This window comes from Arachis hypogaea, chromosome 19 (genome assembly GCF_003086295.3).
Source record: "Arachis hypogaea cultivar Tifrunner chromosome 19, arahy.Tifrunner.gnm2.J5K5, whole genome shotgun sequence".
In the NCBI taxonomy this organism is placed as follows: Eukaryota; Viridiplantae; Streptophyta; class Magnoliopsida; order Fabales; family Fabaceae; genus Arachis; species Arachis hypogaea.
The window spans coordinates 134,144,877-134,289,055 of NC_092054.1; the positions used below are offsets into that span (position 1 = coordinate 134,144,877).

Genomic DNA, 144,179 nt, shown 5'->3' on the forward strand with positions numbered 1-144,179 from the left:
GATTCTTTCTATTTTTAAAATTCTAGAGACTGGTTTGAATAATTACTAAAAAAAAATTCTTATAGTATTATTTGGGTTCTAATGCTTCTATTTCATATACCAACTAAATCTAAAGTAGTCGCTCAAATTTACGGTTTTTATCATTTTAGTGTCTTAAATATTTAAATATTGTACCTAAATTATAAATACAGAGACAGAGATACAAAGACAAAGAAATAGAGACAGTTTCTAATATTTTTATGTTTTTGTATTATGTTTGGAAGCAATTGACAAAAACTTGTCAAATATCTTTGTTTTGTATTTAAAAAGATAGATACAATTAACTAAATACATAACAAAAGACATTATATACCCTTTTGATTTTTTTTTAAAATTAGAATTTTTTTTCGATCAAATCCCATCTTATAATAAAAGAAAACTCTTCTCTATTCCTTTTGATCTTTTTCGATTAAATCCCAGTTGGTTCAACATTTATCTTCTTCACTTCACATTTATACTCTTCCTTCATTTTCTTAATCCTTCGTTTTTTTTTTTACTCCACCCTCATATTCTTTCTTCATCTTTTTCGCCCTTTTATCTTTATTACTCTTACTTCTCCGATTACAATACCTGTAAGCATAGGATGGAGGTAAATTTTAGGGATGACCAAGCAAAGGCGACACAGATGAAGAAAAAAAAAAGAGATAGAGAAAGAGGAAGAGTCAGAAAAAATAACACCAAAAAGAGAATATGAAGCTAGGATTTTAATAAAAGAAGGACAAATTTTGGTATTTACAAAATATATTAAGGGTAAAAAAATTATTAAAATGATCTCTAAATTATGTGATTCCATATGTCTTAACTAGAGACTGATACAAAAATTTAATTAAAAAATATGTACAAAAAAATATATTTTATCTGTCTTTTAAACTAAATATATTATAAAATATGATATTATCTTTTGTCTTTGACTCTAAAGTACATTCGAATATTATAATATTTTTTATATTTAAATTTTGTTTTAAAAATTTATCTAAATATAAAATAATAAAAACTTTTTTTTTCAAAAGTCAAGACATAATCTAGCCTACAAGTAAGGGTGTGTTTGACAAACACATTAAAAGAGAAAAAATACGTTACAAATTCTTAAAAGCTTCTTTTTTTGTTTGGCTAATTTTTCTCTATGTAAAGGCAGAAGTGATTTTATTCACAAAACCACGTATACAAGAAGCTATAATTTCTAACTTCTGCCTTACATTAATTAGTTTTTAGCCATTGACATTCAATATTTATTTTTCTTTTACCAACTTTATCCTTTATACATATTATTGTATTATTTATAGAATTTTTATTATTTTTCTTTATATATGAGTTTTTTTATTATTATTTATTATTTATACTTTTTATTAATTTTTATTTGATATTATATATTTTTATAATGGTACTTTTTGTGATTATATTTATTATTATCTTTTTATAATATAATTTTGATTCCATTAGATAAAATAAATTAAACAAAAAATTAACTATGAATAATAATAATAGTAAAAAATTATAGCGTACTAAAAAAGAGTATTGAGAATACTAAAAATATACTATATAAAAACATATAAGAAGAAAATATTAAAAAAATTAAACATATATAAAAAAATAATATTATAATTTAATGTCATATTCTTTTTAGTAATTATCTATCTAAAAGTGATAGTTTAACTAATATTATCCAAATAATATTTATTTTATCAAAATCAATTTTAACATAGAGTTGTCAAACATAAATTATATTGAAACAAACTTAATTCTATTCAAACTCAAATCTATAAAATCACTTTTATTCAATTGACCAACCACAATCCAAACACACACTAATAAGTCAGATTACACGTGAGAAAGCAAACGATGGAGTGAGAAAAGCGTGAAAAATAAAACAGTAATAATTAACAAGAACGCAAGGAGAGAAAATGTTGCTCCAACTAAATAAACTGGACGAATTCTGGCATGCAGCCTTTGAGAATGCTAAAGTCTACAGGGAAAGGGCAGAGAAGTGGCATGATAGGAAGATAGCCTCAAGAGTTTTCAAGCCCGGCCAGAAGATTTTGCTATTCAATTCTAGGCTCAACTATTGGGATCAACTTAACACCTTAATAGGGGAGCTAAGTTCAAATGTGGAGCAACTGAGGGTGGAGCATCAAGACCACTCCACTATCATCCATAAAATAAGAGAAGATCAAAGAGTTATGTAGGAAGAACAACAGAGACAAGGAAGAGACATAGAGGAGCTTAAATGCTCCATTGGATTCACTAGAGGGAGTAGTAGCCGCCGTCACTAAGGTGGTCTCATTCCCTTAATCACCTTGCCTAGGTTTTTTTTTCTGTTTTGCATCAAGTGTTATATCTTATTGTCTGTTTCTAGTGCATGATTATCTTTATTCATGTCTTAAGACTATGAAATATTCCATATATTTCTCACCTTGCTTAAAAGAAAATTTTATTTGAAAAAGAAAAGTGAGATAGTTGAATTTTGAGTTATATATTAAGAATAGTTCAATTATCTTGATGTGGTGGTATTGCTTTTATTTTCTGAATGCATGAATAAATAGTGCATATTTGATGTTGGAGTTAAAGAACGTTGGCTCTTGAAAGAATGATGATAAAAGTGAAGTATTATTGGTAATCTGAAAAATTCAAAAATTGATTCTTGAAGTAAGAAAAAACAGCAAAAAGCAAAAAGCAATAAACGAAAAAAGAAAAAAGAAAAAAAAAGCAAAGAGAATGCAAAAAAAAAGAAGAGAAAAAAGGCAGTAGCTCTTTAAACAAAAAGGCAAGAGCAAGGATCCAAGGCTTTGAGCATCAATGGTTAGGAGGGCCTAAAAGAAACAAAATCTTGGCCTAAAAAGTTCAAATGAACTCCTCCCCCTAATTATATGCTTGTGGTGTGAAAGTGTCAAGTGAAAAGCTTGAGACTGAGCAGTTAAAGTCTCGATCTAAAGCAAAAAGAGTGTGCTTAAGAACTCTGGGGGATTCTAACAAAGCTGAATCACAATCCGAAAGGGTTCACCCAGTTAAGTGTCTGTGGTGTTTATGTATCTAGTGGTAATACTGGAAAACAAAGTGCTTAGGGTCACGACCAAGACTCAAAAGAAGCTATGTTCAACAATAAAAAAGAACTAAATTAGGAGAGTAAATAATATCATCTGGATTCTAATTTTCTAAAGATGCCAATCATTTTGAGCTTCAAAGGAAACTGAGATGCCAAAACTATTCAGAAGTAAAAAGTTACTAGTCCCGCTCATCTAATTGAAACTAAGCTTCATTGAGAACTCTGAGATTTATTGTATCCTTTTCTTCTTTTTAACCTACTTGTTTTTGGTTGCTTCGGGACAAGCAACAATTTAAGTTTGGTGTTTTGATGAGCGGATATTTTATACGCTTTTTGACATCATTTTTATATAGTTTTTATTATGTTTTGTTTAAGTTTTATAATATTTTCATATGTTTTAGTGCAAAATTCATATTTTTGGATTCCATTGATTTTATGTGTTTTATGGTGATTTCAGGTATTTTCTGGCTGAAATTAAAGAGCTTTGGCAAAAGTCTGATTCAGAGATAGAGAAAGGATTGCAGATGCTGTCGGATTCTGACCTCCGTGTACTCGAAGGAGAATTTATGGAGCTACAGAAGTCCAAATGGATCACTCTCAATGGCATTGTAAAGCTAACATCCAGGGATTTCCAGAAATATATAGTCTATACTTTTCTCTGGAAATGAAGGCCCAAAACTAGCGTTCAACGCCAGCTACCTACCCCATTCATGGCGTTGGATGCCCAAAAGGGAGCAGCTGGCGTTCAAACGCCAAAAAAGGAGTTCAAATCCAATGTTCAATGCCCAAGAGGGAGTACCACACGTGAAGACACCCTTAGCTCAGCCCAAACACTCACCAAGTGGGCCTCAGAAGTGGATTTTCGTATTATAAGACCATTCTATCATATTTTTGTACTTCTTAGTCATTAGATTAGTATATATAGGAGAAGATCAACCATGTTTAGGATCTCTCCAGCATATCTTCTTCACCCACTTTTACATTCGAACCTTTCATTGTAAGCTATGAGTCACTAACATCCTAGGTTAAGGTTAGGAACTTTGCTGATTCTTATGAATTAATAATATCACTATTCTACTTCAATCTATGCTTCATTCGCTTCTAAGATGTATCTTCTTCTTCATCCTAATGAATTGAGAGTGTAACTTGACCATCATCCCTATTCACATGGGTTCTTGCGAGTCCTTGACGGGATAGTACTGAACCACAAGCTTGATCATACATCTTTTAGACGGCTAATCCACGACTTCTTTGGGTACTTGGAGACATCAGTGTAATCGAGGTGCGGGGCGATTAGGGCCTTTGTGGTATAGGCTAGAACTAAAGGAGAAGCATTCTCTGATCCGGAAGATCCGACCTTGTCTGTGACGTTTTGAGTAGGATCACCAAGGGAATGGATTGCTAGAGCTTCACCCCCGTTCAGATTGGATAACCGCTGACTCGGCATTTGATCTGAAGCAGAGTAGATTAATGACTGCTGACCCAGCGTTGGTCATATATAGCCTGCCATGGAATGAATAAGCAGAAGTTGGAGTAGATGGTGAGAAAAGTTGATCCAGAAGGAAGAAGCATCTCCGAAGCCTCAACCGTTCTCATACCATTGATTTTACACCTATCCAGTAACGTTTTATTTATTTATTTATTTTATGCATTTTTCACAACAACAATAATTTTTCTATCTGCCTGACTAAGATCTACAAGGTGTCCATTGCTTGCTCAAACCAACAATCCTCGTGGGATCGATCCTCATTCACCTGATGTATTACTTGGACGATCTGGTGCACTTGCCGGTCTATTTGTGCGAAACTTGCGGAGTTAGTTTCGTGCACCAATGAGCAAGGCCTACGATAGAGTGGAGTGGTGTTATCTGTGGTTCATTATGAAGAGAATGGGTTTTGATGCTAGATGGATAGCATGGATCAAAGAACTGGTTTCTACTGTTTCTTACTCTGTACTTGTGGAAGGCAAACTTTTTGGCTGTTTTAGGCCAACTAGGGGTATCCGTCAAGGGGACCCCTCTATCACCGTATTTTTTTCTCTTTTGTGCAGAAGGACTTCTCCTTCTGCTACATTGGATAGAGCAAAATAGGGTTATTCAGGGAATTCAGATTCTCAAAAGAAGTCTGGCTATTAACCACCTTCTCTTTGCAGATGACTCCATTTTATTCTGTAAAGCATCAGAAAAATCATGTGCTAATATCCTGACTCTACTTTATGACTATGAGATGGTTAATGGACAAAAAGTCAACCTAAACAAGTCAGCCGTCTTCTAGAGTCATAACACTCCGCTCCACATTAGACAACAATTAGCAGAATGTCTTAATATTGGCCATATAGGGGTCTAAGATAAATAACTGGGCCTCCCATCTTCTGTACAAAGATCTAAAAAAGACAATTTTTGAGCCGTCAAAGACAGTACAAAAGAAGGTACAATCTTGGACGAGAAATCTATTGTCAGCAGGTGGAAGACGTGTCCTAATTAAGGCTATTGAAGAAGCAATTTCTGTGTATACTCTATCCTGTTTTAAGATACGTGATTCACTTTAAGATGAGATTCACAACATTTTAACACAATTCTGGTGGGTTCAGAGAGGCACTGAAAGGAGAATGTCATGGATTAGCTGGGACAAAATGACAAGACCCAAAAGAGAAGGAGGATTGGGTTTCAAAGACCTGTGTGCACAAAATTTGTCTCTGCTTGGAAAACAATTTTGGAGATCGGCTGTTAATCTTAATGCACTACTCATCCAAATGTTAAAGGGTAAGTATTTTAGATATAAATCTTTTTTGATTGCAAGCAAAGGGACTAACCCTTCCTGGAGTTGGCAAAGTCTTTTAGAGGGTAGAAAAGTGGTGAAAAAAGGATTGTTGTGGACTATAGGGTCAGGAGATGATGTTAATGTTTGGCAAGAACCTTGGATGTCGCCCCCATACCCATATCATATTAGTCTCAGCAATCAATCCAGCAACAATATGTTTTCAATTAATAGAGTAAATGACTTATTGACCACAGGAAGAAGATGGAACTGAGAGCTTATCGAATTAATATTTTCTCCTTAAATAAGAACTCGCATCCTCTCTATAGAGCCGAATAATAACAGCAAGGACTCTCTAATTTGGGCCTTGAACTCCAAGAAGCAATATGATGTGGTATCTGGATATGTGGTTGCGTACGGCTTGCACATGAGCCGATTAATCAGCTACCTGGAATCATGCAAAACCCAAGAAGCTGGAGAAAAAAATTTGGGGCTTACAATTACCAACAAAGATTAAAATCTTTTTGTGGAGAGCTGTGCATGAAAGATTACCTGTACTGAGCCTCATCCACTAGCATTTCCAATCGACTCCACCTTTGTGTCCCAGATTTAAATTAACCCAGGAAACCATCATCCACTACCTTCGATGGTGCGACCCTGCTCAAGAGGTACGGGGAGTAGTTGATTTGAAGCTGGTGCAGCCATTGAAAAGTGGTTCCCCCTTTGTGGAGTGGTGGACCCAGGTACTATTAGGTGCTAGAAATGGGAGAGAAGGTGACGATACCCTCAACATCTTCGCTGCTCTTTGTTGGGCATTGTGGAAAGCACGTAATAAAGAAGTGTTTGAAAATGAGAAAACTCCTGTCCAACAGATCTCGAACTCAGCAAGAAAAATTTGCCAGGAGATGAATAGAAGATAAATTTCCTAATTTTCTAATGTATTTTTCTTTCTTTAGTTTATTAGTTATTATTGTAGTCACTTATGACTTCAATTGGAAAAATCCCACTACTATTTCTTTAGTCTCACATTGAACTTTGTATCACTTTCTTAAAATAATGCAATTACCTTCACATTAGGAAAAAAAACCTACTATTTCTAGAAGAAAAAATGCAAGTGAAAATAAAAGTTATATAAGATGGAATAATGAAATTGATGTTCATAACAACGATAAAAAAGTAAAGTATAATTATTGTTCAAAATCTATCAATGGAGGAATTTTTATGAAGTTTTGATTGTGTTATAAATTAAACTAGATGCATATATATATATATATATATATATATATATATATATATATATATATATATATATATATATATATATATATATATATATAATGCGTAATGGTAAACTCGTACGAATTTACGAATCAAGTCTAAATCAGCTTGCGAGTTTAACCACCTTGCTCTTCACTCAATCAATTTAATATATGGTGTAAATGTAAAGGTTTCCTGGGGTTGAGTGCGCGCAGGAAAATAGAACAAAAAGAACAATAACAGAAAATTAGGGTTGTATGCTACAACTCATTGGTAAAATGGAATATCGGTATGATTTTAATCGTCTTAAGACAAAAGACCAGAAAAATTGATGATATACCTATTATTCCTTGTTTCGATTGAGATCAAGACTTGTCCCAAAAATTATAGGATACAAACCAATTAGTGTTGTTTTATCACTGCTGCGATGCTCAAAAGGAGAAATGCAAGCTCATTTGCTTCTGAACCTTAGTTCCCAGGAAACAAAAAAGCTAGCAAGGTTCAAATAAAAGCTTCTATAGTCTTGTATTCACTCAAAAAAAAACCTAGTAGCTTTGATAAACCATTCATTCTTGAATGGCTGCAGGGCCATTGACCTCCTGCAAAATAGCAAAAATAATTAATAGAACAAAGAAACTCAAAAGTCCATAGCAGAATTAGCGACTACCTTATTCTCAATCACCACCCCATCAGGAATTTCCAGTCTCAAGCCAGGTTTTGCAGTAATAGCCACTTGCCCCTGACAGGTGTGTCACAGAAAAAGCAATTGTTAGTCATAACACTTGTCCTTTCCAAATATATAAAATATATAAGATTTTGAGCTATTATATACACCAAAACTCCATGATTCATTTATCACTTAAACATGGAAAAAGAAAAAGTATAGTTTTTTCTTAAATTTTGAAAAAAGAAGGGGCCCGAGGGGGTGGGGAAGGTGATTTTATGAAACACACAGCACAACACACTGCACTGCAAAATTAAATGCAATTTTTTATGTATCCAACACGCATATCATGCCAAAGAGAAAACATATTATCTATTATACCTTGAAAGTAATATTAGCTCCAAACCACACATTGCCTCTCACGGTCAAACTATCTAAACCAACGATGCTTGGAATGGATTTGAAGCGACTTTGAAAGTCACCACCCTGGGAATGAAACAGAAGATTCATAATAAAAAAGGAATAGCTAGGCAAAGGTGTGACAAGAAACCAATATATCATCTTCACCTTTTGAAATTCAGGTCCCAGATCTATCACTGGATTTAAAGGGTTAGTCCAAGCTGGATTACGAGTTAAGACACCTTCTTTACATGTGTAAAGATCTGACTGCAAGAATACATATTTGGGGAGAGTGGAAATTAGTCAAATAGAACAAAGTATGCTTCTGAGTAACAGAATGTACAAATTACATGTACATCAGGCCAGAATCACTTGTAGTAGAAGTAAATTTGACGTTGCATCCAAGGGAAGAAAACGTGGTTCAGGTACACTGACACCAATCAATTTATCGAAGAACTGACATCCAAACAAAGAAGCCTACACTTAAAGGACCAACTAAGAACTTCATATCTAGCAGAAAACAACTTGTAATACTGGTTAGCAGCTTCTTTTCTTAATCATTTTCTTTTAGGAAGACAGTTATGAGAGACTTTAAAACTCACTATGGATCAAAACAAGAATAAGTTTCCTAGATAAGACAGGTGCTACTAGAGCATAAGGTGTCTAAAATCAACCAACAATTTAGTATCCACTCTAACTAAGCTTGTTAACTCATATATTACATTATACTTGATGGCCCAAACTGGCGTTCCAAGTCAGCATAGAAATTCTGGCGTCAAAACGCCAGAACTGGCATAAAAGCTGGAGTTAAACGCCCAAACTGGCACAAAAGCTGGCGTTTAACTCCAAGAAAAGCCTCTACACGTGAAAGCGTCAATGCTCAGCCCAAGCACACACCAAGTGGGCCCTGAAGTGGATTCTTCATCATTTACTCATTTCTGTAAACCCTAGGTTACTAGTTTTCTATAAATAGGACCTTTTGCTAGAGACTTTTACACACTTGATCATACTTTTGATCTTGGTTCTTCTGGTTTCTTCTCTGGGGCCGAAGCCAATGATCACCATTATCACTTTTGTATTTTCAACAGTGGAGTTTCTACACACCATAGATTAAGGTGTGGAGCTCTGCTGTTTCTCATGAATTAATGCAAAGTACTATTATTTTTCTATTCAATTCACGCCTACTTCTTCTCTAAGATATACACTCGTTCTTCAACCTGACGAATGTGATGATCTGTGACACTCATCATCATTCTCACCTATGAATGCGTGCCTGACAACCACTTCCGTTCTACATGCAAACAAGCTTGAATGTGTATCTCTTGGGTTTCTAATCTAAGATTAGAACCTTCGTGGTATAGGCTAGAATCAATTGGCGGCCATTCCTGAGATTTGGAAAGTCTAAACCTTGTCTGTGGTATTCTGAGTAGGATCTGGGAAGGGATGACTGTGACGAGCTTCAAACTCGTGAGTGTTGGACGTAGTGACAGACGCAAAAGGATCAATGGATCCTATTCCAACATGATCGAGAACCAACAGCTGATTAGCCATGAGGTGACAGCGCATTTGGAACATTTTCACTGAGAGGACGTGAGGTAGTCATTGACAACGGTGAAACCCAACATACAGCTTGCCATGGAAAGGAATATGAATGATTGGATGAAGGCAATAGGAAAGCAGAAGTTTAGGAGGAACAAAGCATCTTCATACACTTATCTGAAATTCTCACCAATGAATCACATAAGTATCTCTATCCTATTTTATGTTTTATTCATCTTTTAATTATCAATCCTCCATAACCATTTGAATCCGCTTGACTGAGATTTACAAGATGACCATAGCTTGCTTCAAGCCGACAATCTCCGTGGGATCGACCCTTACTCACGTAAGGTTTATTACTTGGACGACCCAGTGCACTTGCTGGTTAGTTGTGCGGAGTTGTGACAAAGAGTTGAGATTACAATTGTGCGTACCAAGTTGTTGGCGCCATTGATGATCACAATTTCGTGCACCAAGTTTTTGGCGCCGTTGCTGGGGATTGTTCGAGTTTGGACAACTGACGATTCATCTTGTTGCTCAGATTAGGGTTTTTAAGAATGAATTCTAGAGTTTCATGATGATTTGTTGAAGTCTGGCTGGCTGAGAAGCCATGTCTAATCCTTTGGACCGAGGTTTCAACTTATCATCACAAGGGCTTGTTGATTTCTATCAATCTTGCTGTTGAACGTAATGATTTGCTAAAGCTTGGCTGGCCATTGGCCATGTCTAGTGTTTTGGACCGAAGCTTTCACTGAAAGCTTGGCTGGCTAGTAAGCCATGTCTAATTCTTGGACCGGAGTTTTAGACTAACATTGCATGATTCCTGGAATTCTCATTAAGAATTTTGAAGTCCTTTTTTCTCTTTTTCCACTTAATTTTCGAAAAAATTACAAAAAATTTATAAAATCTTAAAATAAAAAATATTTTATGTTTCTTGTTTGAGTCTAGCGTCTAATTTTAAGTTTGGTATCCTGCATGTCTTTATTTTTCTTGCATGTGCATTATGTTCTTCATTGATCTTCAAGTTACTCTTGATGATTTCCTTACTCTGATCTTTAAATTCTCTTGTTTTGTGTCTTTTGTTGTTTCTCATATGTATTTTCAATTTGTTATAGTCCTTAGTACACAAACTTCTAAATTTGGTGTCTTGCATGCATTGTTTGTTTAATCTTAGTTTCTCATGATTAGTTACATTTTGATTATTTCTCATCATTAAAAATTCAAAAATAAAATTTTAAAATTGTGTCTTTTCAAGTCAATAATACAGAGAATTGAAAATTCAGAACATGCAGCAGAGGAATTACAGAGAAAAAGCTGGGCATTCAAAACGCCCAGTGAAGAAGGAAAATTGGCGTTTAAACGCCAGCCAAGGTACCTGGCTGGGCGTTAAACGCCCAAAAAGGTAGCATTTTGGGCATTAAACGCCAGAATGGATGCCATTATGGGCGTTTAACGCCAGGAGGACACTAGAGGGAAGATTTTATTTTTAATTCAAATCTTTTTCAAATTTTCATAATTTTTCAAAATCAAATCTTTTTCAAATCATATCTTTTCAATCATATCCTTTCAAAATCAACTTTTTTCTATTTTTTATTTATTACTATTTTCGAAAATCCTTGCTACAATTAATGATTTAATTCAAAATTTTCAAGTTGTTACTTGCCTATTAAGAAAGGATCAAATTTTAATTCTAGAATCATATATTTTAATTTCTTGTTAGTCAAGTAATCCACTTTAATTTTAAAAATTTCTCTTTTTAATTTGATTCTCAATCATATCTTCTCAATCATATCTTTTCAATCACATCTTTTTCAAAATTAATTTTCAATCATATCTTTTTTATTTCTAATTTCAAAATCTTTTCCAAAAATCACTTAATTTCTTTCCCAATCTTAGTTTTCGAAAATCATTTACCAAATTTTCAAAAGTTCTTTTAATTATTTCAAAATCTTTTTACTTTAATTTCAAAAATTCTTCCCCTCTTCCCAAATCCTTCTATTTAAAGGACTAATACTTTTCCATTATCAGCAATTCAAACTCTGTCCCTCTTGATAAGTTCAAATTCTCTCTTCTCTACCTTATCCTTCTATTTTTATTTTCCTCTGACACCTCAAGGAATCTCTATACTGTGACATAGAGGATTTCATATTTTCTTCTCCTCTTTTTTCATATGAGCAGGAGCAAGGACAAGGGCATTCTTGTTGAAGCTGATTCTGAACCTGAAAGGACCTTGAAGAGAAAGCTAAAAGAAGCTAAAGTATAACTCTCTATAGAGGACCTAACAGAAACTTTCAAACAAGAAGAAGTCATGGCAGCCGAAAACAACAACAATGCCAACAATGCAAGGAAGGTGCTTGGTGACTTTACTGCACCTACTCCCAACTTCTATGGGAGAAGCATCTCAATCCCTGCCATTGGAGCAAACAACTTTGAGCTTAAGCCTCAATTAGCTTCTCTGATGCAACAGAATTGCAAGTTTCATGGACTTTCATTGGAAGATCCTCATCAGTTCTTAGCTGAATTCTTGCAAATCTGTGACACTGTCAAGACCAATGGGGTTGATCCCGAAATCTACAAGCTTATGCTCTTTCCCTTTGCTATAAGAGACAAAGCTAGAACATGGTTGGATTCACAACCTAAAGAAAGCCTGAACTCTTGGGAAAAGCTAGTCAATGCCTTCTTGGCAAAGTTCTTTCCACCTCAAAAATTGAGCAAGCTTAGAGTGGAAGTCCAAACCTTCAGACAGAAGGAAGGTGAATCCCTCTATGAAGCTTGGGAAAGATACAAGAAATTGATCAGAAGGTGTCCTTCTGACATGCTTTCAGAATGGAGCATCATAGGTATCTTCTATGATGGTCTGTCTGAACTGTCCAAGATGTCATTGGACAGCTCTGCTGGAGGATCTCTTCATCTGAAGAAGACGCCTGCAGAAGCTCAAGAACTCATTGAAATGGTTGCAAATAACCAATTCATGTACACCTCTAAAAGGAATCCTGTGAATAATGGGACAATTCAGAAGAAAGGAGTTCTTGAGATTGATACTCTGAATGCCATATTGGCTCAAAACAAAATATTGACTCAGCAAGTCAATATGATTTCTCAGAGTCTGTCTGGAATGCAAGCAGCAACAGTCAGTACCAAAGAAGCTTCATCTAAAGAAGAAGGTTATGATCCTGAGAACCCAGCAATGGAAGAGGTGAATTACATGGGAGAATCCTATGGAAACACCTATAATCCTTCATGGAAAAATCATCCAAACCTCTCATGGAAGGATCAACAGAGGCCTCAACAAAGCTTCAACAACAATAATGGTGGAAGAAATAGTTTTAGCAATGGCAAACCTTTTCCATCATCTTCTCAGCAACAAACAGAGAATTCTAAGCAGAACCACTCTGAATTAGCAACTGTAGTCTCTGATTTAATTAAAACCACTCAAAGTTTCATGACTGAAACAAGGTCCTCCATTAGAAATTTGGAGGCACAAGTAGGTCAGCTGAGTAAGAAAGTTACTAAACTCCCTCCTAGTACTCTTCCAAGCAATACAGAAGAGAATCCAAAAGGAGAGTGCAAGGTCATCAACATAACCCACACGGCCGAACCTGGAGAGGAGGAAGAGGCAGTGATCTCCACTGAGGAAGACCTCAATGGACGTCCACTGGCCTCCAAGGAGTTCTCTAATGAGGAACCATGGGAATCTGAGGCTCACACTGAGACCATAGAGATTCCATTGAATTTACTTTTGCCATTCATGAGCTCTGATGAGTATTCTTCCTCTGAAGAGGATGAAGATGTTACTGAAGAACAAGTTGCTAAGTACCTTGGAGCAATCATGAAACTAAATGCCAAGCTATTTGGTAATGATACTTGGGAGGATGAACCCCCTTGCTCACTAAAGAACTGGATGACTTGACTAGGCAAAAATTACCTCTGAGGAGACAAGATCCTGGAAAGTTCTCAATACCTTGTACTATACGCACCATAACCTTTGAGAAGGCTCTGTGTGACCTAGGGTCAAGTATAAACCTCATGCCTCTCTCTATAATGGAGAAGCTAGGGATCCTTGAGGTACAAGCTGCAAGAATCTCACTAGAGATGGCAGACAATTCAAGAAAACAGGCTTATGAACTTGTAGAGGATGTCTTGGTAAAGGTTGAAGACCACTACATCCCTGCTGATTTTATAATCCTAGATACTGGGAAGTGTATGGATGAATCCATCATCCTTGGCAGACCCTTCCTAGCCACAGCAAAGCTGTGATTGATGTTGACAGAGGAGAATTGGTCCTTCAAGTGAATGAGGACTCCCTTGTGTTTAAAGCTCAAGGATCTCCCTCTGTAACCATGGAGAAGAAGCATGAAAAGCTTCTTTCAATACAGAGTCAAACAAAACCCCCATATTCAAACTCTAAGTTTGGTGTTAAGAGGCCATCATCATGCTCTGAGTACCTGTGAGGCTCCATGAGAGCCCACTGTCAAGCTACTGACATTAAAGAAGTGCTTGTTGGGAGGCAATCCAATTTTACTTATCTATGTTAAATTTCTATTTTCCATTGTTATTTTATGTTTTCTGTAGGTTGATGATCATGTGAAGTCACAAAAACAATTGAAAAAGCAAAACAAACTGAAAAACAGAATGAAAAATAGCACACCCTGGAGGAGAAGCCTACTAGCGTTTAAACGCCAGTAAGGACAGCAGAATGGGCGTTAAACGCCCAGTCTGGCACCATTCTAGGCGTTTAACGCCAGAAATGAGCACCAGACTGGCATTTAATGCCAGAAAAGGGCAAGAAACTGGCGTTAAACACCAAAAATGGGCAGCAACCTGGCGTTTAACGCCAGGATTGGCAGCAAAGGGCATTTTGCAAGCCTGATTGGTGTAGGGATGAGAAATCCTTGACACCTCAGGATCTGTGGATCCCACAGGATCCCCACCAACCTCAACTCACTCTCTCTCTTCTTCACACTTTTTCATAATACTCTTTCCCAAATACCCTTCACCAATCACCTCAATACCTCTTCCCCAAAAACTCCTCACCTATCAAATCCTACCCTCTTCTCCATAAACCCTTCACCAATCCACATCCATCCATCATAAACCCCACCTACCTCACCATTAAAATTTAAACCACTTTCCCTCCCAAACCCACCCATACATGGCCGAACCTTACCATCTCCTCACTCCTATATAAACCCATCTTCACCCCTTCATTTTCACACATCTTAAACACTACTTCTCCCCCTTGGCCGAAATACTAACCCCCTCCATCTCCTCTATTTCTTCTTCCTCTACTCTCTTCCTTCTTCTTTTGCTCGAGGACAAGCAAACCTTCTAAGTTTGGTGTGGTAAAAGCGTTGCTTTTTGTTTTTCCATAACCATTTATGGCACCTAAGGCCGGAGAAACCTCTAGAAAGAGGAAAGGGAAGGCAAAAGCTTCCACCTCCGAGTCATAGGAGATGGAGAGATTCATCTCAAGGATGCATCAAGACCACTTCTATAAAGTTGTGGCCAAGAAGAAGGTGATCCCCGAGGTCCCTTTCAAGCTCAAAAAGGGTGAATACCTGGAGATTCGACATGAGATTCGAAGAAGAGGTTGGGAAGTTCTCACCAACCCCATTCAACAAGTCGAAATCTTAATGGTTCAAGAGTTCTATGCCAATGCATGGATCACTAAGAACCATGATCAAAGTGTGAACCCAGACCCAAAGAATTGGCTTACAATGGTTCGGGGGAAATACTTAGATTTCAGTCCGGAAAATGTATGGTTGGCATTCAACTTGCCCATGATGCAAGGAGATGCACGTCCCTACACTAGAAGGGTCAACTTTGATCAAAGGTTGGACCAAGTCCTCATAGACATTTGTGAAGAGGGCGCTCAATGGAAGAAAGATTCAAGAGGGAAGCCGATTCAACTAAGAAGGCATGACCTCAAGCCCGTGGCTAGGGGATGGTTGGAGTTCATCCAACGCTCAATCATTCCCACTAGCAACTGGTCTGAAGTTACTATAGACCGGGCTATCATGATCCATAGCATCATGATTGGAGAGGAAGTAGAAGTTCATGAGGTTATATCCCTAGAACTCTACAAGGTGGCGGACAAGTCCTCTACTTTGTCAAGGTTAGCCTTCCCTCATCTCATTTGTCACCTTTGCAATTCAGCTGGAATTGACATAGAGGAAGACATCCTCATTGATGAGGACAAGCCCATCACTAAGAAAAGGATGGAGCAAACAAGAGATCCCACTCATGAAAAAGAGCATGAGGAAATTCCTCATCATGAAATCCCTGAGATGCCTCAAGGGATGCATTGTCCTCCACAAAATTATTGGGAGCAAATTAACACCTCCCTAGGAGAATTAAGTTCCAATATGGGACAACTAAGGGTGGAACACCAAGAGCATTCTATCCTCCTTCATGAAATTAGAGAAGATCAAAGAATCATGAGAGAGGAGCAACAAAGGCAAGGAAGAGACATTGAGGAGCTCAAGCACTCCATAAGATCTTCAAGAGGAAGAACTAGCCGCCATCACTAAGGTGGACCCGTTCTTTAATTTCCTTGTTCTTTATTTTCTGTTTTTCGAATTTTTATGCTTTAGTTTATCTATGTTTGTGTTTTTATTACATGATCATTAGTGTCTATGCCTTAAAGCTATGAATGTCCTATGAATCCATCACCTTTCTTAAATGAAAAATGTTTTTAATTGCAAAAGAAAAAGAAATACATGAATTTCGAATTTTAAATAGTTTAATTATTTTGATGTGGTGGCAATACTTTTTGTTCTTCTAAATGAATGCTTGAACAGTGCATTTTTTTTTTGAAATTGTTGTTTATGAATGTTAAAATTGTTGGCTCTTGAAAGAATGATAGAAAAGGAGAAATGTTATTGATAATCTGAAAAAATCATAAAATTGATTCTTGAAGCAAGAAAAAGCAGTGAAAAAAAAAAGAAAAAGAAAAAGCAAGCAGAAAAAGCCAATAGCCCTTTAAACCAAAAGGCAAGGGTAAAATAAAAAGGATCCAAGGCTTTGAGCATCAGTGGATAGGAGGGCCCACAGAAATAAAATCCTGGCCTAAGCGGCTAAACCAAGCTGTCGCTAACCATGTGCTTGTGGCGTGAAGGTGTCAAGTGAAAACTTGAGACTGAGCGGTTAAAGTCGTGGTCCAAAGCAAAAAGAGTGTGCTTAAGAATCCTGGACACCTCTAATTGGGGACTCTAGCAAAGCTGAGTCACAATCTGAAAAGGTTCACCCAGTTATGTGTATGTGGCATTTATGTATCCGGTGGTAATACTGGAAAACAAAGTGCTTAGGGCCACGGCCAAGACTCATAAAGTAGCTGTATCAACATACTGAACTAGGAGAATCAATAGCACTATCTGAATTCTGAGTTCCTATAGAAGCCAATCACTCTGAACTTCAAGAGATAAAGTGAGATGCCAAAACTGTTCAGAAGCAAAAAGCTAATAGCCCCGCTCATATAATCAAGACTGATCTTCATAGATGTCTTTGGAATTCATTGTATATTCTATTCTTTTTATCCTATTTGATTTTTAGTTGCTTGGGGACAAGCAACAATTTAAGTTTGGTGTTGTGATAAGCGGATAATTTATATGCTTTTTGGCATTGTTTTTAGTATGTTTTTAGTATATTTTAGTTAGTTTTTATTATGTTTTTATTAGTTTTTAAATACAAATCACATTTCTGGACTTTACTATGATTTTGTGTATTTTTCTGTGATTTCATGTATTTTCTGGCTGAAATTGAGGGACCTGAGCAAAAATCTGATTCAGAGGCTGAAAAAGGACTGCAGATGCTGTTGGATTCTGACCTCCCTGCACTCGAAGTAGATTTTCTCAAGATATAGAAGCCCAATTGGCACTCTCTCAATTGCGTTGGAATGTAGACATCCTGGGCTTTCCAGAAATATATAATAGTCCATACTTTGTCCGAGATTTGATGGCTCAAACTGGCGTTCCAAGTCAGCATAGAAATTCTGGCGTCAAAACGCCAGAACTGGCATAAAAGCTGGAGTTAAACGCCCAAACTGGCACAAAAGCTGGCGTTTAACTCCAAGAAAAGCATCTACATGTGAAAGCTTCAACACTCAATCCAAGCACACACGAAGTGGGCCCTGAAGTGGATTCTTCATCATTTACTCATTTCTGTAAATCCTAGGTTACTAGTTTTCTACAAATAGGACCTTTTGCTAGAGACTTTTACACACTTGATCATACTTTTGATCTTGGTTCTTCTGGTTTCCTCTCTGGGGCCAAAGCCAATGATCACCATTATCACTTTTGTATTTTCAACGGTGGAGTTTCTACACACCATAGATTAAGGTGTGGAGCTCTGCTGTTCCTCATGAATTAATGCAAAGTACCATTGTTTTTCTATTCAATTCATGCCTACTTCTTCTCTAAGATATACACTCGTTCTTCAACCTGACGAATGTGATGATCTGTGACACTCATCATCATTCTCACCTATGAACGCGTGCCTAACAACCACTTCCGTTCTACATGCAAACAAGCTTGAATGTGTATCTCTTGGGTTTCTAATCTAAGATTAGAACCTTCGTGGTATAGGCTAGAATCAATTGGCGGCCATTCCTGAGATCCGGAAAGTCTAAACCATGTCTGTGGTATTCCGAGTAGGATCTGGGAAGGGATGACTGTGACGAGCTTCAAACTCGCAAGTTTTGGGCGTAGTGACAGACGTAAAAGGATCAATGGATCCTATTCCAACATGATCGAGAACCAACATCTGATTAGCCGTGTGGTGACAGCGCATTTGGAACATTTTCACTGAGAGGATGGGAGGTAGTCATTGACAACGGTGAAACCCAACATACAGCTTACCATGAAAAGGAGTATGAATGATTGGATGAAGGCAATAGGAAAGCAGAAGTTTAGGAGGAATAAAGCATCTTCATACACTTATCTGAAATTTTCACCAATGAATTACATAAGTATCTCTATCCTATTTTATGTTTTATTCATCTTTTAATTATCAATCCTCCATAACCATTTGAATCCGCCTGACTGAGATTTACAAGATGACCATAGCTTGCTTCAAGCCGACAATCTCCGTGGGATCGACCCTTACTCATGTAAGGTTTATTACTTGGACGACCCAGTGCACTTGCTGGTTAGTTGTGCGGAGTTGTGACAAAGAGTTGAGATTACAATTGTGCGTACCAAGTTATTGGCACCATTGATGATCATAATTTCGTGCACCATTGAGGCACTGTGTTAGCATAGAATTCTCTCACCAAGCTCTCTACCACTTTCCTTGGTGGGTTACATAGAAGTGACCAACCCCTGTTGTTGATCTCAATGTTGATTTCAATATGCTCATTCCTCCCTAGTTGAAACCCAACTTCTGGAATGATCTCCCTCTCACTCACCCAACCATAAAATTGATTTTGGTTGAATGCAGAGAGAAACTTGTAGTCATTGAAAGAGCTTGAGGATCCAGAGGTTGGTTCCTTGATTTTTCTTTTCTTTGAGGCTGAGCTTTTTGGTGGTGCCATTAGGTTGAGAGAGTGTGTATGGGATTGTGAAAAAAATGTGTGGGGGTTACAAGAAAGAGCAAGCAAAACAATGTTTTGCTCCAACACCAAACTTAGGACTTGATTGTCCCAATCAAGGAAAAAAAGAAGAAAGAAAGAAAGGAAAGAGATAGTAGAAGATGAAAAGAAAAGGGAAGGTGAGGAGTGTATGCTCTTCGTGTGTGATTGGGGTTGTTGTAGTGGGAGAGGAGATGGGGAGGTGAGGCTTTTATAATGGGTGAATGGTGTGGTACGAAGGGTGGGAATTGAAAAGGGTTAAATGTTTTCCCACTTGGGGAGTGGCGCCTAGCGTGGGAAGAGGCGCCAACTCTTTTCTCACATGTCTTCTGCGTGTGTTGAGTTCTAAAGTGCAAGTACACTTTGACTTCCTTGCTTTGTGAGTTGTTTACCATGTGGGCCCCATCTTTTCTCCTGAAATTAAAACTGAACCCATTAGTAATGACAAAAGAACCCATTCACATTCCTTCTCATCAAGAGTGATTTGGATTGCAACTGATGGGTGTCCCTTGGGACACCAAACTTAATTCTTTGGCATCTTAATAAATTGGTTCCATTATTGTGTATTTAATGTGTTCATAAGAATGGAGTAATTATCAATCTTTTCATTTTCTTTTGATTCCAATTCCTCTGAACTCATTAAACCACATTCATGTTCTTACCCAAAGCATTAAGTACTTTCAAATTAGGTGACTTGGACTGCTAGGTGATCCTTGGTGGTGGCCACACCAAACTTAATCTCTGAGCTTACTCTTCAAAATCAAGCTATTAATTGTTTGTAAGCCTAGATTAAGTGGGTGAGAGACCACACCAAACTTAGCAGTTTAGCTAGTTCTCAGCCCATCCACTCATCATGATTTATGCCTTCATCAAGTTGCAATTCCAGAATAGAAAGAAATAAAAGAGTGTAAAAAATCTAGCTACCAAGTCTAATGTCAAACTTTCTAATCTACAATTGTAAACTAATCCTACTTTGGTAATGTAACACAAATATGAGACTGAAAATTAAATTATCTAAAGCAATAGATTTTAAACTACTTCTAAGAAAAGCAATTAAATCAAAAAGGATAAAGTGTTGGGGTGCCTCCCAACTAGCGCTTCTTTATTGTCATTAGCTTGACATTCCTTCATCTTCAGCTGAGCTTGTAGCTCACTCTCTGCTCCTCTAAGGAGCCTCCCAAGTAGTGTTTAAGTCTATGGCCATTGACAGTAAAAGTTCTCTGAGTCTTGTCCTCCATGAGCTCCACATGACCATAAGGAAACACCTTGAGTATGGTGAAAGGTCCTGACCATCGAGACTTAAGTTTCCCAGGGAAGAACTTGAGTTTTGAGTTGTAAAGTAACACCTTCTGTCCTTCAGTGAACTCCCTTCTTGCTATCTTTTGGTCATGCCACCTTTTTGTGTTCTCTTTGTAGATTTTTGCATTCTCATATGCTTGATTTCTAAACTCCTCCAGCTCATTGAGTTGCATTAATCTCTTTTTTCCAGCAGCTTGCTCATCATAGTTTGACATTTTTAGAGCCCAAAATACTCTATGCTCAAGTTCAACTGGTAAGTGACAAGCCTTACCATATACCAGTTGGTATGGAGACATCCCAATGGGAGTCTTATAGGCTGTCCTGTAGGCCCATAGTGCATCATCCAGCTTCTTAGACCAATTCTTTCTTGAGCTTCCAACAGTTTTTTCAAGGATTCGTTTCAGCTCTCTGTTGGAGATTTCAGCTTGCCCGTTGGTCTGTGGGTGGTATGGGGTTGCCACTTTGTGCTTTACTCCATATCTGAGAAGGAGTGTCTCGAGTTGTTTGTTACAGAAGTGTGTCCCTCCATCACTAATGAGAGCTTTGGGAACTACAAATCTGCTGAAGATGTTCCTTCTCAAGAAGCTTATCACAACCTTGTTGTCATTTATTGCAGTGGCTATGGCTTCTACCCACCTTGAGACATAATCAACAGCCACTAATATGTAGCTATTTGAGTAGGAGGTTGGGAAGGGTCCCATGAAATCAATCCTCCATACATCAAACAGCTCCAACTCTAGTATGAATTGCTGTGGCATCTCATTTCTTTTGGTTAGATTACCAGCTCTTTGGCATTCATCACACCTTGACACCATTTCCTTGGCATCCTTAAACATTGTTGGCCAATAAAATCCGGATTGAAGCACTTTTGCTGCTGTCCTTTCTCCACTGAAGTGACCTCTATATGCGGATCCATGGCACTGCCATAACACTTCCTGCCCTTCTTCATGGGATATACACCTTCTTAGGATTCCATCAGCACACTTTTTGAACAAATAAGGGTCATCCCAGATGTAGTGTTTGGCATCCTTAATTAGCTTCCTCCTCATGTGCTTATTGATGTTGGTTGGTAGCTCCCCAATAGCCTTGAAGTTAGCTATGTCTGTAAACCAAGGGGCTACTTGAATCATCATCAATTGTTCATCAGGAAAGCTTTCATTTACTGCTACTTGTTGCATTTCTTCTTCTTGTGGGATCCTTGAGAGGTGGTCAGCTACCTTGTTCTCTACTCTGCTCCTATCTTTAATCTCAATATCAAATTCTTGGAGCAGTAGAATCCACCTTATTAGTCTGGGCTTAGATTCTTGTTTGGTAAGCAAGTATTTGAGTGCTGCATGATCAGTGAACACAATTACTTTTGAGCCAATAAGATATGATCTAAACTTATCAAAAGTAAAAACTATGGCTAAAAGTTCTTTCTCCATGGTGGTATAGTTCCTTTGATTCTCATTAAGAACCTTGCTAGCATAATAAATAACATGTACTAGCTTGTCTTTCCTCTGTCCTAGAACAGCACCAACAGCAAAATCAGATGCATCACACATTAGTTCAAAGGGAAGATCCCAACTTGGTGGTGCTATAATAGGTACAGAGGAGAGTTTCTTCTTAAGTTCATCAAAGGCTACCATGCACTCTCTATCAAAAACAAAGGGAGTATTTGAGACAAGTAGGTTGCTAAGGGGTTTTGCAATCTTTGAAAAATCTTTGATAAACCTCTTATAGAACCCAGCGTGTCCCAAAAAACTTCTGATTGCTTTGACATTGCAAGGTGGAGGTAATTTTTCAATTACTTCCACTTTTGCCTTGTTCACTTCTATGCCATCTTTTGAAATTTTGTGACCAAGAACCACCCCTTCAGTCACCATAAAATGGCACTTCTCCCAGTTTAAAACTAGGTTAGTTTCTTGACACCTTTTTAGCACAAGAGCAAGATGGTATAGGCAATCAGAATATGAGTTCCCAAATATAGAGAAGTTGTCCATGAATATTTCTATGAACTTTTCAATCATGTCTGAAAAAATAGAGAGCATGCACCTTTGGAATGTTGCAGGTGCATTGCACAATCCAAAGGGCATTCTCCTATAAACAAAGACACCATATGGACAAGTAAATGAAGTTTTTTCCTGATCCTTGGGGTCTACAACAATTTGGTTGTAGCCCGAATACCCATCCAGGAAGCAATAATACTCATGTCCTGCCAATCTTTCAAGCATCTGGTCCATGAAAGGTAGGGGAAAGTGGTCCTTCCGGGTGGCTTCATTAAGTTTCCGGTAGTCAATGCACATACGCCATCCGGTCACTGTCCTTGTGGGTATCAATTCATTCTTCTCATTTGCCACAACAGTGATCCCTCCCTTCTTAGGGACTACTTGCACCGGGCTTACCCAAGGGCTGTCTGAGATGGGGTAAATCACCCCTGCTTGCCACAATTTCAGCACTTCTTTCTGAACCACTTCATTCATGGTTGGGTTCAGCCTCCTTTGTTGTTGTCTTGAAGGTTTGGCATCCTCTTCAAGTAAGATTTTATGCATACACATTGAAGGACTGATCCCTTTTAAATCTGCAAGTGTCCAGCCTATGGCATCCTTGTGTTGTCTCAGCACTTGGATAAGCTCCTCTTCTTGTTCCTTGCTCAGACTTGAATTTATGATCACTGGGTGAGTGTTGTTAGCACCCAGATATGCATATTTCAAGTTGGGTGGTAAGGTTTTCAGCTCTAATTTTGGTGACTCTGCATTTTTGTTGTCTGTGGTGGTTGGCATGATTGAGTTTCTCATGGTTGCTTGTGGTGGTTCTCCATCTGATACTTGTTCTAGCTCAATGGTTCCTCCACATTGTTCTTCTTCCAAGACTTCTTGAACTATCTGTTCCATGGTGTCTACCAGCATGTATTCTTCTATGGATTCCTTAGGATAACTCATTGCTTTAAAGACATTGAAGACTATTTTTTCTTCATGCAGCCTCAAGACTAGTTCCTCTTTTTGCACATCAATTATGGCTCCAGCAGTAACTAGGAATGGTCTTCCTAGGATAATTGACGTATTGACCTCTTCTTCCATGTCCAGCACAACGAAATCAGCAGGGAAAATGAATTCTCCTACTTTCACTAGCAAGTCCTCCACCACCCCATGTGGAAACTTAAATGTTCTGTCTGCCAATTGGAGTGCCATCCTTGTTGGCTTGGCTTCCTCAATCTTCATCCTTCTCATCATGGTTAGGGAGATAAGATTTATGCTAGCTCCCAAATCACACAAAGCTTTCTCAATGGTGATGTCTCCTATGATGCAAGGGATTTGGAAACTCCCTGGGTCTTTCAGCTTTTGAGGCAGCTTCTTCCGTATGATGGCACTGCATTCTTTAGTCAATATTATAGTTTCTTTTGCCTCCCAGTTCCTCTTTTTGGTTATAAGCTCCTTCAAAAATTTAGCATAGAGTGGCATTTTTTCTAATGCCTCGGCAAATGGTATGTTGATTTGGAGCCTCTTGAAGATCTCTAAGAACTTAGAAAACTGGCCATCCTTCCCATCTTTTTCCAGTCTTTGTGGGTATGGTGCCTTTGGCACATAAGGCTTCAAGACTGGTTTTGGTGGAGGTGGAGCAGGGATCTCTCCTTCATCCTTGTTCCCATGCTTTGCTGCAGCTTTTTCATGCTTGTCTTTGCTTGGGGTTCCTTCTTCTATAACCTTCCCACTTCTTAGAGTAATGGCTTTGCATTCCCCTCTTGGGTTAGCCATGGTATCACTGGAAAATGTGTGTGTGGAAAGTGGGATTTGCTTGGATAAAATCCCCACTTGTGCTTCCAACTTTGAGATTGATGCGCCTTAATTTTTCAGATTTAACCTGTATTCTTCTTGATTAGTGATGAGCGGATATTTTATACGCTTTTTGGGGATAATTTCATATAGTTTTGAGTATGTTTTAGTTAGTTTTTAGTCTATTTCTATTAGTTTTTAGGAAAAATTCATATTTCTGGACTTTACTATGAGTTGTGTGTTTTTCTGTAATTTCAGGTATTTTTCTGGCTGAAATTGAAGGAGCTGAGCAAAAATCTGATTCAGGCTGAAAAAGGACTGCTGATGCTGTTGGATTCTGACCTCCCTGCACTCAAAGTAGATTTTCTGGAGCTACAGAACTCGAAATGGCGTGCTTTCAATTGCGTTGGAAAGTAGACATCTAGGGCTTTCCAGCAATATATAATAGTCCATACTTTGCACAAGAATAAACGACGTAAACTGGCGTTCAACGCCAGTCCTCTGCCCAATTCTGGCGTCCAGCGCCAGAAAAGGATAAAAAACTGGAGTTGAACGCCCAAACTGGCACAAAAACTAGCGTTCAACTCCATAAATGGCCTCTGCACGTGAATTGCTTAAGTCTCAGCCCCAGCACACACCAAGTGGGCCCCAGCACACAGAAGTGGGCCCCAGAAGTGAATTTCTGCTTCATCCATCATAGTTTATCCAATTTTTGTAAACCTAGGCTACTAGTTTAGTATTTAAACAACTTTTAGAGACTTATTTTGTATCTCATGACATTTCGGATCTAAACTTTGTATTCTCTGACGGCATGAGTCTCTAAACCCCATTGTTGGGGGTGAGGAGCTCTGCTGTGTCTCGATGAATTAATGCAAGTATTTCTGTTTTCCATTCAAACACGCTTGTTCCTACCTAAGATGTTCATTCGCGCTTAACTGTGATGGAGGTGATGAGCTGTGACACTCATCACCTTCCTCAAATCATGAACGTGTGCCTGACAACCACCTCCGTTCTATATACGATTGAATGAGTATCTCTTAGATTCCTTAATCAGAATCTCCGTGGTATAAGCTAGAACTGATGGCAGCATTCATGAGAATCCGAAAAGTCTAAACCTTGTCTGTGGTATTCCGAGTAGGATTCAAGGATTGAATGACTGTGACGAGCTTCAAACTCTTGAAGGCTGGGCATTAGTGACAGACGCAAAAGGATAGTAAATCCTATTCCAACCGGATCGAGAACCAACCGGTGATTAGCCGTGCTGTGACAGAGCGCGTGAGCGTAGTTTTCACTGGGAGGACGGAAGGTAGCCATTGACAACGGTGATCCACCAACACACAGCTTGCCATAGGAGGGCGTGCGCGCGTGAATCAGAAGACAGAGGAAAGCAGAGATTCAGAAGACAAAGCATCTCCAAAACTCCAACATATTCTCCATTACTGCACAACAAGTAATCTTTAATTTATGTTCTCTTGGTTATTCACAATTCAACTGATAAACATAATTGACTTCCTGACTAAGATTTACAAGATAATCATAGATTGCTTCAAACCAACAATCTCCGTGGGATTCGACCCTTACTCACGTGAGGTATTACTTGGACGACCCAGTGCACTTGCTAGTTAGTGGTACGAGTTGTGAAAAGTGTGATTCACAATTCGTGCACCAAGTTTTTGGCGCCGTTGCCGGGGATTGTTCGTGTTTGGACAACTAACGGCTTATTTTGTTTCTTAGATTAGGAAAAATTTTCTCTTTTTGAACCTTGTTAAAACACTTTAAATTTATAGCTCAGTTAATTAGAACGTGGTGTTTATGTTCACGGTAATTGGCTATCATATTTTTTAAAACCTTTTTCAAAAATAATTTTTCTGTTAAATCCTGTGCCAAACTTTAAGTTTGGTGTTTTCAAAAATAATCTTTCTTAAAATTTTCGAAAATTTTCATAACTCATTTGGCTAGAGCGTTAATCTGTGTTCTTGGTAATTGGGTTAGAGTCTTTTATATTCTTTTCAAAACCTTCTTTTACATAAATAATATTTTTTCTATTAAATCTTGTGCCAAACTTTAAGTTTGGTGTTTTCTTGTTGATTTCCCTTTGGTTTTCGAAAATTTTGGTTTGGTTTTCTAAAAAATTTTTAAGTTTGGTGTTCTTTCTTCATGTTCTTGTGTTCTTGTGAGTCTTCAAAGTGTTCTTGAGTTTTCCTTGTGTCTTGATCTTAAAATTTTTAAGTTTGGTGTTCCTTGGTGTTTTCCCTCCAAAATTTTCAAAAACAAGGAGCATTAGATCTAAAAATTTTAAATCTTGTACTATCTTATTGTTTTTCTCTCTCCTCACTAAATTCAAAAATATCTTTTCAAAATATCTCTTCTAACTTCCTAACTTCTTATCTTTTCAAAATTTGTTTCAACTAACCAACTAACTTTTTGTTTGTTTCTTAACTTTTTCAAAACTACCTAACTAACTCTCTCTCTAATTTTCGAAAATATCTTCCCTCTTTTTCAAAAATTTCTTTTTTTTTAACTAATTAATTTTTATTTTCTTTTACGAAAAAAAAAATTTAATTTCAAAATTCAAATTCTTTTTAGTTATTTTATTTTATTTAAGTATTTACTTCTTATAAAATAAAATAAATAAAAAGATAAATCAGTCCAAGTTATATCCATATATCCATCATGGACATAAGTGGAAATGAACAGTCCAGGAGGACTCTGGGGTCATATTCTAACCCCTCTACTGCTTCATATGGGAGTAGCATATGCATACCCTCCATTGGAGTTAGTAGCTTTGAGTTGAATCCTCAGCTCATTATCATGGTGCAGCAAAGTTGCCAGTATTCCGGTCTTCCACAGGAAGAACCTACAGAGTTTCTGGCACAATTTTTACAAATTGCTGACACAGTACATGATAAGGAAATAGATCAGGATGTCTACAGACTATTACTGTTTCCATTTGCTGTAAAAGATCAAGCTAAGAGGTGGTTAAATAACCAACCTAAGGCCAGCATAAGAACATGGAAACAGCTGACAGAAAAATTCTTGAATCAGTATTTTCCTCCAAAAAGGATGACACAGCTAAGGCTGGACATCCAAGGCTTTAAACAAGGAGATAATGAATCTCTTTATGATTCCTGGGAGAGATACAGAGAGATGCTACGAAAATGCCCCTCTGAAATGTTTTCAGAGTGGGTTCAGTTAGACATCTTCTACTATGGGCTTGCAGAAGGAGCTCAGATGTCTCTAGATTACTCAGCCGGTGGATCTATCCATATGAGAAAGACAATTGAAGAAGCTCAAGAGCTCATTGATACAGTTGCCAGGAATCAGCATCTGTATCTAAGCAGCAACCCTTCCATGAATGAAGAGGTTAAAACAGTAAGTGCCGAATTCAGTACTGTAAAACAAGCTGCTGAATTCAATCAGCAATTGGATTTTCTAACAAAGCAGCTAGCTGAATTCAAAGACAGGCTACAGGAGACAAGGATAGCTAATATACATATGGACGAACAGTTTAAGCAAACAAAGCAGCAGCTATCAAGGCAAATAGCAGAAGAATGCCAAGCAGTTCAATTAAGAAGTGGGAAAACATTAAATACCCCACCTCAAGGCATAAAAAATTCAAGAAATGAGCAACCCACTAAAGATTCACCTGAGGACTGTAAGAGCCCAGGGAAAAATAATTCTGGCACTAAAACGCCAGAAAATGGGTGGAAGGCTGGCGCTGAACGCCCAGACCATGCCCAACACTGGCGTTCAGCGCCAGAAACAAGGCAGGATTGGCGTTCAACGCCAGAAATGGGGCAGAATCCAGCGTTGAACGCCCAAAATGGGTACATTTCTGGCGTTCAGGCGCCAGGAACAGACAGTGAGCTGGCGTCTAACGTCACTCCAGCTTCTGACTCTGGCACTCAATTGCCAGTGAGGGATCAGACACACACAAGTGCTGATAACAACCCCTCTAAAAAGGCTTCTTTAACCACTAAGGTTGAGGAATATAAAGCCAAGATACCTTATCCTCAAAAACTCCGGAAAGAGGAGCAGGATAAGCAATTTGCTCGCTTTGCAGATTATCTAAGGACTCTTGAAATAAAGATTCCATTTGCAGAGGCACTTGAGCAAATACCTTCTTATGCCAAGTTCATGAAAGAGATCTTGAGTCATAAAAAGGAGTGGAGAGAAACAGAAAGAGTTCTCCTCACTGAAGAATGCAGTGCAGTCATTCTGAAAAGCTTTCCTGAAAAGCTTAAAGACCCTGGGAGTTTTCTGATACCATGCATATTAGAAGGTGATTGCACCAAGACAGCTTTATGCGATCTTGGGGCAAGCATCAACCTGATACCTGCATCCACTATCAGGAAGCTTGGCTTAACTGAAGAAGTTAAACCAACCCGGATATGTCTCCAACTTGCTGATGGTTCCACTAAATACCCATCAGGCGTGATTGAGGACATGATTGTCAGAGTTGGGCCATTCGCCTTTCCCACTGACTTTGTTGTGCTGGAAATGGAGGAGCACAAGAGTGCTACTCTCATTCTAGGAAGACCCTTCCTAGCAACTGGACGATCCCTCATTGATGTCCAACAGGGGGAAATAACCCTGAGAGTCAATGATGATGAGTTTAAGTTGAACGCTGTCAAAGCCATGCAGCATCCAGACACATCAACAGACTGCATGAAAGTTGATCTCATTGACTCTTTGGTAGAAAAGATCAACATGGCTGAGAGTCTCGAATCAGAGTTGGAAGACATCTTTAAAGATGTTCAGCCTGATTTGGAGGATTCAGAGGACATGAAAGAGCCTCTGAACTTTCTTCTGAAAGAGGAAAAACCTCCTAAACCCGAGCTCAAGCCACTACCACCATCCTTGAAATACGCATTTCTGGGAGAAGGTGACACTTTTCCAGTGATCATAAGCTCTGCTTTAAATTCACAGGAAGAGGAAGCACTTATTCAAGTGCTAAGGACACACAAGACAGCTCTTGGGTGGTCCATAGGTGACCTTAAGGGCATAAGCCCAGCTAGATGCATGCACAAAATCCTATTGGAGGATAATACCAAACCAGTGGTTCAACCACAGAGGCGGCTAAATCCAGCCATAAAGGAAGTGGTGCAGAAAGAGGTTACCAAATTACTAGAGGCTGGGATTATTTATCCCATTTCTGATAGCCCCTGGGTGAGCCCTGTTCAAGTCGTCCCAAAAAAGGGAGGCATGACAGTGATTCATAATGAAAAAAATGAACTGGTTCCTACAAGAACAGTTACAGGGTGGCGCATGTGTATTGACTACAGAAGGCTCAATATAGCCACCAGAAAGGATCATTTTCCTTTACCATTCATAGACCAGATGCTAGAGAGACTAGCAGGTCATGATTATTACTGCTTTTTGGATGGCTATTCAGGCTATAACCAGATTGCAGTGGATCCCCAGGATCAAGAGAAAACAGCATTCACATGTCCATCTGGAGTGTTTGCTTATAGAAGGATGCCATTTGGGCTGTGTAATGCGCCTGCAACCTTCCAGAGATGCATGCTCTCTATTTTCTCTGACATGGTGAAAAAATTTCTGGAAGTCTTCATGGATGACTTCTCAGTATATGGAGACTCATTCAGCTCCTGTCTTGATCACCTGAAACTTGTTCTGAAAAGATGCCAAGAAACCAACCTAGTTTTAAACTGGGAAAAGTGTCACTTCATGGTGACTGAAGGAATTGTTCTTGGGCATAAAATCTCAAACAAGGGAATAGAGGTGGATCAAGCAAAAATAGAGGTAATTGAAAAATTACCACCACCTGCCAATGTTAAGGCAATCAGAAGCTTTCTGGGGCATGCAGGATTCTATAGGAGGTTTATAAAGGATTTTTCAAAAATTGCAAAACCTCTAAGCAATCTGCTAGCTGCTGACACGCCATTTGTGTTTGACACAGCATGCCTGCAGGCGTTTGAAACGCTGAAAGCTAAGCTGGTCACAGCACCAGTCATTTCTGCACCAGACTGGACATTGCCATTTGAGTTAATGTGTGATGCCAGTGATCATGCCATTGGTGCAGTATTGGGACAGAGGCATGACAAGCTTCTGCATGTCATTTATTATGCCAGTCGCATTCTAAATGATGCCCAGAAAAATTACACAACCACAGAAAAAGAACTACTTGCAGTGGTTTACGCCATTGACAAGTTCAGATCATACTTAGTAGGATCAAAAGTGATTGTGTATACTGACCATGCTGCTCTTAAATATCTACTCACAAAGCAGGATTCAAAACCCAGGCTCATCAGATGGGTATTGCTTCTGCAAGAGTTTGATATAGAAATAAGAGACAGAAAAGGGACAGAGAACCAAGTGGCTGATCATCTGTCCCGGATAGAGCCAGTGGAAGGGACGTCCCTCCCCTTTCTTGAGATCTCTGAGACGTTCCTTGATGAGAATCTATTTGCCATTCAGGAAGCACCATGGTTTGCCGATATTGCAAACTATAAAGCTGCACGGTTCATACCCAAGGAGTACAATAGAATACAAAAGAAGAAATTAGTCACTGATGCAAAGTACTACTTGTGGAATGAACCCTATCTCTTTAAGAGATGTGCAGACGGAATTATCCGTAGGTGTGTCCCCAGAGAGGAAGCACAGAGAATCCTATGGCATTGCCACGGATCTCAATATGGAGGCCATTTCGGAGGTGAGCGAACAGCCACCAAGGTCCTCCAATGTGGCTTCTATTGGTCCACACTCTATAAAGATTCCCAAGAGTTTGTACGTAATTGTGACAGTTGCCAAAGAGCTGGTAATCTGCCTCATGGTTACGCCATGCCTCAACAAGGAATCTTGGAAATTGAGTTGTTTGACGTATGGGGAATTGACTTCATGGGACCTTTTCCACCATCATATTCAAACACGTATATTCTGGTGGCAGTTGACTATGTATCAAAATGGGTTGAGGCTATTGCCACACCCACCAATGATACTAAAACAGTGCTGAAGTTCCTCCAGAAACATATCTTTAGCAGGTTTGGTGTCCCTAGAGTGTTAATCAGTGATGGGGGCACTCACTTCTGCAATAAACAGCTTTACTCTGCCATGGTTCGGTATGGAATTCGCCACAAAGTGGCCACACCATATCATCCACAAACCAATGGGCAAGCTGAAGTCTCTAACAGAGAATTAAAGAGAATCCTGGAACGGACAGTAAATACCCGTAGAAAGGATTGGGCAAGGAGCTTGGATGATGCTCTGTGGGCTTACAGAACAGCATTCAAGACCCCTATAGGGACCTCTCCATACCAACTCGTGTATGGTAAGGCATGCCACCTGCCCGTGGAACTGGAACATAAGGCCTACTGGGCAACCAGATTCCTAAACTTTGATGCCAAATTAGCAGGAGAAAAAAGATTGCTCCAGCTAAATGAGCTAGAGGAGTTCAGATTCACAGCTTTCGAAAATGCCAAGCTATATAAAGAAAAATAAAAAAAGTGGCATGACAGAAAGCTGTCATCTAGAATCTTTGAACCAGGACAGAAGGTTCTGTTGTTTAACTCTAGACTCAGGCTATTCCCTGGGAAACTGAAATCCCGGTGGAGGGGACCATACGTGATTACAAGTGTATCACCATATGGTTATGTGGAGCTTCAAGATATTGATTCTGATAAGAAGTTCATTGTCAATGGACAGAGAATCAAGCATTATCTTGAAGGCAACATTGAGCAAGAATGCTCAAGGCTGAAGCTAGATTAAAAGCTCAGCAAAGTCCAGCTAAGGACATTAAAGAAGCGCTTGTTGGGAGGCAACCCAATTTTTATTTATTCTCATGATTTTTCATGTTTTATTAGGTTCATGATCATGTGGAGTCACAAAATAAATATTAAAAATTGAAAACAGAATCAAAAACAGCAGAAGAAAAATCACACCCTGGAGGAAGCACCTGTCTGGCGTTCAACGCCAGAACAGAGCATGGTTCTGGCGTTCAACGCCAGAAATGGCTAGTAAATGGGCGTTGAACGCCCAAAATGGGCACCAGCCTGGCGCTGAACGCCCAGAGTTGTGTGCAAAGGCATTTTGCATGCCCAAATTGGTGCAGGGATGTAAACGCCTTGACACCTCAAGATCTGTGAACCTCACAGGATCATTTCAAGATCTGTGGACCCCACAGGATCCCCACCTTCCCTCTTCTTTTGCTCGAGGGCGAGCAACATTCTAAGTTTGGTGTGGTAAAACAATTATGTGAAGGATCTATAGCTCAGTGGTAGAACATGTGGCTGCAAATCAAGAGATCCCTGAGATACCTCAGGGGATGCACTTCCCTCCACATAATTATTGGAAGCAACTGAGGATAGAAATACAAAAAAATCACTAGGAATCAAACCACAAAGGCAAGGAAGAGACATAAAAGAGCTCAAGAACATCATTGGTTCCTCAAGAAGGAAATGCCATCATCACTAAGGTGGACTACTCGTTCCTTGTTCTTACTTTCTCTGTTTTTCGTTTTCTCTATGTTAAGTGCTTATCTATGTTTGTGTCTTCATTACATGATCATTAGTAGTAATTAGTGTCTATTTTGATTTTATTCCCAATTAAGCTATAGTTTATTTTTCTCATCATCAGCAAACATGAATAAAGTAGTAGATCTTTTGAATAAGAGGCAATAAAATTTCGAGTTTTAATAAGAGAAATTCTAATTAGTTAAATGTGGTGGCAATGCTTTCTGTCTTCTGAATGAATGCTTGAACAGTGCATATGTCTTTTGAATTTGTTGCTTAAGACTGTTAAATATGTTGGCTCTTGAAAGAATGATGAACATGAGACATGTTATTGATAATCTGAAAAATCATAAAAATGATTCTTGAAGCAAGAAAAAACAGCAAAGAACAAAGCTTGCAGAAAAAAAAAAGTAAAAAAAATTATAGAAAGAAAAAGAAAAAGCAAGCAGAAAAAGCCAAAAGCTCTTAAAACCAAGAGGCAAGAGCAAAGAGCCAATAGCCCTTAAAACCAAAAGGCAAGGGTAATGAAGAGGATCCCAAGGCTTTGAGCATCAGTGGATAGGAGGGCCACGAAGGAATAAAATCCTGGCCTAAGCGGCTAAACCAAGCTGTCCCTAACCATGTGCTTGTGGCGTGAAGGTGTCAAGTGAAAACTTGAGACTGAGCGGTTAAAGTCAAGGTCCAAGCAAAAAGAAGAGTGTGCTTAAGAACCCTGGACACCTCTAACTGGGGACTTGAGCAAAGCTGAGTCACAATCTGAAAAGGTTCACCAGTTATGTGTCTGTGGCATTTATGTATCCGGTAGTAATACTGGAAAACAAAGTGCTTAGGGCCACGGCCAAGACTCATAAAGAAGCTGTGTTCAAGAATCATCACACTGAACTAAGAGAATCAATAACACTATCTGAATTCTGAGTTCCTATAGATGCCAATCACTCTGAGCTTCAATGGATAAAGTGAGATGCCAAAACTGTTCAGAAGCAAAAAACTACTAGTCCCGCTCATCTAATTAGGATCTGAGCTTCAATCAAAAACTCCGAGATATTATTGCTTCTCAACCTATTAGTCTTCTATTTTATTTTAGTTGCTTGAGGACAAGCAACAATTTAAGTTTGGTGTTGTGATGAGCGGATATTTTATACGCTTTTTGGGGATAATTTCATATAGTTTTGAGTATGTTTTAGTTAGTTTTTAGTCTATTTCTATTAGTTTTTAGGAAAAATTCATATTTCTGGACTTTACTATGAGTTGTGTGTTTTTCTGTAATTTCAGGTATTTTTCTGGCTGAAATTGAAGGAGCTGAGCAAAAATCTGATTCAGGCTGAAAAAGGACTGCTGATGCTGTTGGATTCTGACCTCTCTGCACTCAAAGTGGATTTTCTGGAGCTACAGAACTCGAAATGGCGTGCTTCCAATTGCGTTGGAAGGTAGACATCCAGGGCTTTCCAGCAATATATAATAGTCCATACTTTGCACAAGAATAAATGACGTAAACTGGCATTCAACGCCAGTCCTCTGCCCAATTCTGGCGTCCAGCGCCAGAAAAGGATAAAAAACTGGAGTTGAACGCCCAAACTGGCACAAAAACTAGCGTTCAACTCCACAAATGGCCTCTGCACGTGAATTGCTTAAGTCTCAGCCCCAGCACACACCAAGTGGGCCCCAGCACACAGAAGTGGGCCCCAGAAGTGAATTTCTGCATCATCCATCATAGTTTATCCAATTTTTGTAAACCTAGGCTACTAGTTTAGTATTTAAACAACTTTTAGAGACTTATTTTGTATCTCATGACATTTCGGATCTAAACTTTGTATTCTCTGACGGCATGAGTCTCTAAACCCCATTGTTGGGGGTGAGGAGCTCTGCTGTGTCTCGATGAATTAATGCAAGTATTTCTGTTTTCCATTCAAACACGCTTGTTCCTACCTAAGATGTTCATTCGCGCTTAACTGTGATGGAGGTGATGAGCTGTGACACTCATCACCTTCCTCAAATCATGAACGTGTGCCTGACAACCACCTCCGTTCTATATACGATTGAATGAGTATCTCTTAGATTCCTTAATCAGAATCTCCGTGGTATAAGCTAGAACTGATGGCAGCATTCATGAGAATCCGGAAAGTCTAAACCTTGTCTGTGGTATTCCGAGTAGGATTCAAGGATTGAATGACTGTGACGAGCTTCAAACTCTTGAAGGCTGGGCGTTAGTGACAGACGCAAAAGGATAGTAAATCCTATTCCAACCGGATCGAGAACCAGCCGGTGATTAGCCGTGCTGTGACAGAGCGCGTGAGCGTAGTTTTCACTGGGAGAACGGAAGGTAGCCATTGACAACGGTGATCCACCAACACACAGCTTGCCATAGGAGGGCGTGCGTGCGTGAATCAGAAGGCAGAGGAAAGCAGAGATTCAGAAGACAAAGCATCTCCAAAACTCCAACATATTCTCCATTACTGCACAACAAGTAATCTTTAATTTATGTTCTCTTGGTTATTCACAATTCAACTGATAAACATAATTGACTTCCTGACTAAGATTTACAAGATAATCATAGATTGCTTCAAACCAACAATCTCCGTGGGATTCGACCCTTACTCACGTAAGGTATTACTTGGACGACCCAGTGCACTTGCTGGTTAGTGGTACGAGTTGTGAAAAGTGTGATTCACAATTCGTGCACCAATTAGCGTCTATCCTTCTTTCAGTTTGTGCTTGTCTGTCCATGAGGGTAGAGACTGTCCCTGTAATCTGTGAGGACAGTTGTGCTATTGCAGCCTCCATCCTCTCAAAGTTGCTCTTGATTTCACATGGTTGCATAGTTGAAGATGGTGCATCTTGATTGAGGTTGTTGTGTATGGGTTGGTTACTATGGTATTATGTGTTTTGTGAGTTATGATAAGGTCTATGGTTCCCTTTTTGATGGTTGGGGTTGTGTTTGGAATGCTGATTTGATGAATAAGGCTTGTTGTGGTCCTGGTTGTGATTTTGTTGATTTCCCCACCCAAAGTTTGGGTGGTTCCTCCAACCTGGGTTGTATGTCTTAGAGTGTGGGTCATATGGTGGTCTGGATGAATTGTTCACATAATTGGCTTGTTCCCAGTCACCTTCAGATTCTGGTGCATTCCCTTCTTGTTGAGGAGTTTGGTCTTGAATGACTGAGGCTTGATTGGCCTCCATCCTTTTGGTTAGAGCTGCTATTTGAGCTGCAATTACCTTATTCTAAGCTAACAAAGCATCTACAGAGTTGAGTTCTAGCACTCCCTTCTTCTGAGTTCTTTCTAAAGCATAGAAATACTCATTTTCAGCTACAGTCTCAATGACATCTATGGCCTCTTCAATGGTTTTCTTTTTGTTGAGTGAGCCTCCTGAAGAATGATCCACAGCCTTCTTTGCTTCATAGGATAAACCTTCATAAAAGATATGTAGTTGTACCCACTCATTGAACATTTCGGGTGGACATCTTCTTGTCAGATCTTTGAATCTCTCCCAGGCCTCATAGAGTGTTTCTCCATCTTGTTGTTTGAAAGTTTGCACCTCAGCTCTCAGCCTATTGATTCTTTGTGGAGGATAAAATCTTGCAAGGAATCTGTTCACGACCTCCTCCCATGTAGTTAGGCTATCCTTGGGGAATGATTCTAACCACTTTGCTGCCTTATCTCTGAGTGAGAAAGGGAACAAGAGTAGTTTGTAGATGTCATGGTGTACCCCGTTGGACTTTACAGTATCACATATCCTCAAGAATGTGCTGAGATGTTGATTAGGGTCTTCTTGGGCACTTCCTCCATATGAGCAATTATTCTGAACAAGTGTGATGAGCTGAGGCTTCAGCTCAAAATTATTGGCATGAATTGTTGGCTTCAGGATGCTGCTACCACAATTTTCTAGGTTTGGGTTGATGTAGGAGCCTAAGACTCTCCTTTCTTGCCCATCATGATTCACTAGGCCTTCTCTAGCATGGTTGTGAGCTTCTTCTTCATGGTGGTTCTCCATATTCTCCTCCATGTCTATTTCAAAATACTCTTCCTCTTCCTCAGTACCAATGACTCCCTTCCCTCTTGCTTCCCTCCTTAATCTAAGGAAGGTCCTCTCAGGTTCAGAATCAAAGGAAGTTGAAACCCCGCTTCTCCTACCTGTCATACAACCAACAAAGCAAAAAGCAAGAAAGAAAATGAATGAAGAAATTACTCTTGTTAGAGTGGTTGTTAGTGTGAGTGGTGCAATTAATTGAACAGTTAGAAGAGTAGAAATATGGATGATGAATAAGAATAATCAAAGAAGAAAGAGATAGAACTCAAAATAAAATAAAAAAAATGAAAGGCGCTAAATAAAAGAACTAAAATAACAAGGAATTTAAATTGCTTAATCTAGCTCTCCAATCAATTTAATCACTGTCAAATTTAAGCCAATCCCCGGCAATGGTGCCATAAAACTTGATGACTAAAATTCACACCCCATTCAAAAATTGGTGAATTAGTTCTTTTGGCAAGCGCACCAAAATTATCGTCAAGTAATAACCCACAGTAGAGTGGGATTGTATCCACAGAGACTGGCAAATTCGAGCAGTTTTAATTAATTTATGAATTAGTTAAGTGGATCAATCGAATTGTAAATGACATAAATGTAAATGACTAGAATATAAAGAAAAGCAATAAAGTGCAGAAATATAAATGGCAGAATGTAAAGTGCAGAATCATAAATGACTTGAATGTAAATGGGAATGGGGAATTGCTGAATGTAAAATTAAGCTGTAAAGAAATAGATAGATAAGAATGGGGAAATTCATTGAGATTGGGAGATGTTGTCTCTTTGGATCAAATCTAGCTTATATCCTCTTCAATCATGCAACTTATTGACCTCTTGGCAATCGTGATTGATTGAGCCCCAATCCCTTGGTGACTCAATCTCTCATATCTTAATCAATAGCCAATTCCTTGGTCTAATTGCTCATGAAGAGAGATAGGCTTGGTCTCTGATTATACCACACACCATTATAGGTCCAAGTAGAGGGAAGATTATATGTCACATATCCAAACACCAAAACCCAGATTCTACTCAAGTGTGAGAAGGAATTTCAAGCATGGTTCCATGTTTCCTTTCCCAAGGTTCCCATGAAACCCAATTGCATTCAATCTCTTTTCCAAGATGATTGAATACTAAGAATTAAGAACGAAATTCCTTCTAGCAACAAAGAGAAGATGAAAAGAAGAAGAATTTCACTATTATCAATCCATCAAGTACAACAGAGCTCTCTCTCTCAATGAGAGGGAAGTTAGCTACTCATGGCTCAAAAAGTACTCAAAAGTGAAGTGTAAAAGTGGATCTAAAACTGACTGCTTAACCCCCTCTTCAGTACTCCTTGGGGGTATTTATACTACTCCTAGTAAAATAAAAGAATTACAAAAGTGAAAAAGGAAAATTACATTTTGGAGGGAAAAGAAAACACTCAATAAGCGTGACTTCCCAGCTGGCGTGTGGCTGGCGCTCTTCTGGCATGTCACGTGCCCTTCATTTCTAGCTTGGCGTGCCACACCCAATCCTTCAAGTGGCACGCTCATCTCTCTATCAACCTTGGCGTGCCACGCCTTCGAACTCAAGTGGCACGCCTTAATGGAATTCTTGTGTTGGCGTGCCACGCCTTCGAACTCAAGTGGCACGCCCTTTGCCTTTTTCCACCTTTCTTTGCCTCTGGAAACTTGAACTGGCGTGCCACGCCAAGGTCTGGCGTGCCACACTCTTGCTCTATGCTTGGCTAAGCTTCTCTGGAAAGTTGCACTAACGTGGCACGCCCAGGGTTTGGCGTGCCACGCCCCTTTTGTGAGTGAGTGGTTCCTCTGTTTGGTGTGCCACGCCACGAACTCAAGTGGCATGTCCCAATGCTTCTTTGCTCTCTAAATGACACTGGTGTGCCACGCATGGTTGCTCAAGTGGCACGTCTAAGTGAAGAATGGTGAGTGGCGTGCCACGCCTTCGATACCAAGTGGCACGCCCTATGTAATTGGCCTCCTTCATCCTCTCTAGAAACTTAAACCAGCGTGCCACGCCTAAAGGCTGACGTGCTACGCCCATGATCTTGTCTTGGTTCCAGTAGTTGGCGTGCCACGCCTCAGCCTTCAAGTGGCACGCCATAGTGACATGCTTGGGTTGGCGTGCCACGCCTACGATACCAAGTGGCACACCCAGTCCTTGCTTTTGGTCCTTTGTGTATTGGCGTGCCACGCCTGGTTGCTCAAGTGGCACGCCCAAGTGAGATTGAGGAGTTGGCGTGCCACGCCTTCATCTTCAAGTGGCACGCCCAGTCTTCAATTGCCTTCAACCCCTTCTCTGGATTGTTGTACCAGCGTGCCACGCTATGCTGTTCAAGTGGCACGCCCATGGATTTGTGAACTCTTCAAGCTTGGCATGCCACGCCTGGGTTCTCAAGTGGCACGCCCAAGTGGCTTCTTGGAGCTGGCGTGCCACGCCTTCGACATCAAGTGGCACGCCATAGTGGAGGTTCTTCTTGGAGTGGTGAGTTGGCATGCCACGCCCCTTTGCTCAAGTGGCATGCCCATAGTAGATGGTGGGTCAGGCGTGCCACGCCCAATCTGGCGTGCCACGCCCCTCTTGTGTCCTCCATTGTAGCTCTCTGGAAAAATGTATTAGCGTGCCACGCCCAGTCCCTGGCGTGCCACGCCCTCGTGCATGCTTGGACTTCTTCTCTAGACTTTAGTACTGGCGTGCCACGCCTAGCTTCTGGCGTGCCACGCCAGTGCATTTTTGTGGCGTTTGCTCCCAATTGGCACGCCAGTTTCACACGCCCAGCTTCTTATTTGTCTTTTACCCATTTTTGATGCCTTTTTCACCTGAAATTCAGCATAACTCATCTCAAAGTAGTGTACCATAATATTCATCAAATAATGCATGAATTGTACTGATCAAATGAGATTTATGCTCTTTTATGGTTCTCTTTATGCAAGAAAAAAAGGTAGATGATGCAAGTCATCAATGTCCAAATGGGTTGAGGCTATAGTATCACCGACCAATGACACCCGAGTCGTGCTGAAATTCCTACAGAAGTATATCTTCAGCAGGTTTGGTATCCTAAGGACACTGATTAGTGATGGAGATAGCCACTTCTGCAATAAACAACTGGACTCACTTCTACAGAGGTACGGAGTCCGTCATAAGGTGGCAACCACCTATCACCCACAGACAAGTGGACAAGCTTAGGTTTCCAATAGGGAACTCAAAAGAATCTTGGAGAAGACAGTGAGCACCTCTAGGAAGGACTGGGCAAGGAGACTTGATGATACTCTCTGGGCGTACATGACAGCCTTCAAGACCCCATTGGAATGTCACCTTATCAGTTAGTCTACGGTAAGGCCTGTCATTTGCCAGTAGAGTTGGAGCACAAAGTATACTGGGCAACAAGGTTTCTGAATTTTGATGCCAAGACTGTAGGAGAGAAAAGGTTGCTCCAACTAAATAAACTAGACGAATTCTGGCATGCTGCCTTTGAGAATGCCAAAGTCTACAGGGAAAGGGCAGAGAAGTGGCATGATAGGAAGATAGCCTCAAGAGTTTTCGAGCCTGGCCAGAAGGTTTTGCTATTCAATTCTAGGCTCAATCTATTCCCTAAAAAGCTCAAGTCAAGATGGTCACGACCCTTTGTGGTCACTGGAGTGTCCCCCTTTGGTCATGTAGAACTTCAAGACTGGAATGCAGACAACAGATTCACCGTCAATGGCCACGGAGTAAAACACTACCTAGGGGATGAGATTGTTCGCGAGCAATCCACCCACCTACTGACCTGACAGTAGTGATTGTCAAGCTAATGACGGTAAAGAAGCGCTTGTTGGGAGGCAACCCAACCAAGAGTATCCTTTCAATTATTCCAATTTTATTTCAATTTTAGTTTACTTTTATCTTATTTTATTTTTCACTAATTTTCAATGTTTTCCTAGGTTTTATGACATTTGTGATCATGTACAGTACTTAGAACAGAGACAGAATCACTCAGACAACAAAACAACACACCCAGGAGAAAACCCTCTACTGGCGCCTAACGCCATCCTAGCGTTCAGTGCCAAAGGGAGGGTGTGGGCATATGGGCGTTGAACGTCCAAATTGGATGTTTGCTTGGTGCAATTTGGTCCCCTTGGGGCATTTTACATCCATATTAGACGTCTAACACCACCAAGGGTGCAAAAAAAAAGGAGGGGGTCACTCTCGGCGTTCAACGCCAGACTGGCATTCAACGCCACGGGAGGGGGCAGCTTCACCAATGATTTGAATATCAACCAAATCTCCTAATTCGCATCCATATCTTTTAATATCACATCTTTTTTATCCTCCCCACTTTTTCTCCTTCATATAAATCCTCCTAAATCCCCATTACTTCTTTATCATATCTCCACAAATTCTACTCATATCTTTTCACCTCATCTCTCCATAAATCATGTATTCACTCCAATTTCTCCCTCACCCCTACCATGATCAAATTTAGCACCACCCCACTACTATAAATCCGCATACTTCCTTCACTCTTTTCACACCTCTTCCCTCATATTCTTTCTTCCTTTCACCTTACATCCTATCTCTTTCTTTCCTTTTTTCTTTGCTCGAGGACAAGCAAAAGTCTTAAGTTTGGTGTTGGGACACTCTACTTTTCACTCTCCAGGGCACCAAAGGTTGGGGAATCATCCTTAAGAAAGAGGAAAGAAAAAGCTCCCTTAATAGTTGCTTACGAGCTCTACCGGTTTTACACCAAGCTTCATGAGGAACATTACTACAATGTTGTTAGCAAGATGAAGGAATTCCCGGAAGTAAAATTTGAATTAAAGGCTGATGAGTACCCAGAAATTCAAGAGCAAATTCAACTTAAGGGTTGGAAAATTCTGGCCAACCCCGTAACTGAAGTTGGAGTTCTGAAAGTCCGAGAATTTTATACAAATCTATAGATGACGGGAAAAAAAAAAGAAAGAGCACCCTGAATTCAAAACTTGGCACACCATACACCGAGGGAGGACTCTGCAGTTCGGAATGAAAAAAGTCAGGGAAATCTTTAAGCTGCCTCCATCAAAAGATGATCCTCACTCTTTCAACAGGAGAGTACAAGCCGATCCGAGATTGGATCAAGTACTCAAAGACATATGCCTCCCTGGAGCACAATGGAAGAAGGATGCTAGGGGTCAGCCATTCTAGTTGAGAAGGAATGATCTCAAGCCAGTTGCTAGAGGTTGGCTGGAGTTCATTCAACGCTCCATCCTCTCTACTAGCAATTGCTCTGAGGTCACTGTGAGGCGAGCTGTGATGATCCATTTCATTATGATTTACAATGAAGTGGAAGTTCATCAGTTAATCCCTTTGGAGATATACAATATTGTAGCAAAGACCTCAACCCTCTCTAGGCTGGCTTTTCCTCATCTCATCTCTCACTTGTGTGAGGCGGCCAAAGTCCAGATTGATAGAGATATATTTATTACAGTGGACAACCCAATCACCAAGAAGAGCATGGAGCACACTCAGGAACTTGGGCAAGCACCAATTCAGAAGCCAGTTCTCCCTCCTCAGAGGAAGCAGCTTGAATGGCCTCAAGAGCAAAGTATCCCTTCGTGTGAGCACTAGAATCAACTGGCAGTATCCATTGGACAGTTGATATCCACCATGGACCAACTGAAAAAAGAATATAGAAACCAGTCTATCATCCTTCATAAGCTGACTAAGGAGCAGAAGAAGCAGGGGTACGAGTTGGAAGAGTTGAAGTTCCAGAAGGGATCCTCCGGAGAGAGCAGTAGCTACTATGACTGAGGAGGTTGAGTTTCACCCTTATCTCCCTTATCTTATCTCTGTTTTCAGTACTTTATTCAATTTTCTGTTTTCCCATTCTGAGTTACATGATCACTGTTAGGATTTCTTGCTTTCTAGTTTAGTAAGTTAATTTTAAAATTTTTTTAATTAATTTTTTTTTAAAATTACTCATGTACCACCCATTAAACTTAAATAAAGTTTTAAGAAGAAGAGTAATAATAAAGTTTTTAAGGATTCGAGTTATATATGTCTTGTGTGTTTTAGTTGCTTTGACATGGTGGCCTCACCTCTATTTCTGAATGCATAAATTAACTGTGCATATTTGATGTTGGAGTTGAGTATATTGGTTCTCGAGGAACAGGAACTTAGAAAAATATTATTGAATCTCTGAAACAAGAAAAAGATTAACTCTTGGAGCAAAAGAAACAACAAAAGAAATAAAAAGAAAAATCAAAAGAAAAAGGTCCAAGACTTTGAGTACAATGGTTAGGAGGGTCAAAAGTGATCTAAAGCTCAAAAGAGTGATTTTCCCTAACCATATGCTTGTGGTGTAAAAGTGTCAAGTAACCTTTGAGACTGAGCACTTAAAGTGGTGACCTAATGCTGTTACAGAATATGCTTAAGGCTTTGAGCACCACTGTTTGGGAAAAAAAAGCAAAGAAAAAGTCGAAACAAAAAGTCGAAGCCTTAAAAAGTGATCTAAAAAAAATTTAATTTAAAATAAAGAAATTTATATTTATTTTTGACAATGCAAGATATTAATTTAATTTGTAGATATCATATTAATGATCATTCTTTAATTATCAAGAAGAGAATGTGCTAGTATTATTTAAAAAGATAGAAGAACTCTGATTTAACATAAAATTTTTCACATAAACAATTGAGAATATTTGTGCAAATGCTTACAAGGGTAACACTTCGAAATTTGTATGCAATGCAAACCAAATTACCTATGAAGTCAAATGTGTAAGTTTTGGTCAATATCTTAGGAGTTTAAGTATATAAACAATGACCTTCATAATGCAATGACCTTTTAAATTTAGTTGTTATTATTATGGTTTGTACATTACATTTATGTAGGTATCATAGGTTAATGATTAAATAATATTTTTATGACATTTTAGAGTTAATAAATAAAATTATCTTTTAGTATATATTTTGTTATTTTTTATATTCTTTATTTATTATATAATTTTTAATAATATTTTATTATTTTGATTAATAAAAATATTATAAAACGTTGGTTTTTGAAAAAGATAAAAAATTTCAAACGAATTGTTTTAGAATGTTTAGAATTTTTCAATAACTGTTTTAAGAGTTTTTAATTTTTTTTGCACCATGGGATTGGTCTAACACATGTGGATACTTAACGGCCATGTATAGCGAGTTAACGCTTTACATCAGTAATCATCATCAAACTAGCAGAGAGATTATATTGTCTAACAGAAATAAATGTTAGAGACTATTTTGTATATTTTAAAATTTGAGATTCTTTCGATTTTTAAAATTTCAGAGACTGGTTTGAATAATTACTAAAAAAATCCTTATAATATTATTTTGGTTCTAATACTTCTATTACATATACCAACTAAATCTCTAAAGTAGTCGCTCAAATTTACGGTTTTTATCTTTTTAGTGTCTTAAATATTTAAATGTTGTACCTAAGACAAAAATACAGAGACAGAGATACAAGAACAAAGAAACAGAGACAATTTCTAATATTTTTATGCTTTGTATTATGTTTGGAAGCAATTGACAAAAACTTGTCAAATATCTTTGTTTTGTATTTAAAAAGATAGATACAATTAACTAAATACATAACAAAAGACATTATATACCCTTTTGATTTTTTTAAAAATTAGAATATTTTTCGATCAAATTCTATTTTATAATAAAAGAAAACTCTTCTCTATGTCCTTTTGATCTTTTTCGATTAAATCCCAGTTGGTTTAACATTTATCTTCACTTCACATTTATATTCTTCCCATTTTCTTAATCCTTCATTTTTTTTACTTCCACCCTCATATTCTTCCTTCATCTTTTTCGCCCTTTTATCTTTTTCATTCTTACTTCTCCAGTTACGATACCTATAAGCATAGAATGGAGGTAAATTTTAGGAATGACCAAGCTAAGGTAACACAGATAAAGAAAAAAAAAAGAGATAGAGAAAGAGGAAGAGTCAGAAGAAATAACACCAAAAAGAGAATACGAAGCTAGAATTTTAATAAAAGAAGAACAAGTTTTAGTATTTGCAAAATATATTAAGGGTAAAAAAAATTATTAAAATGATCTCTAAATTATGTGACTCCATATGTTTTAACTAGAGACTGATACAAAAATTTGATTAAAAAATATGTATAATATATATTTTATTTGTCTTTTAAACTAAATATATTATAAAATATGATATTATCTTTTGTCTTTGATTATAAAGTACATTTGAATATTATAATATTTTTTATATTAAAATTTTGTTTTTAAAAATTTATCTAAATATAAAATAATAAATTTTTTTCCTCAAAAGTGAAGACATAATCTAACCTATAAGTAAGGGTGTGTTTGACAAACACATTAAAAAAAAAAAGTACGTTACAACTTTTTAAAAGCTTCTTTTTTTGTTTGGCAAATTTTTCTCTATGTAAAGGCAGAAGTGATTTTATTCAAAAAAAAAAAACCACGTATACAAAAAGCTATAATTTTTAACTTCTGCGTTATATTAATTGGCTTTTAGCCATGGACATTCAATATTTATTTTTCTTTTACCAATTTTATTCTTTATACATAGTATTGTATTATTTATAAAATTTTTATTATTTCTCTTTATATATGAGTTTTTTTATTATTATTTATTATTTATACTTTTTATTAATTTTTGTTTGATATTATATATTTTTATAATGGTATTTTTTGTGCATTATATTTATTATTATCTTTTTATAATATAATTTATTGATCCCATTAGATAAAATAAATTAAACAAAAAATTAATTATAAATAATAATAATAAAAAAAAGTATAACGTACTAAAAAAGAGTATTGAGAATATTAAAAATATACTATATAAAAATATATAAAAAAAATATTAAAAAAATAACATTATAATTTAATGTCATATTTTTTTTAATAATTATCTATCTAAAAGTGATATTTTAATTAATATTATTTAAATAATATTTATTTTATCAAAATTAATTTTAATATAAAATTGTCAAATATAAATTATATTGACACAGACTTAATTCTATTCAAAATCAAATTTATAAAATCATTTTTATTCGATTGACCAACCACAATCTAAAGACACACTAATAAATCAGATGACACGTGAGAAAGCAAACCATGGAGTGAGAAAAACGTGAAAAATAAAACAGTAATAATTAACAAGTACGCAAGGGAAGAAGGATTACGATGGGATGTTGCTGCTTAATAGAAAACAAAGTCCAACGCAAAAAATCAAATCAGAATATCAGATGAAAGAAACTCATGAAATCCAACATCTCTCTTATATCAGTTACTGTTAACAAGTCTCTTTATATAAGAACCTTAACTAACAACCACCTCATCCTCACACACACATACACACTCTCTCTCCCTCTCTGGATTTTTATGGCAAATTGAGCGAAAAACGTTTCTTACTTTCTCACTCACACTCTCTCTCCAACCATTTCGCGATGGAATCGCCGTCGCCTCCATCTCCTCCGCCTTCCGACAACTCCGACGCAGATAAACGCCTCCGGGAAGCCGAGGAGCGCCTCCGCGACGCCATCCAGGAGCTCCAACGCCGCCAGCGACGCGCCGCCGCCCTCCACCACCACCAGCAACCCCCTTGCTCGCCGACGGCAGGTTTGCCTCCGTGCGATCACGGCCCCGACGAGTCGTGCATCGCCCACGCTATCGGTAACCTGTGCCAAACCTTCCTTCTCTCGTATGGCGTCAGGGTTGGCATCGGCATCCTCCTACGCGCCTTCAAGCTCGTTCGCGGCCAGTCTTACGCTTCCCTCCTCGATCTTAAGGTCCGTTAAATCTTAATTCTGATCATATCTAAGATTTCATGATCATGCATGAAATTAGGGTTTGAATTTCCGTTTTACATTGATGTATAGTCATGGGAGCGAACCTTTGATTCAATTTCATGTGGCTGGTGTTGTAATTGAATTCTTCGTTTGTATGTCAGTTTGATAAGTAGTCAGTATCTTCTCCCCGGAAATTCAGTGTCCAATTGAAGACTATTTTTTTAAGGATGGTTTGTGTTCTTGTGAATGAAAAAAATTAGGTGTTGAAATAATTGCACTTTCAAATTTCTTGGGTAATATTTAAGTGGGCTGGTTGAAGCTTTGTAGCTTTCAGTTGTTTTTAGGTAATATTTGTGTGGCAGGATTGCACAAATGGAGATATACTGTGTTTGTCCATTTATGTGTTTTACATGCTGTACTTCAATGCAAATTGTAAACCATATGATCATATGCATGTCTTTTTTGTTTGCAGCAACTTGTTTCGGAAAAAGATCTAATAGTTAGGGAGGAAGCATGTCGCATTGGTCTACTTTTTGGTGGTTTCACTGGATCATATCATGGGCTTAGATGCTTGCTGCGGAAGTTGAGAAAGAAAGAGACGCCATGGAATGCGTAAGTTGCAGTAATGACAATGTTTTTTGTAGCTTAGTTAGTTAACTCTTTTGAAGCTTTTCATTCTGCTGTATGTAAATGCTTGAATGTTATTTTGCGCCGTTGACATTTGCACACATTGCTTATTTATGACTTCGTTTAAGGGGATGATGGAGCAGAATTTTAGCAGGTTCGGTTGCTGGTTTTTCAATTCTAGCATTAAATGATTCAAGTAGGAGGCGTACACTAGCACTATATCTTTTGGCTAGGGTAGCTCAGGTATTTGAAGGCTTACATCAATTTATTTAACATTCTTATCATATTTCAAAATGATCTGAAGGCACCAGTCTTATCTTATACATACTATTATATATCAGTGTGCTTATAATTCTGCAAAATCCAAGAACAAGTTCCACCTTTGGGGAAGTCATTGGAGACATGGAGATACTTTGCTCTTTGCCCTATCTTGTGCACAGGTATTCAAATCTTTCAAGATTTTGAAGAACACCAAGAAGTCAATACATAAAGTATCTGACTAAAAATCTGTTACTTCTCATCTATTGTCATGTTAAATTGGGTTCCTATGATGATTTTGTCAATCAAAATTGATTTTAGGTTATGTATGGCTTCGTCATGCGTCCTGAGAGCTTGCCAAAATCCTATCAGGACTTTATTCAGAAGACCGGGCCTGTTGCAGCACCTGTATACAAGGCTATAAGGGAAAACTGTAGAGGTCAGGCAGTTGACGTTGCTTCACTGCATGCTTACTTATCCCGCGTAGGAAAATCTGAGTACATAAAGTTAGAAGAATTTCCCTCCATTATTCCCTGTTCTATCATCCATCCTGGAACAAATTCATGTTTAGCTCATCAAGCAAAGGCAACATCAGCAACGTTTAAAAAAACTTTTCCACTTTACTTCTCTTTGACATTTGTGCCATTTGTTGTTCTGCGCCTACATAAGGTATTTCTTACCAAACTTACAAAATAACATATTTAACTTTTGTCATTGACATTTTTATTTGGGGCATTCTCTTTCTCATGATGAAGATTTTGTTTTCAGTTCACTGATGCGCCTTTCCGCACTTTCTGGTTTGCCATTAAAGGCGCTGTTCGCTCCACATCCTTTTTATCTGCTTTTGTTGGAATTTATCAGGTGTATGTTTGTTATTATTCTTGTTGGTTTCTAATGGGCAAATGTGATATTCTTCTTGTTCCTAAAGTATTTTTTGGTTTTCCAGGCAGTTGTGTGTTTATATAGGAAAGTTGCATCAAAAGATCACAAGATGTTATATTGGATATCAGGTGGAATAGCTGCACTATCAGTGCTATTGGAGAAAAAAGAGAGGCGCCGTGAACTAGCTTTATATGTTCTTCCCCGAGCTGTAGATTCATTATGGTATATCTTGGTTAACAGGCACCTGCTTCCAGATATCAGGAATGCTGAGGTATGCCTCAAGTTACTTCACACTGAATTGTTATGAGACTCATTTTTGCTTTTGAGGTCTTATGGTATTTGTCTTAGTTTGAGTGTCCATCTAGGTAATCAGACGATGTACGAACTTTATTTAAGGGAATTTAAGAAATGAAAAACAAGAATTAACAAAAGGGTGACCTGGTGCATGAGGTTGAGGACATAAAGTGATAAAACTGTGTCTTGGATTTTGAACCTCCGACCCTTAGGCTTAGATTAGGGAACAAGGCAACAACCTAAGTTACCTAACCATTGTATCATGTCTAACTCTTAGGAACTAAAAATGTAATTAAGGGAATTCTCTATCCATGGCTAAACCACTCATTTATGTATGACATAATTAATCCCTTTCTGATGCATGTTTTCGTCATTTTTGGGGTTATATGACCCATTATGTTAAGAGGATTGAAATTTTCTCTTTTGTTTTATGTTTTCAACTGGTACAGGTCTTCTTATTTTCTCTCTGCATGGGAGGGATCATGTATTACTTGGAATATGAACCAGAAACCATGGCCCCTTTTCTTAGGGGTCTGATCCACCGCTTTCTCGCCAGCAGAATTAGCAATCCAAGCCCACCTCCTAATCCAACATACCTGCAAAAGCTTGATAGCTTTACGAAGACAAAATTACAAGAGAGAAGAGAAATTGAACTTCCAGAAAAGTACAATCTCGAGTCTATTCCTGGCCTTTGATTCATACTTTTATATTTTGAGGGGCGCAGTTGGAAGGAACTGCCTTCTTGAACTCATCGGTTTTAGGTTATAGGATATTTGTATTCGATCATTTTAAGCTACTAATTTTTGGATTTAAAGGAAATGAGTATTTATTTAGCCATTGGTTTCCCCATTTCTTTCTTTCTTTAAAAAAGAACTAGTGAAGGTTCTCTCACTGCTTTGGCCTATGGTGTTTTAAGAATTATATTAGTATTATGTTCCATGTTCTATTTTAATTGTAAAGATCTAATATGGGGGAAAACTGAAGTACTATCTTATTTTAGTTTCCAACTTTATGTTCCATGTCTACCAGCAAGAGTAGAAAGAACTCACCCGGTGAAAACTGATCATTGACAATCTACTAAAAGTTGATGTTTCTTATCCGGCATCTGTCTCTCTCTTTCCCATTGAATATACAAAACATCAAGCTAGAAAACATTTCATATTTTCTTAAGATGTCATCCTTGGCTAATTTTTTTTGTTATGGAAGTAGAAATGGTGATATACCTTAACATTGTAATTTTTAGTGTTTTTCAAAACTGTGGAAGTACACAAATCGGAGGGTCCGATTTCTGTACCTCTAGAAATTAGACGATCTGATTTCTGTACCTCTAATAAATCGGACGGTCCGATTTCTGCTTTTCTAGTTAAACGATTCCACATTTGAGTATAACACCCCGACAATCCACATTTTAAAAAAACACCACTACTATTCCAATATTAAAAATAAAAAATTCGTCATCTTCTAAGTCATTATAATTTTAAATTGAAACAAAATGTATCATCATAATCGAGGATGTGGACAATAATCCAATATATTTAAACTAAATTAAACTCCTTTAAAATGCGGAGATTGATAAAATGAAAAAGTATATTAATCATCTTTGAATTAAAATAAAAGAGAATCATAAAATGAAAGTGATAAATTTAGTAGTAATTAATTTTTCATTTTTATTAATTTTTTACTTTAGATAATCTAAATTCATTTGAACCTATTCCATAATATTTTTTTGTCAATTATTTTACTCTAAAGGATCCAAATTCATGAACCTATTCCATAATAATTTTTGTCTAATAATTTCTGATACATTAATAATTAACAGTTTGGAAAAGTTAAAAACAATTTATTTCAGAATTCATAACATGTACGCATTGTAAATATGAAGAGATCTAAACTGATAAGTAACGAAAGTAATTGGTCCATAACATAGAAATTGGCAAAATTTTAACCTTACATTATATAAGTTAAAATAGCACATCTATACACATATTTCACCAAAGTTGGATGCAGCCTAGGAAATATATTATACAAGGTTGAGGACTAGCTTGGGCTTCCAATACTCACGGATACATTACAAAGGGGCCGAAAAAGGGGAAATAAAAGATGGCACTTCTAAATTTTTTACAATGATTTGTATTGTTCAATAAGATGGGACGCATGGAGCTTTGACGTAGGGGTCACCGTGCAACCTAGTTTTTTCAAATAAGAAATCTGCCAAACAAATAATATCTTTATTACATCCCTAAGATTTCAGATCTCTCCTCTATCATGCAAGTTGCAATTTAAAAAGTGAAATGTAGTATGTGAACCGTTGATAAAAAATCTGGGGTTGTATTTAACAAAACAAAACAAAAAAATATGGGGATAAATTAATAGGTAGTGAACGGTTTAGAAAATGTTTTTATTCTCTCAAATGTCCACTGTAGAGGAACCAGGTTAAGATTATATTGAGCAATTATACTCATAAAAACAAGGCAAAAGCGTATGAAATTCAGAATGAACAACTTATTAGAATTGCACACACAAACAGACTTTATATTTTCATGAACTTTCTCAAGGTGAATATCTTTATATTTTGTCATTCATTAAAATAATGTACCAGAAATAACGGACATGAGAAGATTAATATGTCCATTCACCAAAAAGTTTCTACCTGTTTGCCAGTTGGTGCTGCCGAACCCATCGCATTCTCAATCTTCTGCTTCAAGAAATGTTCCTGAAAAATACAATATACTCAGACCTCACACTTCAATATCAGAAACAACGTGAAAATTCATGGCTTGATATTTTATATTAGGGTATCAAAATCAACTCTAGTTTTTGTGTAAACCACCCTGTAATATAGGAAAATAAATAGGAAGGGTTTGAATAATTTGGTTAAGTATTCTTGAAGGTACAGCAAACCTGTTTTTCCCTCATAAGATGAGCACGTTTATCAGCAGGGATTTGCTCCCATCTCAAAACCTGCAAGGAAAGATATATCAGATTTCAATCAAGATATATAATAGTACCATTTTTTTTTTGAAAAAAATGTCTCTGCCATTATTGTAGAAATGAAGCCATGTCTGGCTTCAGCAACTTCAAAAGGCACTTACATGTTGAGCATACTGAAATGCCTCCTCAGAGCATAAACACAACTTTAGTTTATTCAACAAATCCTGACCAAAAAAATAAAAATAAAAAGGAAATGAGAAACAGATATCAAAAGATATTGACAGCATAGCCAGTTATCTCACAAGCTTGAACACAACAATGGAGGTAGTGAGAATAATATATGACAGACTTCTGTAGCCTTAGGCAAGTATTTTGCATGATAAAAGGGATTTAGATACATATTTTTTTTGAAGATGAGCATATAAACCCAAACACCCCCTTCATCTTAAGTAATTACCGATATCAATTCCAATTGCGGTATTGGAAATGTATAGCAGATCCTGAATATAAATATAAGCTCATGCTCTTAAAAGTAAAAATAAATGTCAAACAAAAATGAATGCCATACCACATGATTAAAAATGTGAAACAAATATGTAAGATAGTGATAGCCTGATAGGCAGTAAAAAACAAGCAGTGTAAAAATTACAGTTCTTGCCAGACCTTGTGTTTGTTTCTCTTATCTCTAAGGCGTTCCTCAATTACAAAACCAACCTGTATATACAGTAGGAGAACTGACTTTAGTTGCCAAACAAGGTTATTTATATTCGTCATGTGTGCATTTAAGAGAATTCCAGAAATTCATAAGGCACCATCCCTGAAATTACATCATTTACCGATTCTCATATTACATCCAAGCTAGAATTTTGGTAAAAAGAAATTATTCATGCTATAATAATCATCGCAGAGATGGCCTTAACAATATTCAAAGTGCTGTTCCGATAGATCAACTGGAAACAATTTATATTAGGTTGATTATTTTTGAGAAACAAATCACAAGTTGAAAATAATTACTTAAATCTTTCAGATGGAAAATCTCAGCTCTGGAAAACATAAAATTCTGCGCGCTGCGTGTACCCCGCATTATAATCACCTTGTCAAGCAATCTCTTTTGATCTTGAAATGCTTTCTTCTTGGCCCATTTATGGAATAAATGGGAAACAACAGATCTGTCCTCAACATTGAATCTGTGGAACATAACATGAGATTAACAAAACTAGTTTTTCAAAATCAATTACTGCTTATATACGCAAGAGATGATGGTATAATATAACTTCACAATATGGAAGAGGAACCTTCTTAAGAAAGTATTCCCATTGTTTGCCTCTTCAAATTCTGCAAGCTCATTGGAAGACTCGGTAATATGACTATTGAGTAAGTCATTAGGCATGGGGACCACCTCTTCTTCAAACTGTTGCTCTTTTAGCAGCTCATTGGCATTAAGCTTGGCATTTTCCTTTTGAACAGCTTCTTGCTTTAGTTGTACTTGTATATTCATTTCGCCCTACAAAAGTATGTAATACTATTCATTGAGGGCATAATTATATATTGATGTGATGCAACAGGGAATTGCAAGATTTAGAGGGAAAAATAATTCCTGTGACGATAAATAATGACTCTAAACCACATCCAAAGCTTGATAAACAGTCACAATAGTTTGCATGACGTACCTGAACCTCTAAAAGATGATTGGGGATTTCTCTCAGAAATCGTGAAGGTTGAAGCATCTGCGAAGAGAGAAAATTAGACAACTCGGAAAAAGAAGAAAAAAAAGGGGAATTTTTTGTGGTTTTTGTTGGGGGGGAGAATAGCTCGAGTAATGGTAAACAAACCTGCCAATTTGAGTCCATCATAACATGGAGAATGAAAAGCTTTTGCCGAGCACGCGTCATTGCAACATATAACAAACGTCTTTCTTCCTTAAAACCATTTGAGAATTGGAATCATAAACAATTTAGTAAAGGACAGGAATAAGTGCATAATTCATCCAATTATTAAGCAATAAGAATTTACCTCAACTAATGCCCCTGTCTCCTTTATAATGCCTTTGTAATCATGTAGTAGAGGAATCTCAGATTCATTTACCTATTTTACATAACAAATCATCAGCAATGACTAAGTGCTGAGAAGACGAATCTACCTTGTAAACTGCAAAACCTTTTCGCTGTGAATCAATATTTGATTAATGCACCTTAACTATGAAGACAACATCCCACTCTAAACCTTTTGCCTGTGCAGGTCAAAGAAGATTAAACATGGATTACTTTGGAGCATAATACCAATTCTCACAAACTATTTTATGTAGGTACCTGATGAATGGTTGTCAATGTCACAGAATTTTCATTATCCTTCCTCCGAGCACGAAAGTTCTCTGTTTCGCGCTCAAATAAAAAATCTAGGAATGCCTTCAGCATAAAACTGCAGCCTTTGTCTTCTGATATTTCCCTTTTCTCTTTTATCTCAAGAAATTTAGTAGATAAAAACTCAGAGACATCATCCAGCAAGTATTGACGAACCTGAATAAAGGAGCAATTCAAGCAATGTATGAAGAAAACTGGGTAAGAATGTCTAAGTGAGAAGCAAAGTAGAACAAAGTAGGGAAGAGGGCTATGCATAACTTTGTAGAGAAAGTGTGTTACCTAGAAATGCAAAGATATATAAACATTATTGACTACTAAAATACTATTTCAGCATATATAAATACAACAACATTTTCCCAACTACAAAATGATAGTTGATCCTGAACTTATTCTTGCATCAAATACTTACAGATCTGATATCGTAGTCTTCATTCAGCAATGTCCCTCCATCAACATCAACACTTGCCCGTTTCTCCAGAAGGTATTTCTAAATTCAAAGCATACGGAATAGTGACCTCATATTTCTAACTTGAAAATCATGATGTTATACAATATTATAATTAAGTTCTACATTGCTCAAGGATATATGGCCAAGTGACTAGCATCCTTTCCCCGTTGAGCTAGCTTTAGGAGTGGAACTACCCACAATCTTAAGATGGTGTCAAAGTATATCCTATGATTAAATTGGACAACCAACAGATATCTAACCCTGCAAAGATAATCTAGCATCCTTCCTCCCTGATCTAGCATTATTCAAGTGGGGTTAGAGACACTATGTATGAGATGTTATCTTAAGTTTAGAACTTTAAATTTAACATGTTATACATTCCAACAAAATACATGAATATAGTTAAAAACAAAAAAGAACAAGTTCAAACAACTAAAAATCAGCAGATTGCACCACTTTAAGAAAATAATAACAATAATCACATGTCAAGAAAATGATTCCATCTGTCTGGTAAGACGAACCTCGGGTATCAAGTCTGCCACACTAGTTATGATAGCTGAGATTGATTTTTCCTGTCATCAAATAGCCAAGGCATCCATTCAAGTGAGAGAAATTTATATTATGAAAGGTGAAAGTCGAATAATCATTGGATCATTAAGGAACGTTAATCACTCAGAAGCCATGTGACATTTCTAAGAGGTCAGATGATAGTAAGGAAGAGATGAAAAATAATTAGAGAACAAAGAATACTCTCTTACAAAGTAAAAGTGAAAACTATGAGAAGAAGAAAGGTACAAAAACAACAATCCCACAATTTCTTCACTTTGTAGACTAATAAATGTTAAACAAAATTCGAACATCAATATATTAGATCACAGATAATAGTTTATAGAGAACATTTACCCTGAGAACAAGTTTCGATATCATCTCTAGAGTAGTCAGAACCTTCCTTCCATGGGTAAGCTCACTCCTATAATCAGTGAGAGCTCCAAAAGTCGTTATACCAAGATTACCAACTAGTTTTCAAGACTATACAATGGAACAAGAATGCAAAAAACACATGTATATGAATATTTTTTTTCCCCAAACCTTTTAAAGGTACCAGAAATCTTTGCACTAAATATGTCACTAGCAGCTAATATGAAACTGCATTTTCTAATAGTTGAAATCTTGTTGATATGATCAATCACCTGCAAATAGAAAAATTAATTGGAACTACATGCTGAAAGGATTTCCATAAACTGAAGAAAATATAGAAAGCAACCAAAAGTATATGCTCTCTTAAGCATGTTAAGACTACAAATCTTTATAAAACTTGTACCCTCTTTTTTTGATCTTTCTCAAATTGCAGTAAAGCCTTAAAGACACGGATATATGAGCTATCATCACAAACAGGCAGTGCTGTTCTAAGCATGGCAATAATAGTTCTCACCACCTGTTATAAGAGAGGAAAATTTAACAATTTATGACATGCATGCAAAGAAAAAGAGGCAATAATTCACAAAGTATGTAGTTATTATATCATAAACATAAAATTTTCAAGATCTTAAGAATATAGAAATTGAGTGTACCCCATATAGGGATCATCCAGTCAATTTTCAATGTACACTTGTTTAGATTTTAGACAGCAAGGAAAACATAATATGGAAGTCCATCACATTCCATTGAATTATATACCAGTTAAATGGTTCAGCCAATTTTGGAAGTTCATTGATTTCTTAGCACAGATTGGGAAATATAGGTGGGATGAAGCATATGTAATTGTTGATAATCTCAACCTAAATTATCATGTTATCTGTTACTACATTTGGATCGAATAGTATTCAAAGCACAAATCACTTACATATTAACAATTGTAAACTAGCAAGCATCATCATTTTTACTTCAAATGGAAAAAAAAAAGACCTTTTTTCTGTAAAAAGCCACCCCATGAATGTTAAATGGTATTTTCCTATCACGAAACGCAATTTGAAAGGCTTTTCCTGATATCTGAAACAGAAAGAAACAGTACGAAAGACCATTCCTTCAGTCAAATGTAGGGTAATTACTTTTGCACAAAGTTACAATAGCAAGCAACAACAACCTCACCTGCCTACGGTAAAGAATCGCAATGTTACCAAAAGAACAGGTAGTTTCTGAATGACTAGATGAAATTTCTATAATTTTGTCAGCAACAAATGCACATTGTGCATCCTCATTGTTACACTCCTTTACAACTATCTGCATATTATTATCAAAGTTGTTTTGCCATATCAACAAGAAAATCACTATAAACTATAAAGCATACTTTACAAAACAGCGCATAGCAAGGCATAAGTACCTTGGATCCAGAAGAGTTATCAGTAAGAACATTCTTCATTTGACATCGCTTAGCATTATTTCGAATAAGAGAAGATGCAGCTTCTACAATGCAGCGTGTGGACCGGTAGTTTTTGTTAAGCCTAATCTGAAGTTAAAAAGGTAAGTTATGCAAGTTCGCTAGTGCAGACAATTAATAAGATTATCTCGTGTGCAATTTTCTGTCAATTTATACAGCATATCCAATTATGAGTAAACTGTAGTATAAAAACATGTCACAAGGACAACAGACACCTCTTTGTAGTTAGGAAAATCCTTGCGAAAGGACATAAATCCAGAAACATCAGCTCCATTGAAACTGAAAATGGACTGTCAAGCAAAAAAGACATTGGTTAGACCAGTAATTAGACGGGGAAAAATGTACAGATATGTGACCACCAACTTCTCAAACTTCTACGGGTATAAGAATAAAATATTTAAACCTGATCATCGTCACCGACAATTGTTATTTTATGATGGGAGGCCAGAATCCTCAGAAGTTTGTATTGCATGGTACTGGTATCTTGGAACTCATCAATAACAATGGCTTTCCATGAATCCTGACACTCTCTGAAAACTAATAAATAATTTAGATGAGCATAATGTTAGCACAACCAAATGTAACAAGTGAAGAGATTTTAGTTAATTGTGTTTCAGAAAAGACTTACCTTCAGGAAAATCAGTGAGGAGCTTCACTGAACAGCTGATTAAGTCATGATAATCCAGAGCATTACAAGATTTTAATATGCTATTGTAATGCACAAGAATTTCAGCCTGATTAAAATCCAGGGCAAAGAATTAGAGTTGCTAAAGTAGAACAAGGGTCTGTGTCTGTGTGTGCATGCAACTGTCGGGAAAAAAAATTTCTTATTAGCTTACGCCTATCTCATTGCCCAGTTCGCAATAATCAGCAGAAGTTCTTCCCGAGGCTTTGGCCTGAAATGTTGTATTACATATGACCATGCCAAAATTTAACAAATTAACATATCAGCAGCATAAGAAAAGAATTTTTTTTTTTCAAAAAGGAAGACCCTTATTCGTTCAGTGAAAAAATTAATGTGGCCTTGTAAAGGACAGTTTTAAAAGTTAAAGCCTAATCATGTAATAGAACCAAACAGCTGAACCTTCCGGCTCTTTAACCATATGTAGGATAAAATGTCCCAGGTCAAGAACTATCAAGTTTTTTGACAGACTTCTTTGTACAAGGCAGATTATACTAATGAATAATAGAACTATAAAAAGAACCACAAACCTGAGTCACAAACTTTTGCCATTTCTTTGCCTTATCCTTGAACTGTTTGGGTGTTAGTACGCCTTTGGACTCTTCACCAACCAACGATGCACCATCTTTTGACCTATTTTTTCCATTTTCTAATAATCGAATGGCCTCAATGACTGCATTTCGTTGTTGTCCCTGCCCATATATTAAGAATTCAGATGTACGACCTATCCTGCAATATAAATTTAGGAATTACTTGAGCAACATAGTAAAATCTGAAGTGCCACGTAACTTTTTAATATGTTTTCGTTAGTTTTTAATTCTTTTGTTCTACTTCTTCCTCCCCTTTCTCTAGCAAAATCATGGATGGATTATGAATAAAGACAGCTGCAATAATTACCATTCAGATAGAAAGAAAAATCAACTCTAGTTCCAGTAAGTGAGAGAAAAATCTCCATCAGTCCATCAAATTCAGGGTAACATACTTTTCTGCATGTGAACGACACAGCTGTAGGGAAAATGAATGAAAAGTGCTGATTGTGAGTTCCTTAGCCGTTGCCTTCCCAGCTATGGCTCCAATTCGTTCTCTCATTTCCGAAGCTGCTGCTGTTGTGAACGTCATTGCAAGAATGTTCAATGGACTAATGCCCTGCAGATATTTATCAGAAAATATAACTTTGTTAAATATATGCAAATGGTGGAAACAGATAAACTCAGAAGATAGGGAAAGGTGGCAAAGAATCAAAGATAAGGGCATAGTATATTTAGCTCATATCACCTCATTAAGCAGCATCAAAACTCGACCAACCATTGTCGATGTCTGGTGCAAAAAAAAAAAAAGTTAATGCAATTCAGCATCAATGTGAATAACCAGATACCAAAACTATCAACAGAAGAGAAAGAAATAACACGCAATGGACCACAAACAATAGATAAAAACTAAAACACCTTTCCACTTCCAGGGCCAGCTACAATCATCAAAGGGGTTGAAATATCAGTGCAAGCTGCTTCTCTCTGCCTCTCATTTAGGTTTTGCAAGTAATTCGAATACTCCTCCGGCATTTCCCTACTTTTCAAACTATCTCTATTAGCATCGAATTCTTCTTCTTTAGTTTCCAAATCAACCCCAAAGCTAACAAATTCACCACTTCCTACAGCCATAGAATCAATACTCAGATCAACAGCATCGCCGAAATCATTGCTCTCTCTCAAAACAACCTCGCCGCAGCTCCGGCTACAATCTAGCAACTCACTCCGCCCTACCTCTTTCTCTGCGGCTTTCTGCTGACACAAATTATCAATCTCTTCCAAGAAGGACTCATCAAAATCATCATCCAAAAGTCCGGTTGCCGAGAAATAATCCGGTGCTGACTTAGAGCACTCTGGTTCCTTCCTAAGAGTATCAAAACACGATCCAAAAGCATTCTCCTTTTCACTCTCCTCGCCGCCAACTGCGTTAACCGCCATTTTCCCCTCACTCAGATCATTGTCACGAGCATAACTACCATTCCACGTTGAATTGTGGCACGTGTTGAATTGGATCTCTCCAAGAGGAACCCTCTTTGCAGGGGCATCAAATTCACACCCAATCTTCATTCTGCAAAACATAAAAAACACACTTCAGAATCAGATTACAGCGAAATTATCTGCAATTTATGAACCTAATTTAAAAAGAAATAGGAAATCGAGCGCTAAATAAATTAAGAAGAGAAATTACTGGAGAGAAGGGAAGGCAGAAGAATTAGAAGGTCTTTTGAGAGGGAGGAGTGGCTTTGCGGCCCTGAAAATGGCGGAGATTCGGCCACTGTTATGGTGGTCTCCCATTGTGCCGGTGTACCTCTACTACCACCGCCGTTGCCACGAGTTCAGGCGAGTGAGTGGGTCAGTGAGTTACAGATTCGGTGTGCAACTGTGCATAGTTACGAAGCGCCAAAGGACTCTTCTCTTTGCGTTTTTGATTTTTTTTTTTTTTCTCTCACTGATTTTAGTATTTTACTCTTTTCTCCGGGATGAAGATTTTCTAAATTGAGAAATTAAATATTTAATATTTTGAATTAAGATATTCAGCAGTACATATGGGATTTTTTGAAATAAATAAAATAAATATTTTAATTACGAATATATATTAATTTGAGAATATTTACGAATTTTTATTAAGTGACTTATCTCGTCTACCATATAAACGAGATAAGTATAGCCATATCTGATTTATACTGTAAAATGTATTGATGCATCCAGGATTGATTTTGTGTCTTTGGAGTTTATACTTGTTCTCCAGATTATCAAATTTGTTCTTGTACTGCTATCATATAGGACATTCTGTTAATGATTTAACTTTGACCTCATGGTGGGACTACATTGAAGCTAAATGAAATTCTTTTAGATTCAAATAGGACACTTAAACCTTTAGGACCAAAACAAGATTACGTCCAAACGTAGGGAACTAATTTAGTACTTTACCCACATATTATTATCTCGAGTTAAACCTCATTTTGACTCATGGAATTTTCACTCGACTTCAATTTCAACCCCCAAATTTAAGTTACCTAATTAAGACTCCAAATATTGGATCGTAACTCACGTTTACCCCTAGAGTTATCTCCGTTGACAAAGATCTAATGTGGCACGTTAAGTTGTCAAAGTGTGAATCCACGTGGCATTCACCTTGTCAAGGTGGATGTGTAACGGTTGAATGATGTGGTAAAAGTTGATTTTACTCGTTTAACCCTTCTAAAGATGTTAAAAACCTGATTTGCAGCACTCTTTTTCCAAAATGTTCGAAACTTTGCTGAAGATATGATGAGTTCAAGAAGCCAAGCTTCAGGGAGCTCTGCGCGATCACGTTCTCATGGCGCTTCTATGAGGAACCTTAATCATGGGAGATTAGGAAAGATTCTTGATTGGTGTGGTGGTGGAATACGTCCAGTGCTTTGATGGTCTGGGACGAATGCCAATTTTGAGAGACCCTTTTATAGGTGTCTACATTATAATGTAAGTTCAACATCTTCTTCTTCAATGTGTTGCTACCGATACTTTTGTTGATGGGTATGCTAAAATATTTTTCTTTTTCTCGGTTGTTGAGGAATTGACAGAGTTATGAGAGAATGTGGTGTGATCTTTTTTTATGTGGGCAGATGCCGAGAAAGAACAAAGTTTAGTGGGTAAAGCACAACCTACAAGCAATGATGATAGTTGAAAAATGAATTTAACATGGAGAATTAACACAATAGAAGGTGAAATTAGGTGTTTGAAACTATGGATTAGTATTTTAAGTTTGATTATTTGTTTAGGTGTGCTTGTGACTGTTGTGTATAGTGTAAGTGTAACAGTCTAATTTTCATACCGAAATTTGAGTGGTACCAACTTGTCTTCCTAATTATTATCTATTATTTAATAAATATGAGTCTAATCGTAATTAACACATTGTCGATTTACGGATAATTTTTTGTTTAAAAATGTTAAATCATTAATACAAAAACATACATCACAAAGTTATAGAAAGCTAGCAAGTAAAGTATATAATATTAGTAATATAGTTAACCATCTAAATATATATAAGACTCAAGTCTACAATCATGCATCGTTAACCACGTACGAATAGATAACACTTCTATCATAGCTAGATAATATTTATATACATATGTACATATGACATTCCAGGTCTTGGCCTGTCCAAAAAGCCCCTAAACTGATACACAAGCTAGCCTAATTCTTTCTATAATCCTAGTCTCTCTAAGGTCACAAAAGTGAGGGGAATATACTCTAGGTCTTCAAATGTGACTACATAGGGTGTCGTCAAAACAACAGCAACTATATGGTCTTTTTTTTTTCCTTCTCTCTGACAGGTCGTAGAGTATATACAGGTGGTTGAGGTCGAGGTCCTCGTAAGCAAAAATTTCTGGTAGATCATGGAAAGGTTCTCCTATTTCTATCTATAGGATAAAAAGAGGGGGTAAGAACTGGAGAATTTTTAGTAGGGTCAGGTAGTTAATTAAGTTCATTTTATGTCATACTTAGCCAACAACAACAAACCCCAAAATACAAACAACTTTAACAAACCAAAGATACAGAGAGCAATTAATCAGAAAGCACACATGTACAGTCACAACAAACTACAGACTACAAAGAAATCATAAGTCAAAAAGCACACACATGCACACAATCTCAGAAACATATATCACAAAGACCCTAAACACATATCACATATCACAGAGAAATATGTGTAAGACCCAGAACCTTTGAAAAAGTCTTTTTATGCGTAAGTCTCAAATCATATAGTTATTTATAGCCTTAATTTCAGAAATTATTTTATTAAAGATAATTAAGGCAATTCTTGATTTATTGGATTTGAGACGAGTTATGATTATTATCCAATTTTATAATTATTGGATTATTTTCTATATTTAAATCATATACTTGGTAGTTGTGAAATAAAAAAGATTTTTATATGATTTTGGACTAAATAATTGATATTTTAGAATATTGATATTACTATTTTGGAAAATGAAGAAATTAAGTATATTATTTCTAATTTTTGGATTTGAACATTTTATTGAAAATAAAGTGTGAAATTGATGAGCAAATAGTATTTTTATACATTATTATTGTTGGATTAGAATTTATTTCTAATTACTATATTATCCCTATTTTTAAGTGAAATTACCAATTTACCCCTAACCCTAATTTTAAAAAATGAAAACCCTAACCCAGTGACCCGACCCGGTTTCCCCACTACCCAGCAGTTGTACAGCCTTTCCCCAAAATCACGCAGCACCTTCATCCTCCCTCAGCATAGCAACATACACACGCATGGAGGGAAACATCGGAGAAGAGGATGGGGAAATCGGAGAGGGAGGGACGGCGTCACAGCAAGGGCTCGCTGCCATCGCCGTCGAGTCTCCTGCGATCAGCCTCGCCGTCCGTTCTGCTCTCCGTCAAGTCTGCCCTGTTGCTGATGTCGCCGAACCAGGCTGAGAGAGAGAGAGAGATCAAAACGAGCCATGAGAGGGGGTGACGAGCACGAGCCAGGACTGGGAAGGAGAAGCCGCCGCCACTCCCGCCACGAGCTCGCCATCGCGGTGAGGACCGAACGCCTTCGAGGTTCCCGCCGCCACCTTGAAGCCGCGTCGTTGTCGCTGCCAGGGTCCCCTCCGTCGCCGTCCTTGGCGGCTCATGAACAGAGAGCACACGCGCGGGGTGGAGGGAGGTGCTGCTATCGCCGCCGTCGTTCGTGCCTCCTCCCGCCGCCAGATCTGCCCACTGAACCCCAGAGCGCCCCATTGCCTTTGCCGTCTGGGGCCGCGCCACCATGCCTGTCCGCCGGAAACCGCCACTGAAGCGGTGTCGTTTGGAGTTACGCGAGTTGCTGCCGCCGGAGCCACTGCTGGAGGTTCTGGTTACTTTTGCCGGTAAGGGTATTATTTGAGATTTCTGTTCTTTTTGAATTCAGAGGTTACTATGGTCACTGCCTGCTGGTTTCAGCCGTCGCGATTGGAATTCGTCACTGCTGCCGCTTGAGGTGGCTGCCGGGCTGCCGTCGAGCCGGTTTGGAGACCGCCACTGTTTCGGTTTAGCCGTTCCTTCTTCGGTTCGGTAAGCGTTTCGATCTGAAAGCCCTTTCGTTATTGTTCTGTTATCTCACGCTGAGGTTTGTGGCATTAATTGCTATAAGATTGAGTTTCAGTTGTTGTATGTTGCGATTAGAGTCGTTGAGATTGTTGAGAAAGCAAGTGGAGCCGAGTTATTGGTTGCCGTCACTTCGGGTTGAGGCGAAAGGGACTCCGTGAGACGTTTGGGTTATGGAATTGCGTTTTGAGGTAGGGGCACTTTCCAAAAACTATAATTTATTATTAGAATTATTACATATGGGTACTGATGTGAGATATTGTGTACTTGGTGATTGTATCTGCCTTATGTATCAATTGATTGACTCGAATGACTATGGATGTTGGTTTGGCTGAATTGTTGTGTGGCTTGTGAAATGTAATGTTTGAAGTTGATTCTTTAAATATTTGAAATGAGTTTAATCCGTTGAGGATTGGTTTGAATTGAGTCAATTATTTTGATGATGTGAAAGATAGAATGCTCTTGAAATTCAGCCTGGGTCGCTTTAATTGCTCTGGCTTTGATAAATGATTTATTGCTGAACCGATTCTTTAAAGCTTTATAAATGAGTTAAACCGGTTGATATTGAGTTGATTTTTGAAATGGTTTCCTTGAGGTATGCCATTGAGGCGACTGTTGGATTTAGCTTGCTTTTGAATTGATTTCTTGTTTGAGCTGTTGAAAAGGAATGAGAAACGGTTTAGTTGGGACCCGAACCGGGTGGCAAAAGTCCAAGTTTTAGGGGAGGTGTTGCCGAAATTTCTATAAAATCCGAGTCTTTATTGAAATGTTGTCTGGAAAATGATGAGTTAAAGACTTCTACTATTTTATTTGAATTATCAAGAAAAGGATGATTCATGCTTTCGAAATGAATTAATAAAGAGGAAATTGTGATTTAGTCTTGCTTCTTAAGAAAGGCATTGTATCTCTTTCAGGAGAAGGTTATTTAGATGAAACTTGTGTTTTAAAGCTGTTTGGATGTGAAAAGGGTTTATGCCTTTGAATTTGACTTGGGGGTTTCAATTAAAGAAGTTTCAATGACTTTGAAAGAACCTGAATGTCTATTGACAAGTTTCATTTTGAAATGTTTTGAGAAAGGTTTTAAGTACTCTTTGAATTCTGAATTCTTGCAAGACTAAAACAATTTTGAACAGTTGAAACGTTCTAGAATTATCATGGGGGTTGAAGTTGGTTTTGCCTAAGTAAAGGAAACGGCTTTGAAAGAAGTAAATGATTACATGACTCGGTTTGGCTTAGATCCTATTTTCTTACTCAAATCAGAAAGCCAATGTTTTAATGATTTTAAATGAATTTGGCGAAATGAGTTATGTTGTTCTCCCCTAAAGACTTGGGACTCTGCCGAGAAATTTTGTTATAAAATCCCATTGTGGAATGGGTGATTTTGATTGTTCCCAAATTGAATCTTTAACTTTCCATGGTTTTGGAAGTCTTGGAAAGAGGATGCCGAGAGCGGCTTTGTTTTAAAAAGGGAACTTACTTTGAGTAAATTTGGCTTATGAGCCTGAGATGATTTGAGAAATGAGATCTTTAAAGCCAAGGCTGAAAAGAGTTGAAATTTGATTTCAAAGTGAAATGGCTTGAGAAAAGTGATTTGAGGCTTAAATGCCGGTTTTATGAATTCGATGATGTTGAATGGTGAAAGTGCTGTTTTGTTATGGGCCGAAATGGCTGTGTATGATTATGAATAATGGCTGGTTCTGGATTGAACCGTGAGCCGAAATGGCTGTGTAAGATATTGATTTATGGCTGATTGCTGAATGAGTTATGGGCCGTATGGCTGACTATGAATTATGAACTTAAGCCGGATGGCTGAGATGGATGTTGATCCATGACTGGGACTGAATGAATATATGCTTGAGATACCTGGGTAGTAGCAAGGGTTGTGGTTCGTCCCACTTGCTCCAGGTCAGAGACTGTGACGCCTGGGTAGTAGCGGTAGTAATGGTGATTCCACTCGCTCCAGGTTGAGCTGTTAAACATCTGCCTGGGTAGTAGCCGCAGTAGTGGTTATTCCACTGGCTCTGGGTTGAACGGGTAGTAGCAATGGGGTTGTAGCTCAAACCTACTTGCTTCGCGATGGGTGTTTCTGTCCATGGTTAGCTACCAGGACGTGTCGGGTTGGCTATATAACCGACAGATGATATCATCAGCCACTAGGGACAGGCATGCATCATATGCATCTATGTGACATTGTTTGGGTGTGCATATTATACTTGGTGTGCCTATGTGATTAATTGCTAATTGTTCTACTTGCAATAACTGTTTGTTTGTGCTTGCATCTTCCTGTTTGTGTTTGCCACTGGGGCTCTGTTGGACTGTGGTGATTGGTTGATGGTTGGATTGTTTGGGCCTAGGGCCGTGGTTGAAATGAGATGAATCGATGGTTGGTTTTGGTTTTGTGTGTCTCTGGTTTGGAAAAAAATATGAAAGGCTATTTTGGTTCAGCATAGATAAATCCTTTTGAAAGGCTTTTGAGTTTTTGAGAATTGAACGGTTCCTCTTTCAGAAAAGATTTCCGACTTTACTTTCATTGTAAACCGTTGTTTTTTAAAAGAGGCATGAGACGGTTATCAATCACTGGTGCGGTTATCTTCATGTATCCTATTACAGTAATTCCCAAAAACCCTCTACTGAGAACCCTTTCGAGGATGATGTTCTCACCCCCCTACATTTTTCCCCTTTCAGGATATGGGCGCAGAAGTTACGAAGAGCTTATTTAATTGTTGTTGTGATGCTCTGTATTGTTTTAGCTATGGTTTATTGTACCCTCGCCTTTATCTTGATATAATCTGTAAGAGGGATAGGAATTGTATTGGATTATGGTTGTAATATTACTTATATATATGTATGTATATATATATGGATGTACTCTTTATGAGTTTTGTAAGTTGTATGGTATTTATGGATGTATGATATCGGATGAAAGTATTTTTGGATCGGTATTGCGACTTAAAGTTTTAAACAGGCTCATATTTCAGTATTAAATAGTATAAGTGTCGTCGTAATGTCCGAGCTATCAGAGTGGCGCAGCCGGAAGCGTGAGCTTTGGTAGTTAGGGTGTTACATTATGGTATCAGAGCAGTTCTTCCTGTAGAGCCTGAGGAATGGACTGACTATGCTTCAATTGCATACTCTGAGTGTTTGTCATGTATTAGGTCTTGTCGAATGACGAGGATTAGGGCTTTATGCACATGACGATCTATTGATTTAACGCTGTTAGTCTTGCATTGCATAATTCTTGGTATTAAGTTTGGCCGGCTTAATACTAGTGACTTATGTATATGAAAGCACTAATGGGTTATCATAGATGAAATACGAGTTTCGAGTAAAGCGAATCGCGGGTTTTGGGAACGTTAGAAACTATTTCTCGAGGCTATTCAGTTGTGTGTCTTGAAATTCTATTCGAGTCGACCTGTTCTTTCATATCCTAACTTGAAGTTCTTGTTTGCTACTCCTTTCGAAAAGTAATTTGATGTTTCCACTCTATTTCTCTATTCATATGCATTCTTGTTTGATCTCAATTGCATATGCTTGTTTGGAATCCTTGTTGCATCTGTTTTTCTCTGTTTGAGTTCTTCCTGATTCCAATATTCCTTGATATAGCTTTGAACTTGTCTTAATGTGCTGTGACTTTTAACTCCGGGTTTCGAATTCATTCTCAAAGAACTTGTTGATTCAGTTTTCCTCTTATTTGACAGTGATTACAGCTAATTCTGAGATTTTCATGAAAGTTGCTGTTGATTAGATATATACTTATCTACACATGTGGAACTTGAAGATTTCTTATACAGTTTAACGACTATTTATTTCTAATACATCGCCTGTGCTTTTACTGGTTTATGGAACCGCATTTACCTTAAGTTACAATTTGACTTTCTAGTAATTTTACTATAGTTCCAATGCACATCTTCATTTGATTATGTATTTGGGATATTTTTTAAAATTCTGGAAAGAAAGGGAATTTTTCACTTTTATCCCGGTTGAGTTTCATTTGATAAACTTTACTTAATTCATTTTTATTTGAGTTTGATTTAGCATACTACATGGTTTATGCTATTGTTGTTCTTTTGAAAATGTTGGACTCATAGCTTTCTTCTTATGATCAGACTCGCTTCTTCTTAAGCTTTTCACCTCTATGAATGTCATACATGATTCTGTTTTTAACTAATCTTTTACATCTTGTGAAATTACCATTGATCTTGGTTTGTCCTCTCTTGTGAATCTCATCCATATGCGAGTCAGTTTGATTTGTTTAAAATTAGTGCATTGTTTATTCTCTCATTTTCTCTACAAGAATTTTTAGTTAAAGATTTACCTTTGAGAAATTACTAATGATTGAGTTGTCTTTTCCTATGACTTTTGTATTCTTTTGGATCAATTGAAAGCTTGTTTGATGACTCATGCCTAGTGAATCTTGTTTGGACTACTTTGGTTTAAGATCCTTTCTTGCAAGGCTTGACTCCTTTTTAGTACATCTTAAACTTCTTGAATGTTCTTCTGAGAAGGTGATTTTAAGAACACTTTTGGGAGTCTTGTTCTGAACTTTTTAAAGAAGTTTTGGATTCTCTTGTAAGAAGTTTTAAACGGAATTTATTTTCTGTTGCTTGATTTAGATTGAAACCATTGTTCGATTTTGACGAAGTTAATTTAAAAGTCAGCATGCGCTATTTTAAATGAAGTTTTGAAAAGCTCCCTTGTTTAGTGGAAACCAGTTCGTTTGTAACGCACCACTTATTTCCTCTACCAAGTTGTAAGCAAATTTTTACCTTGGAGTTTCTTTTCTAAAAGGAGTTTAACTTCCTCTTTCATCCTTGCTATGAATGCTATACATGCTTGTTCGAATATGAACTTTGAGAATTTTTGAACAAGCATTTGATTTCTCTCCCGAGTTTTATGAACTGCTTTTGGTTAAGTTGTGTATCTAATTACCTTTCTAAAATATTTGAAGAAATATTTTAGCCTTTAGCCAAACCCGTGTGCACCTTGTTTTTAGAACCCGACAAAATCTATTTCAACATGAACTTGCATTAAAGCAAAGCCACGATTATGCTTTTGTTACTCTCTTGAAGGATGTTGTTAATTAACCTTTCTTTTAGATTGCGAAGTGGTTTTTCCGCAAGTTTCGGTTCCTTTATGAACAATGTATTTGGGAGTACTTTTAATCGTGCTCTTGAGTTTTGTGAGCTTTGTCTTGGGTTTGATATTCCTTTTTGTAAACCTCCTACTTCTTCGACTCAACTTGAATTTGTTTCGAACTAAGGCGCTGGTTCTCTTCTTATTAGTCCTATTGAATTTCTTGGATCTAAGGGTTATCTTTGAGGTTGTCAATTGAATTGTGTCTAGAAAACTGCATTGCTTGAGCATCCTTGGATATCTGGGATTGGATATTTTCTCTCAAATCTATTATTGCTATCCTTGACATTTGACTCTCCTTTCTAAATCTTGTATCCGTCTGAGTAGACTCGAGAATTGTTTCGATATCACGTGCGACTTGTAGACGTAGTAGCGCGATGCGTTAGTCTTTAAGACGTGATATGTGTATATGGAAGGAGAAGCGGTAGGTGTGTAACGTTATGATGAGTTTGCGGGTGTTAGGCTCATGATCGGCTATGAAGTTGTAAAGTGCTTGATGGAGTTGGAGAGTTGAAGCTTTGAGGTTGAGATGAGATTAGTGTGCGGATGTTGAGCACGTCGTTGTAACCTCATCCTGTTTTATAACCTTCAAGGCCTTGCCTTACTACCACATGTTGACCCATGTCATCTTTTGCATTGAGCCTACCTTGTAATGATTTCTTTGCACTCACACTTTTACCTTTGCATCCTTATGTGTATGACAATCAAAGTATTTGAAAATCGTATATATGTTTATATTTTGAGATATTTTTGCTTCTTCCTTAAATGTGTTTAAGGGTGAACTGTTATGAGATTTATTTCGTTTTGTATCAATTTTCGAGGGCGAAAATTTTTATAAGGTGGGTAGAATGTAAGACCCAGAACCTTTGAAAAGTCTTTTTATGCGTAAGTCTCAAATCATATAGTTATTTATAGCCTTAATTTCAGAAATTATTTTATTAAAGATAATTAAGACAATTCTTGATTTATTGGATTTGAGACGAGTTATGATTATTATCCAATTTTATAATTATTGGATTATTTTCTATATTTAAATCATATAGTTGGTAGTTGTGAAATAAAAAGGATTTTTATATGATTTTGGACTAAATAATTGATATTTTAGAATATTGATATTACTATTTTGGAAAATGAAGAAATTAAGTATATTATTTCTAATTTTTGGATTTGAACATTTTATTGAAAATAAAGTGTGAAATTGATGAGCAAATGGTATTTTTATACATTATTATTGTTGGATTAGAATTTATTTCTAATTACTATATTATCCCTATTTTTAAGTGAAATTACCAATTTACCCCTAACCCTAATTTTAAAAAATGAAAACCCTAACCCAGTGACCCGACCCGGTTTCCCCACAACCCAGCAGCTGTACAGCCTTTCCCCAAAATCACGCAGCACCTTCATCCTCCCTCAGCATAGCAACACACACACGCATGGAGGGAAACATCGGAGAAGAGGATGGGGGAAATCGGAGAGGGAGGGACGGCGTCACAGCAAGGGCTCGCTGCCATCGCCGTCGAGTCTCCTGCGATCAGCCTCGCCGTCCGTTCTGCTCTCCGTCAAGTCCGCCCTGTTGCTGATGTTGCCGAACCAGAATGAGAGAGAGAGAGAGAGATCAAAACGAGCCATGAGAAGGGGTGACGAGCGCGAGCCAGGACTGGGAAGGAGAAGCCGCCGCCACTCCCGCCACGAGCTCGCCATCGCGGTGAGGACCGAACGCCTTCGAGGTTCCTGCCGCCACCTTGAAGCCGCGTCGTTGTCGCTGCTAGGGTCCCCTCCGTCGCCGTCCTTGGCGGCTCATGAACAGAGAGCACACGCGCGGGGTGGAGGGAGGTGCTGCTGTCGCCGCCGTCGTTCGTGCCTCCTCCCGCCGCCAGATCTGCTCGCTGAACCCCAGAGCTCCCCATTGCCTTTGCCGTCTGGGGCTGCGCCACCATGCCTGTCCGCCGGAAACCGCCACTGAAGCGGTGTCGTTTGGAGTTACGCGAGTTGCTGCCGCCGGAGCCACCGCTGGAGGTTCTGGTTACTTTTGCCGGTAAGGGTATTATTTGAGATTTCTGTTCTTTTTGAATTCAGAGGTTACTATGGTCATTGCCTGCTGGTTTCAGTCGTCGTGATTGGAATTCATCACCGCTGCCGCTTGAGGTGGCTGCCGGGCTGCCGTCGAGCCGGTTTGGAGACCGCCGCTGTTTCGGTTTAGCCGTTCCTTCTTCAGTTCGGTAAGCGTTTCGATCTGAAAGCCCTTTCGTTATTGTTCTGTTATCTCACGCTAAGGTTTGTGGCGTTAATTGCTATAAGATTAAGTTTCAGTTGTTGTATGTTGCGATTAGAGTCGTTGAGATTGTTGAGAAATCAAGTGGAGCCGAGTTGTTGGTTGCCGTCACTTCGGGTTGAGGCGAAAGGGACTCCGTGAGACGTTTGGGTTATGGAATTGCGTTTTGAGATAGGGGCGCTTTCCAAAAACTATAGTTTATTATTGGAATTATTACATATGGGTACTGATGTGAGATATTGTGTACTTGGTGATTGTATCTGCCTTATGTATCAATTGATTGACTCGAATGACTATGGTTTGGCTGAATTGTTGTGTGGCTTGTGAAATGTAATGTTTGAAGTTGATTCTTTAAATATTTGAAATGAGTTTAATCCGTTGAGGATTGGTTTGAATTGAGTCAATTATTTTGATGATGTGAAAGATAGAATGCTCTTGAAATTCAGCCTGGGTCGCTTTAATTGCTCTGGCTTTGATAAATGATTTATTGCTGAACCGATTCTTTAAAGCTTTATAAATGAGTTAAACCAGTTGATATTGAGTTGATTTTTGAAATGGTTTCCTTGAGGTATGCCATTGAGGCGACTGTTGGATTTAGCTTGCTTTTGAATTGATTTCTGGTTTGAGCTGTTGAAAAGGAATGAGAAACGGTTTAGTTGGGACCCGAACCGGGTGGCAAAAGTCCAAGTTTTAGGGGAGGTGTTGCCGAAATTTCTATAAAATCCGAGTCTTTATTGAAATGTTGTCTGGAAAATGATGAGTTAAAGACTTCTACTATTTTATTTGAATTATCAAGAAAAGGATGATTCATGCTTTCGAAATGAATTAATAAAGAGGAAATTGTGATTTAGTCTTGCTTCTTAAGAAAGGCATCGTATCTCTTTTAGGAGAAGGTTATTTAGATGAAACTTGTGTTTTAAAGCTGTTTGGATGTGAAAAGGGTTTATGCCTTTGAATTTGACTTGGGGGTTTCAATTAAAGAAGTTTCGATGACTTTGAAAGAACCTGAATGTCTATTGACAAGTTTCATTTTGAAATGTTTTGAGAAAGGTTTTAAGTACTCTTTGAATTCTGAATTCTTGCAAGACTAAAACAATTTTGAACAGTTGAAACATTCTAGAATTATCATGGGGGTTGAAGTTGGTCCCTAAGTAAAGGAAACGGCTTTGAAAGAAGTAAATGATTACATGACTCGGTTTGGCTTAGATCCTATTTTCTTACTCAAATCAGAAAGCCAATGTTTTAATGATTTTAAATGAATTTGGCGAAATGAGTTATGTTGTTCTCCCCTAAAGACTTGGGACTCTGCCGAGAAATTTTGTTATAAAATCCCATTGTGGAATGGGTGATTTTGATTGTTCCCAAATTGAATCTTTAACTTTCCATGGTTTTGGAAGTCTTGGAAAGAGGATGCCGAGAGCGGCTTTGTTTTAAAAAGGAAACTTATTTTGAGTAAATTTGGCTTATGAGCCTGAGATTATTTGAGAAATGAGATCTTTAAAGCCAAGGCTGAAAAGAGTTAAAATTTGATTTCAAAGTGAAATGGCTTGAGAAAAGTGATTTGAGGCTTAAATGCCAGTTTTATGAATTCGATGATGTTGAATGGTGAAAGTGCTGTTTTGTTATGGGCTGGAATGGCTGTGTATGATTATGAATAATGGCTGGTTCTGGATTGAACCGTGAGCCGGAATGCCTATGTAAGATATTGATTTATGGCTGATTGCTGAATGAGTTATGGGCCGTATGGCTGACTATGAATTATGAACTTAAGCCGGATGGCTGAGATGGATGTTGATCCATGACTGGGACTGAATGAATATATGCTTGAGATACCTGGGTAGTAGCAAGGGTTGTGGTTCGTCCCACTTGCTCCAGGTCAGAGACTGTGATGCCTGGGTAGTAGCGGTAGTAGTGGTGATTCCACTCGCTCCAGGTTGTGCTGTTAAACATCCGCCTGGGTAGTAGCCGCAGTAGTGGTTATTCCACTGGCTCTGGGTGAGCGGGTAGTAGCAATGGGGTTGTAGCTCAAACCTACTTGCTCCGCGATGGGTGTTTCTATCCATGGTTAGCTACCAGGACGTGTCGGGTTGGCTATATAACCGACAGATGATATCATCAGCCACTAGGGACAGGCATGCATCATATGCATCTATGTGACATTGTTTGGGTGTGCATATTATACTTGGTGTGCCTATGTGATTAATTGCTAATTGTTCTACTTGCAATAACTGTTTGTTTGTGCTTGCATCCTCCTATTTGTGTTTGCCACTGGGGCTCTGTTGGACTGTGGTGATTGGTTGATGGTTGGATTGTTTGGGCCTAGGGCCGTGGTTGAAATGAGATGAACCGATGGTTGGTTTTGGTTTTGTGTGTCTCTGGTTTGGAAAAAAATATGAAAGGCTATTTTGGTTCAGCATAGATAAATCCTTTTGAAAGGCTTTTGAGTTTTTGAGAATTGAACGGTTCCTCTTTCAGAAAAGATTTCTGACTTTACTTTCATTGTAAACCGTTGTTTTTGAAAAGAGGCATGAGACGGTTATCAATCACTGGTGCGGTTATCTTCATGTATCCTATTACAGTAATTCCCAAAAACCCTCTACTGAGATCCTTTTCGTGGATGATGTTCTCACCCCCCTACATTTTTTCCCTTTCAGGATATGGGCGCAGAAGTTACGAAGAGCTTATTTAATTGTTGTTGTGATGCTCTGTATTGTTTTAGCTATGGTTTATTGTACCCTCACCTTTATCTTGATATAATTTGTAAGAGGGATAGGAATTGTATTGGATTATGGTTGTAATATTACTTATATATATGTATGTATATATATATGGATGTACTCTTTATGAGTTTTGTAAGTTGTATGGTATTTATGGATGTATGATATCGGATGAAAGTATTTTTGGATCGGTATTGCGACTTAAAGTTTTAAACAGGCTCATATTTCAGTATTAAATAGTATAAGTGTCGTCGTAATGTCCGATCTATCAGAGTGGCGCAGCCGGAAGCGTGAGCTTTGGTAGTTAGGGTGTTACAATATGTGCAAACAAGTATGGTGCATGTCTGTCTTATGCAGGCCATGAGCTCATGTATTGATTTACATCCCACAACTCGACATTACTTGGGAACAAGTCCCATATATGGCTTTCCATTACGCAATGTACGTGCATATGTGTCGATGTGGTTAAGAACACCATCAGTACATGACTACCGGTAATCATTGCAAAGCTAGATGCCATAGTTTATGCACAATGGGAACCAGAAATCAACAGTACGTGGGCATCCCCGAGTTCAACAATCAATCAACACGTGGATTTTTCGAGTTCAACAATCAATCAGTACGTGGATTTTTTTCGAGTTCAAATAATCAATAAGTACTGGGCAAGCGAGATAAAACCCTCGCCGGGTGAACCTTCAATCATTTAGTTCTCATTTACTAATTTCTATATCTTTCTCAATTTCTAGTTCTCAGTTATTCTTAGCCAGTCTCATTCTCAGTCATTTGTTTTTTCATATCAATTCTGTAAAATATTATTTCAGTCTCCTTTCTCTACTTTTTATGACAAATATTCTTTCAAATTATTTAGTTTTCTTTATATAATCGATCAGAGCAAAAATCCCTTTTTCCTTATTCAAAACTCTTCCTTATATTTCACCTCTTTCAATGTCTTACATACTCTTTTGTCTTCTCGCATACCTTTTTCTATATGTTTTATGAGGAGGATCCAAAGGTTCTAAGATTAGCTTTGTCTTTCTAAAATTTTCAGGAAAGATTATTGTTTTACTCTTCTGTTATATTATTTATATAAAATAGTATTTTTAACAAAAAGATGATAATTATATTATGAGTAACCTAATATTAGTAATAAAAAGGTAATAGCTTTATTATTTTGATATAAAAACTTGTTTATTAAAGTCTTATGCTTAAACTTTTAAGAATTAGAGCCCGTTTGGAAAGTAGCAAAAGCTATTTTTTTCCTTACTTTTGGATTATGAAAAGTTATGTTACGCGTGTTTGGCACAATTTTTTAGAAACGTTTTTAACTTCCCGAGAAGTTAATTGAGAGCTTTTGAAGAAGTAGAAATCTCAGAAGTTATTTTATCATTCCCATTAACAAAAGATACCAATACTATGCTACTTTCATTCTTGACTCTGAGAAAAAATGTTTCCTATTTCTGCTGAAAATATTGGCTCTCCACCACCATTTTTATGCAATGGTCCAAGTACTGGCCTTCCACCATTTTCATGCAATATTTTATCTGCTGGAAGTACTAGCTCTCTACCACTATTTTCATGCAACGTTTCACCTGCTGGAAGTACTGACCCTCACTACAACAAATATGGCCTTTAGCAACGCTAAATTTTGTAACGCCTTAAAACCGTTCTCTTAGATAGGTTTAGGCAACGGTTTTTTAGTGTTACTGTTGAATTCAATTTTTTATTATTTTATAGCAACAAATTAAAACCGTTCTCTTTGACTATTTTAAAGAACGGTTTTATAACCGTTACCATGATTTGTATTTAAGCAACGGTTTTTTATTGTTATTTAAATAATTATACAAAAGAAACGCATAAAATCGTTGCCAAAATGCTACACTTTAAAATTGTTCTATTAGATGGTCTTAGACAACGATTTTTACAGTGTTGCTGTTGAAGTTCAATTTTTCATTACGCTATAGTAACAAAATAAAACCGTTCTGTTTGACTATTTTAAAGAACGGTTTTACAACTATTACAACAATTGTTTATGAAACAACAATTTTCTAATATTATTTAAATAATTATACAAATTAAACAATACCAATAAAAATAATTTCAAATAATTATATAAATAAATTGTGACTTATTTTATTTTGAACTCCTTATTTTTATAAACTAATCTTTTAAGAGTAATTAAATTAGTTTTATTAATATATGGAGTTAAGTTAATTAATAATCTTATATAATTTTTATAATTGGTTATTTCATGTAATTTCAAATTAAAATTCAATAATAGAAGTGTTAGGTAATTTAATTTAAGAAATTTGTATTATGAATAAATTACGATTTATTTTATTAAATTAAACTCTTAGAGATTAATTTGTTAGAAATGATTATATTGATTTTTATAAATACTTAAATTTAAGACAATTAATAGTTATGTACAATTTTTATTATAATTAATTATTTTATACAAATTAAAATTAAAATTTTGGTAATAAAAAAATAATAAAAAATTATATCGTATAATCTAAATAATTGATATTTCGGGTTAAAACTATATTTTATAAAATATAATTAGTATATTCAATTTATAATTTAAATTAAAAAAAATTATTTAAAATAAATGTTATATTAGTAAATAAAATTTTATATACTCCAAAAATAATCCTTACAATATTATATTCAAATCCTAAATTGTTATTTGATTTTAAATATTTTATAAAAATCATTATATTACTTGTATATATTTTTTCTTAATCCTAAAAATTCTTAATTTAAACCTAATATCCCAAATTTCCCAATTTGTGCCCTAAATCAAACACAACGTACACACACAGAAGGAAAGAAAAGGGAAGAAACGAGAAATAGGGGGAGCTCGAGGGGGAAATGGAGAAGAAGAGGAAGGAGAAGCGAGAGAGGGGATGGCACCGGGAAGGGTTCTGCGGTCGTCGTTGTCATCGTCAGGTGAAGGTAAAGGGGTGACCGAGAGAGAGTCGGATGTGAGGAAGAGAACGACATGCGTGAGAGGGAGACAGAGGCTGCGACGTAGCTGTCCCGCCGCCAACGCCTCGTCGTCGTCGTGCTTCAAGGTCACCGCTGCCGTCTGAGCCGCCGTCAGTTCTGCATCACTGAGGGAAGCCCCAGATGGAGATGAGGGAGACGCGAGCCAAGGACCGCGACGAGGAGTAGAAGAAGCCGTCACCTTCACTGGAGCCATGATCGCTGTCACCGTTCTGCCTTCCCCTGAGCCGCCAATACCACCATATTCTTCCAATCTACCACACTCACCGCCAGCGAAGCTTCTGTTGCCGTCAGCACATAAAGGGGGTTGCTGCTGTTGTCATGGCCGTCATCCTTGCCGCTGTAACTTCATTCAATCCTCAACTGTTGGAACTCGCCACTGGTACCAATCGAGGCCTCTGCTATTAATGGTTCACTGCGATACAAAACAGCGATGGAGAAAGGGACAAAACTCGCCAGAGGAGGTTGCTGGAGCCGTTGGTCCGAACTGCCCTGCCTTTTCCCTGCTCCGGTGCCACTGCTACTGCTGGAAAGTGATCGGAAATGTTGCTGTTGTTGCCATGGATTAAGAAAGAGGGGTTTGTCGCAATTAATTCCTGCTAGTTCGACACTCTGAGGTAGGGATTTATTTTTAAAGTTTAATAGTTTTAATTTTAGAATGCCTACAAAGTTAATTGGATAATTGTAAATGGTTAATAGTGGTTAAGAATAATTTAATTGATGTGAATGACTTGAAATGTGTTTGATAAGGGTTAGCTATTGTGATTATTTTGAGTTATGTTTGGAATTAGATGCAGTTGTGAAGGGTGATTACTCTGAGTTATGATCGGAATTAGTTTTGATTTTGGTTTGAGGCTGTGGCTGTTACCGATTTTTTTGATTGTTTGGAATTGCAGAAAATCCTAATTGTATTTGATTATGCTGAATTGGTTGTTATAAGTTGGTTTGCTTGATGGATTATATTGAAGTTTGATTACTGAATTGTTATCTTGAAATCTGAGTTTTAAAATAGTTTTTATGCTTGCCCTGCATAATGTGGGGTGGATTTTTGTTGTTGTTCTTGCCTTCTGGTGCACGAAATTGTGATCCTCAACAATGGCGCCAAAGACTTGGTGCTCTCAAACGTGAATCACACTTTGTCACAACTTCGCACAACTAACCAGCAAGTGCACTGGGTCGTCCAAGTAATAAACCTTACGTGAGTAAGGGTCGATCACACGGAGATTGTCGGCTTGAAGCAAGCTATGGTCACCTTGTAAATCTCCGTCAGGCGAATTCAAATGGTTATGGTGAATTGATAATTAAAATATAATTAAAATATAAATAGGATAGAGATACTTATGTAATTCATTGGTGAGAATTTCAGATAAGCATATAGAGATGCTTTCGTTCCTCCTGAACATCTACTTTCCTGTTGTCTTCATCCAATCATTCCTACCCCTTTCCATGGCAAGCTGTATGTAGGGCATCACCGTTGTCAATGGCTACATCCCATCCTCTCTGTGAAAATGGTCCAATGCGCTATCACTGCATGGCTAATCATCTGTCGGTTCTCGATCATACTGGAATAGGATTTACTATCCTTTTGCGTCTGTCACTACGCCCAGCACTCGCGAGTTTGAAGCTCGTCACAGCCATCCCTTCCCAGATCCTACTCGGAATACCACAGACAAGGTTTAGACTTTCCGAATCTCAGGAATGTCCGTCCATGGGTTCTAACTTATACCACGAAGACTCTAATATCTCGGACTCGGTCCCCTGTATTAGATATCTAAGAGATACTCATTCTATCTCATCTTCATGTAGAACGGAAGTGGTTGTCAGGCACGCGTTCATAGGTGAGAATGGTGATGAGCATCACATAATCATCACATTCATCATGTTCTTGGGTCTGAATGAATATCTTAGAATAGGAATAAGCTTGAATTGAATAGAAAAACAATAGTACTTTGCATTAATTCATGAGGAACAGCAGAGCTCCACACCTTAATCTATGGTGTGTAGAAACTCTACCGTTGAAAAATACATAAGAACAAGGTCCATGGCCAGCCTCCATAAAGGTCTAAGATAGCATAAAACTGATTAAAGATCAGATCCAAAGACTAACAAAAGATGTAAATACAATAGTAAAAAGTTCTATTTATACTAAACTAGTTACTAGGGTTTACAGAAATGAGTAAATGACGCAGAAATCCACTTTTGGGGCCCACTTGGTGTGTGCTTGGGCTGAGTATTGAGCTTTACACGTGTAGAGACTTCTTTTGGAGTTGAACGCCAGTTTGTAACCTGTTTCTGGCATTTAACTCCACTTTGCAACCTGTTTATGGCGTTTAACTCCAGAATGCAACATGGAACTGGCGTTGAACACCAGTTTGCGTCGTCTAAACTCGGGCAAAGTATGGACTATTATATATTTCTGGAAAGCCCTAGATGTCTACTTTCCAAAGCAATTGAGAGCGCACCATTTGAAGTTTTGTAGCTCCAGAAAATCCACTTTGAGTACAGGGAGGTCAGAATCCAACAGCATCTGCAGTCTTTCCTCAACCTCTGAATCTGATTTTTGCTCAAGTCCCTCAATTTCAGCCAGAAAATACCTGAAATCATAGAAAAACACAAAAACTCATAGTAAAGTCCAGAAATGTGATTTTTATTTAAAAACTAATAAAAATATACTAAAAACTAACTAAATTATACTAAAAACTATGTAAAAACAATGCCAAAAAGCGTATAAATTATCCGCTCATCACAACACCAAACTTAAATTGTTGCTTGTCCCCAAGCAACTGAAAATCAAATAGGATAAAAAGAAGAGAATATACTATAAATTCAAATATCAATGAAACTTAGCTCCAATAAGATGAACGGGACTAGTAGCTTTTTGCCTCTTGAATAGTTTTGGCATCTCACTTTATCCATTGAAGTTCAGAATGATTGGCATCTATAGGAACTTAGAATTCAGATAGTGTTATTGATTCTCCTAGTTCAGTATGTTGATTCTTGAACACAGTTACTTAATGAGTCTTGGCCGTGGTCCTAAGCACTTTGTTTTTCAGTATTACCACCGGATACATAAATGCCACAGACACATAACTGGGTGAACCTTTTCAGATTGTGACTTAGCTTTGCTAAAGTCCCCAATTAGAGGTGTCCAGGGTTCTTAAGCACACTCTATTTTTGCTTTGGACCTTGACTTTAACCGCTCAGTCTCAAGTTTTCACTTGACACTTTCACACCATAAGCACATGGTTAGGGACAGCTTGGTTTAGCCGCTTAGGCCATGATTTTATTCCTTTAGGCCCTCCTATCCACTGATGCTCAAAGCCTTGGATCTTTTTTATTACCCTTGCCTTTTGGTTTTAAGGGCTATTGGCTTTTTTCTCTTGCCTTTTGCTTTAAAGAGCTTTTGGCTTTTTCTGCTTACTTTTTTTTTCTTTTTTTTTTTTGCCATTTTTCTTTTCTTGCAAGCTTTGTTCTTCACTGCTTTTTCTTGCTTCAAGAATTAATTTTATGATTTTTCAGATTATCAAATAACATTTCTCCTTTTTCATTATTCTTTCAAGAGCCAACATATTTAACATTCATAAACCACAAATTCAAAAGATATATGCACTGTTCAAGCATTCATTCAGAAAACAAAAAGTATTGTCACCACATCAAAATAATTAAACTAATTTCAAGGATGAATTCAAAACCATGTACTTTTTGTTCTTTTGTAATTAAAACATTTTTCATTTAAGAGAGGTGATGGATTCATAGGACATTCATAGTTTTAAGACATAGACACTTAAACACTAATGATCATCTAGTAAAGACACAAACATAGACAAACATGATAAGCATAAAAACCGAAAACAGAAAATAAGTAGACAAGGAGATTAAGGAATGAGTCCACCTTAGTGAGGGTGGCGTCTTCCTCTTCTTGAAGAACCAATGGTGCTCTTGAGCTCCTCTATGTCTCTTCCTTGTCTTTGTTGCTCCTCCCTCATAGCTCTTTGATATTCTCTAATCTCATGGAGGATGATGGAGTGCTCTTGGTGCTCCATCCTTAGTTGTCCCATGTTGGAACTTAATTCTCCTAGGGACGTGTTGATTTGCTCCCAATAGTTTTGTGGAGGGAAGTGCATCCCCTGAGGTATCTCAGGGATTTCATGATAAGGGAATTCCTCATGCTCTTGTTGAGGTCCATGATCTCTTGTTTGCTCCATCTTTTTCTTAGTGATGAGCTTTTGAGATGAATCTCTCCATCTCCCATGACTCAGAGATGGAAGCTTTTACCACACCAAACTTAGAATGTTTGCTCGTCCCCGAGCAAAAGAAGAAAGACGGAGGGAGAAGAAGAAGAAAAATGGAGGAGAGGAAGAGAGGTGTATGGTTCGGTCAAAGGGGTTTTAGGTGGTTATGATGTGTGAAACGGAAGGAGTGATGGTTTGAATTTGAGTGGGTGGGTGTAGGTGGGTTGTATGATAGTTTTGCAGGAGTAATGGAGGTGATTGGTGGAGGTTATTTGGGGAAGAGAGTTATGAAAAGGTGTGAAGAGGAGAGAAGAAGTGGTGGGGATCCTGTGGGGTCTACAGATCTTGTGGGAATCCTGTGGGATCCACAGATCTAGTGGGGCCAAGGACTTAACATCCCTGCTCCAATTAGGCGTGTAGAACGCCCTTGCTGTGCAATCCTGGCGTTTAACGCCAGACTGCTGCTTGTTTCTGGCGTTAAACGCCCAAATGTAGCCTATTTCTGGCGTTTAACGCCAGGTAGATGCTTGCTTCTGGCGTTAAACGCCAGCTTGGTGCTTGTTTCTGGCGTTAAACGCCAGACAGATGCTTGTTTCTGGTGTTTAAACGCCAGAATGCTCCTCCTCCAGGGTGTGCTATTTTTAATGCTATTTTTCATTCCGTTTTTGATTTTTCAGTAGTTTTTGTGACTCCACATGATCATCAACCTAATAAAACACGAAATAAAAATAAAAATAAAATAGATATAATTAAATAACATTGGGTTGCCTCCCAACAAGCGCTTCTTTAATGTTAGTAGCTTGACAGTGAGCTCTCATGGAGCCTCACAGATAATCAGAGCAAGGTTGGAACCTCCCAAAACCAAACTTAGAGTTTGACTGTGGGGGCTTTGGTTGACTCTGCAGTGAGAGAAGCTTTTCATGCTTCCTCTCCATGGTTGCAGAAGGAGATCCTTGAGTTTTAAACACAAGGTTGTCCTCATTCAGTTGAAGGACCAACTCTCCTCTGTCCACATCAATCACAGCTCTTGCTGTGGCTAGGAAGGGTCTTCCAAGGATGATGGATTCATCCTCATCCTTCCCAGTGTCTAGGATTATGAAATCAGCAGGGATGTAAAGGCCTTCAACCTTTACTAACATGTCCTCTACTAGTCCATAAGCCTGTTTTTTTGAGTTGTCTGCCATCTCTAATGAGATTTTGGCAGCTTGCATCTCAAAGATCCCAAGTTTCTCCATTACAGAGAGTGGAATTAAGTTTATTCCTGACCCCAGGTCACACAGAGCTTTCTCAAAGGTCATGGTGCCTATGTTACAGGGAATTAGGAATTTACCAGGATCCTGTTTCTTTTGAGGTAATTTCTGCCTATCCAATGCATTCAGTTCATTGGTGAGCAAGGGAGGTTCATCTTCCCAAGTCTCATTACCAAATAATTTGGCATTCAGATTCATGATTGCACCAAGGTCCTTAGTAACTTGCTCTTCAGTAACGTTTTCATTCTCTTCAGAAGAAGAATACTCATCAGAGCTCATGAAGGGCAGAAGGAGGTTCAATGGAATCTCTATGGTGTCTAGATGAGCCTTAGATTCCTTTGGTTCCTCAATGGGAAACTCCTTATTGGTCATTAAATGTCCCAGGAGGTCTTCCTCACTAGGATTCACGTCCTCCTCCTCCCTTGTAGGTTCGGCCATGATGGTCAAATCAATGGCCTTGCACTCTCTCTTTAGATTTTCTTCTGTATTGCTTGGGAGAGTACTAGGAGGAGTTTCAGTGACCCTTTTACTCAGCTGGCCCACTTGTGCCTCTAAATTTCTAATGGAGGACCTTGTTTCATTCATGAAACTCATAGTGGCCTTAGATAGATCAGAGACTATATTTGCTAAACTCAGAATTCTCTATCAGTTACTGAGTGGATGATGGAAAAGGTTTGCTATTGCTAAACCTATTTCTTCCACCATTATTAAAGCCTTGTTGAGGCTTTTGTGGATCCTTCCATGAGAAATTTGGATGATTTCTCCATGAGGGGATTATAGGTGTTTCCATAGGGTTCACCCATGTAATTCACCTCTGCTATTGCAGGGTTCTCAGGATCATAAGCTTCTTATTCAGAAGATGCCTCTTTAGTACTGTTGGATGATTCCTTCAATCCATTCAGACTCTGAGAGATCATATTGACTTGCTGAGTCAATATTTTATTCCGAGCCAATATGGCATTCAGAGTATCAATTTCAAGAACTCCCTTCCTCATAGGTATCCCATTACTTACAGGATTCCTTTCAGAAGTGTACATGAACTGGTTATTTACAACCATGTCAATGAGTTCTTGAGCTTCTGCAGGCGTTTTCTTTAGGTGAATGGATCCACCTGCAGAATGGTCCAATGACATCTTTGATAATTCAGACAGACCATCATAGAATATATCCAGGATGGTCCATTCTGAAAGTATGTCAGAAGGACACTTTTTGGTCAGTTGCTTATATCTCTCCCAAGCTTCATAGAGGGATTCACCTTCTTTCTGTCTGAAAGTTTGAACATCCACTCTAAGCTTACTAAGCTTTTGAGGAGGAAAGAACTTGGCTAAGAAAGTCGTGACCAGCTTATCCCAAGAGTTCAGGCTATCCTTAGGTTGAGAGTCCAACCATATTCTAGCTCTATCTCTTATAGCAAACGGGAAAAGCATAAGCCTGTAGACCTCGGGATCAACCCCATTGGTCTTAACAGTATCACAGATCTGCAAGAATTCTGTTAAGAATTGAAAAGGATCTTCTGATGGAAGTCCATGAAACTTGCAGTTCTGTTGCATCAGAGAAACTAATTGAGGTTTCAGCTCAAAATTGTTTGCTCCAACGGCAGGGATTGAGATGCTTCTTCCATGTAAATTAGAATTTGGTGCAGTAAAGTCACCAAGCATCTTCCTTGCATTGTTATTATTTTCGTCCATGTCTCTTTCTTTTTCAAAAATTTCTGTCAGATTTTCTCCAGAGAGTTGTGCTTTAGCTTCCCTTAGCTTCCTCTTCAGAGTTCTTTCAGGTTCAGGATCAGCCTCAACAAGAAGGTTCTTATCCTTGTTCCTGCTCATATGAAAAATAAGAGAACACAAAAGAAAATATGGAATACTTTATGTCACAGTATAGAGATTCCTTTATGTGAGTAGAAGAAAAAAAGAATAGAAGAAGGAAAAGATAAGAATCCAAACACAGAGGGGAAGAGTGAGTTCGAATTCTTGAGTGAAGAGAAGTGTTAGTAAATAAATAATTAAATTAGAAGGAGGTAAGAGAGAAGAATTCGAAAATTAAATAAATTAAAAAAAAATATTTTTGTTTTTAATTTAAAATTAAGGTTAGAATTCAAAAATTAAAAAAAGAAAAATTAAATTAAATTAAATTAAAATTTAAAACAAATAGTTAATTAAAAAGGAATTTTGGAAAAGAGGAAGGTGATTTTCGAAAATTAGAGAGAGAGAGTTAGTTAGGTAGTTTTGAAAAAGATAAGAATCAAATAGTAAACTTTTAAAATCAAACAAAAAGTCAAGTAGTTAATTGAAAAAGATTTGAAAATCAATTTTTGAAAAGATAAGAAGTTAGAAAAGATTTTGAATTTGATTTTTGAAAGAGATGTGATTGAAACTTATTTTGAAAAAGATTTGAAAAAGAAATTTAAAAAGATTTGATTTTTGAAATCAAAGTTGATTACTTGACTAACAAGAAACTAAAAAGATATGATTCTAGAGTTTAAAGATTGAACCTTTCTTACTAGGCAAGTAACAAACTTAAAATTTTTGAATCAATCACATTAATGGTTAGTAAAGATTTTGAAATTATGAACAAGATAAGAAAAAGATTTTTGAAAATCACTTTGAAATTTTCGAAAATCATATAAGAAAAAATGAAAAAGATTTGATTTTTGAAAAAGATTTGAAAAAGATAGAATTTTTAAATTGAAAATTTGACTTGACTCATAAGAAACAACTAAATTTTAAAAAGTTTTGAAAAAGTCAACTCAAATTTTCGAAAATTTATGAGAGAAAAAAGGAAATATATTTTTTTGATTTTTGAATTTTTAATGAGGAAAGAGAAAAAACATAAAATTGATGTAATGCATGAAAATTTTGGATCAAAACAAATGATGCATGCAAGAACACTATGAATGTCAAGATGAACGCCAAGAACACTTTGAATGTCAAGATGAACACCAAGAACTTATTTTTGAAAACTTTTAAGAAAAGAAAAACATGCAAGACACCAAACTTAGAAATTTTCAATGTTGAGACATTGATAATTCAAATATGCATATGAGAAACAAGAAAAGACACAAAACAAGAAATTTTAAAGATCAAACAAGAAGACTTACCAAGAACAACTTGAAGATCATGAAGAATGCAATGCATGGATTTTCGAAAAATGCAAGAAAGTTTGAAAAATATGCAATTGACACCAAACTTACAATGTGACACAAGACTCAAACAAGAAACACAAAATTATTTTTGGTTTTATGATTTTATTAAATTTTTTTATATTTTTCGAAAATTTAATTGGAAAAGGAAAAATAAGGATTTCAAAATTTTTAATAGGAATTCCAGGAATCTTGCACTGTTAGTCTAAAGCTCCAGTCCAAGAATTAGACATGGCTTACTAGCCAGCCAAGCTTTCAGTGAAAGCTCCGGTCCAAAACACTAGACATGGCCAATGGCCAGCCAAGCTTTAGCAGATACAAATCAGACATACAACAGCTGATACTTCATCCAACTTCATTCTATGCTGATAAGTGGAAGCCCCAGTCCAAATGAATTAGACATGGCTTTATAGCCAGCCAGGCTTCAACATGCTTCATGAAACTCTAGAATTCTTTTTTTTAAAATTCTGAAGCCATTGAATAATTTATTTTTTTTTTGAAATTTTTTTGGAAATATATTTTTTTTGAAAAATTTTCAAAAATAAAAAGAATAAAAACAAAAACTTAAAATTAAAATAAAATTAACTAATCTGAGCAACAAGATGAATCGTCAGTTGTCCAAACTCGAACAATCCCCGGCAACGGCGCCAAAAACTTGGTTCACAAAATTGTGATCCTCAACAATGGCGCCAAAGACTTGGTGCTCTCAAACGTGAATCACACTTTGTCACAACTTCGCACAACTAACCAGCAAGTGCACTGGGTCGTCCAAGTAATAAACCTTACGTGAGTAAGGGTCGATCCCACGGAGATTGTTGGCTTGAAGCAAGCTATGGTCAATGGCAAGCTGTATGTAGGGCATCACCGTTGTCAATGGCTACATCCCATCCTCTCTATGAAAATGGTCCAATGCGCTATCACTGCATGGCTAATCATCTGTCGGTTCTCGATCATACTGGAATAGGATTTACTATCCTTTTGCGTCTGTCACTACGCCCAGCACTCGCGAGTTTGAAGCTCGTCACACCCATCCCTTCCCAGATCCTACTCGGAATACCACAGACAAGGTTTAGACTTTCCGGATCTCAGGAATATCCGTCCATAGGTTCTAACTTATACCACGAAGACTCTAATATCTCGGACTCGGTCCCCTGTATTAGATATCTAAGAGATACTCATTCTATCTCATCTTCATGTAGAACGGAAGTGGTTGTCAGGCACGCGTTCATAGGTGAGAATGGTGATGAGCGTCACATAATCATCACATTCATCATGTTCTTGGGTGTGAATGAATATCTTAGAATAGGAATAAGCTTGAATTGAATAGAAAAACAATAGTACTTTGCATTAATTCATGAGGAACAGCAGAGCTCCACACCTTAATCTATGGTGTGTAGAAACTCTACCGTTGAAAAATACATAAGAACAAGGTCCAGGCATGGCCGAATGGCCAGCCTCCATAAAGGTCTAAGATAGCATAAAACTGATCAAAGATCAGATCCAAAGACTAACAAAAGATGTAAATACAATAGTAAAAAGTTCTATTTATACTAAACTAGTTACTAGGGTTTACAGAAATGAGTAAATGATGCAGAAATCCACTTATGGGGCCCACTTGGTGTGTGCTTGGGCTGAGTATTGAGCTTTACACGTGTAGAGGCTTCTCTTGGAGTTGAACGCCAGTTTGTAACCTGTTTCTGGCGTTTAACTCCACTTTGCAACCTGTTTCTGGCGTTTAACAATCCAGAATGCAACATGGAACTGGCGTTGAACGCCAATTTGCGTCATCTAAACTCGGGCAAAGTATGGACTATTATATATTTCTGGAAAGCTCTGGATGTCTACTTTCCAACGCAATTAAGAGCGTGCCATTTGAAGTTCTGTAGCTCCAGAAAATCCACTTTGAGTGAAGGGAGGTCAGAATCCAACAGCATCTGCAGTCCTTCCTCAACCTCTGAATATGATTTTTGCTCAAGTCCCTCAATTTCAGCCAGAAAATACCTAAAATCACAGAAAAATACACAAACTCATAGTAAAGTCCAGAAATGTGATTTTTATTTAAAAATTAATAAAATATACTAAAAACTAACTAAATTATACTAAAAACTATGTAAAAACAATGCCAAAAAGCGTATAAATTATCCACTCATCACCTTCACAGAAAATGGGATAAATAAGAGAATTGTTTGTGTGACCTATGGTGGCACCACCGCTCCATTGGAGCAGCGGTTCGTTCGCTATGTTGACAACTTTAGTTCAGGTCATAAGGGAGCCACATCCAGTGAGTATTTGTTCTTGCACTTGCTCTTGTTCTTGTTCTTGTCAATGAAACTTTTTCTTGGATATTTGTTTGGTGATCTCTTGGAGGGGAATGAATACTATGTTGCTAATTATATTGAGTGTAGGTCTTTTCTGAAGGTGCGATATGCTGTGATCTTCTTGTATCGGAGGTGAATTTTTCTGTCTATCCTTCTTTTATGTTTGTTTTTTGTGTGTTGTTGCTTACTACCTGTAACTCTTGTTCAGAGGAATTTTTTAGCCATTCTGTAGATCCCTGATGATCCCTTACTTGATTGCTTTGAGGCCATCGAAGGATTAAATATACAAGGTCTTTGGTTTGTGCTTCATCCTCTTCTTGTACCATTAAAAAAGGGAAGGAAAAGAATATAAATAAAGTGATACCAATAACTCTACTAGCAATGCTTCACATTAGAATTTGCACTAAAAAATGTGATAAACTTAAATAAAAGACTTGATCATGTAGGTCATTAGTTGTATGAAACAATGATATTAACTGCCTTGTAAGATTTTCTCCCTCTTCTTCCTCTAGATGATTCTTAATTTTTATCTTGATCACTAAAGGCTGACAAAATTCTATCATATATATAATTTCATCATATAATGCAATTTTCTTTGCTTTTTAACCTTGTCTTTAGATGAAGACCACTCAAAATGATAATTGGATATTTTGTAATGATGTTATTTTGCATGCCCACTTCATTTCTTCTTATTTCTGTATTTTGCTGAATGCTGTTATATACTTTAGTTCGTGAGGTTTATTCTAAAGCAGTGAAGACTGCTATCGTGGATCATCATGCTGTATGATCTATAGCTAAGATTTTGTCATTTCATTATTTTTTTTCATCTAATTCCATTTTCTCTTTGTTAGTAAGTGTAGCCTTAATACAATATCATACTATTGCAGGTAGTGGATAGTGGTCTCCTATTAAAGCTTTCTTTCAACACTATATTTGAGTATCTTCAAGTTAGCTTCACTCCATTGTAATTTCTTTGTATTAATTTTATGTAAAAATGCAGCGCAATCTGTTACGTGGTGTATATAGTTTCTTCCTGTCTTAGTATTTGCCAGCAATAATTTATTTATTTGTTTATTTTTCATTTCCATGGGTTCATCAGATTGCTAGAGCCACTTGTTATTTTGTAGCTTAACTATAAGTGCTTAATAATTATTTATATATCTTGGCACAAATTGATCATTGATAAATATATTTTTTATTTTGTAGATGTTGTAAATAATTTCAAAGCCAATGAAGGATATTGGCCCACGTGCAATGTTCTATCTTATCTGACTTTTATGTTCCTCAGAAGGAGATGGTATAAAATTGACATGTTGGTTCTTCTTTCCATGAAAGTTTCATCCCTTATTAACTTCAATTTTGGCTTGAATGATTTGTAATATGTTAAGATACAAGAATATTAACCATGTCAATTTCAACATCTGTGCTAGAGTTAGTTATTATTTAGAGAATTAGCATACAGATAACACTACATGACTTAATTAGTCCTGCTTAGATTGTGAAAACTGAAAAGTATAAGCAGAAAGACATTTATTGTATTTTGAAAAATGATGATATAATGTGATTGTGGATCTTACGACAATTTTTATAAGTCAATTTTGATGGGAAATGTTCAATTATTTTTTCTATAGTAATTCGATTCAAATAATTTAGATTATTTATTGACACTAAATTAAAAAAAAAGTTGGAACTAATTTCATTCATGAGAAAACTATTGTAAATGAAGAATTATATATTATAAAAAACCGTTGTCAGAAGTCACATAAGGCAATGGTGTTAAAACCGTTGTCAAAGACGATTAGAAAATGGCAATGGTATCAAAATTATTGCCAAAAAATGACATCAACGGTAACGCTTTAAAACCGTTGTCTTAGACGACTACAAAATGGCAATGGTATTAAAACCGTTGCCAAAAAATGACACGAACAGTAACACTTTAAAACCGTTGGCTTTGTGAATAATAAAGCTACAACAGTTTAAAACCGTTGCCTATCTAGTTATGGTTTTAAACCGTTGCATCATGAAAGAGAATGGTTTAAAACCGTTGCTTATTGAGTAACGGTTCAAAACCGTTGTTTAAAATATTCTTTCAAAACCGTTGTCTATGTCAGTAACTAAGGCAACGGTTTTCTTGTTACCGTTGCCTTTGAGCATTGGCAACGGCCGCATATACCACAGGTCAAAAACCGTTGCCTAAAGTTTTAGGAACAGTTTTTCAATCTTATTTGTTGTAGTGCCTCCACCACCATTTTCACACAATGTTCCATCCGAACCACCTGCTGCATATGTCCCTTCCAGATATTTTTTTATTATTCTACCACTCTATTTTTATTATTAAATTTGTATTTAACATTGTGTGTGATATGAAATCTCAATTTCAATTCTATTTTTTTCACATGTGGTTTTGCTTTTATATAGCTTGCTATTTTTTTCTCAACAGGGTCATTCCATTATTTTGCAAAATCTCTCCATTTTTTGTGTATCTTTTTATGTACGAAATATTTGTTTGATTTTTTTTATGTTCCTTCAACAAATTCATGAAAGTGGCAAGTTCGAAAAAAAAATTTAAAGCTGATTGGAATGAGCGAAATACTATTATATTCATAAAAATATCTAAAGAAGAGATGGTGACTAGAAATAGACCTGAAACACATTTTAACAAAGCTGGTTGGATAAATTTAAAAACAAAATTCTTGAAATAGACTGGTTTGAGTTATGAATATAAACAATTTAAAAACAAGTGGGAGGCTATGAAAAGAGAGTGGGGACTATGGGCTAAACTAAAAAGAAAGGAGACCGGTCTTAGTTGGGTTCCTATTAAGAAGATTATACAAACAAGTGATGATTGGTCAGATGCTAAGATCTAGATATGTTACATTTTTTTTAATCTATTTTAAAAATATCAATTTTACTGAGAGAGATTCTTAATTGCTATTTTATCGTCTCATAAAAAAATCCTGATGTGGCAGAATTTAGAGAGGAATGTCCAAAACATCTTGATGAAATGAAGTTCCTTTTTGAAGATGTTGTAGCTACCGATGTAGGTGCCTGGGCACCCTCTCAAGATATAAATGATAGTTATAAGATAGAGATAATGACGAGATAATGATGATGAGGAAGAAGGCTTAGAGGATGAGTTAAATGATGAATCAACACCTCCTAGTGCAATGAGACAAAAGAGAAGAAATGTTGGGAGGGGCGATAAAAGATCGAGAGCCTCTTAACTTTCAACTCAACTAGAACGTATAATTAATGTGTTTGAAGAAGAAAAAGCCAACAAAATAGCTCATAGAAACAACGTACCAAGTATATCAACTTGTTTAACTGCTCTCAAATAATTGCCTGAGCTAAAAGTGGAAAGTGATATATTCTCTATAGCTACAAAACTAATAGCAAAAAGGTCAAATAGAGAGATTTTTATGGGACTAGAAGACTCTGCCTTACAACTTGGTTGGTTGAAGACTCATAGTTTAGCAGATGTGGCTTATTCTTGAAGTTTTTTTTGCTAGAATGTCTCTCTTTAATATGTTTATGTATTGTTCAAAAAATATTTTCCATGATTATGTTTCTTTATTGTTTTCTATGTTATTTGTTATTTTATATTTAAGATATGAACTAGTGTTTATTTAAAGATTGTGGTTTTCTTACAGGTATGATTAGTGTTTATTATTTGATATTAGTTTAAAATATTTGTATAATAGGATATCTAACAGCTCAATTGAAAGTTTGATATCAAATACAAATGTGTCAGATGAAGAATTTGAAAACAAACAAAAGGTCACAGCCAAACATAAGAAGAAGACGGTGACTTTAATAACAATTGCAACTTGTGTTGATTATTTTTTTTGTAAAGTACGCTATGAAAAATCCACAAAGAACTTCAAAGTTGACAGAAAATATTTGGGTAAATGAACTTTTAAATGTACATCCTATTCATTGCTACCATCATTTAGGATGAAAAAGCATGCCTTCCTTCATCTTTATGATGTTTTATAAAATACTTACAATCCGAGGACAACAAAAGGTATTGGAATTCATGAACAAGTAGGTATATTTTTATATATCATTGGACAATTAGGTTCAATATGTAATGCAGAAGAGAGATTCCAACATTCAGGGAAAACCATTTCTAGACGATTTCATTGTGTATTGGATGCTGTTTGCAAGCTTGTTCAACATATTATCCGACGAATTGATCCACAATTCACAGATACTCTAGTGAAAATTAGAAATGATGAAAGATATTATCCATATTTTAAAAATTATATTGGTGCAATAGATGGAACTCATATATCTGTTGTTCCTGCTGAAAAGAAAATCCCATACATTGGTAGAAAGGGGATCACAACCACAAATGTGATGGCAGTATGTGATTTTAACATGTGTTTCACATTTGTATGGGTAGGTTAGGAAGGATTTGCACATGATATGTTCACACTCATTCCCAAACCTAAAAACAAGTTGTCGGACTTTAATTAGGGGATACAGAAGTTTGCAAGCTTGCCAGAAAGGCCAAACAATCAAAAATAGAGTTTATTCACAAAACAGGATCTGTGCGTATGCACATTGCTATGCGCACGCACAGATCAGAATGCACTTCCAGTCTCGTGTGTACCTATCCTCTCATGCGTATCATGACTCGCAAAATTTCCATGTTGTGCGTATGCACAAGTATTATTGTTCGTTCTGTGCTGTGCACATGCACCATAGTGCGTGGGCACGCATACCAGAAATTTTGATTTTTTGTGTAATCTCATAATTCAATTTCGTACGATTCCAAGCTTCGAGCACCAAGTTATGGTGTGCCAAAGTTGGTCAAAATTCTGTTTTTACCAATTTCATCAATTTGCCCACTTTCACCAAAATTCAGTTCAATTTATTTCCAAACCATTCTAAAACCACTCCTATGCATTTCAATGCTCATTCATCACCTTATATCCATTCTATACCTAGAGTCCGTTTGGGAAATAGCAGAAGCTATTTTTTTTACTTTTGAATTATAAAAAATCACAATACGCGTGTTTGGCACCATTTAAAAAAAAAAGCTTTTAACTTCCCGAAAAGTTAATTCACAGCTTTTTGAAGAAGTAGAAATATATGACTTCTCCCTCTCGATCCCTAAAAAAATTGACTTCAAAACAAAAAAGATTTGCTTTCCTTCTTAGCTCTGTGAAAATGTTTCCTGTTTCTGCTGGAAATACGAGCCCTCCACCACCATTTTCAAGCAAGGTTCCCTTTGTTAAAAGCACTAGCCTTCCACCATCATTTTCACGTAATGATTCATCTGCTGAAAGTATTGACCCTCCACCACCATTTAAAATAATGTTCCATCTGAACCACCTACTGCATATATTCCTTCCAGTTATTTTTTATTATTTTATCACTCTATTTTTATTATTAAATTTGTATTTAACATTGTGTGTGGTATGAAATCTCAATTTTAATTTTACTTTTTTACATGTAATTTAATTTTAATATAGCTTGCTATTATTTTTATAGTTACTTATAACAAGTTCTTGATCCCAATAAAGGAGGAGGCTAATAGGAGTAAAAAAAAAACAGCAACAAAATATACATTGACACACATTTTATATTTGTTTTTTATTTTTACCTACCATATCATACACAAAAAAATAGCAAACACTAACTACACAATAATTTCTTTGGCATTACCATCAAAATTATTGTGAATTAAAATTTTATTACAATTCACCACATATAAGAACACCGTTATGGGTGAAGGTGAAGTAGAAGAACCAATTTCTAATAATATTAGGTGGCAAGAACCAATTGTCTAAAAAATGAAACTAATAAGAGAGCAAATAAAGAATCAATTGTCTAAACGATTGTAATCTTAGTGATTAGATTATGTAAAATCAACATTCAATATTGAAAAGTATTTGTTATCATCGTTATTTTAATTTCCATTTTCTTGTGTAAAAAAATTGTATTTTTTGAGTTATTTATCCAAACGCTACAACTTTAAAATAAGTACTTCTATAACTAAAAATCCAAACACAAAATAACTTATTTATAAGTGGCTATTAATAAAAGTCGTTATATTTTAAGCTCTTCTTCCAAAAGAGCTTATTTAAGTTGTTTACCCAAACTGAGCCCTAATCAAGCAAGTTCTAATATACTCATTCCAATTTCATAAGTTTTCCTTCAATAATCACATTACAATTCAATCACACAACCAAATCATCATTTTTCCAATAATAAATTCAATCGTGGCAATCCATCACTTACCGTGACTTACCATATAAGAGATATCTCACCCTATCTCGGCCTCCAACCCAATTCCACACCAATCAATATATTAATCACAACATTCATTTATAACCTTACATCCATATAATCATACATAGCCAACCAAAGACACAATCAACTATATCACAATCCATCATCAATATTTTCATTCAATGCTAACATAGGGTTAATTAACCTAGGTTTTCACATAATTTTACACAATGCCTATCCGAAATCAAGACACGTACCTTCGTTGACAACGGTCTCACCCTCAGAAACCTTTCTCCGGAACGTCCACTGGTTCAAGTTCTACCAACTTCACACCAAAACGATCTTTGAATCAATTCCGCACCAAAATTCACCGGGCTAGCTCTACTTCACCCCAAAATAAATCTAAACAAGCTATACTCCATCTAATGATGAAATTTCCACAAAATTCATAACTCAAATTTGGGCAAACAATGGGGAAATGTTCTCTTACCTTATTTCTCGTAGCTTTGGGTTAAAACTCCGCTAGAACTCAAGATTGAGTCTCTCCTAAACATAAAAAATTTATTTTTTTCTTAACACCCAAACCAAAAAGCTAAATTGAAAGAGAAAAGGAGACTGGGGCAAGAATTTCGAGTTTCTTACCATAATGGTTACATAGAATTGAAGAGCACGACGAGTACGACGCATGAGCGCAAATGGGTCTTTAATCAGAGCTATAATTTGGAAGTTATGAGCAATTAAATGGGTGTATAAATAGTGTTTTAGGGCAATGTTCTTCCCCTTCTCTTCTCTATCGGTTCCATCTCTCACACACACTAAGGGAATGTGCTGAAATTGTTAAGTTAATGGCTTATGTATGTGGGCTTGGGCCCAACATGGGCCAAGTTCAATCGTTTTAGCCCGTTGGCCTAATTTTGGGGTAAAATCTTTAAGATTAATGTTTTAATTCATATTCTAAATATTTTTATTTTTTTCAATTATGAAATTTTAAATTTCTTAACCCCTTTTTTCTCATAATTAATTTATTAGTTAATTATTCATTATTTAACTAAGTTTTACATCCTACCCACCTAATTGCAAATTTTATCCTCAAAATTTAATGAAAATTACCTGTAAATAGGTGAGGATCATCCTTCATCATGTCAGACTCAAGCTCCCATGTATGCTCCTCCACTCCGGCCCGACTTCAAGCAACTTTCACCAACGGAATTTTCTTTCTGCGCAGTCGCTTGACACCAACAGCATCAATTCATGATCGGAGCCACTTGAAATGTCAAATCTTCTTTCAACTGAACCAACTCGGGCTCTAGTACATAAGTTACATTAGAAGTCTACTTCCGAAATTATTAAACGTGAAATATGTCGTGTAGGTTCGAAAGATGTGGCAGTAGAGCCATTTGATATGCCACTAGTCCAATCCTCCTCAAGATTTGAGACGGACCAATATAACGAGGGTTCAACTTTTTCACTTTTATCGCTCTACCCACTCTCATAGTCATAGTAAACCTAAAAAAAACATGGTCACCTTCTTCAAATTCTAAATGCTTTCACCTCTGACCAGTGATGAGCGGATATTTTATACGTTTTTTGGGGTTAATTTCATGTAGTTTTTAGTATGTTTTAGTATATTTTTATTAATTTCTAGGAAAAATTCATATTTCTGGACTTTACTATGAGTTTGTGTATTTTTCTGTAATTTCAGGTATTTTCTGGCTGAAATTGAGCAAAAATCTGATTCAGGCTGAAAAAGGGCTGCTGATGTTGTTGGATTCTGACCTCCCTGCACTCAGAATAGATTTTTTGGAGCAAAAGAAGTCCAATTGGTGCGCTCTCAATTGCGTTGGAAAGTAGACATCCAGGGCTTCCAGCAATATATAATAGTCTATACTTTGTTCAAGGATAGACGATGTAAACTGGCGTTCAACGCCAGTTCCATGTTGTATTTTGGCGTTAAACGCCAGAAACAGGTTACAAGTTGGAGTTAAACGCCAGAAACAGGTTACAACCTAGCTTTTAACTCTAGAAACAGCCTAGGCACATGTAAAGTTCAAGTCTCAGCACCAGCACACACCAAGTGGGCCCCAGAAGTGGATTTCTGCACTATCTATCTTAGTTTACTCATTTTCTGTAAACCTAGGTTACTAGTTTAGTATTTAAACAACTTTTAGAGATTTATTTTGTATATCATGACATTTTTAGATCTGAAATTTGTACTCTTTGATGGCATGAGTCTTTAAACTCCATTGTTGGGGGTGAGGAGCTCTGCTGTGTCTCGATGAATTAATGCAATTATTTCTGTTTTCTATTCAAACACGCTTCTTTCTATCTAAGATGTTCATTCGCACTTCAGTATGATGGATGTGATGATCCGTGACACTCATCACCATTCTCAACCTATGAACGCGTGCCTAATAACCACCTCCGTTCTACCTTCGATTGAATGAGTATCTCTTGGATTCCTTAATCAGAATCTTCGTGGTATAAGCTAGAATCCATTGGCAGTATTCTTGAGAATCCGAAAAGTCTAAACCTTGTCTGTGGTATTCCGAGTAGGATTCAAGGATTGAATGACTGTGATGAGCTTCAAACTCGCGAGTGTTGGGCGTAGTGACAGACGCAAAAGGATCAATGGATCCTATTCCGACATGATCGAGAACCGACAGATGATTAGCCGTGCGGTGACAACGCACCTGGACCATTTTCACTGAGAGGACGGATGGTAGCCATTGACAATGGTGATCCACCAACACACAGCTTGCCATAGGAGGAACCTTACGTGCGTGAAGAAGAAGACAGGGGGAAAGCAGAGATTCAGAAGGTAAATCATCTCCAAAACTCCAACATATTCTCCATTACTGCATAACAAGTACTATTTAATTTATGCTTTTTACTGTTCATAAATATAATCACTCTTATCATTGATTTCCTGACTAAGAATTACAAAATAACCATAGCTTGCTTCAAGCCGACAATCTCCGTGGGATCGACCCTTACTAACGTAAGGTATTACTTGGACGACCCAGTGCACTTGCTGGTTAGTGGTACGAGTTGTGAAAGGTGTGATTTACAATTCGTGCACCAAGTTTTTGGCACCGTTGCCAGGGATTGTTCGAGTTTGGACAACTGACGGTTTATTTTGTTGCTTAGATTAGGAAATATTTTTCTTTTTGGTTTAGAGTCTTCTATTATTGTTTTTGGTTGAAAGTTCTTTTTTTTAAATCCTTATTTTCTCTTTTTAAATTTTTCGAAAATTTTATAAACTGATAATTGAGTTTTTCTGTTTGAGTTTAGTTTCATATATTAAGTTTGGTGTCAATTGCATGTTTCTATTTTCTTTTAAATTTTTGAATTTGTGTTCTTGTTCTTCCTTGATCTTCAAGTTGTTCTTGTCAATTTTTCTTATTTGATCTTTAGTTTTCTTGTTCTGTGTCTTTTCTTATTTTTCTTGTTCTTTTTCAAAATATCAGTCTTAAAAAAAATTTATTTATTAAATACCTTATTAAAACACGTTAAATCTATAGCTCAATTGGCTAGAGCGTTGTGCTTATGTTCTTGGTAATTGACTATCTTCTTTTTAAAACTTTTTCAAAAATAAATTTTCTTTAATTAAATCTTGTGCCAAACTTTAAGTTTGGTATTTTCTCGTTAATTTTTCTTTAGTTTTCGAAAATTTTATTTTGGTTTTCTAAAAATTTGAAGTTTGGTGTTCTATCTTCAAGTTCTTGTTGTTCTTGTGAATCTTCAAGGTGTTCTTGAGTCTTCCTTGTGTTTTGATCTTAAAATTTTTAAGTTTGGTGTTCCTTGGTGTTTTTCCTCCAAAATTTTTGAAAATAAGGAGCATTAGATTTAAAAATTTTAAGTTGTGTGTCTTTTGTGTGTTTTTCTCTTTCATCATAAAATTTAAAAATAAAAAATATCTTTTCTAACTATTTTTAAGCAAATATTTCGAAATTTTTTTCCATAAAAATTCAGATTTCAATTTCAAAATTTTATCTTATCATATCTTCTCTCTCCTCACTTTTTTGAAAATCCTCATAAAATATTTTCAATTCTTCTTTTTTTATTGCAGTTTTTATTTTATTTTATTTTATTGTTTCGAAATTTTTTTTATATATAATAAAATATATAAAATAAATCCACATCATCTCCCTTTCTCTATCATGGACCTAAGTGGAAATGAACATTCCAAAAGGACTTTGGGGTCATATGCTAACCCCACTACTGCTTCATATGGTAGTAGTATCTGTATACCCTCCATCGGAGTCAGTAGCTTTGAGTTGAATCCTCAGCTCATTATCATGGTGCAGCAAAGTTGTCAGTATTCCGGTCTTCCACAGGAAGAACCTACAGAGTTTCTGGCACAGTTTTTACAAATTGCTGACACAGTACATGATAAGGAAGTAGATCAGGATGTCTATGGATTATTACTGTTTTTATTTGCTGTAAAAGACCAAGCTAAGAGGTGGTTAAATAACCAACCTAAGGCTAGCATAAGGACATGGAAATAGCTGTCAGAAAAATTCCTGAATCAATATTTCCCTCCAAAACGGATGACACAGCTAAGGTTGAACATCCAAGGCTTTAAACAAGGAGATAATGAATCTTTTTATGATGTCTGGGAGAGATACAGAGAGATGCTTAGAAAATGCCCCTCTGAAATATTTTCAGAGTGGGTGCAATTAGACATCTTCTATTATGGGCTTACAGAGAAATCTCAGATTTCTCTAGACCACTCAGCTGGTGGATCTATACACATGAGAAAGACAATTGAAGAAGCTCAAGATCTCATTGATACAATTGCCAGAAATCAGCATCTATACCTAAGTAGTGAATCTTCCATGAAAGAAGAGGCTAAAATAGTAACTGCTGAACTCAGTCCTGCAGAACAAATTACTGAATTCAATCAGCAATTAGATTTTCTAACAAAACAGCTGGCCGAATTCAAGGAGATACTACAAGACACAAGAATGGCTAATATGAATATGGAAGTACAGTTGAAGCAAACAGAACAACAGTTATCAAAACAAATAACAGAAGAGTGCCAAGCAGTTCAATTAAGAAGTGGGAAAACATTAACTACCTCACTTCAAGGCAGCAGGAAGCCAAGAAATGAACAAACTGCTACCCAAAATCCCTCTGAGGACAGTAAGAGCCCAGAGAGGAATGATTCCGGCACTCAAACACCAGAAAAGGGTGGAGAGCTGGTGTTAAACGCCCAACCCATGCTCAGTTATGGCGTTCAAATGCCACAAACAGGCAAGGAGTTGGTGTTCAACGCCCAAAGAAAGCTTAGTTTTGGCGTTCAAACGCCAAAAATAGGTAGGAAGTTGGTGTCTAACGCCAATCAAGCTTCCAACCCTGGCATTCAAACGCCAGTGAGGGATTAGACACACACAAGTGCTGATAACAGCCCCTCTAAAAAGGCTTCTCCAACCACTTCTGTAGGAAATAAACCTGCAGCAACCAAGGTTGAGGAATACAAAGCCAAGATACCTTATCCTCAAAAACTCCGCCAAGAGGAGCAGGATAAGCAATTTGCTCACTTTGCAGACTACCTCAGGACTCTTGAAATAAAGATTTTGTTTGCAGAGGCACTTGAGCAAATACCCTCTTATGCCAAGTTCATGAAAGAGATCTTGAGTCATAAGAAGGATTAGAGAGAAACTGAAAGAGTTCTCCTCATTGAGGAATGCAGTGTAGTCATTCTGAAAAGCTTCCCAGAAAAGCTTAAAGATCCCGGAAGCTTTATGATACCATGCATATTAGAGGGTGATTGCACCAAGACAACTTTGTGCGATCTTGGGGCAAGTATCAACCTAATACCTGCATCCACTATCAGAAAGCTTGGTTTAACTGAAGAAGTCAAACCAACCAGGATATGTCTCCAACTTGCTGATGGCTCCATTAAATACCCATCAGGCGTGATTGAAGACATGATTGTCAGGGTTGGGCCATTCGCCTTTCCCACTGACTTTGTAGTGCTGGAAATGGAGGAGCACAAGAGTGCTACTCTCATTCTAGGAAGACCTTTCCTAGCAACTAGACGAACTCTCATTGATGTCCAAAAGGGAAAAATAACCCTGAGGGTCAATGAGGATGAGTTCAAGTTAAATGCTGTCAAAGCCATACAGCATCCAGACACACCAAAAGACTGTATGAAAGTTGATCTTATTGACTCTTTGGTAGAGGAGATCAACATGGCTGAGAGTCTCGAATCAGAGCTAGAAGACATCTTTAAAGATGCTCAGCCTGATTTGGAGGATTCAGAGAAGATAAAAGAGCCTCTGGAAATTTGGTGTGCGAAATTGTGATCACTCCATTCCTTGGTAATGGCGCTAAAGACTCAATACGCACGTTCATGATCTTATATCTGTTTCACAACTTGGTACAACTAACCAGCAAGTACACTGGGTCGTCCAAGTAATAAACCTTACGTGAGTAAGGGTCGATCCCACGGAGATTGTCGGCTTGAAGCAAGCTATGGTCACCTTGTAAATCTCAGTCAGGCGGATTAAATTGTATTAAGAAATTATAGTGGATGAAAATAAATAAAATATAAAATAGGATAGTGGTAGTTATGTAATTCATTGGTGAGAATTTCAGATAAGCGTATAGAGATGCTTTCGTTCCTCTGATCTCTGCTTTCCTGCTGTCTTCATCCAATCAATCCTACTCCTTTCCATGGCAAGTTGTATGTTGGGCATCACCGTTGTCAATGGCTACTTCCCGTCCTCTCAGTGAAAATGGTTCAAGATACTCTGTCACGACACGGCTATTCATCTGTCGGTTCTCGATCATACTGGAATAGGATCTATTGATCCTTTTGCGTCTGTCACTACGCCCAGCACTCGCGAGTTTGAAGCTCGTCACAGCCATCCCTTCCCAGATCCTACTCGGAATACCACAGACAAGGTTTAGACTTTCCGGATCTCAGGAATGGCCATCCATGGATTCTAACTTATACCATGAAGACACTAATAACTCGGACTCGGTCCCCTGTATTAGATATCCAAGATATATCCATTCAATCTAAGGTAGAACGGAAGTGGTTGTCAGGCACGCGTTCATAAGTTGAGAATGATGATGACTGTCACGATCATCACATCCATCATATTGAAGTGTGAATGAATATCTTAGAAGCGGAATAAGTTGAATTGAATAGAAAAACAGTAGTACTTTGCATTAATCCTTGAGGAACAGCAGAGCTCCACACCTTAATCTATGGTGTGTAGAAACTCTACCGTTGAAAATACATAAGTGATAAGGTCCAGGCATGGCCGAATGGCCAGCCCCCAAAACATGATCTAAAGATGAAAACTAAAGATGATTCCAAAAGATGTAAATACAATAGTAAAAAGTCCTATTTATACTAAACTAATTACCAGGGTTTACAGAAATAAGTAAATGATGCAGAAATCCACTTCTGGGGCCTACTTGGTGTGTGCTTAGGCTGAGCTTGAAGTTTACACGTGGAGAGGTCATTCTTGGAGTTGAACACCAGTTTGTAATGTGTTTCTGGCGTTGAACTCCACTTTGCAACTTGTTTCTGGCACTAAACGCCAGACTGCAACATGGAACTGGCGTTCAACGCTAGTTTTCATCATCTAAACTCGGGCAAAGTATGGACTATTATATATTTTTGGAAAGCCCTGGATGTCTACTTTCCAACGCAATTAGAAGCGCGCCATTTGGAGTTTTGTAGCTCTAGAAAATCCACTTTGAGTGCAGGAAGGTCAGAATCCATCAGCATTTGCAGTCCTTCTTCAACCTCTGAATCTGATTTTTACTTAGGTCCCTCAATTTCAGCCAGAAAATACCTGAAATCATAGAAAAATACACAAACTCATAGTAAAGTCTAGAAATGTGAATTTTAATTAAAAACTAATAAAAATATAATGAAAACTAATTAAATTCTACTGAAAACTATGTAAAAATAATGCCAAAAAGCGTATAAATTATCCGCTCATCAAAGTTCCTCAGGAAGAGGAAAAACCTCCAAAACCTGAGCTCAAACCATTACCACCATCCCTGAAATATGCATTTCTGGGAGAAGGTGACACTTTTCCGGTGATCATAAGCTCTGTTTTAAATCCACAGGAAGAGGAAGCACTACTTCAAGTGCTAAGGACACACAAGACAGCTCTTGGGTGGTCCATAAGTGACCTTAAGGGCATAAGCCCAGCTAGATGCATGCACAAGATCCTATTGGAGAATGATGCTAAGCCAGTGGTTCAACCACAGAGGCGGCTAAATCCAGCCATGAAGGAAGTGGTGCAAAAAGAGGTCACCAAGTTACTGGAGGCTAGGATTATTTATCCTATTCTGATAGCCCCTGGGTGAGCCTTGTCCAAGTTGTCCCCATAAAGGGAGGCATGACAGTGGTTCATAATGAAAAAAACAAATTGGTTCCTACAAGAATAGTTACAGGGTGGCGCATGTGTATTGATTATAGAAGGCTCAATACAGCCACCAGAAAGGATCATTTTCCTTTACCGTTCATAGACCAGATGCTAGAAAGACTAGCAGGTCATGATTATTACTGCTTTTTGGATGGCTATTCAGGCTACAACCAAATTGTAGTAGATCTCCAGGATCAAGAGAAAACAACATTCACATGTCCATCTAGAGTATTTGCCTACAGAAGGATGCCATTTGGGCTGTGTAATGCACCTGCAACCTTTCAGAGATGCATGCTCTCTATTTTCTCTGATATGGTGGAAAAATTTCTGGAAGTCTTCATGGTTGACTTCTCAGTATATGGAGACTCATTCAGCTCCTGTCTTGATCACCTGACACTGGTTCTGAAAAGATGCCAAGAGACTAACCTGGTTTTAAACTGGGAAAAATGTCACTTTATGGTGACTGAAGGGATTGTCCTTGGGCACAAGATTTCGAACAAAGGAATAGAGGTGGATCAAGCTAAGGTAGAGGTAATTGAAAAATTACCACCATCTGCCAATGTTAAGGCAATCAGAAGCTTTCTGGGGCATGCAGGATTCTATAGGAGGTTTATAAAGGATTTTTCAAAAATTGCAAAACCTCTAAGCAACCTGCTAGCTGCTGACACGCCATTTGTGTTTGACACAGAGTGTCTACAGGCGTATGAAACTCTGAAAGCTAAGCTGGTCACAGCACCAGTCATTTCTGCACCAGACTGGACATTACCATTCAAACTAATGTGTGATGCCAGTGACCATGCCATTGGTGCAGTATTGGGGGCAGAGGCATGACAAGCTTCTGCATGTCATTTATTATGCTAGCCGTGTTTTAAATGATGCCCAGAAAAATTACATAACCATAGAAAAAGAATTGTTTGCAGTGGTTTATGCCATTGACAAGTTTAGATCATACTTGGTAGGATCAAAAGTGATTGTGTACACTGACCATGCTGGTCTTAAATATCTACTTACAAAGCAGGATTCAAAACCCAGGCTCATAAGATGGGTATTACTTCTGCAAGAGTTTGATATAGAAATAAGAGACAGAAAAGGGACAGAAAACCAAGTGGCTGACCATCTGTCCCGGATAGAACCAGTAGAAGGGGCATCCTTTCCCTCTAATGAGATCTCTAAAACCTTTCCGGATGAGCATTTGTTCGCCATTCAGGAAACACCATGGTTTGCAGACATTGCAAACTATAAAGCTGCAAGGTTCATACCCAAGGAGTACAGCAGGCAACAAAAGAAAAAATTAATTACTGATGCAAAGTACTACTTGTGGGATGAACCCTATCTCTTTAAGAGATGTGCAGACGAAATAATCCGTAGGTGTGTGCCTAGAGAAGAAGCACAGAAGATCTTATGGCATTGCCATGGGTCACAATATGGAGGCCATTTCGGAGGTGAGCGAACAGCCACCAAGGTCCTCCAATGTGGCTTCTACTGGCCTACCCTCTATAGAGATTCCCGAGAGTTTGTACGTAACTGTGACAGTTGCCAAAGAGCTGGTAATCTGCCTCATGGTTACGCCATGTCTCGACAAGGAATCTTGGAGATTGAGTTATTTGATGTATGGGGAATTGACTTCATGGGGCCTTTCCCACCATCATACTCAAACACTTATATTCTGGTGGCAGTCGACTATATATCAAAATGGGTAGAGGCCATTGCCACACCCACTAATGATACTAAGACAATGCTGAAGTTCCTCCAGAAACATATCTTCAGCAGGTTTGGTGTCCCTAGAGCACTAATTAGTGATGGGGGCACTCACTTCTGCAACAAACAACTTTACTCTACTATGGTCCGGTATGGAATTAGCCACAAGGTGGCAACTCCATATCATCCACAGACAAATGGGCAAGCTGAAGTCTCTAATAGAGAACTAAAAAGAATCCTGGAACGGACTGTAAGTACCCGTAGAAAGGATTGGGCGAGAAGCTTGGATGATGCTCTGTGGGCTTACAGAACAGCATTCAAAACTCCTATAGGGACCTCTCCATACCAGCTTGTGTATGGTAAGGCCTGTCATCTGCCCGTGGAACTAGAGCATAAGGCCTATTGGGCAACCAGATTCCTAAACGTCGATGCCAATTTAGCCGGAGAAAAAAGATTGCTCCAGCTAAATGAGATAGAGGAATTCAGACTCACTGCTTTCGAAAATGCCAAGCTTTACAAAGAGAAAGCAAAAAGGTGGCATGACAGAAAGCTGTCATCTAGAGTCTTTGAACCAAGACAGAAGGTTCTGCTGTTTAACTCTAGGCTCAGGCCATTCCCTGGGAAACTGAAATCCCGATGGAGGGGACCATATGTGATTACAAGTGTGTCACCATATGGCTATGTGGAGCTTCAAGACATTGATTCTAATAAGAAGTTCATTGTTAATGGACAGAGAATCAAGCATTATCTTGAAGGCAATGTTGAGCAAGAGTGCTCAAGGCTGAGGCTAGATTAAAAGCTCAGCAAGGTCCAGCTAAAGACAATAAAAAAGTGCTTGCTGGGAGGCAACCCAGCCATTAGCAAAAATTTTTCTTATTTATTTTTTTTATTATATGGGTTCAATATCAATAATCTTCAAGGTAAAGAATTAATTGCATAAGTTCACAGGGTTGCAGAAGGATGCAGAATACAAAACAGCAAAAAGAAGCTCACTGGTGCGAAAAAGCCAGTAAGAGCTGTTTTGGGCGTTAAACGCCCAAAAGGAGCATCTACTGGGCGTTTAACGCCAGTGGAGATAGCCATCTGGGCGTTAAACGCCAGAAAGAAGCAGCTTCTGGGCGTTTAACGCCAGATTTACAGCATCCTGGGCGTTCAAAAAAATGCCCAGTAACAAAGGAGTTTCTGGCGTTTAATGCCAGCTAGAAGCAACAGCTGGGCGTTAAACGCCCAAACCAAGCACCAACTGGGCGTTAAACGCCCAAAACATGTAGTAGTTGGGCGTTTAACGCCAGGATTGTGGGGAATAGGTAATTTTGTTTTCACTTTAATTTTTTTCTATTTTTCATGTTTCAACTCATGATTTCTTGCATAAACATATTACAAATCCTAATTTTTCAAATCCTTTTTCAAAGATATCAAATGTATCTTAATTCTAAACATAAACCTTTTTTTATCCTCTTCAACTTCTTTTCAAATCTTTTTCAAAACAAATCTATCTCTTTTCCTTCTCAAATTTTTTTCAATTCATCAATATCTTTTTCAAAACAAAGCTATCTTTTTCAAATATCTTTCATATTATTCATATCTTTTAAATTTTAAAGTGCATCCTTTTCCTATCATACTTATCTTTTACAATTCATATCTTCTACCATATCTTCTTCAAAATTTTCGAAACCCACCCCCTTCCCTTTAAATCCTGGTTCGGCCTCCCCCCACCTTTACAATTCGGACTTGGCTCTCCTTATATCCCTCTTCTTTCCTTTCTTTTGCTTGAGGACAAGCAAACCTCTAAGTTTGGTGTATTTATCTGTGATCACTAAGCCAATACCTACTAAGATCATGGCTCCTAAGGGAAAACAAACCAGCTCAAGAGGCAAGAAAGAGAATATTCCAAAACCATTTTGGAATCAAGGGAAGTTCTTAACCAAAGAGCATTCAGACCATTACTACAAAATAACGGGTCTAAGGTCAGTGATCCCGGAAGTTAAATTCGATCTAAAAGAAGACGAATATCCGGAGATCCAAGAGCAAATTCGAAACAGGAGCTAGGAAGTCCTAGCTAATCCTAAAACAAAGGTGGGAAGAAACATGGTTCAGGAATTCTATGCAAATCTGTGGCAGACGGACAGACAGAGAATAGCTGGAACCGCATTCTATGACTATAGAACTCTGGTCAGAGGGAAGATTGTTCACACCCACCCTGACAAAATAAGGGAGATCTTCAAGCTGACTCAACTGCAAGATGACCCAGACTCCTTTAATAGGAGAATGATGAGATCAAACCTGAGCTTGGACAAAATCCTAGAGGACATATGCCTCCCTGGAGCCAAATGGACAACCAACACAAAGGGTGCCCCAAACCAACTCAAAAGAGGAGATCTCAAACCAGTCGCCAGAGGCTAGCTGGACTTCATTGAGCGCTCTATACTGCCCACTAGCAACCGCTCTGAGGTCACCATCAGAAGAACAGTGATGATTCATTGCATTATGCTGAAAAAAGAAGTGGAAGTTCATCAGCTGATTGCTTGTGAGCTCTACAAAATTGCAAACAAGAACTCCAAAGATGCCAGATTGGCTTATCCAAGCTTGGTCTCTCTGTTATGTAAAGATGTTGGGATAAAAATGGGAGTAGATGAGTATATCTCAGTTGAGCAACCAATCACCAAAAAGTCTATAGAAGGACAACAAGTGCAGGACGAGCCCATCAAGAGGAGAGCACAGGAGTTCCTCCCAGAAATCTCTCAAATTGAATACTGGGAGCGCCTAGAAGCATCTGTCACCAAGTTGCAAGAAGCTGTGGATCAACTGAAAGAAGAACAGCAAAATCAAAACAGCATGCTCTACAAACTGCTTAGAGAACAAGAAGAGCAAGGGCGTGAACTGAAGGAACTGAAGCGCCAGAAGCTATCTTTTGAAGGGCCAAGCACTCCACAGACTAAATAGGCATCCACCTCCCAAATTCAAGGTTGTTGAGTTCTAATCTTAGCCTTAACTTTGTGATAATTATTCTTATTAGAAATTTACCTTAGAAGTCATATATGAGTAGTAGTAATTAGTATCTCTATTTTAATTTTATCTCCAATTAAGCTATAATTTATTTTTCTCATCATCATCAAACATGAATAAAATAGCAGATTTTTAGAATAAGGAGGCAAATTTTTTCGAGTTTTTAATAAGGAAAATTCTAATTATCTATATGTGGTGGCAATGCTTTTTGTCTTCTGAATGAATGCCTGAACAGTGCATGTTTTTTATATTGAATTTTATGAATGTTAAAATTGTTGGCTCCTGAAGGAATGATGAACAAGAGAAATATTATTGATAATCTGAAAAATCATAAAATTGATTCTTGAAGCAAGAAAAAGCAGTGAATACAAAAGCTTGCAAAAAAAAAAGAGAAGAGAGAGAAAAAGCAAGCAGAAAAAGCCAATAGCCCTTAAAACCAAAAGGCAAGGGTAATAAAAAGGATCCAAGGCTTTGAGCATTAGTGGATAGGAGGGCCTAAAGGAATAAAATCCTGGCCTAAGTGGCTAAACCAAGCTGTCCCTAACCATGTGCTTGTGGCGTGAAGGTGTCAAGCCAAATGCTTGAGACTGAGCGGTTAAAGTCAAGGTCCAAAGCAAAAACAGAGTGTGCTTAAGAACTTTGGACACCTCTAATTGGGGACTGATAAACCCATATTTTATGATATATTTTGTGCTTAATCTGAGTGATTTATTCAATCCTTCACCCACTTATTCATATTAATTGCATGTTTTTACTTTCCCCTCCTTATTATATGATGTATGTGAAAAACATGTTTCCCATGCTTTAAAATTAATTATTTTAATTACCTTTATTTCCATTCGATGCCATGATTAGTGTGTTGAGTAGTTTCAGATCTTCTAAGGCAGGAATGACTTAAAGGATGGAAAGGAAACATACAAAAATGGAAGGAAAGCATAAAACGGAGTTTTTGAAGAAACTGGCATCCACGTGATCGCATGGGCGACGCGGTCGCATGCCAAGCGCGAAGAAGCAGCGACGCGGCTGCATGACTGACGCGACCGCGTGACAAGGAAAACTCCGAATAACGCGACCGCGTGACCCACGCGGACGCGTGACAGAGGCCACGCACCAGAAATTGCAGAAAACGCTCCCAGCGAATTCTGAAGCTCTTTTTGGCCCAAATCCAAATCCAGAAGGCATAGACCAGAGGTTATGAAGTGGGGGAATGCATCCATCCATTCAGAAAGACACGACTTTAGTTTAGTTTTCATGATTTAGATTTAGTTTAGAGAGAGGTTCTCTCCTCTCTCTTCTCTCTTAGGATTAGGATTCAAGATTTCTCTTAGTTTTAGGAGTGACTCTCGATCCCAGGTTCAATGTTCTTTTACTTTATATTTATCTCTTACTTTTAGATACTTTAATGCTTATATTAGTTATGTTGCCTATTTGTCTTATGCTACATTCATGTTACAGATTACTCTTTTGAATTAATGTTATTTGAGGCATTTCAGTTTAATATTGCTTTCTCTTATTTACATTATTGTTATTCCCATCTGAAGACATTTTTATTCTAGTAGATTTACTTTTCTCCTTTTGGTCTTGGTTAAGAAATCAGTAACTCAGGAGTTATCAAACTCAAACATGAATGATAATTGTTATCTTTATTAATTAAACTGAACTTCAATAATCCCAATCTTTTCTTAGGAAATAAATAGGATTTGAAGATCAAACCAATTAACCCCTTGACCTTCCTTTATCTTAGTAAAGGTTAACAAAGTGGAATTAAGATTCAATTCTCATCATCATTGATAAGGATAGCTAGGATAGGACCTCTAATTTCTCATACCTTGCCAAAAGTTTATTTACAGTCATTTATTTATTTTACTTGCCATTTAAATTACTTGTTCTTCATTTACTTTAATTCCTAATTAAACTATTCACTCCTCATTCTCAAAACCCCAATTTACAATCTCCATAACCAATAATAAGAACATACTTCCTTGCAGTTCCTTGAGAAGACGACCTGAGGTTTGAATACTTCGGTTATCAATTTATTTAGGGGTTTGTTACTTGTGATAACCAAACGTTTGTATGAAAGGACTTTTGAAGGTTTAGAAACTATACTTGCAACGAGGATTTATCCGCAAATTTCTAGACCACGCAAAAGTTCCTCTCATCAGGGACTTTAGCAAAGCTGAGTCACAATCCGAAAAGGTTCACCCAATTATGTGTCTGTGGCATTTACGTATCCGGTGGTAATATTGGAAAACAAAGTGCTTAGGGCCACGACCAAGACTCATAAAGTAGCTATGTTCAAGAATCAACATACTAAACTAGGAGAATCAATAATACTATCCGAATTCTGAGTTCCTATGGATGCCAATCATTCTGAATTTCAAAGGATAAAGTGAGATGCCAAAACTGTTCGGAAGCAAAAAGCTACTAGTCCCGCTCATCTAATTAGAATCTGAGCTTCACTTAAAACTCTGAGATATTATTACTTCTTGATCTCTTTTTATCCTATTTTATTTGTCTAGTTGCTTGGGGACAAGCAACAGTTTAAGTTTGGTGTTGTGATGAGCGGATATTTTATACGCTTTTTGGGGTTAATTTCATGTAGTTTTTAGTGTATTTTAGTTAGTTTTTAGTATATTTTTATTAGTTTCTAGGAAAAATTTATATTTCTGGACTTTACTATGAGTTTGTGTATTTTTTTGTAATTTCAGGTATTTTCTGGCTGAAATTGAGCAAAAATCTGATTCAGGCTGAAAAAGGGCTGCTGATGCTGTTCGATTCTGACCTCCCTGCACTCAGAATGGATTTTTTGGAGCTACAGGAGTACAATTGGTGTGCTCTCAATTGCGTTGGAAAGTAGACGTCCAGGGCTATCCAGCAATACATAATAGTCCATACTTTGTTCAAGGATAGACGACGTAAACTGGCGTTCAACGCTAGTTCCATGTTGTATTCTGGCGTTAAACGCCAGAAAAAGGTTACAAGTTGGAGTTAAACGCCAGAAACAGGTTACAACCTGGCGTTTAACTCTAGAAACAGTGTAGGCACGTGTAAAGCTCAAGTCTCAGCCCTAGCACACACCAAGTGAGCCCCGGAAGTGGATTTTTGTACTATCTATCTTAGTTTACTCATTTTCTGTAAACCTAGGTTACTAGTTTAGTATTTAAACAACTTTTAGAGATTTATTTTGTATCTCATGACATTTTTAGATCTGAACTTTGTACTCTTTGACGACATGAGTCTCTAAAATCCATTGTTAGGGGTGAGGAGCTCTGCTGTAATGCAATTATTTCTGTTTTCTATTCAAACATGCTTGTTTCTATCTAAGATGTTCATTCGCACTTCAGTATGATGGATGTGATGATCCATGACACTCATCACCATTCTCAACCTATGAACGCGTGCCTAACAACCACCTCCGTTCTACCTTCGATTGAATGAGTATCTCTTGGATTCCTTAATCAGAATCTTCGTGGTATAAGCTAGAATCCATTGGCAGCATTCTTGAGAATCCGAAAAGTCTAAACCTTGTCTATGGTATTCCGAGTAGGATTCAAGGATTGAATGACTGTGACAAGCTTCAAACTCGTGAGTGTTGGGCGTAGTGACAGACGCAAAAGGATCAATGGATCCTATTCCGATATGATCGAGAAGCGACAGATGATTTGCCGTGCGGTGACAGCGCACTTGGACCATTTTCACTGAGAGGACAGATGGTAGCCATTGACAACGGTGATCCACCAACACACAACTTGCCATAGGAGGAACCTTGCGTGCGTGAAGAAGAAGACAGGGAGAAAGCAGAGATTCAAAAGATAAAACATCTCCAAAACTCCAACATATTCTCCGTTACTGCATAACAAGTACTATTTAATTTATGCTTTTTACTCTTCATAAATATAATCACTCTTATCATTGATTTCCTGACTAAGAATTACAAAATAACCATAGCTTGCTTCAAGCCAACAATCTCCGTGGGATCGACCCTTACTCACGTAAGGTATTACTTGGACGACCCAATGCACTTGTTGGTTAGTGGTACGAGTTGTGAAAAGTGTGATTTACAATTCGTGCACCAACCAGCATAGCTTTTCTGACGACTCTAAGCGGTAAGAATTCTAGCTTAAATCTTTTTAATCTGTTCCATCGTCTCAGCCACCAATTCAGGCCCCAACCAAACTCAATTCTCCGGTCTCATACCAATATAATAGCGATTGGCATTTCCTCTCATACAGAGCCTCATATGGAGTCATTCCGATGCTCGCATGGTAATTGTTGTTGTACGTGAACTCCACTAGTAGCATATAATGATCCCAACTCATCAGTTGGTCAAGCACACATGCTCTTAACATATCCTCTAGCATATGTATCATTCTGTCTGATCGGCCATCAGTTTGAGGATGGTATGTCGTGCTTAAGCACAATTGAGTTTCAAACTCTTTTTGAAAAGCTCCCCAAAACTGTGAAATGAATCGAGGATCTCTATTCGACACTATGGTCGTAGGCACAACATGCAATCTTATGCTCCTTAATATACAACCTCGCCAATTTCTCCAATGAATAGGTCATACAGATAGGCAAGAAATGAGTGGACTTAGTCAATATGTCAACAATTACCCATACTGCATCAAACCTTGCTCTAGTCCTTGGCAAACCTAACACGAAATCCATGACAATAACTTCCCACTTCCATTGGAGAATTTCCAAAGGTTGCAATGTCCAGGATGGCTTTTGGTGTTCAATTTTCACTTTCTAACAACTTAAACAATATACACGTGTACCGCCATGTCCCTCATCATTCCCGGCTACCAGAACATTGCCTTCAAATCATGATACATCTTAGTCATTCCAGGGTGGATTGAAATCCCGTTCTTGTGAGCTTTTGACAACACTTCTTGTCTCAATTCTCCCATATTTGGCACACTGATCCTCTCCTTATACCTCCAAATCCACTCTCTGTCTTGGATAACATCTCCTTGTTTCTTCTGTCCAATCATTTGCAGCATCTTCTGTAGCTTCTGATAATCCTGGAGAGCTTTCTGAATCTCAGCCTTGAAGTTGCTAGAGATGTGCAGCTGCTTCAAGCATATACTCCTAGCCACCTCTCTAACACCCAAGTTAAGATCTGCAAACTTTCTCAATAACTCATCTTCCTTAATCATTATCCAAGCAACGCTTAAAGATTTTCTGCTCAACGCATCCGCCACTACATTAGCCTTCCTCGGATGGTAATTTAGTTCGAAGTCATAATCTTTCAGCAGCTCCATCCACCTCCTTTGGCACATATTTAGTTCTTTCTGATCAAAGAGGTCTTTCAAGCCCTTATGATCAGAGAAGACTCAGAATTTAACTCTGTAGAGATAGTGTCTCCACACCTTTAGCGCAAACACAACTGCAACAAGCTCCAGATCGTGAGTCGGATAATTTAATTCATGCAGCCTTAGTTGTCGCAAGCATAGGCAACAACATTCTGATGTTGCATCAGAACACACCCCAAACCCTTCAACGAAGCATCACAATAAACCTCAAATGGCTCATGGGGTTCAGACAACACAAGTACAAGCGCTGCAGTCCACTTCTCCTTCAGAGTTTGAAAATTCTCCTCACATTCGGACGTCCACACGAATGGTGTATCCTTGTGAGTTAACTTGGTCATCGGCAATGCAATTTGTGAGAATCCCTTAATGAATCTCTGGCAGCTAATTTCAAGAAACTTCTTACCTCTGCCACAGAGGTTGGTCGTCTCTATTCCGTCACTACTTCCACCTTAACTGGATCCACCGCTATTCCTCCACGGCTCACTACATGTCCCAAAAATTTAACTTCCTCCTTCCATATGTCACACTTAGAAAGCTTCGCATAAAGCTTCCTCTCTTTCAGAATCTACAACACTATTCGCAAGTGTTCTGCGTGCTCCTCTGCAGTCTTAGAATAGATCAGGATATCATCAATGAACACCACAACAAACTTGTCTAGAAAGGGTTAGAATACTCTGTTCATGTAATCCATGAACACAGCAGGAGCATTTGTTAACCTCAAAGAAATCACCATGTACTCATAGTGATCATAACGAGTTCTGAAAGCTATTTTGGGATTTCTTCTTCTCTTACCTTTATCTGGTGATAACCGGACCTTAAGTCGATCTTAGAGAAAATTCTGGCTCCTTGCAACTGATCCAATAGGTCATCAATTCTCGGCAAAGGATATTTGTTCTTCACTCTCACCTTGTTTAATTGTCTGTAGTCCACACACAAGTGCATACTACCGTCTTTCTTCTTCACCAATAAAGTTGGTGCTCCCTACGGGTAGACACTTGGCCGAATAAAACTCTTATTCATTAACTCCTCCAACTAAACCTTGAGTTCCGCCAACTCGAACGACGACATCCTATATGGCGCAATTGAGATCGGTTCAGCTCCAGGCTTTAACTCTATTGCGAACTTTATTTCTCGAGGAGGGGGAAATTCAGGTATGGATTTAGGAAATACCTCAGAAAATTTACTCACTACCAGAATCTGACTTAAACTCTGCTCATCTCCCAATGAACTCGCAGCTAACAACACAAATCTCTACCATTCACTCCCACTACAGTTCATCACAACTGAATTCAAATAGTATCCCTTTGCTATAACCGGCCCTTCTGACTCTTCAGTCATAAACTAAACCAAACACTCAAAATAATCTAACAGTACGTGGTATTTTGACAACTAATCCAAACCCAAAATTAAGTCAAATCCAGATAGCGGTAAGTAGGGGTGTCCATGGATCGGATCGTATCCGCAGATCCGCGGTAAATATCCGCATCCGATCCGAAAATTGCAGATACGATCCGATCCGCAAATTGATCGGATCGGATCGGATCCAATCCGTACCCTTTGCGGATTGGATCGCGGATATCTGCTCTACATCCGCGGATCTGCAGATCCGCACTATAATAATTAAAAAATAAATAAATATATATATGTTTGGTATTATATTTACTTGTTTGTATGTTTTAGTTAGTAATTATTATTCATATATTGTATTATTTTATTTTTGTTATCTAGAGAGAGTTTGATTAAAAATATTTTAGGAATAAATAAGTTTAAAAGTATGAAAGAAATATTTTTATCGAATTCTTTTACATAGAAATACGATTAAAAAGAGAAGGTTTAATTATGCAGATATATCCGATATCCGATATCCGATCCAATCCGATGGAAATTGTGCGGATCGGATCGAATTTTCGGCCATATCCGATCCGATCCGATCCGCGGACACCCCTAGCGGTAAGCATATCAAATCATGAATACACTGTTTGTTTTTAATTTGAAAGGGTACTTGTTGACAACCTAACCTAATTACCACAACCTTAGAGGCTGGAGTATGCACATGTAAATCATAGGCTAAATTAGATATTTTCAACCCTAATTCATCAGCTTTCTCAAATGATATAAACGAATGTGATGCCCTAATATCATATAAAGCAGTTAAAATCTTGTTACCAATTTTACAGTTACCTCTTATCAAAGTGTCCGACCTAGCTGAACCATATGCAATCATAGTAAAAACTTGGGCTTGTTGCTAAGCTCTACTAGCATCCTGATTCTTTCTCTCCGGACAATTCCACGACATGTGCCCGGCTCCACCACAAGAGTAACATAAGCCCAAACCAGCTCTACATAGAGTACTAGGATGATAACTTCCACACCTCCTACAAGTCAAGTCATTGTGAAGAACTTGAGCTTGCTTCCCTTTTCCTCTTCCTTGGTAATTATTGTTATTATTCCTTCGAAAGTTGTTCTGGCCTTAGTTGTATTGATGCGTATGACGACCTCTTTTAAAGTTATGACTTCTCGGTATATAACCCTTGCCTTGATCCCTCTTATAGAACTCTCGGCGATCACCCTTCGCCAAAGTGGCCTTTCTCGAGCAATCCTCAACTACCCTACTCTTGTTCATTAACTTAGAGAAGATTTGGATCTCCATAGGCACAACGACACTTATTATGTCACGCCAAAGACCACCTTCGTATTTAATACACTTCCATTCTTCATAGCCTTCTGGAGCACCTTGACACACCTTCGAAAGCCGACATAGCTTCTCAAATTTGTTGGTGTATTCCCCCATCGTCATAAAACCCTGCTCTAGCTGCATAAGCTCTAACTCCTTAGCTGCCCTCATTGAGCTCGGAAAATATTTCTTATAAAATTCAACTCAGAAAGTATTCCAAGTTATCGCAGTATCACCTTGCTACAGCTGACGACTAGCTCCCGATATGAACCCGCTAGGCAATTCTATACTCCAATCAACCCAAAGTTCAAGCCTAGGATCCTTTCTAAACCAAACAAGGTAATCATAAACTAAATCTCAGTTAATTAGTGCTCTCAGATTTCCAATTCCTCTTAATATAGGTCATTAGTATTCTCATCATCATATTGGTTCTAACATAGTAATTCGGTATCAAAACTCAGTTTTTCATAAACCTCCAATCATCACATCAGGAATAACCCTCAGTTTCACTACCGCCAGCAAAAGAGATCTCTCAGTTATTCAAATACATACAAAACAATACAAAGAATACACAAATAGTGAGAATAGATAGAGTAATTAGATGAAATAGCATATAGATACAATTATTCAACAAGGCAAGCCAAATACAAGATGCACACCTAATCAATACATACAAATGTAAATGATGCATGTCTGCTTTATGGCCAATGAGCTCATCTGTCGGTTATACAATCAAACCCAACATGTCCGGTAGCGAACCCTGGACAGTCCCTCGGTGCATACATCCTCAAGAGGTATTCACTTCCTTTGGAGGAATTATCTAGAAAAGTCTAAATGATCGGCCACATCTTCAGACGGAGGGTCAACAAGGTCTCAAATCTCAACCTGAAGTAAGTGTTGAAACCACTGTATCTACCCAGGGAGTTCCAATCTTCAACCAGAGTAAGTGGGGCGAACCACACCCTTGCATCTACCCAGAGAGGTATCATATCAATCAAATTTAATTCATTACGCAAGCGGGATAACATACAGACATCGCTATAAACAGATATTCAATTAATACACAAGCAGAATATCACCCAGACCTTTCCAATCCAGTCAATCAGGCCATACTCAATCATCGTCAATCTCATCGTTCATGTCTTATGTCAATTTAGTATTCAATAAGTTCATCACTCACAAGCTTTCATCAATATTCATCAACTTTAATCCACAATCTCATCCAATATATCAATTTAACCCGACCTATATGTTCACACTCATTTCCAAGCCTAAAATTAAGTTGTCAGACCTTATTTAAGGGATTACAGAAGTTTACAAGCTTCCCAGGAAGGCCAAACAATAAAAAACAGAGTTTATTCACAAAACAGGACCTGTGCATACGTCGAAGTTGGTCAAAATTTTGTTTTTATCAATTTCATCAATTTGCCCACTTTCACCAAAATTCAGTTCAATTCATTTTCAAACCATTCTAAAACCACTCCTATGCATTTAAACACTCATTCATCATGTTATATCCATTTCATACCTAATCAAGCAAGTTCCAACATACTCATTCTAATTCCATAAGTTTTCTTTCAATAATCACATTACAATTCAATCACACAACTAAATCATTATTATTCCAATAATCAATTCAATCGTGACAATCCATCACTTACCTAGACTTACCATATAGGGGATATCTCACCCTATCTCAGCCTCTGACCCAATTCCATAGCAATCAATATATTAATAATCATACCACAACATTTATTTATAACTTTATATCGATATAATCATACATAGCTCACCAAACACACAATTCACACAATCAACTATATCACAATCCATCATCAACATTTTTATTTAATGCTAACCTAGGGACAACTAACCTAAGTCTTTACATAGTATTATACAACGCCTATCCAAAATTAAGACCCGTACCTTCGTTGACGGCGGTTTCAACCTCAAAAACCTTTCTCTGGTAAATTCCCAATGTCCACTGGTTCAAGCTCTACCAACTTCACACCAAAACGATTCTTGAATCAATTCCGAACCAAAATTCACCTGGCTATCTCTGTTTCACCCCAAAATCAATCAAAACAAGCTCTATTCCATCTAATCACAAGATTTCCACAAAATTTATACCAAGTTCATAACTCAAATTTGGGCAAACAATGGAGAAAGGTTCTCTTACCTTATTTCTCGTAGCCTTGGGTTAAAACTCTGCTAGAACTCAAGATTCAGCCTCCGCTAAACATCAAAAATTCAAATTTTCCTCAACACTCAAACCAAAACACTTTGAAAAAGAAAAGGAAAATAGGGCAAGAATTTGGAGTTCCTTACCAAATTGGTTACATAGAATTGAAGAGCACGACGAGTGCGACCCTTGGCCATAAACGGGTCTTTGATCGGAGCTACGGTTTGGAAGTTATGAGCAATTGAGTATGTGTATAATAGTGTTTTAGGGCAATGTTCTTCCCCTTATCTTCTTTATGAGTTCCGTCTCTCTTACACACTAAGGGAATATGCTGAAATTATTAAGTTGGTGGTTTATGTATGTGGGCTTGGGCCCAACATGGGTCCAGTTCAACCGTTTTAACCCGTTGGCCTAATTTTGGACCAAAACCTTTAAGGTTATTGTTTTAATTCATATTCTAGATATTTTTATTTTTTCCAATTGTGAAATTTTAAATTTCTTAACCCCTTTTGTTCATAGTTAATTTATTAGTTAACTATTTATTATTTAACTGGATTTTACAACAGACAAGCCGAACAGTAAATTATCAGCAAAAATAACCTTAACGCAGTAAATTAACATAATCAAACATGATCCAAACAATTCTAGCATCGTTATGAGTCAGCCATAGGAAATAAACTAAATTCAGAACCTAGTAACTTAAATCTGACCTATCCTAACCACCTAAATTCACTAAAACAAAAAATTAACTCTAACTAAATTAACTAACTAAAATCAAACTAAGGAAACAAACTAACCAAAACTGAATTTGAAGAAGAAAAGAAATAATGAAAACCTGAAATGCAGAACAAGGAGAGAACAGATAAGTGGTGAAGGATTTGCAGTAGCACCATAATGTTGCCAGAGCTAGAGGTGGTAGATGGTTGGTCGCCAAGGGATGCGAATCTTGTCCGGAGACTGGGACAAAAGGCTAGAGTTGTGCCCTGCTATGAAGGCTTTGTCTCAGAGAGAGTGTGGGCGAGCTAGAGAGCCATAATATGAGGTTCTGAGGCAAAGAAAAAGAAGGTGGCCGCGACAGTGCTGGATGGTAGCTGGCGGCGAGACAGAGAAGGCATGAGATAGGGAAAAAGAAAGAGTGAAAGGGTTTTTGCGGTGGTTGTTTGGCAAAGGTGGAAGAAGAAGAAAGGAGAAAAAAAGGTTGGTTCAGCGACAGAGAGGGTGGTGGTCACGGTGGCAGTTTGATAAGGGAGAGAGCTCAACAGAAATGCTGGCTCTGAGGTGTGGTGATAAGGGACAAAAGAAGAATAACGAAAGAATAAGGGGAAAAGGAGAAAAGGATGGCTCGCCGTTGATGGTTTGGTAACGGTGGAGGATGATGGGGACAAGAACGGCGGTGGATGGCGAGGTGATGGTGTGGTGAAAAGGGAAGGAGGAGAAGAAGAAGTAAAGAAGAGAGGGAGAAGAAGCTGCACGAGATATGAGAGATAAGGAATGCGATTAGGATTAGGATTTTTCTCTCTCCCTCCTTTTTTTTAAACTCGCTTACGTGAGAAATGTCCACGCAAGCGATGTTTACTCTTGGTTCCCCCTTCCTCGTGAAAAACACGCTCACATATGCGAGCTTCGTGCGCAAGATTCTTTTTAACAACCTAAGCCTAAAAAAGGTTTTCTAACCTATATTTTAACATCCAAAAGCCAAAATAACTAAAAATTCTAATAAATCCAATGGAAAAAGAATAATTAAATTAAGAAAAACTATGAACAATTTTTTTTGTTTCACCAAATATTACTTCTAATAAGATTTTTTATTTTTCAAAATCTATTTTTACCATTCAAGCATACAATTAACAATACAAATCCACCAAAATAAGCTAATAAAAAAGATAGATATTTACAAGAATGATAAAAAAAGTGAGGTTTGAAAGCTTTTACCATGGTGGGGTGTCTCCCACCTAAAACTTTTATTTATCATCCTTAAGTTGGACGGTTGATGAGACTCTTGTCAAGGCATATTATGCTTGAATTTATCCTTGAATCTCCACCAACGCTTGGATTTTCAATGTTTTCTAGGATCCCAAATTACTAGCAACAAGCTTCTAAGGATTTTAAAACAAGAAAAGAGTCCCCCAACTTGTTGAATGTCACATTGTATGCCGGGGTCCCAAACGTTATTTGTTATCCGCCTTCTTGTTGATCTTCAAGCTTCTACTCGGGTGACAAAAATTTTGAATTCTCCATTAAGCTCAAAATCCTCATTCAAAATTCCATGAATCATCCAATTCCTTCTTACTTAGCACCCCAAAAAGAGTTCTAAGTTGACCATCCGTTTCTAACAAAGCATATTGATGTGGGCTAAGAAAGTTAAAGGATGATATTTTTACCCACTCAAATTGTATGTTAGATGGTGACTTAGCTAGGGACATTCCCAAAAGATTTGCCGATGTGATTTCTACTCCCTTTGGCTCTTCTTTGATAACCTCCACCTCTTGATTGTTGACTTCTTCCACATTATCTTCATTGCTCAAATTATGTTTTGGAGGTTGTGAACATTCCTCTCAACAACGCTTTCATACCAAATGGAAGAAAGTTCAACAAGCTCAATAGGATCATTAGTCAGTGTGGAATTATCCTCAATGATGGAATTCATTCCTTGCTCAACTCTTCCTAACTTTTCAACCACTTTTTCCGATTCAATGTGTCCACCCTCTTCCTCTTGTTGCAACTCACCCATCAACTCCTCTTTTTTTTACTTGAGGTTTCAAACTTCCACTCCACTTTCTTCGATTGGCTTTATTTTCGAGCATTCGTCCATTGGTCATACAAGAGAAGAGAGGGTAGGTATGCTTACGGTAGTCTGGCCCATCAATTCCTTGAGGTGATTTAGTTGCTCATCTCACCCTTGCAAGATAGATTGAAGCTCCTTTTGTTCATGACTCAACGGTTGAAAGGCTTCTTCTATCAAAGATTATGGTAGAAAAGAAGGTTGGTTGTATTGAAGGAGGTTATGGTGCACGGGAGGTAGTGTTTCAAGAGGACTATAAGGGTGGTGGTGGTGGTAAGGTAGATGTGGATTTGGATCCCATGGAGGTGATTGGTGGTGGTGGGGTATGGATTGAGGATATTGTTGTTGAAGAAAATGTTTAAGATGAAGGTCAAGGAATATAGTGGTCGGGTTTCAAAATCAAAGCAAGGATCACCATATCCATTGGATTGGTATACACCATGAGGTCGAGTGTGATCATAGTAGCACGAAAGGGGGTTGATGCCATGAGGATTGTCCATAAGAATATGGCTCCTTGATGAGCTTTATTTTGTCGGTATAGAATTTTACCAAATAAATTCGTCGTGAGTACAGTCTAAACCAACAAGCTATAACGCATCAAACAAATAAAGTGTGTGTCCACAATTCAAATCAATAACCAAGAGTATTAGGCTCGAGTCGTTCTCCCTAGGAGTTGCCTTAAGGTGCACATCATTGATTAGGAGTTCTCTTTGGTGTTTAGAGATTGAATATGAGAAATATGAATAGAATTGAATTAAAACAATGAACAAGTAACAATGAGACTAAGGGACACAATGAACTTGAAATCAAGCAAGAGTGAGTGACAATCAATCAATATAAAAGCCTTGGCTAGGGTTGGGAATTGGAATTTCTATCCTCATTGTCTCCAATAATTGTGACAAGAATTGGTTATTGCTCCACTTAGTTAACCTCTAACTATGAAGGAAAGTCAAGTGGAAATAATCAAATTGAGTTCACAAGTCCTAGTCAAATCCTAAGGAGAGACTAGAGTTAGTGTCATTCAAGTCAATTAGCAATTTTCAATTATCAATCAACAAAAAGCTTTGACAATTCAAGTGTCTCCAATTATCCAATCCCTAAGCCAAGAGTGAAATTCTACTCCGTAGCTATAGTTGACATTTTCTCAAGCATTTGGTGAGCAATAATGGAAAACATCATGAAATTGAGAAGAGAAATTGAATTAAAGCTATCTATTGAAAACAATCACAATAATCAAATAATTAACAGCAATAAACATGGAATTCCTCAATGCATTACTAGAAATCAAAGTAACAAGGTCTAGATCCAAGATCTACAATGCTAGAGTAATAAGAACACTAAATTGAGAGTAGAAGAAGAGGATCTACAATCTAGAGCAATGTAAAATTGAATCAAATTCAGATCTAACTAAAGGATCCAAGTACAATTGAACTTGAGAAAGCCAAAACCTAGAGAGAAGTTGGAGTTTCTCTCTCTAAAAACATGTAACTTCCCAAAACTAACTAAAAGTGTGTAAAAGATGATCCTCCCCTTCAATCCTTGGTCCTTTATGTCTTTTCCTACTAGAATTCTACTCAAAATTGGGTCTGAAGCTCCCCTGAAATTGCCAATCACGTTTTCATTAAAGAAGTCACGTGCGCGCGTCACGCGTACGTGGCTCACGCATACGCGTCGATGAGATTTACGATCTATGTGTATGCGTCAGTTACGCATACACGTCGATGAGATTTTTCCCATCCACATGAATGCATCCCTTTTCGCGCTCCAATCCCAGATCCAGCTCCCATGCATGTGTGTCGGCTGCGCGTGCGCGTCGGTGCCAATGCTCCAAAGCTCCATTTTTATGCTCCTTCTACTTATGCATGCTTTCTTTCCCTCTTCTAGACCATTCTTGCCCCTATAAGCTCTGAAATCAGTTAACAAACAGATCACGGCATCGAATGGTAATAAAGGGAGATAAAAATATAGCTTATTTAGGGCCTAAAAAGCATGTTTTCAACCATTAAACGAAATTGGGAAGGAAACACAAAACCATACATTTTATGTGGATAAGTGTGAAGGAAGTTGATGAAATCCTCTAAATTACGCACAAAATGTACCACGAAATAGTAGTTCATCAAATCTCCCCACACTTAAACCAAGCATATCCTCATGCTAAAGATTAAAAGACCAAAGAACATAGGAGAAGGAGCTTATTGATATACAATCTGGTAAAGTATGAATCAACTTCCAAGAATATATATATATATATATATATATATATAAGAGACATAGGGCTAAAATGACAAACAATTCATAGTCCTACCAATTCAAACATCAAAGTGGAGTGTATATAACTTGCATGAAGAAAGCTCGTGAAAGCCGGGAACAAGGGCTTGAGCATCAAACCCTCACCGGAAGTATTTGCACTCTAGTCGCTCAAGTGTTTAGGGTTGATTCACTCAATCCTCTTCTAATTATGCTTTCTAAGATTTGTTTTTCATCTAACAATCAACACTTATTCAATGCGTGTATACACATATCATGAGGTCTTTTCTTAGGTTGTAATGGGGCTAGGGTCAAGGTAGGATTATATATGGATAAGTGAGCTCGAAATTTGAATCTTTGATTAACATAAGCTTCCCACCTATCCTATACAACAACCTATAAAAATCTAAGACAAGCCTAATTACCCATTCTTCATTCTTTCTTTTTACCACAACACATATGCATTGATCATTATTGGACTTTACTTTGGGGCATTTTGTCTCCTTTTTATTGCTTTTCTCTTTTTTTTTTATTCTTTTTCTATTTTTTTCTTTTGATGTATATATATTTTTTCTTTTTATTTTCTCATTTTTTTCTTTTTCTTTTTATTTTCTCATTTTTTTCTTTTTCTTTTTGCAATATAGTATATACAAATGCATCAATGCATATGGTTTTATATTTAATTAACACATGAGTATGTACCCAATTTTCAATATTTTCAAGAAAGATACAATACACACCTTTTCCCAACTAATGCCCTAAGTTTTCCTACACTCGAATGACGCACACATTCACTAGCCTAAGCTAATCAAAGATCCAAATAAAGGACATTTATTACTTTTTGCTCTAAGGCTTGTAATGTGCTAAATTAAAGAACAAAGTGGGTTTATCATAAGCTCAAAGTTGGCTAACAATGGTTGATAAAAGGTTGGCTATTTGTGTAAGTGATCTAAATAAAATGATGGCCTCAATCATATATATGCATTCATACAAGGAATAGTGGACATAAAGAATCAAACAAATCAAAGATCACAATCATAGAAAGAGAACAATGCACACAAGAATGGAAATAAGTGGTTATAAGATGTAACCACACAATTCGGCTCAAAACTCACAAGCTTGTATTCTTAGCTCAAAAACATGTTCCAAAATAAATCCTTCAAGCAAGATTAACACAATTTTTTTTTAAATTGGTAGGGTGTCCTAGAGATGATTCCTTGAAAGATAGGTCATCGCCCTAATCAAGTAGTCCTAACATCCAACAAGTGTTCAAATACAAAAACTAACCATGCAACTAAAAAATAACTAACCATGAAATCTATCCTAATTAACGAAATAAAAACCAAAATCATGGGTGTTGAAAGGGGAAAATTATTACCTACGGAGATCGGTCGAACGACCTCTCCACACTTAAGAATTAGCACGGTCTTCCGTGCTAGTGGTAAGGCGCAAGGGGCGATCGGGTCCAGAACTTTCACTATCCTTTTCATGAGTGTCATCTTCACTTAAGTTCAAAGTGGATGTGGAGATCTCCGGCTCTTCCATAGGTGGTGTCACAGAGCTCAAAAACTTCTTCACATAAGCAAATTGGTGTTGGTTGCGCCGTTCATATCGGTCCATCTTCCTATGGAGATCTACAAGCAGTTGGTGGGACGATCCTTGTGGTGTAGAAGAAGCGGTAGGGATGTCCGAGGGAGTAGCTATGGCAAGGTTTCTGGTTTCCGCCGGAGGCTTGAGATATTTTTTAGTTGGGACGACGTCGCCTTCTACCGGAATCATTGCTTTCCGATCCTTAGTCTCCCGGGGAACACTAGCAGCAGCAACTAACTCCATCACCAGGGTGGGGAAAGGTAGGTTACCCTTGGCATGAACACGACCCATGGCTTGGCGGATGAGGCGAGCGATGTCGACCGGCCGCTCTGTGAGTATGCACCACTCTAGCAAGGCTAGGTCTGCGGTGATCAACGTCTCGTGAGTGTTGGGAAACATGTAATGAGACAAGATATGGGTCCATGCTCAAGCCTCTACGGTAAGATAGCGTGCAAGAATGCCCTTAGGTTGGGGCTTGAGTCTTCCTCGGGTCTAAAATGTTTCTGGTTCGGCAATTACCCGGAGGATAGCATCCCAATCGAAACCGTATGAGTCACACTGTGAGAGGACCTCTTGGTAACCATCTACCTCAGCCGCCACTTGCAAGACCTTGAGGATCCCTTGAATAGCTTCTTCCGAGACTGGGACTTGCTTCCGGCGCACAAAAATAGTCTGAAGAGAGGGAGAGTGGTAATTGGAGTAGAACTCCACTACCTACGAGAGATTGGCTTCCTGTGGTCTCCGCATGAGAAACCCCCATTGCCGCCGCTCAATGCGAGGTATCACAAATTGAACTATATGCTCCGGACGGGCAAGAAGAGGTTCAGAATGATAATTCCTTGCAATCATGATGGGGAACATAAGCTCACAATAGCGGTTGGAAAACCTAGTGGCATCCCTCACAGGGTTGTCCTTCTCTTGTTCATCAATATTAATGATGCTTTGCGCCTTCTTGGGGAGAGGCTTAGCTTTGGGCACATGGTGCGCCTTGGCAGTGGATCTTTGAGGTGCCCTTTTGGTAGGCGACTTCTTCGGTGCCTTTTCCTTGTCCTTTTTGATGGCCATCTAAAAAAGGGAAGAAAAAGAGAAGACATTAAACTCAAAGAAACAACACTTGAATTATAACATGCAAGTGAGACAAACGCCACAAAAGAATAGGTGCCTTGAAAACATGACAGTTGCAACATGCAAGCAAGACAACAATTGAAACATGGGGCAATGCACTAGCATGGGATGCAAGAGTGAGATAAGCATGCAAGTAAATGGCATGAGAGGAATAAGCTCAAGCATCAATAATAATACAAAGTAGCATATACAAGAAGGGAATAAGCACAAGAAAGTCATACACCTAGTCCAATTCCATGACAATGAGGCATACAAATGAAGTAAGGTGGAATTAGAGAAAGTGGAACTAATAGTCTTGCAATATGCCACAAAGAAGCAAGTCATAGGTAATGAGCATGTGAATAGGAAATATGAAGAACAACAGGTTCAATGCACATAAAGATAAGCAAGTGTAATGAGAAAAGGCACCAAGTTGAAAGCATAATGTCAAATTTGAAACAAGAATTCATTGGTACTTTTCATCAAACACTTGGTGTGTAACCCTCAAACAATAAGCAAGTGGAGGAATTTTAGCAATGTAGCACCCCCAAAATGTAATACCAATCATCAAACAACATCACATATCACAAAAAAGTCAAAACATATCAAAATAACCCATCAATGCAAGAGATAAGTCCAACCTCAGCACCCATGAAAAATGGGAAAAGAAAGCAAGCAATTAAACAAGAATGCATTAATCAAAATGTAACTAAGACGAAATGAAAAAAAAAACAATAGAATGCAACTAAGGAGAGAAAAATTTAAACAAAAAGAAGAAAAGAAGAAGTAGTAGAAAACCTTGAGCGGAGAGAGGAGGCAAGGTGTAATGCAAGTGGAGATAGGAAAAGAGAAATAGAAAGGAGAGATGCGAGAGAATGTGGGGCCGCCAGAGGTGGTAGTTGGCGGTGGGTGATGTCGTCGGTGGTAGTAGGTGGAGAGAAGGTGATAGGAAGGGGTGAAGAAGAAAGGAAGAAGAAATGGTAGAAGAAAACTCAAACAGGGCACGCTGCACCATAAGTGGCGCTGTGGAAACGATGCGTGCGCGCCATATGCGTGTACGCGCGGACGAGCGGAAAAGAAGAGGAGCGCACAAGCGCCACCCATGCGTACGCGTGGGTTAGCAGACTGGTAAGGGGCGCGTACGCGTCAAAGCGTGCGCACGCGTGGAGGCAGTTGCGCGTTTCGCACAGTGTTCGCGCGAAGTTTGCGCAACTCTCGGGTTTCATGTACCAGGAGTGGCACGCAAAGCAACCGACGCGTATGCGCTATAGGCGCGCACGCGTGGATGGGCAGGGGGGAAGGCCGACGCATAAGTGTGCCCCACGCATACGCGTGGGTGGGAGTCGCGCGCCCCGCATAGTGTTCGCGCGAAGTTCGCTCAACTCTTGGAAAAATGTACCAAGAGTTGCAAATGTGCAATCGACGCGCACGCGTCTGTCACGCTTACGCGTGGATGCCCCCTTTTTTTAACATGAAAAAGTGTATTTTTTAACACAATCTTGATAGGCATTTAAGCTAGAAAAAAGTGAAAACACTCAAAAATTCATGCCATACTCAAAATGGAGTGTTTTCTTCAACATCAAGAAACCAACCTAACCAAGATTAATGACAATCTTCATGAAAATCTTAACTAAGCCAAGCAAAAGCAAGCCTATCTAGACAAACTCTAAAACTATGCAATCACAAAATTACGCAAAGAGTCTAAGAACTATATGCAAAAGATACAAAAAAGAAGATCTTACCATAGTGGGGTGTCTCCCACCTAGCACTTTTCTTTAACGTCCTTAAGTTGGATGGTCATGATGTCAAATCTCTTCGCCTTCGGGTGCATCCTCAAGGAGGAACACCTCAACCTCTTTGTTGCTTTTCATCTTTTCTCCATGGTATAGCTTTAGACGATGACCATTAACTTTGAAGATGTTGGGGCTTGAAGGGTGGCGCAGGTGGTAGACTCCATATGGTTCTGCTTTCTCTACTCTATAAGGACCTTTCCACCTTGATCTTAACTTTTTGGGCATCAATTTCAATCTAGAGTTATAAAGGAGGACCAACTCCCCAGCTCTAAATTTTCTCCTTTTGATATTCCTATCATGCACTGCTTTCATTCTCTCTTTGTAGAGCCTAGAATTCTCATAAGCTTCCAATCGAAGGTTCTCAATCTCCACCAACTGTAACTTCCTTTCGACTCCAACCCCAAAACCTGTGTTGCATTCTTTTACGGCCCAATACGCTTTATGCTCTATCTCGACCAAAAGATGGCAAGCCTTTTCATAGACCAACCGGAAAGGGCTCATATCAATTGGCGTCTTATAAGCCGTTCGGTAGGCCCAAAGCGCATCACCGAGTTTAGAACTCCAATTCTTCCTATGAGGCTTCACAATCTTTTCCAATATACGCTTGATTTCTCGATTGGAGACCTTGGCTTGGCCATTCGTTTGTGGGTGGTATGCCGTGGCCAATTTATGGATGATGCCATACTTCTTCATTAAACCTGCCATTCTTTTGTTGCAAAAATGCGAGCCTTGATCACTCACGATTGCTCATGGTGATCCAAAGCAGAAATAATGTTATTCCGAACAAAAGAAAGAACCACATTAGCATCATCGGTTCGGGTGGAAATCGCCTCCACCCACTTGGAAACATAGTCAACGGCTAGTTAAATGTACATGAAACCATTAGAATTTGGAAAGGGCCCCATGAAGTCTATACCCCAAACATAAAAAATTTTGCAAAACAACATTGTTTGTTGGGGTATCTCATTCTTCTTAGATATATTTCCAAACCTAAGGCATTGTGGACAATAACTATAAAAGAGGGATGTATCTTTGAAAAGTGTAGGCCACCAAAATCCGCAATCCAAGACCTTCCGAGCCGTTCTTTGAGGACCAAAATGGCCACCACCCTCAGAAGAGTGGCAAGCCTCCAAAATAGCTTGATGCTCGGATTGCGGTATACACCTTCGAATTACTTGATCGGCACCACATCTCCATAAGTATGGGTCATCCCATACATAATATTTGGATTTGCTTTTGAGCTTATCCTTTTGATGTTGAGAAAAATTGGGAGGAAAGGTGCGAACAACCAAGTAATTGGCAATAGGTGCATAACAAGGGGTCACCTCGGATATTGCTAGCAAGCCCTCAAGAGGAAATGTATCATTAATAGGAGTGGAATTGCCCTTTATATGCTCAAGGCGACTCAAGTGGTCCGCCACTAAGTTTTGCGAACCACTCCTATCTTTGATTTCAAGATCAAATTCTTGCAATAGCAACACCCATCGGATCAACCTTGGTTTGGATTCTTTCTTGGCCAACAAATATTTCAATGCCGCATGATCCGAGTATATTACCACCTTAGAGCCAAGTAAATAAGCCTAGAATTTATCCAAGGCAAAGACGATCGGTAACAATTCTTTCTCGGTGGTAGTATAGTTGGATTGTGCTCCATCTAAAGTCTTAGAGGCATAGGCTATGACATAAGGAATTTTACCTTCCGCTGAGCTAGCACCGCTCCCACTATGTAGTTTGATGCATCACACATTATCTCGAATGGCCTACTCCAATCCGGCCCTCTTACGATGGGAGCTTGTGTCAAAGCGATCTTGAGCTTGTCAAATGCCTCCATGCACTCTTCACTTAAATCAAATTCCACATCCTTTTGCAACAATCAAGAGAGAGGTAATGCCACCTTACTAAAGTCCTTAATGAATCGCCGGTAAAAACCTGCATGTCTAAGAAACGCACGGACTTCCCTCACAGAAGAGGGGTAAGGCAAACTAGAAATAACATTGACTTTTTTCGGATCCACAGAGATCCCATCATTAGAGACAATGTGCCCTAAAACAATACCTTGTCTAACCATAAAATGGCATTTCTCAAAATTTAACACAAGGTTTGATTTAGTACACCTCTCTAATACTTTTGCTAGATTGTCCAAGCAAAGGTCAAAGGAGTCCCCATAAACAGAAAAATTGTCCATAAACACCTCCATGCAATGCTCCAAAAGATCCGTAAATATACTCATCATACACCTTTGGAACGTTGCCGGTGCGTTGCACAAGCCAAACGGCATTCTTTTATACGCATACGTTCCGAAAGGGCATGTGAAGGTGGTTTTTTCTTGGTCTTTTGGAGCAATGTGGATTTGAAAATATCTGGAATAGCCATCTAAGAAACAGTAATGAGATTTACTGCATATGCGATCAAGCATTTGATCGACGAACGGCAATTGGAAGTGATCCTTCCTAGTGGCTAAGTTCAATCGCCGATAGTCAATACACACTCTCCATGAGTTTTGGACTCTTGTAGCTATATGCTCCCCCTTCTCATTCTTGATTGTAGTAACACCGGATTTCTTTAGGACCACTTGGACGGGGCTCACCCACTCACTATCCAAAATTGGATAGATAATGTCCGCTTCTAATAACCGGGTGACCTCCTTCTTCACAACCTCTAAAATGGTAGGATTGAGACGCCTTTGAGGTTGTCTAACGGGTTTGGCTCCTTCTTCTAGGAAAATTCAGTGTTCACACACTTGGGGGCTAATGCCGATTAAGTCCGCTAAGCTCCACCCAATGGCCTTCTTGTTCCTCCCCAAGACATTAAGCAACTTCCCCTCTTGGTAGGAGGAGAGCTCCTTTGCAACAATTACCGGGAGCTTTTAGTCATCTTCAAGGAAGGCATATTTTAGGTGGGATGGGAGTGGTTTCAAATCTACCTTATGTTCATGACTTGGAACTTTTTCATCCGATGACATTGGAGGTGATAAGGCATTTTCTTCACATACATGGGAACTCCCCACACTTGGGTCTTCAATCATACTCTTTCCATCACAATCATCTTGGTGGATTTCGGCCACCATATTGTCAATCAAATCACACCGGAATATAGAATGATCCTCCGGTGGATGTCTCATGGCTTCATTAAGATTAAAGCTCACTTATCTTCCATCGATCTCAAACGAGTAGGTACCCAAAAACGCATCTAATTTGAACCAGGAGGTCTTCAAAAATGGCCTCCCAAGCAAAATAGATGAAGTCCTTCCTGAATCACTAGAGGGCATCTTGAGAATATGAAAATCAATCGGGAAGACCAACCCCTTTATACTCACTAGAACATCCTCCGCGATACCAACTACCGAAATTATGCTTTTATTCGCCAAAACAAACCGGGCGGATGACCGTTTCAACGGTGGAAGCTTTAAGACCTCATAAACGGACAAGGGCATAATACTCACACACGCGCCAAGATCGCACATACAATCAACAAATTTGATCCCATCTATGGTGCAAGTTACTAGGCAAGGGCCGGGGTCACCACACTTCTCCGGCACATCATCCATTAAAGTGGAGATTGAGCTTCCCAATGGAATAGTTTTTAAATCATTAAGCTTCTCTTTGTTCATGCATAGGTCCTTTAGAAACTTGGCATATTTAGGTACTTGGCGGATAGCATCAAAGAGAGGAATGATTACCTCAACTTTCTTGAACATCTCTACCATTTTGGGATCCAACTCAACTCGCTTCTTGGTCTTCCTTGCCAATATGGGAAATGGGATTGGAGTAGCATCTTGCAAGACATCCCCATCCTTAGGTATTCTACCCCTTGGTTGAGCAATCACTTCTTCAACTACCTCTTGGGCTTCATCCTCCTCTTCGACTTCTTCTATCTCAACCACATCCTCATCTTGAGTGACCTCTATTGGACTTGACTTTTCATGACTCCTCTCTTGAAATTTGGTGCCGGTCCTCAAGGTGATGGCATTGATGCCACCCTTGGAGTTGGGTAGAGGCTGAGAGGGTAAGGCACTGGAACTTGAGGGTTAAGTGGTAGAGGTAGAGGTAGAGCTTGAGGGGGTTCCATTTGGGAAATAAGGGCTTGGAGCATAAAAGTAAGACCAGTGAGGCTTGAGGCAAGTGTTGTTTAAAGCTCCTTTTATCCTTGGAGGATGGAGCGGAGTGTCTCATCTTGGTTGGAAGAAGGAGAAGGATAAGTGATTTGGGGGGCTTGTGGTTAGTTGGGTGGAGGTGCTTGCTTTTGATGAGGTGCTTGGTAGGTTTGGTAGGCTCTTCCTTGGTTTTGGTTTTGGTATGGAGGGTTTTGTTGGTATCGGTTTTGTTGGTTGTTGTTGTTGTTCCATCTTTTGTTCCTGCCATTGTCCCTTCCTCCTTGATTATAGTTGTCCCTCCATCCTTGGTTGAAGTTATCTTGCCAACCTTGATTAAAATTACCCCCTTGGTTATAGTTGCCTCCTTGTTGGTGATAACCTTAGTTTGGATGATTGTAGTAGGCATTAGTAGCCGCCAAGGTACTATCTTCTTGGAGGTTTGGGTATTCATCGGTGTAATGGGTGTAACAAGAGAAAATTCCGCATACTCTTTGGGAGACCAATTGTTGACTTTGTTGTGGTTGAGGAGGTAGAGGTTGTTGTTGATTGAGTTAGAGTTGCTTTAGAATGTTTGTCATTTCTCCCAAGGTTTTAGTAAGGGCGGCGGTCTCACCACTAGTAGAAACTTCATTTATAGCTCTTGGATGGTTGTTTCTTTGTCTAGCGTGTTAGGTGGACTCGGCCAAATTGGTTATCAATTTCCATGCCTCCTCCGCCGTTCTATACTTTGTCAAGGAACTATTGCTTGAGGCATCCAAGAGGATCTTATCTTATGGTTTCATTCCTTGGAAAAATAGCTAATCAACACTACAGTATCAATCATATGGTGGGGGCATGAGTTAAGAAGCCTCCGAAACCTTTCCCAATACTCGTATAGAGTTTCCATTTCACCTTGGACAATTCATGAAATTTCTTTCCTCAATCGATCAGTCACTTCCAGAGGAAAGAATTTATCTAAGAACTCCCTTCTAAGCAAATTCCAATCACCAACAATCTCATCGAGCAAAGTGTAAAACCACTCTTTGGCTCTTCCTTCAAGTGAGAATGGGAAGGCAAACAACCAAATAGCAACCTCATCGGAACTCTCCCGCCTAGTTGTTGAACATACACCTTGGAAGTCTCTAAGGTGTCTAATAGGATCTTGGGCGGAGAGTCCATAAAAATTTGGTAGAAGATTAAACAAGGCGGTCTTGAGCTCAAAATTAACATTTAACTCCGGATGACGCACTTGAAGCGGTTGAAGAACAAAGTCCGAAGCACCGGCTTTCTTAAGAGTGACTCTCCTTGGAGCGTCCATAGTTTTGCTACCTAGATCAATAGAAGAGGTATTAGTAGTATCGATGGAAGAGTATATCGTTCCTTCTTCGAATGACGATTCTGATTCAACCTCGGGTAAGGTTGATGAATTGGTAGGATCCCTTTCACCACCTCCAAACGCTAACCTTCTCCGAGCTTGCCTAATATGGGGTAAAGTTCTCTCAATTTTGGGATCAAAAGTGGCTAAGCTCGGATCCGGTAGTGAACGCGTCATTTAACGAAAGAGGCATAGAGCTCATGACAAGAAAATGCACTAAACAAAGATTAATCCTAACTAACAATCAAACTAGCAAACAATCAATGAAAAATGCAAGTATTCACATATCCACATATTTACACTAACCAACAACATGGCACACATATGCAACTCCCCGGCAACGGTGCCATTTTGATGAGCTTTATTTTGTCGGTATAGAATTTTACCAAATAAATTCATCGTGAGTATAGTCTAAACCAACAAGCTATAACGCATCAAACAAAGAAAGTGTGTGTCCACAATTCAAATCAATAACCGAGAGTATTAGCCTCGAGTCGTTCTCCCTATGAGTTGCCTTAAGGTGCACATAATTGATTAGGAGTTCTCTTTGGTGTTTAGAGATTGAATATGAGAAATATGAATAGAATTGAATTAAAACGATGAACAAGTAACAATGAGACTAAGGGACACAATGAACTTGAAATCAAGCAAGAGTGAGTGACAATCAATCAATATAAAAGCCTTGGCTAGGGTTGGAAATTAGAATTCCTATCTTCATTGTCTCCAACAATTGTGACAAGAATTAGTTATTGCTCCACTTAGTTAACCTCTAACTATGAAGGAAAGTCAAGTGAAAATAATCAAATTGAGTCCGCAAGTCCTAGTCAAATCCTAAGGAGAGACTAGAGTTAGTGTCATTCAAGTCAATTAGCAATTTCCAATTATCAATCAACAAAAAGCTTTGACAATTCAAGTGTCTTCAATTATCCAACCCCTAAGCCAAGAGTGAAATTCTAGTCCATAGCTATAGTTGACATTTTCTCAAGCATTTGGTGAGCAATAATGGAAAACATCATAAAATTGAGAAGAAAAATTGAATCAAACCTATCTATTGCAAACAATCAACAACAATCAAATAATTAACAGCAATGAACATGGAATTCCTTAATTGATTACTAGAAATCAAAGTAACAAGGTCTAGATCCAAGATCTACAATGCTAGAGTAACAAGAACACTAAATTGAGAGTAGAAGAAGAGGATTTACAATCTAGAGCAATGTAAAATTGAATCAAATTCAGATCTAACCAAAGGATCCAAGTGCAATTGAACTTGAGAAAGCCAAAACCTAGAGAGAAGTTGGAGTTTCTCTCTCCAAAAACATGTAACTTCCCAAAACTAACTAAAAGTGTGTAAAAGATGATCCTCCCCTTCAATCCTTGGTCCTTTATGTCTTTTCCCGCCAGAATTCTACTCAAAACTGGGTCTGAAGCTCCCCTGGAATCGCCAGTCACGTTTTCATTAAAGGAGTCATGTGCGCGCGTCACGCGTACGCGTGGCTCACTGATAAACCCATATTTTATGATATATTTTGTGCTTAGTTTGTGTGATTTATTCAATCCTTCACCCACTTATTCATGTTAATTGCATGGTTTTACTTTCCCTTCCTTATTATGTGATGTATGTGAAAAACATGTTTCCTATGCTTTTAAATTAATTATTTTAATCACCTTTAATTCCATTCGATGCCATGATCAGTGTGTTGAGTAGTTTCAGATCTTCTAAGGCAGGAATGATTCAAAGGATGGAAAGGAAACATACAAAAATGGAAAGGAAGTGCAAAATGGAGTCCTTGAAGAAACTGGTATCCATGCGATCGCATGGACGACGCGATCGCGTGCCAAGCGCGAATCAGCAGCGACGTGGCCGCATGACTGACGCGACTGCGTGGCAAGGAAAAGCTCCGAATGACGTGACCACGTGACCCACGCGGACGCGTGACAGAGGCTTCGCACCAGAAATTACAGAAAACGCTCATAGCGAATTCTGAAGCCCTTTTTGGCCCAAATCCAAGTCCAGAAGGCATAGACCAAAGGTTATGAAGTGAGGAAATGCATCCATTCAAGGAGAGCTCGCCAATTTCCACTTTCCATGATTTAGATTAGCTGGGAGAGAGGTTTTCTCCTCTCTCTCTTTGGATTAGGATTTAGGACTTCTCTTAGTTTTAGGAGTAACTCTCGATCCAGGTTTAATGTTTCTTTACTTTAGTTGATTGTTTACTTTTGCAATTTGATTTATGAATTCTTCTATGTTCCAGATTATTTGAATTAATGTTATTTGAGGTATTCCAGTTTAATATTGCTTTCTCTCATTTATGCTATTATTGCTTTTACTTTGAAGACATCTTTATTCCAGTAGATTTACTTTTTCCCTTTTGGTTTTGGTTAAGAAATCAGTAACTCAGGAGTTATCCAATTCAACAGCATAATTGATAATTGTTATCTTGCCAATTGAATTGAACTTCAATAATCCCAATCTTTTCTTAGGAAATAAATAGGATTCAAAGATCAAACCAATTTGTCCCTTGACCTTCCCTTGCTTTAGCAAAGGTTAACTAAGAGGAATTAAGATTCAGCTTTCATTACTATTGATAAGGATAACTAATTTGGACTTCCAATTTCTCATACCGTGCCAAAAGTTTGCTTTACAATTATTTATTCATTTTAATTGCCATTTAATTTACTCACCATTAAATTACTTGTTCCTCATTCTTGAAACCCCAATTTGCAATCTCTATAGCCAATAATAAGAACATACTTCCTTACAGTTCCTTGAGAAGACGACCCGAGGTTAAATACTCGGTTATCAATTTTAAGGGATTTGTTACTTGTGACAACCAAAATGTTTGTAAGAAAGGTTGATTGCTTGGTTTAGTAACTATACTTACAACGAGAGTTTACTATAACCTCTAAACCATCAATCTTCAGCTCTTTCAAAATGGCGCCGTTGCCGGGGAGCTGCTAACGTGTGCCTTATTATTGGTTATTGTACATATTTTTCTTTTACTTGTTTATTTATTTTTGTTTTTCCTTTTTAATTTTATTTGCTACTATGAACTCTCACCCCTCTTGCTTTGAGTTTGGTTCTAACTTTGTTGAAGGAAATAGAAGTTACAGCAGGAATATGCATCAAGGTCAGACCAATCAAGGATGGATGGAGCCAAGAGGATCTAATCAACCCTTTAGGCAACAACACCCTCCAAGATATCATGGACAACGACCATTCTACAATGCATACCCGGCTGATAGATATGGTGGACAATCTTGTAACTACCAACAAGCCCCACCCCGTGCCCATAGACCAACCTCTCAACATAACCTCGAACCACCACACTCACAAGCTTCTCTTCACCATTCGCCCACCGTATGATCCTTTTCCACCCCAGTTCCAATCCAATCACTCCCAAGCACCACCACTTTCCTATGTTTTATGTCCAAATCCATCACCCCGAGAATCAGAGGTTCGCCTCAAGGCAACAGTAAATAAACTTCAAGCAACTATTCGACAACTGGAGCAAGCAGTAATTCAATTAGTTTCTAGACGCGCGAACATTCAAGGACCAACCACAGCCCCATGTGGACAATCTAATGAAGAGCGTACCATGAAGGAGATATTAGAAACTCCAGTGGACAAGATAGAGCATGAATTCATACTCGAACAAGTAGAAGAAGCTGTCATTGTACAAGAAGAAGAGTTGGTTGAAGATCTAGGAGACGCTGAACCTCCATAGGAATCCAGAGTTGAGGAGAACTCCGTTAAGGACGTTACAGTTAATGCTAAGGAGGATATTGCACAATCCCCAAGGCAAGTCGTTTATGAAGAACTAGACGAAATAACCCAGGACATAAATTCCCTTGATAATGATAGTCGCAAGTCAAGCTCTCTTAGTAATGAACTTGCATTCGCAAGTGAATTCTCTGAGATTGAAGAATCTTCCCCAAATGAATACGAAGATGATGCAGAGGTAGATTTCTCTCAGCCTCCCATCTATGACTCGAGTGATGAGGAAGACATAGAAGACTTTGACCAGGATACAGATGCATTTGAAGAATCTTGCGAGAAAGTGGAGGAATTCACAGAAGAGCACAAGGGAGTAGAGCTTACAGAACCACCAGAAACACCTTCCCCAAGGCCATTACCGCCTAATACAAGCTTCAAGTGGGTACAATCCTTAACCTTTAACTTTACTTATTCACTTGAATATGGTTTACTTGAAATAGATGGCCAGCTTAGAGCTCTATGCGGCTTTAAGAGTAAGAGGGAAATGACTCGTGCTCAGAGCTGGTGTACAAGGTTCAATAAGGTTCCACGCTTCAACTTGAAGTGCACGGATTGGTATCAAGCTCAATTGAATGGATCTCGAAAAACGTTTGGTCACTATAGTGAGAATCTACTTTCTAAATCGCCCGAATGGAAAAATATAGATTAAGACGGAGGTGAATTTAGATCCAAGGCTTGGGATCCTGGAATCTATTCTGACATTCGTCACCCCGGAAGCCTGAAAATCTGTTTGAAGCTGCTCAGAAGCTTTACATGTCTAGTTTGGGACCCCGGAGGCTATTGGCATTCCAAGCACTGGTGGAGATTTCTGGATGAATTTAAACACAAGCCACCATAACAGGAAGCTCTTCAAATGTCCAACTTAAGGACTTTAACTAAAAATGCTAGGTGGGAGACAACCCACCGTGGTATGATCGTTCCTTTTGCAATTTTATTTAGTTTTGTTTGTTTTTAAATTTTATTTTATTTTATTGAACCTGGAATCATGCACAGCATTCACATCAAGCACTGCATTCTGCATATTGCATTCCGCATTCTGCATATAAAAAAAGGGTGCGCGACGCGACCGCATGCCCATGCGATCGCGTCGAATGGCGAACTACACTTCCCACGCGACTGCGTCATCCACGCGGCCGCGTGACCTGGAGATCGGCGTAAACATCCAACGTCCAGAAAAGTTAGGCTGGAATCGTGGGCCGTTGTGCGTCTAGCACAAAATGGCCCACGCGATCGCATGCCCCATACGATCGCGTCACATGCACAACCAATTCCACGCGACCGCGTGAGCGACGCGATTGCGTCGCATGGATCGCACAATTCCCAATAGGAGACAAAGAGTTGCGCTGGAACTACGTTGGATTCGTGCGTTTAGCACAATTTTCAGCGACGCGATCGCATGCCCCATGCGATCGCGTCATCCCTTCTTTTACCCCTTCCATGCAATCGCGCGCCCCACGCGATCGCGTCACTCCCATTTTCACCCGAACCACGCGACCGCGTGCCCCACGCGGCCGCGTGGATTCAAAAATATAACCCCCCAGTCACGCGAAACCCTACATTCGCGCACCCCCCCCCAATTCCTCTTCTCCCTCTCTTCTTTCCCAACCCTCAACCACCACCACCCAGCCACCACCGCGCCACCACCCAGACGTCGCCGCCACCCAGACGCCGCCGCCACCTACCGCCCTTCCTCCCTCCCCTTCTTTCTTCTTCTTTCTTCCTCCCTTCCCCCTCTCCACCACCACCGCGCCATCACCCACCGCCGCCATCCGTACCCGCCGCTCCCACCACCACCCGCAACCCCCAACCCTCTCCCCTATTTCCCCCATTACCTTCTCCAAAGCCCCTACCCCCCCTAACAGCAGCAACCGCCGTGCCCACCGCTGCCAGTCGCCGCGCCAGACGTCACCGCCACCACCCCAGCCACCTCTGTACCCCAACCTCCTTCTTTCACCTTCCAGGTTCTGCAACACGCAATCTCTTTTATCCGTTCGTAGTTTATTCTTATTTTTCCGTTTTTGTTCATGTTAGGATAGTTAGATGTGCATGTTGTAGTGGATTTTAGGTTGTTAGGTAGTCTAGAATGTGGTTAGTGGATTTAGGTCTATTTATTTGCACTGTTCTTGTTTCTATTTTATCAAAATTGCAAATCTGTTGCTGCTGTGATCTTGTTCTTATGCTGTACTTTCCTGCATTTGCTGCTCTTTACATTGAACTTTCATGTTTCTATTCCGTATATGTAATTGCAAGCTTTAATTTGGATTCATATGAACTGCTTGTTTGCTGTCTATTTTTCGGGAAAGTCCTATTTTAGCCGGAATGCTGCCCAAATTTCTGTGAAATATTTCTGTTCATGTCTTGGTTTTGGCATTTTCAACTGTGCTTTCCTATAATTTCACCAAACCAATTCATGAATGCTTAGGCATGCATTCTTATTTTCTTTGATCTCCTGGTTCATAAACTGCAATTTTGATGCTTGATTCCTATTTTTGCTTTCTTCATCTCTATTTGAATCATCATCAAACTATTTTACTTATTTAAATATGAGTTACCTATAGCTTCTACCTGTGATTACTTGTTACTTGGTCTATTTTCATTATGCCTCTTACTTTAACCCATTTTTCACTAACTCACTAATTTTAACTCTAACCAACCTAACCTTTTCAAAACTTCTTTTCTTGCTTTTCTTTCACTTTCTTTTAACATTCTAACCCAGACATGATGTTAATTTTTTCTATTTAACTTGCATTCAATTACATTTTGGATTGTGATTTCTTCTTTTCAGACTTTTCACTGCTATACAATCCTAAATGCACATTCTACTTAACTCATATTCATTATCCTATTGCTCCTTTGCCACTTTATGTTTTCTCTGACTATTTGCCTATTTGCTTTCCTATTTTTACTATATCCTGGTTTTCTGTTTTTTAGGATGTCAGATTCCCAGAGATGGGGCAAAGGCAAGGCCACTACTGGCAAAAGGAAACGAGGCGAAGCCTCCGTGTCTATCATCGACCTCGTGCACGACGCCTCCTTGCGGGAGAAAGCCTTTACCCCGCAGGAGAAGGCCGACCAGCTACTTCCCACCACTGACCCAGTAAAGTTTGCAAACCGATACTGTGAGCTGAAGTATCCGGTGTTTGCAAACTCCAGAAACCTATACCTGGAGTGGACTTTGAAGATCCCAGAAGAACTCCGGCAATACACCTCTGATCAGATCAAACAACGAGGCTGGTTCTTTCTAGAGAGACTTCTGACTGAGGTTAATGCATCTTGGGTTAGGAAATTCTACTGCAACTACTTCAAAACTTCCCTAGATACAGTAAACCTCAGAGGGAAGCAGATATTGGTTACTAAGGAGGCAATAGAAGAGGTTCTAAAACTTCTGCCTAAGACTGATCAGACAGATGGCTATCAGAAAGCTGAGGAGGATATGCGCTTCATGAAGTTTGACTGGGATGCAGTCAAGGCCCGGATTGCCCTTGACCCGTCAGTTCCTTGGATCATGGGTCAGAACACCACCATACCCAAAGGGATCAAGCGGATTTACCTAAACGATGAGGCTCGGCTATGGCATCAGATCTTCAACAACTACATTATGCCGAGTACTCACGAGACTGAGATACCAGCCGCTATGATCACCCTCCTTTGGTGTGTGATGGAGGGCAAGGACCTGTACCTGCCACATTATATCCGGCACTACATGGCCAGGGTCCATGTCTGCGGCACTCTCCCCTTTCCCTATCTGGTTACACAGCTGCGCCGTCGAGCTGACGTGCCATGGGAGGATGCTGATAAGAGGCCACCTGCTGCAGAGTGCAAGAAGCTTATCCCGCACAGCAGGAACTTCCTGGCCTTGGGCTACAGACCTTCATTCCTGACTGCCACTGCTGCTGATACAGCTACACCATCTGCCGGTCCCTCTTCCTCCATTGCTGCACCATCCACCCCTGCCACCACCACTGCACCTCCACCTACCACAGAGCCTGTCTATCATCTGGTGCACCGCTTATTTCAACGACTTGACCAGATGGAGCATCGCAACAAGCGATGCTATGAGCACCTGAAGCTGATGATACGATCCGGCGACATCCCCTCCGAGCCTGACACACCATCCGAGGCATCTGAGGAGGAGGCGGATGCGCCCGAGGCAGAGACCCATCCCCAGGCAGACACCGAGCAGGCAGCCCCACAGACAGAGGTTCTACATCAGATTGAGGCTGCAGACCCTGAGATCCCCATTCAGACAGCCCCTCCTCTACAGCAGCCAGACCCCCAGCCAGCCACCACAGAGACACCAGCTACCATCCCTTCCAGTGATGACACCCCTTCACACCCTGCTTGAGTGAGCATCTGGGATGATGCTTCATTTTAAGTGTGGGGAGGTCGCCATCTCTGGCGTATTATTTTGGTGAACCACTACAGACTCTTTTTCTTTTATTTTGGATATTTTTCTGTATTTTTCTCTTTATTTTTATTTTTATTTTCTGAGTATTTATACATTGCTACTGTTTATGTATTTTTACTCTATTTCTGCATTTTTCATTTTTAGTTCATATTTTAGCCACTTAGTTGCAATTCTAACTTATTAGTTATAGAAATTGTGGATTGATTAGTATAGTTTATCCTTTTTAGCATAAGATAGCTTAGTTAAAATTGAAAAGAAAAAAGAAAGTAAACTAGAGACTTTAACAGAATCAAAACAACCCACACCTTGTATATATAGCATTACATGTTAGTTAACAACACTTCATCAAGGAGAAGCACTAGAACTTTAAAGCCATTCAATATAAGTTTTACATTGAGAATAATGAGAATTTTTAACTAAACTTGCATGACATACATAAGTGATAAATGATTTTTGAGCAAGAGAACACATAGCCTGTGAGTTTTTGAGCTTAATTGTATGGTTACATTTAAACCATAATTTTTATTCCTGTGTGTTCCACCCTTCTTTTATATTCTGATGTTCTTTACTTTGCTTTAATCTATATGTCCAATTATAGAATATAGAATATAGAATATAGATACATACCAAAAGAATGATTGAGGCCATCATTTGATTTTAGCTCACTTATCCCAAAAATAACCTACCTTTCACATCACCCTTGTTAGCCTCCTTGAGCCTTTAAATCCTTTTTTATTCTATTAGCCACATTACTAGCCTTAAGCAGAAAAACAAAATAAAATCCCAAGTTGAATCCTTGGTTAGCTTAAGATAGAAAATTATGAATAGTTTAAAATGTGGGAAATCTATTGGGAACATGGATGATAAAAACAAGAGGTAGAAAATTGAAAAGAATAAAAATAACTCAAAATAAGAAATTTTAGGAAGCATGCTCATGAGAAATCAAAGTGATTAAATTACCATGTGCATTCAAAAATTTTTTTTTATTTTTTCAGTATTTAATAAAGGGGATACAAAAGAATTCCCAAATGAAAAAATAAAAGCAATGCACATGGAATAAGAATAAAAGTTGAAACATGAGCATGTAACATCCAAAAGTGGAAAAAAATGGGAAAGTAGGTAAAGAAGTTTTGTTTTACTAAGTATGTATGTTAGGTGAGATCTTAGTCTAATTAAGGATTCACTATTTAGCTCACTTAGCCTTATACATATATCCTTACCTTTACCTTGGCCCCATTACAACCTTAATTAAAGACCTCATGATTTTTTGGTATGACTGTATTCTATAATTGTTGATTGGTTAGATGAAGAACAAAGTTATAGAAAGGAAGAATAAGAAGAGGAATAGAGTGATTAACCCAATAAACACTGAGTGACTAGAGAGTAAACACAAATCCAGTAAGGGTTCAATAGCTCATTAACATTTATCTCTGTTTGAATTATCTAATTGTCTTGCAAGTTCATAAAATGCTTTTTCTCCCATCTCAATTGTAAAAGTGCTTATTGATTATCTAAGGTTTGGCTATATATATATATATGACTCCTTGAGAATGTGAATTAATTTAACTACCTGTAAGCTTTATATATGAGTAAATAAATTAGAATTGCATGATGTATTTAGGTAATTGCATTTAGATTAAATTGCATTGCATGACATTCCATCACTTTAACCTTACTTATTACCTTGGATTTAGCATGAGGACATGCTATTGTTTAAGTGTGGGGAGGTTGATAAACCCATATTTTATGATATATTTTGTGCTTAGTTTGAGTGATTTATTCAATCCTTCACCCACTTATTCATGTTAATTGCATGGTTTTACTTTCCCTTCCTTATTATGTGATGTATGTAAAAAACATGTTTCCTATGCTTTTAAATTAATTATTTTAATCACCTTTAATTCCATTCGATGCCATGATCAGTGTGTTGAGTAGTTTCAGATCTTCTAAGGCAGGAATAATTCAAAGGATGGAAAGGAAACATACAAAAATGGAAGGGAAGTGCAAAATGGAGTCCTTGAAGAAACTAGTATCCACGCGATCGCATGGACGACGCGATCGCGTGCCAAGCGCGAATCAGCAGCGACGCGGCCGCATGACTAACGCGACCGCGTGCCTTAAGCAGAACACATATGACGCGGCCGCATGACTGACACGACTGCGTGGCAAAGAAAAGCTCCGAATGACGCGACCGCGTGACCCACGCGGACGCGTGACAGAGGCTACGCACCAGAAATTGCAGAAAACGCTCATAGCAAATTCTGAAGCCCTTTTTGGCCCAAATCCAAGTCCAGAAGGCATAGACCAAAGGTTATGAAGTGAGGGAATGCATCCATTCAAGGAGAGCTCGCCAATTTCCATTTTTCATGATTTAGATTAGTTGGGAGAGAGGTTCTCTCCTCTCTCTCTTAGGATTAGGATTTAGGACTTCTCTTAGTTTTAGGAGTAACTCTCGATCCAGGTTTAATGTTTCTTTACTTTAGTTGATTATTTACTTTTGCAATTTGATTTATGAATTCTTCTATGTTCCAGATTATTTGAATTAATGTTATTTGAGGTATTCCAGTTTAATATTGCTTTCTCTCATTTATGCTATTATTGCTTTTACTCTGAAGACATCTTTATTCCAGTAGATTTACTTTTTCCCTTTTGGTTTTGGTTAAGAAATCAGTAACTTAGGAGTTATCCAATTCAACAGCATAATTGATAATTGTTATCTTGCCAATTGAATTGAACTTCAATAATCCCAATCTTTTCTTAGGAAATAAATAGGATTCGAAGATCAAACCAATTTGTCCCTTGACCTTCCCTTGCTTTAGCAAATGTTAACTAAGAGGAATTAAGATTCAACTTTCATTACTATTAATAAGGATAACTAATTTGGACTTCCAATTTCTCATACCGTGCCAAAAGTTTGCTTTACAGTTATTTATTCATTTTAATTGCCATTTAATTTACTCACCATTAAATTACTTGTTCCTCATTCTTGAAATCCCAATTTGCAATCTCCATAGCCAATAATAAGAACATACTTCCTTACAGTTCCTTGAGAAGACGACCCGAGGTTAAATACTCGGTTATCAATTTTAAGGGGTTTGTTACTTGTGACAACCAAAACGTTTGTAAGAAAGGTTGATTGATTGGTTTAGTAACTATACTTACAACGAGAGTTTACTATAACCTCTAAACCATCAATCTTCAGCTCTTTCACTCACGCGTACGCGTCGATGAGAATTACGGTCCACGCGTACGTGTCAGTTACGAGTACGCGTCGATGAGATTTTTCCCATCCACACGAATGTGTCCCTTTTCGCGCGCCAAACCCAGATCCAGCTCCCATGCGTGCGCGTCGGCTGCGTGTGCGCGTCAGTGCCAATCCTCCAAAGCTCCATTTTTATGCTCCTTCAACTTATGCATTCTTCCTTTCCCTCTTCTAGACCATTCTTGCCCCTATAAGCTCTGAAATCACTTAACAAATAGATCACGACATCGAATGGTAATAAAGGGAGATAAAATATAGCTTATTTAGGGCTTAAAAAGCATGTTTTCAACCATTAAGTGAAATTGGGAAGGAAACACAAAATCATGCATTTTATGTGGATAAATGTGAAGGAAGTTGATGAAATCCTCTAAATTATGCACAAAATGTACCACAAAATAGTGGTGCATCACTCCTCCCTCAAGTGATTTTTCATCCTATAGTGTGAACCACCATAAGTCACTCATTCCTACAACATATTCACCGCCATACAAATCAAGGCCATAAGGATGAGAATTCATAAAAAAAAAGCAAATAGAAACAAAGGATATCAAGGAGGAAAAAGGTCAAACTCCTAACTAATAGGAAAGATAAGAAAACAATCAAAAAGCAAGCTATTCAAACTA

The 144,179-nt window shown here is 38.1% G+C and overlaps 2 protein-coding genes, 1 long non-coding RNA gene and 2 other non-coding genes across 14 annotated transcripts; 2 read left to right on the top strand and 3 right to left on the bottom strand.

Annotated features, from left to right (window-relative positions):
• Positions 1 to 7,453: 7,453 nt before the first annotated feature.
• On the bottom strand, positions 7,454 to 8,421 carry LOC112777085 (uncharacterized). The gene is made up of 4 exons (XR_003816108.2): positions 8,324 to 8,421; positions 8,138 to 8,242; positions 7,760 to 7,831; positions 7,454 to 7,691 (listed from the first exon to the last, which is right to left on the bottom strand). It is a non-coding gene; the product is annotated as an uncharacterized lncRNA (long non-coding RNA).
• Positions 8,422 to 12,407: 3,986 nt separating this feature from the next.
• On the bottom strand, positions 12,408 to 12,515 carry LOC112780773 (small nucleolar RNA R71). The gene has a single exon (XR_003191589.1). It is a non-coding gene; the product is annotated as a small nucleolar RNA R71 (small nucleolar RNA).
• Positions 12,516 to 45,959: 33,444 nt separating this feature from the next.
• Positions 45,960 to 49,490, top strand: LOC112776069 (uncharacterized). The gene is made up of 8 exons (XM_025820044.3): positions 45,960 to 46,580; positions 47,053 to 47,192; positions 47,351 to 47,450; positions 47,549 to 47,647; positions 47,787 to 48,134; positions 48,234 to 48,326; positions 48,412 to 48,618; positions 49,091 to 49,490. The coding sequence occupies exons 1-8, from the start codon at positions 46,239 to 46,241 to the stop codon at positions 49,334 to 49,336; spliced, it is 1,575 nt and encodes a 524-aa protein (XP_025675829.1). The 5' UTR covers positions 45,960 to 46,238; the 3' UTR covers positions 49,337 to 49,490.
• A 1,081-nt stretch (positions 49,491 to 50,571) lies between these two features.
• LOC112775712 (ATP-dependent DNA helicase SRS2-like protein At4g25120) lies at positions 50,572 to 59,979 on the bottom strand. 10 transcript variants are annotated; one of them, XR_011877144.1, is made up of 29 exons: positions 59,654 to 59,979; positions 58,885 to 59,533; positions 58,715 to 58,756; positions 58,422 to 58,585; positions 57,970 to 58,168; positions 57,597 to 57,653; positions 57,386 to 57,491; positions 57,161 to 57,294; positions 56,973 to 57,047; positions 56,701 to 56,826; positions 56,469 to 56,600; positions 56,286 to 56,369; positions 55,702 to 55,815; positions 55,470 to 55,570; positions 55,284 to 55,350; positions 54,902 to 54,952; positions 54,342 to 54,419; positions 53,882 to 54,088; positions 53,764 to 53,802; positions 53,586 to 53,657; positions 53,405 to 53,491; positions 53,243 to 53,299; positions 52,868 to 53,076; positions 52,666 to 52,759; positions 52,287 to 52,389; positions 51,734 to 51,796; positions 51,543 to 51,602; positions 51,292 to 51,354; positions 50,572 to 50,849 (listed from the first exon to the last, which is right to left on the bottom strand). XR_011877144.1 is itself a non-coding variant. In XM_025819544.3 (29 exons), exons 1-29 carry the CDS (start codon positions 59,758 to 59,760, stop codon positions 50,760 to 50,762), a joined length of 3,378 nt encoding a protein of 1,125 aa, XP_025675329.1. In that variant the 5' UTR covers positions 59,761 to 59,979; the 3' UTR covers positions 50,572 to 50,759. The 10 variants fall into 10 exon arrangements, 2 of the variants coding, with proteins under 2 accessions (XP_025675329.1, XP_072083148.1); XR_011877143.1 differs by having other exon boundaries at positions 52,236 to 52,389; XR_003189651.3 differs by lacking the exon at positions 52,287 to 52,389 and adding an exon at positions 52,236 to 52,286 and having other exon boundaries at positions 52,587 to 52,759.
• Positions 59,980 to 83,365: 23,386 nt separating this feature from the next.
• On the top strand, positions 83,366 to 83,469 carry LOC112780886 (small nucleolar RNA R71). Its single transcript, XR_003191693.1, has one exon. It is a non-coding gene; the product is annotated as a small nucleolar RNA R71 (small nucleolar RNA).
• Positions 83,470 to 144,179: the final 60,710 nt, after the last annotated feature.

Excerpts from the sequence above, each read along its gene's own strand:
- LOC112776069 (XM_025820044.3), top strand. The coding sequence starts at position 46,239 with ATGGAATCGCCGTCGCCTCCATCTCCTCCGCCTTCCGACAACTCCGAC. Across the intron at positions 47,193-47,350 it reads AAAGAGACGCCATGGAATGC|AATTTTAGCAGGTTCGGTTG; the intron begins GTAAGTTGCAGT and ends ATGATGGAGCAG. Across the intron at positions 48,135-48,233 it reads TTGTTCTGCGCCTACATAAG|TTCACTGATGCGCCTTTCCG; the intron begins GTATTTCTTACC and ends TTTTGTTTTCAG.
- LOC112775712 (XM_072227047.1), bottom strand. The coding sequence starts at position 59,760 with ATGGGAGACCACCATAACAGTGGCCGAATCTCCGCCATTTTCAGGGCC. Across the intron at positions 53,077-53,242 it reads ATCATCTTTTAGAGGTTCAG|GGCGAAATGAATATACAAGT; the intron begins GTACGTCATGCA and ends ATACTTTTGTAG. Across the intron at positions 50,850-51,291 it reads CAGCACCAACTGGCAAACAG|ATTTCTTATTTGAAAAAACT; the intron begins GTAGAAACTTTT and ends TTTGTTTGGCAG.